Genomic DNA, 144,179 nt, shown 5'->3' with positions numbered 1-144,179 from the left:
ATACCACTGCACTATACACTTGTAGTTAAGAGGAGATTTTATGTTATGTGTTTCTTACCACAATAACAATAATAAGCTTGTATAGATTGACTTCAGGACAAAATGTTGCCTTTCTTCATTCCACAACTCAATATCCCACACATTGATTTAGTTTCATAATATAGCTCTAAGAAAAATAAACAATTTTACATCATTGTGATCTTACAGGAGTGAACACTTAGAAATATAAATTTATCCTCATCATTTGCAAATATATTGACTATCCACAGAAGCATGACTACATATTTAGTAATATCAGATAGACTATTTGACAGATAACATTCCTGCTTGGTAAACACTTCAAAGATGATAATTTTAAAAAATAAGTTTTTACCATTTGTCTGGATAAAATTATAACTCATCCTGGGCAAGTGGTTTAAGCTGGCCTGAAATGAGAAGCCACTTTAAACTAATGAACTCTCTCAAGCATCTCATTCCACTTGAAACAGATGTCTTGATTGAAAAATATTCATGGCAATGTTTCAAGTATGTTTAGTCACTAAACAAAAAATATTTGTGAAATAAGAATATACAAGAGTAAGAACCTATGCTTCTAAGCTACTTATAACCTACTACTTGCTAAAAGTTAAACCCTTTGCTTTAAAAAAAACTCAACGTGTCAATAAAGTATCAGAAAGATAAGATAATAATAGTAGAAAATATAATTATTTTATTTCTCTGATGTTTTATTTTTCTGGAGTTTGGCTGCAGCATGAGGGCCAGAAGGTAGAATAGCATTACTATCATCAGCCAATAGCTATAGATACTATAAAATTCTCCACAGAGTTAGATGGCAGAAGGAATGATCAAGAATGATCCCTGGAGAGCTTTTAGAAAAGCTTAGACAGCACATCTGTGTAAAGCGACCACGGAGCCCTGCCTAGGAGCCCAGATGAAAGGTGTGGAGTTTTAGGACATCATCCTTCTCTCTTTTCCTACTACATTTCTACAAAATGAGATAGAACTGTTGACTTTTAGAGCTGGAGAGGACTTTAGAGATTATTATTCCCACCCTCCTATTGCATGTAAGGAGACAGGGCCTCACATCAGTGAGCTGACTTGCCCAAAGTACTTGGCCCAAAGATACCACATCTAACTGCCCCATGCCAAATCACATATATGATTTTGGAAAGATGCTAAGACACTGAGATGCCAAGAAAAATCCTTACACCTAAGGAAAGAGTTTTGAACACATAGTGATTGCACCACCTCTCACAGGGCCTTCCTAAGGAAGCTTTGGTCCAGTGTTTTTAGAACCAAGCATTGTCTTAAATCTTTCAAGCACAATGAGTAACAACATCTAAACATACATATAATAAAATATAGTGTGCCCTACTCTAATTATATCCTAACAAATGTCTTCACCTTCTCATTTTTATTCATGAATTTTATGGGTGAGAGATCATTATACAGACACCAGAAGTCTACACACACACACACATATGCACAAACACACAGAGCTGGAAACCATAAAAAACCTTTTAGCCCATTAAGTTTATTCCAGAAATATAATTTAAGAAATTTATAAATAGAAACTACTAAGCTATAAATTTGTAGCAATGGCTATAAAATTTACCTACAAATGTATCTCAAAAGCAGTTTGAAGGAAAAGTGAATTATATCAAACAATTACTTAATGGTTGTTTTCAACTTTTTCAACCATTCAACCATTTGTGCATTTGATTTTTGCATAGATTGTATTTTAGACACAATTTAAGGTCAATAAAACACCAATATATCTACTAACAGTATTTATAAATAGGCAGAAAACTTTTAGCTTTTTTTAAGGACATTACTTTTTAGCTTATTTTTATTGCTTTTAGAAGGGGAAGTGTCTAGTCAAGGAATAAGTGTAAAGGACCCATGGACAGGGACACAGGATGGGGATTGGGGTGGGGACAGGGCAGGCGAGAGCAATGGGGAAGGCGGAGAATTGGGACAACTGTAATTGCACAGCAAAAAATAAAATAAAATAAAATAATTTTTAAAGGAATATTTTTAACTCATCTGCTGATGGTGTTAGTCAATGTGATTTTGCCCAGTGTGTTTTTCTCCTTGTCTTAGCTCCCCACTTAAACAGCTAAACTATTCTGTGTGCTCATTGCTCCTGGGAAGGAATTCACAGGCAAAAGCCATAGTGAAAAAAGAGTCCCTTCTTGGCTTTTGAACTTTGAAAGTCTATGGGTTAGGAGAACAACAACAACAAATAAAAGCCTCGTGGCAGGAGTTACACATTTGTAGAAAAGATGAGTAAGTCTCCTCAACCACTCCCCCACTCCCTACCACTAGCGCAGATTGGAGGGAGACGAGAGAGGTAGGCGGAGCCCAGGAAGATGAGACCGGAAAACCGAAGCAGGACCCACATCACAGGGCTTCAGTGGAACAAGCTGCCTCCATCGCCAGGCCCCCAGCTCCACCACTGCTCTGCACATTATCCTTCCAGTGGGTACCCAGCTGGAGTCCCCTACACTGCAGCCAAAGCAACAACGCCTGTCTGCACCCTAAGATTTTTGTTTGTTGGCCGTCTGACTTACCCTGGATGGACTGCCTCTTGCACAAATCAAGTGCACTTGTAATTCCCAGCAGTGAGCAGAGCCTTGGATACCTGATGCAGGTGCGGAAGGGAAAGTCCTTCTTCCATCTGAATGTGGGAGGAGCTGAATGGAACCAGCTGAATATATGATACCTAAGATGTTGAGGGTTTTACCATGTTTTAAGGTAGACTGTCTTGGGTATCTTAGGATATTTTTAAATTTTGCTCTTTCTAGTATGAATTACGAAGCAGAGAAGGGTTTGGAAGAGAATACTTAGCAGTTGGTTCTCAGTAAGTTCTCAAGACAGCTATGTTATCAATATTTTGTAACTAAAAAGAATATCAATAAAGACGAAAACCTTACTTGGGTCCAAATTCAACTTCTTCTTTCCACCAAACTTCTATAAAAATGAGCAAATTATCTATTATTGAAAATAGAAGATGCTTTTCAGCAATACTTAGCTCTGTTTGCATAAAAGGGACAGTAATTAGAAGTTGAAAGTACATGAAATCGCAAAGATTGTTAAAGGCATTGTAAGAGCTGCATGGTCCCTAAGGTTTCCACTGGCTCTAACATTCAGTGACTCTGAAGCAGTCCCTTCATACTCTGCCTTTAGAAACTAAAATGTTTATAAAAGAGAGCTTTAACCCTATTTAAAAGGAAAAAAAAAGAAATTGAAACTTCATTTGTGAGCTGTTTTTAGTCAATGGCAGCAGACTTGAAATCCCTAACCCCTGAATCTGGGACATGTGATGGGCAGAAGTCACAGCTTTGACATGAAGGGTCTATCTAAGTGTACTCAGATTGAGGGGGCAGGAGCAGAGGAAGAGGAAGGAAGTACACACCATTCAGTGGTGGGACAGCTCAGAGCAGGAAAGCAAGATGAGTGAGGGATGCTCTGATGTCAAGATGTGATTTTATCTTTCTAGTCCTTCTGTATCGTCTTGCCTCCTATGTGGCACCTAGATTTCTTTGAGTAATTAAGACAATACACTGAATAGCTCCTCTATCCTTCTTTAAAAAAAAACCCATTCTTAGAATCTGCCCGGTAAACACATTCTTCATTTAGAAGAACCCAAGCTCTAATTTGTGCTGGCTCCTCCCACTGTCACTGTGAATAAAGCCAAAGGCCCTGCCTCACCTTCTATTCTCTCAGCACCATTTGGAGGCAACTGCAGGTGATCCTGAGAGTCTCCCAAGCACTGAAAGGCTACGTCCATTTTAGGAAGCAACGAACTTTTATTCCGACGGAGCTCTATGAGATAGTGCAGACCAGGTAACTGCATCCTTTCTTCTCTGACATTGGCCATGACCCCAGCGAAGTTGCAACTAGTGATCCACTTTCCAGAGCTTCATCCCTCCCTCTGACCTGTGGTTCAAGCCTCCCACTGCCATCCTCTCTCCCTAGTCTTTCACTGTATCCTCCTGAACCCCTGTTTTATTCTCAATAAATTCCTTTATGTCTCCAACCTCTGTGAAAGGCACCATACCCTCGGCTTTACCTGAATTCTGGCATAGTCCAAGACTTCCACCTCTCTTGAATTTTTCTGAAGTGAAGTCCATTGTTTCCCCATGTCTGCATAGCCGAGTCAGCATTCTCCTTGTTGCCTATCCCCAGATGAAGGCCATTACCCATCAGCTCTCTGAGAAACCCTCTCATTTGATACACATGCCACTTGAGATTTGTCTCACCAGCAATATCTACTGTTACCCTATATCCTTTCACATTGATGGCTGAATGCCCACCCCTTTTGTCATCTCTCTGTCTTTTCACCCTAACTACTCCAGGGGCATCAGACATGTATATAGATGACTTTCTGGGACCTCACAATTTCTTGAACTTCTCCACTCTCACAGCGTTTATTTTCACTCCTCCTCTGCTGCACACCCCTGTGACTACAGCTTGGGTCTTTCAGGATACATAAAGAAACACTAGATATAAACCAAATGAAATCCTGAAACTACAAATATAATGATATCTGAAAGCAAAAATAAATTGGGCAGAATTAAGAAAAGATTGCACACTATGATAGTCAGTAAACTTGATGAAAGGGCAACAGAAATTATCCAAATGGAAACACAGAAAAAAAGAATTAAAAATAAATGAACTGAGCATCAGTGGTCTGTAGAAGAAAAGAAAGCAGACTAATATATGTATAAATGGAGAGAGAGACAGAGAGAACAAGAACACAAAAAACACTTGAGCCCTGGCTGGTGTGGCTCAGTGGCTTGAGTGCTGGTCTGCGAACCAAAGGGTCACTGGTTCAATTCCCAGTCAGGGCACAGGCCTCGGTTGCAGTCCAGTCCCCAGTTGGGGGCACACAAGAGGCAATCACACATTGATGTTTCTCTCTCTTTCTCCTTCCCTTCCTCTCTCTCTAAAAATAAATATATAGAATCTCTTAAAAAGCATTGAAAAAGTAAATACTTGAAGAAATACATATTTAAACTTTTCCAAATTCTATTAAAAATACCAACTCAGATGTACAATAAACTCAGTAAACTTAAAACATGGTAAACACACACACACACAAAAAAAAAACTCACACTAGATATATCATAGTATAACTTTTGAAAATGAAAAAAAAATCCCAAAAGAAATCAGAGAAAAAAGATACATTGTATACCTACAGAGAAATAATAACATGAATTACAAACACTGTCTCATTGGAAATAATGGAAGGCAGAAGGCAATGGTGTGATATTTTTAGTGTTGAAAGAACAGAAAACTGTCAACGAAAACTCTAAATCCAAGGAAAATATCCTTCAAAACTGGAAGTTAAATAAAGGTATTTTCAGATAAATTGAAAGCAAAGAGAATTACTGTCTAGCAGATGTACTTTATCAGGAATACTAAACAACATTCTTGAGGTCAAAGCAAAATAATACCATATAGAAATTCTAATATACAGGATGAAAAAATTAAGTAGGACTGAAAATTGCAATCATTTTGGCTAAATATATTATCTTAACTTTCTGAAAGGCAAAGGAGTTTTTAAAGCAAACATAATGGTGTTATAAGGTGAGATTTATAACATATAAACACATAAAATATATGAGAACAATATCGCCAAGTTCTGGAAAGGATAAATTGAATTATACTGTGATAAACTACATTTCTTTAAAAGATTTTATTTATTTACTTATTTATTTTTAGAGAAGGAAAAGGAGGGAGAAAGAGAGGAAGAGAAACATTGATGTGCGATCCCCAGCTGGGGTCCTGGCCAGCAGCCCAGCATGGGCCCTGTCTAGGAATTGAACCGGCAACCTTTCGATTCGCAGGCCAGCACTCAGTCCACTGAGCCACACCAGCCAGAGCATAAACTTCTTATATCAGTGGTATAATATCTATTCAAGGTAAACCGTGATAAATTAAGGACACATATTATAATCCCTAGAGTAATCACTAAATCATAACCCACAGGGGCTACGCAACAGAGCCAACGAGTGATTAGAATGAAAGACTGAAAAACACTCAACCCAAAACAAGAAACAAAGAATATATGGGCCAAATGGAAAACAAGACAAATTCCAATACATCAATAACTTCAGGCATTCCCCAAAGACATCGTGGGTTCCATTCCAGATCACGTCAACAAAGCAAGTATCGCACTAAAGCAACTCACATGAAATTCTTGGTTTCATGGTGCATATAAAAGTAATGTTTACACTCTACAATAGTCTTCTGTCTTTTTAAAAATACATACCTTAATTTTAAAATACTTTAGAGCTAAAAAATGCTAACCATCATCTGAGTCTGTGGGAAACGGCGCCAGTAGACTTGCTCGATACAGGGTTGCTAAAGGTTTCAATCGGCAGAAAACACAACATCTACACAGTGCAGGACAGGAAAGCACAATAAAATGAGTCGTGCCTGTGTGTTACAAATAAAAGGCAGAGAATATGAGACTGTATTTTTTAAGTAACACAGCTACATGCTGTTTACAAAATATGCATTTTAAATGTAAAGATATAGACCAGATTGAAAGTAAAATAACAGAAAACACACTGTGTAAACACCAAACATAAGAAGCCTACTGTGGTGTCATTAAAATGAAACAAAGTCGACTTTTAGCCAAGGAGTACCAACAGATAAAGAGGGGCATTCTGTAATCATGAAAGAGTCAGTGCATCAAGAAAAACATCAGTCCTGAATGCATCAAATAACAGTTTCAAAAGACATTAAGCAAAATATAATAAAACTAAAGCAAGAAATATACAAATTCCTTTTACATCAGCGGTTCTCAACCTGTGGGTCGCAACCCCTTTGGGGATCAAATGACCCTTTCACAGGGGTTGCCTAAGACCATCGGAAAACACATATATGATTACATATTGTTTTTGTGATTAATCACTATGCTCTAATCATGTTCCATTTGTAACAATAAAAATACATCCTGCATATCAGATATTTACATTATGATTCATAAGAGTAGCAAAATTACAGTTATGAAGTAGCAACAAAAATAATTTTATGGTTGGGGGTCACCACAATATGAGGAACTGTATTAAAGGGTCATGGCATTGGAAGGTTGAGTACCACTGTTTTACATGGTTGATTATTTTATTAGCCTACTAAAAGTTTAAAAGCTTAACTATGGTTATACTTACTAAGGTCTGCCAGCTTCTATGAGGTTCTGATACTAAAGTTTCCATAGCTCTTTATTATGCAAGTAAAATATTATAACATTTTCACTAGAGGGAGAATGTGAAAATAGAACTAAAGCATATAGTCTACTTACTGCTTGGGCAGAGGTGATGCCTTCCTCTGTACTAAGTCTCTGTTGGTCACATAAAGATATAGCCTCTGAGAACTTGATCATGAAAAAATTGGGTTTAATAAACCACCTCCTGGCCATTTCTGAGAACAAAATCTATATTATTTTCATCCATTCCTAAATATAAAGTATCGTGACTATTTGAACCCAAGTGTCTGCATGAAACATCTTTTAAATCAGCCTCCCTTTCCTCCTTTCCAGAATCTAACACACAATCGCCACTGTTTTATACAAGCATATTATATCTTATTTTTAATTTGGAATAATGTATTTTTCAACCTCATTTATTTTATCTGATTTGTTAAGAACATCAGTATCATTCAAACTAATTATCAGAGGCAAATAGCTTTACCATAAAATTAATGTACCCAGGCCCCCCAAGTTAGTTGTTATTTAAATTTACCAATTCTTTTTCTTCATGTATAATTACTTTTAGAAGTGTGAATGAAGATAATTAAAAATAAGTAAAGAATGAAGTTACGAAATTGATTCATATGTTCTACTTTTCAGTATCATTAAATATTTCTTAGTCTCTCCAATGCAGAAAGGACCATTATGCAAACAGCATTGTGACAGATGGCAACAAGTCCAGCCCGAGGCACAACTATGCACAAACTCATGTTTCTAACTTCTTTCCCCATTTTTGGCACTCCTCCTCTTGTAATTCCCCTTTCCCTCAAAATTCCAAATCCTTCCACAAACATTTTTGTACGATGACACTACATGTCAGCCCAAGAAGGCAAAAGCAGCCGTCAGTAGCACAGAGCATCAACTTTCCCTGCAGGGATCAGGGAATGGCTACGCTCATTACTCAAAAAGGCATCTTTCAGAAGATTTTTGTGCCTAAACACGTTCACAGGGAGATGAATTCCAGCTCCCCAGCTATGTCTCAGCTATCTACGACCATTGTGAAATGGTAATATCTGATCTAATTCACCAACATTTGATGGATGCTGACTTAGAGACGCAAGAACCAGAAATATGTTTTCTAAGGAAGTTATAGAATTTCTATTTCCTTCCTTGAAGTTGCCAGGAAGTAAAAAGTCTATACATCTCTGCCCTGACTGGTGTGGCTTGGTGGGTGGGACATTGTCCCCCATTTTGAAAGGTTGACTGCTCGATTCCCACTTGGGGCACATGCCTGGATTGCAGGCTAGGTCCTCGATCTGGCACATCCGAGAGGCAGCCAGTTGGTGTTTCTCTCTCTCATAGACATTTCTCTTCCTCCCTTCCCATTTCTCAAAAAATAAATAATTAAAACTTTAAAAGAAAAGAAACTCTATAGATTTATTAGAAAACATATTCAAGGTTCTTGTGCCTCTAAGTCAACATCAATCCTCCATAGCGTACACAGTGATTTGAGTTCATTAAAGGATTTATCAGAATGCAATTTCCCTAAATATTACCATTGCCATGGCCCTCTGGATATTTCAAGTAAATTATTTTTAAGTTCAAATTATCCTGATAATTACTTTAAAGAAGCATTTTGATTTCAAAAAAATATACAGTTCATCCTATTATCCGGGTGGAATCTATTCTATTATGATTTTTTCTTCTCTCTATAGAAAAATAAGAAAATAGTATTTTCTAACATTTAACTGGGAGAATCACTTTATATTATGATATCAGATTTCTAAGGAAATAGTCAATTAATTAATTCTTCTATTATTCACATCAGTTAAAGTATTCAATTTAGGCTGACTTCTTCAAAGCCTAAAAATAATTTTTCCCCCAGGATTCTTTATCCAAAAATAGCCAGGCTATCTACCATGGTCTGATTTCTAGGGTATTAGAAAAAAAGCAACAACACAGAAGTGCCTAAAATTGCACGACTGCAGTTGTATTCTTCAACTTAAGAAATTCCTATTAAAAAGCAAAAATGTTTTGGGGAAGATAATTTTTTCAATGAGAGATTTCCAAATTCACCATCCTTAATAGTTACCTGGAAATTTGCCAACACACAAATTTCCAAACTCTATCTCCAAATATCCTGATGGAGTAATAATGCTGGCAATCTATGTTTTTAACAAGTCTCCCAAATAACTCAAATGTAGGTTGTCGTGGACTACATTTTAAAATACAAGCCATAGTGGAATCGATATGTGGATCCATTCCCAATAGTTTTGAAGGGAGAAAAAAAAAAAAAAAGCAGAGTGAGCACTGAGCCTCTGTGTTCCCACAGAGAAGAGAGAAATGGAGCCCTAAGTCTGGAAGACAATTCAGAATTCACAGTCTGCAATAACAAATAAGACACATTTTAGCTGTTCATAAGCTTGCCTACTGCTGGCTCCCCCTACAAAAGGAGACTGTGTCAATAGCCCAAGAGGCTGACCTCTAAGGCTCTGATACTGTCTCTGGCCACACCCTTCATTTAAAATGTGAAAATTGGGTGATTGCAGAGGTGAGGTGGGGAGTGAAGGTAGAAAAAGCTATAAGGGGGTAAATGGTAATAAAAAATACATTAAAAAATAAACTATTAAAAACAAAAAAAAGGAAAAAAACTGGGACACATTAAATATTAAACCATCTGGTATCAAATAAAAAGTTCAGAAATAAAGGCCTAGAATTTATCATGATTTGGCTCCTTAAAATATACGTTCTAGAATCCTAAAAGGCTTGTTATTTATGAAGAAAAATATGGATTAACATAGGGACCACAGTTGTGGCTAAGACAGTTTGCAAGTAAGATTTGCTCATGAGGATGCTGAATCTGCCTAAGTTATTGTCCTCCTAACACAACACTATTTATAGTACTACATGTTCTGCAACTAAAAAATGACCAAAAAAGCATCCTGTACAGAACTTTATATTAATGTAAAGTTATTGATGAAAAGCAAAGTGCAAATGAGTTCAGAAATTCAGCATTAGACAATAGCCCCAAAAGAACCTGGAACTCAAATACTTTGTCGCTTCTGTTGGTGGTTTTAGAAATATATGTGTGTTGTACATAGAGAGATACCATATATCCTCTGCCAGTAATTGTGAATGATTGCCTAAGTAAAATATTAATTCAGGAGAAGCTTAGGCTGGTAGGAAGCAAGGACTGTAAATCTGAACACCTGACACCAAAGGTTGAGTTCTCAGCCATCGTATTTCATAGATAATATTTAAAGGACAGGACTTTTTAAGTTTCTTTATTAATTAAATACTTTAAAGTATTACAAAAACACCATAGCTTTCTGGTCTGGCAACTAACTTAAACAAAATCAAAGAGATGATAAGAATCCCAAACAGACAATTGAAAGGTTATTTTCTCCTATTGAAGATGAATGTGTCTTAAAACAGATGTCTCTAGAAACTTAACATGCAGAAGAGTCTGTTTTATTGATTGTTAAGCCACACAAAATAATAACTATTAGTCTTTCTTTTGTTGTGGACATTTAAATTTCTAATACAAAAATCAAAATATGTACCATTTACCAAGTATTTGCCAAATGAAGTACTAAGAGCTTGATATGCTTTAATTATTTTATTTGTGGCACATATGATATATGTATAACATATATTATATATTCTATATTATTTATTACATATATCTCATGCCTCCTCAGTTTAGAGAAGCCAATCTATTTATGGTACGTATTAGTATATGTATAATTAATATAAATATGGGGAGCCAAAAAACCTGGAATTTATTTATTTAAAATTGTGTATTTATGCTTACATGTTTTAACTTCAGTCCCCTTCAAAGTACTCTTTATTTGATGCAATACACCTATCAAGACATTTTTTTCCACTGCTCAAAACAGTTTTTGAACTCATCGATTCTGATGCCTTTTAGTGCTTCTGCCGTTTTTTGTTTAGTCTCTTCCACACAAGAAAAACGTTTCCCTCTGAGGACATTTTTATCAGGGAAACAAAAACAAAGTTGCTTGGGGCAAAACCGGGTGAACAGGGAGGGTGCTGCACAGAGGTCATGTCATTTTTGGTCCAAAACTGCTGAACACTCAGCAAGTTGTGGGCAGGTGTGCCTGTAAATCACCCATGATGAAATGGGCAAATACAATGACTCTTCAAAAAAAATTCACTGAAGCTGAACGCAGCCTCTCACAACAATGCCAGCTGGCACACTGATGCAGATGGGTTCCTAGAACACTCACCTAGAGGAGGAAGCTGTACTACAAGGGGCCTACCCTCCAAAAGATAATTCTACTGGGGGGGGGTCCTCCCCTGTATATATAACACACTTCATCAATTTAGAGAGGCTAATAGTTATAAGCTTCATGAGTCTTTAAGTAAATACTTGGGAGAAAAAAAAAGGAGGGCAACAGAAATGACCACAATAAATAAATAAGCCCATCAATACAGTGGTCCCTATCTATATTGTGGTTCACTTATCACAGCATCACTGTATCACAGGATTTTTTAAAATATTATATTTAATTATTTATCGAGGATTTTTCACTATATCACAGGATCTTGTGGTACTGTATACGTATGTTGTTAAAGACGTGTAAGTTTAAGAGTGTAGAATAAATGTAAGGTTCCTACTTCATGGGGGGGTCTAGAACATAATATCCATGATAAGTGAGGGAATACTGTAACTAGAAGTTGCACCTATACCTAACAAACATTTAAAATGTTAAACAAAATCTGTGCATCTTCAAATGGAGAACTATGGCCATTCTTCCTAACTCATTGAAAACTTTGATACCTTGCTAAAGTATTAAACTCACAGCCAGCCATCACCCTGAGTGACTTCATTGTCCATATGGAAGCCTTACATCTTACTCAACCTGTTGGTCCCCAGTGACCTCCTCCACCATTGGGCTTCAGCCATCATTTGCATCATTATATCCAAAACAGTTCCACTTCCAAAATCACTAATGTGGATATACCCCTCTCTGACCTCATCTCTTCTCTACATAGCTGCTCCTACTTCAACCTCCAGAGCACTGATCCCTCTGCCTGCCCCCAACCTATAAACCGTATATTTTTTAAAACTTATTTAGCTTAGATTACATTGTACATCACTTTGATAGTACCCGTGAGATGACCCTAAGAGCTCTGGTCCTCTGTCATTTCATTGCCTTCATCAGGCAAAACTCCAACCCTGGAAGAACACAAGGACCCCTTTATCCACACCTCGACCCAACACATGAATGCTGCTGAAAAAGTTCTGCAACAAGGGGAACAGATTCATAATCACCCGCCTCAAAGCAACCTCAACTCTCCCAATCAGCCCCATGATGCTGCGCTTCACATATCTATTTTGAATTCTCTTTGCTCACTTCAAATCTCTGAACTCTCTCTCCTCAAGCCCTCCCTTTATTTTCAGCACCTGACTCTCCCCCTATTTTACAGAGAAGTTAGAAGCCACCAGGCAAGCATTCACTCACCCTCACCCTCCCAGTAGCAAATATAAAAGCTGCACATCTGCCCTCATTTTATCATTCTTTTCCCAGCCTCCATCCCTGCTCCAATTTAATCCCCCCCCCAACTCTATTTGGATCCCATCCTCTCCTACTTTTTCAGGAATTCCATGTAGTAATATCTACTTTCTCCTTTATACAATTTATTCAACCTCTTCCTTCCCAACCAGGGGTTTCCCCTATCATTTTTATACACTTTTAATTCTCTCCCGTTAAAGAAGGACAACTTACTTGGACTATCATTCCTCCCCATGCATCCCACCATCGTCCCAGTTCTTACCTTTTTATTTCTCTTCAAAACCAAACCCTCAAAACAATTATTATTTGCTGTCTCTATTTCCTCATCTCCCACTCACTCCTTGGCCTACCCCAGCCTGGCTTCTTCTAGTCCCCTTACTCCTCAGAAACATCCTGTACAGACCACATAACCAGGTGTGATTTCCTTGGCCTCCAAGTATCATTGAACTTTCTCTTTCCTCAACCCTCTTTCTTTGACTAATATGACACACACGTCAAAACCATGGTAGCTAAGAAAAGACTGAGGAGCTGTTCAAATGAAAGAAGACAAAAGACCCAGCACAGTTAAATGCAATGTGTAAACCTAGATTGGATCTTGAAAATTATTAGGACAATTGGAAAACTTTTAATGTATTTGATAGATTAAATAATAACAATGTATCACTGTAATGTCTGATTTTGATGGCTGTACTATAGTTATAGGGGACGGTCCCTGTTTGTAGTAAATACAGCCTAAAATATTTAGAGGTGACAGGCAGTGTACTCTCAGATGGTTCAAGGGAAAAGATAGTAATAGTATGCATATGCATCTACAGAGAGAGCCAGGATGACAAAGCAAATGGAGTAAAAATGGCTACAGTTGAGAATCTTAGTAAGGGGGCATACCAGAGTTCTTTGTTAACTTTCTGTAAGTTTAAATTTTTAAGAAATTGAAACAGCCCACAAAATCGATATGAATAGAAACATCAACCTCCAGTTCACTCCAAGCTAGATGGTCTTACTCTTAACCAGATTGTGTTGAAAGCCACTTCAAGTGACAGAATAGGATTGGTCTGTGACCCTGACATTTCATAGGGAAGTGTGAGTTTTAAGCAGGATCCTGATGAAAATTTAATTTTTTTCAATCATGGACTGATCTCTTCATACCTGGACTTATCTTCAGGTAGGACAATAATTATATTATTGTCATGAACATTTAAATGCTTATCCTTCCCAACTGTGAATCACAACTTGGAAGAAATTTTTCTTTCACACATTTCTCTCCCTTATTAACAGTTTAGTTTTGGAGCAGAGCATGAAACATGCTGCATACAGATGAAGTCATTTTCACTGTAGGCAGAGAGCCCCTAACCTTCTCTCCTTTTTGGCAATGTAATCATTTAGATTTTTCTTTCCCTTTGAGGAAAAATAAATACGTTTCTAAAAAACAACCAAAAATGCGCGTGATGCCAGCTCCTGTGTATCTTGATGATTTGCTAGAGCTTTCTCCTAATCGTGTAGACAAATTTGTTCATTCTGCTTGCCAGGATATAAGTTTATTATGACTTGTAATGTAGTAACTTTCCTCCAAAAAATGTTTATAGCCTTACCCAACCATACATCTTTATGCACCAAGCAACAACACAGATCACTGTCGAAGAAGCCGCTGCATAAACAGAGATGTTAACACTGGGCCAGATGCAATTGATTTAAATATTTCTTTGATCCATCTTTCAGATTCTGCCCTCTTTCTTGTTCCCCTGTGTCTGTAGATAACATTTCTATAAATTTCACATCACAGCATATACTAAGGAGTAAAATATGCATGTATAATTGTAATTCCCTGGAATAGCATCTCAGCTGGGAGTATTCCCTTCTGTTATTGTTGATGGTGGTGGTATTGGTATTATTATTATTATTATTAAACTAGTAACATTTCATCCTTTCATGGAACTTAATACATGATGAAATTTCTTTATCCCCCAAATATTCCCCACCTAGAGTCCTCAGTTTCAACAAAATTTTCTTGCTAATTATTCATAAAGAAATGTGGGAGCCATATACATTTTCTTCCCTCCTCCCCATCATCATGCCACGAAAAGCTAATTCCTGTTGATTCTGCCTTCACAACAGCTCCCCCCTTCAGCTCCTCTTCTTTATTCCCATTAGTCTGTCCTGGTCCAAGTATCCATTAGCTCACTCCTGCATTAGTCACACGTCTCACCTGCTTTCCAGGAGTCGGCCCACCCCCCACACTGGTGTCAGATTTGCCAATTCCAGTGATCCCCTCAGTCCCTTCCTTAACCCATTTATGAAGATTCCCTTTCTTTACAAACTACACACTCCTCTCCTGATCTAATCCAATGTCCATGTCCCTCCCCAGTCCTGGTTCTTGCTATATAACCTTGTTGCATATAAAACCTTAAAGCCCTCAACCCTAGACTTCAGCCATAATGAACATCTTGCCTTTTCCTGAATATGCTCTCCGTCTGTGCCTATGTTAGTCTCTCCGCAACGTTACCTTTACTGTTGTCTTAGAGCAGTCTGCTATAACAAAGTACCACGAACTAAGTGGCTTATGAAGAGCAAAAATTTATTTCTCATAGTTCTAGAGGCTGGCAGTCTGAGAGGACGACTGGATTCTGGTAAGGACCCTTTTCAAGGCTGTAAACTGCTGTCTTCTCATTTTATCCTCAGACAGCAGAAAGAGGGTGAGAGAGCTCCCTGGAGTCCTTGATAAGGGCACTAATCCCATTCATAAGGGCTTCACCCTTATGACTGTGTGCAGGTCAGTGACTTGAACTAGTTCCAGCTGGGAAAACTCCCATGTGCAGTCAGTTGCAGTACAGCTATTTCAGGATGACCTCCTATTGGATGACTGGTAACCTGGACCCTCCCTCCTGGTGTATCAGCCTTCCACAGTTCCCATGGGGGTGGCCTGAGGTGGGCGTGGGGGCAGAGAATCAACAGGCAACGAAAATACATTTCTGTGCTCTTTCAAGCTTCTGTGAGCATCCCCTTTGCCAAAGCCAGTCAGATGGCGGAGCTCAGCTGGAAGGTGAGGAAGGCGACTCCAGCTCTGGCCTGAAGGAACTGCAAAGTCACATGGCAAAAGGCACAATGAGGGTGAAGAATTGAGACCTGAAGAGCAAGCCATCTACCCACAGAGCCAGTGATGACTGCGGGAGAATGTCTGCATTTGTGGTGGGAGAGCCTGCTTCTAAGTCCTGCACGTAGTCCCTCTAACCATTCTCAAGGCTAGTCTGTGAGGTAGCAATTACTGCCCCACTTCACAGATGAAGAAACTGAGGCTTAGAAAGGCTAATTGCATAGCCTTTTTGTAGCCAATTAATTACAGAACAATCAAGAGCAGAGTCCAAATTGAAACACTGGCATCTGACTCCATTGTGGGTTTTTGTTTTTGTTTTTCAATTTGGACTTTAAAGAAAATTATTTAAAAGAAAGGTAAAGGCTCATTTAAAATTAAAAATAAGTTTGAGAAATGATGAAATTTTGTATAAACCCTAATTACAAGCTCTACATTTTTCAAAACAATGTTTCATAGCTATTCTTTAATCAATAGATCAAGCCCCTGAACATTAATGTTGGATGGAAATCCATCATCTGATTTGTAAAGGTCTTCATGAGGATTCAAGAAAACAATGGTAAGCATAACGCATCAATTTTTTTTTTTAACCTAGAAGCTAAAGACCACTTTGCATTTTTCTATGCTTGGAAAATGATTAAAAGGTGCCTGAGAAAATGGGCTATCAGGTAAGGTTTTACCTGTACAATCGAGAAGATATTATAATTTATCTTTCGAAGCAAGATTAAAGCATTAACTTTAGAAAACCTTAAGTGGGACAGTCACGAGCCATGCCTTTTGCCAACACAGTCCATTACATTTTGTCCATTGTAGCAGCGCATTGATTACCAAGGGTAATAAATCACTAAGAAGTATAGGAAAACCTGGCCTCGGAAACAGAGGCAGTGGCAAGATCCAGCACCAGCTTTCATCAAGACAATCCCCACGCGGCTGAGAAACTGTAACTCACCTTTGGCAACAGGACACTTCGATTTCCTTTCCGTCCTTTTATTCCTTATTGCTCCGAACTGTGATTGTATCGCTTAAGTTTGTGTTACACTCTTCCAGTTTACCTAAACTCCTACAAATCACGAATCACTGGCTTTGTAAAGAGGGCCAGAGCCAAGGAAAGGGCTAGAAGGACTTTCAAGGAAGGGACTCTGGCCTTGGTTCCCAGGGTGGACATTTGCTTGGACAACAGACTGGTTGACATGCCCTGCATTTTAAATAGCAGCATAGAGACAAGTCAGCAACAAAGCAACCAGCACTCCCTGAGGCGTAGTGGGACAAGGATGACAAGTGTCCCATGGGCAAAGTGGACCCCTCAGATGGTAATGGGCCTGAGCAAACTTCTCATTTCTCCACCCGAGAGTACGGGTCATCAGGCAAAGAGACCCCACAGCAGGAGCCCATGGAGTGGACCACCAGCCTTAGGAGCTGAGTATACCAGCCACGTGTAGCAAAGGGCAATCCACAGCTGCTCTCAATGAAACCTCACACTGAATTCTCCAAAGAACTCACATTTGCCTCGAGGGAGCCAGCAATGAGACATCTGCCACAGAGAGTATTCAGCATCAACCCCCAACACAAGGCTGCCATTTCCTGCCCAGTTAAGTAGTAATTTTTTTCAAAAATTTCTAATCCCTCCTACTATCTCCAAATCCTGAAAAGCAAGAGAAGAGACACAGTAGTGGGAGGGGGAAGAGAGTGTTTAACGGTGATCATGCTCTCTCGCGCCTTCTCAAGTCCTTCAGCTTCAAAGGCCTGGCCCATATGAGGGGGAGGAGGGAAGATGGACAATTAAACCGTATTAAGATCGTTTGAAATGCGCCTGCACTGGACTGGAGTTGTTCATCATTGAATGTGGCTGGAAAACTATGGGATAAACCTGAGATGTCGCAGGGAGATGAAAAAGGAAAATCCGGCTGAGCGTGATTAAAGGCAATGATGACAGAGAAATGAAACCATTTTTTTTCCTGTTCCCTTCCTGAAATCAGACTTTTTCAAGAAACTGATGACTCTTATCTGGGTCTCCATTTTCTCCTCTGAAATTTAGAGCTTTTCCAATTCTTACATTCTTTAAGAGCCAGGCTGTCTACATGATCAGATTCTTATGTGCAAACAGGATGGATATTTTAATGTTGTAGACAATGCGTAAAATAGCCACATCCCATCTTCCACTTCAGGTTCTGTGAGAGTAAACCAAACCACCGAAGTTAATATTCAAAACGATCATAAATGAGTAATGAACATTCACCAATGTCTGCATCATTATCAAGGATCTCACCCCCTTGGACTCATCTAGGTGCCAAAACACTGGTCCTGTTTTAGAATAAAACTGAGTTTCTTTATTTCTTCAACTCTTATCTATGCAATTAAGCCTCTGACCGTTGTTTAACAGATACAGTGACCTTTTACAATATTCTAGTTAAGTAGCTAATAACGCTTCCTGTGTTCAGTTTTTCTTTGGGGAGGGGGTTGATTTTAGCTTTTCATGGGAGGCAATAATGAACCATTGGCCTCCCACTGATAATAAACAAATCACTTGATGATTTTGCTTATGATTATTGTTGCTTTTATTAAACCATGACAACAGAAACTTTGTTCTGAGTCCTAAGGGGATCCTTTCACTGGTGAGAGTATACAGCTTTTTTGTAACAGTCTAGCTAATTTAACAATGAATCAGATACTTACACTCATGGTTGTGATTAAAAGGAACCCCTTGCAAAATTGTTGTAAAGGAAGCCATCTCTAGTTTATTTTATTTTCTATAAATTATCTTTCCCATGCGTTAGGCTGTCAAAAAATAATAAGTTCAGCTAGTTTTTTTGAAAGCTCTGCTATTGTTTGAGCTAAGAAACTTAAGCACCTCAGCTGCAGAGGTTTGTTCTGGAAGCAAGGGTTCCCCAAACCCCACCGCCACCCAAGCTCTAGGGCGAATGAAACAAAACACACTGAAAGGATGAGCCTGAATTGTATTTGCTTTCCCAAACCTAAAGCCTACAAGCTGACAAGAAGTTCATGAGAGTTGGGAAGACAGGTCTTTTTAAGCTGGTCAAACATTGAGCGAATAGAATTGAAGATGGTGACCTTGATGAGACAGGAGCGAGTGGCCCCATAAATCAGTCCCACACCCAGTGTAGGTATTAGAGCATGTGTCGGGGGCAGGGTTATGGAGGAAGCCATGGAGCATGGGCTAAATGGACCATTGTTGTTACTCGGGTGTAGGCAGGCTATATACATTGGGTAGTGCAGAACAACCCAGTTTGTAGAGTAACCTAAGTTTTTCTTCTTTAAAATCCTTATCTAAGTTATAGTTATTATAAAAATGGACCTTGGTTTACTTCCTACCATTTAAGCAAGTGCTAATAGACTCCCAGTCCATTTATAGTGAATGAACAGCTCACCCAGCCCTGGATGCAGGGCCCAGAAAGTTTTTGCCATAGTAAGAGGAAAAGAACAGATCTGCTTCCCACCTTAGAGCTGCTGAGAACTCAGCTTACACATGCTCACCCCAGCATGCTCAGGGAAGAAGTCTCTTAACCATCAAAGCCCATCTCAATCAAGAAATCCCTATGGCTCAGTGGGTTCCAAACATTTTCCAAACATACAGCTATGATAAGTAAAGACAAAAACAAAATGACAGAAGCATGGTACTCTGCCCATTCCCAAAGAAGAGCTCAGATATAGCAGGGGACTAAAACACATTCTAGCCTATATCCCTCACCTTTTACTGCTATAAGCTTGAAGGATTTCTTTTTATCCAAGAACACCAGAGGACCTCAGCTCAAGGCTGTCCTCTGAATGTCTCCTTTTGAGTTTCCCCGGGTCACACTCAGTAGATACCTGGGAAGTATTAGCACATCATTTAGACAGGGTACTACTTTTCTATTCCCACAGGCAGATTGGAGTCACGTGGACAGGGAAGCAGGGGGGTAAAAGGATATGTGACCACAAAGAGAACCAAGAGGATGTCACCCCCTGAAAAATAAATTTTAAAGCAAAGCAGCATCACAGAGCCTCAATGGGCATAGCTGCTGCATGTCCACAAATGTACCACATTACTATTTCCAGGACTGCTGCTAAGCCAGCGGTCACCACTTGGGGTTCCTCTTTTGCTTTGAATCAGCAGGAGCCCCATCAAGTGGCTCTCCCCAGGCACTGTTGGGTGATGTGATTCTTGCCTGTCTGGGATGGTAAGGGTTGGCTCTGTCTTCTGGACAGTGGACCAGTTGGCCTCATAGACTCTCTCACTTCCTAGCCTAGTATGTTTCCGTGCCATGAGAGGCGGATTAAGGTCAGTTGAGGTCCCAGGCACAGAAGAAAATATCAGGCCCCTTAAAAAAAAGAGAGAGACAGGGAAGATAAAAATACATGTTAACCATATGTTATGCAGTGTAGTAATGAAACCAAACTTGGTGTCATTAGAAAAAAGTGTAAAGTTGGGGTTTTGCGGGGCCCTTCAGAAGTCGGGGCCCAGGGTGCGTGCCTGGTGCGCACACCGTTAAATCTGCCTCTGGCCATGACCATCTATCTCTACCAAAACATGTGCTCAGCAAGTGTTATTTAATACCAATTTCTTAAAGCTTTTCATTGACTTTTCAAAGTGAAACACAAAGGATGAGCTATAAGCCCGTCATTCATCACTGTTGAAGCATATAGAAAGTGTCACATCTAATTTGGGTGAAAGCCACACTTCAGTGGTGTCTGGCTTGAGTGCCAACAAAATGGCATCAAGTTTTAGAGTTGGGGGAACATCCTCCTTCTTATTCCACAGGGACAAAGAGACTCAGCCAATGAGTATATTGCAGAAGCAGGACTGAAACTTGGGTTTCTGCACCAATCACCCCTGAATCCCTGCCACCATTCCATGTTGACTCTACCTTTTCTCAGGTTAGAGCGACTGCTTGTTAGTTGAGATGTTGGTCTGTCTTTTAAGCAGTAATGCCGAGAGCCACGTTATGGGGTCTCCCTCTGTTTCCCAAAGACGTAATTCCTCATGACTATAGATAAGTGTCTCAGCTTCTCACCAGATTTTTCACAGCTGTGTGATTTAGTGATACCTTCACATCTTAGTCTCTCATTATACCTTGTTTGGACTGCTGGAGTCAATGAACATGGATACTTCTCCTAATTAGGCTCTGATTCCACATGAGAGTAGTTTTCTGCATGTCACCTCAGGTAACACTCTTCCCAGACTGACCCTATTTGGAGCTCATCTACCTGATTTTCCTGGTGGTGTTTGTTTATTTGTTTGTTTTGCATCCCACCCAGCTCATCTGTATGGGGCTGACATACCCATTCCAGCTGCCGGGAGGGCTGGAAGCTAATGGCTCACAGTTACCTCCTTCTCTGGGTAATTACCCAGGAGGCGTAGGGAGAAGAAGAGGGGGCCTGTGCAAAGCCAGTGACTGACTCATTCAGTGAGCACATAAGGCCAGCCCATTTACCTCAAGGAGAGACAACTTCGGCCTGTAGTTTGGTTTTCTTGACCCTCTCCCCACCGAGGACCATGCCAAGACTAGCTGTCCCACTGAGACCACATCCTCACGGGTACGGGGGCAACCCCTTCCTATCCTGCCCTCCCCCAACTCTTGCAACTTCTTTCCTGAAGGGTTCTCCCTCATTCAATCATTTGCGTCCAAATCCCCATTTTGGACTGTACCTCGGGAACTCGTCCTAAGTCGCCTGGCCTTGCAGGTTAGCTGCTGTCATGGTCCACACCTCATTAGTGAGCCTGGGAAGGATTTAGATTCAAATCGAAATTCTGAAATTTACTAGCAACCTAAAATTGCCCAAATTACATAATCTTTGTAAATTTCAATTTCCTCCTCTCTAAGGGGGATACTTGTATTGTTGTTATAATTAAAAGTTATAATGCTAATAAAACTCACCACTTTCATTTAAAATGTTCCTTGGCTAGTGTTGCACTCATTTCTGCTAACATGTTAATATTAGTAACAATAGTAGCTAATCGTCGGCCTGCGAGCTAAGTGTCGCTGGTTCAATCTTCCAGTCAGGGCACATCAGAGAAGGAAAACTCTGACTCCAAAAAACCTCCGCTGCCTTGCGGCATACCTCTTCAGGGGAAGGGCTAAGGGAGTAAACCCCGACAGAAAATCCGGAGCCGGAGTCCCTAAGGCGGTTTGACGTTGTAGTCAACACCGGCAACTCCTGCGGCGCACCTGAAGCCAAGCTGTATTGACTCCGTCTTTCCCTTGGGCCCTTCAGCTGCGAAGAGAGGGAGGGTCTGCTGCATGGGCAACAGCAGACCCTCCATATCACCCTGCCCAGGCTCTGTAGCTTCAGCTTCACTGGAGAGGACACTCCAGCGTCATCGCAAGATGTCGATTCAACACGGGAGGAGACAGATACCGTGTCACTCCCGAGTCGGACTGCACAGCCATTCTTTGCGGTGCAGATAGACTCTTAAGAAGCTACACCATCGTCTCTCGAGACGGACGGCTGCCAACGACAACGAGTAGCTAATCATTTATTGGGCATTTACTATATTCCAAGATCTATGTTAAGCATGTTACATTCATTATTTTATTTAATCCTGAACTCAACCTTTTTAGATAGGGTCCGGTATGACTCCCGCATTACAGATGAAGAAACTGAAACTCTGACTTGATCTGAGTTTCACACTGTAAGTGGCAGAGCGCAAAGTTGAACCCAAGTAGTCTGACTCGGTCTTTAGTAGCATTATATCTGCTTTCTTTAGCCACATCCTCCTTCTCACTTCCATTCTAAGCCCCGTCACTCCTGCTTCTCTTATGACAACCATTCATCTGTAGCACTTCACAGTTAAACACCGGCGTACTCTTGGACTTCCCCCACAGCCAACAGAGCTTAACACTTGGGTCCTGCTCTGCATTACTTGACTCTGATGGCCCCAGGCTCACACAGTTACTACAGGACTGAAGACCAACTTCACTGTGTTTTAAACTTGTCTTTGGGTGACACCAGGCCAAGAAGCACATAGTGTCATAATTTCAGACATCTTGGTGGGTCAGTAGAAAAATGTATATTTGGGCAGGAAGTGTATTCCTAATACCTCACAAATCCTCTGACATTGGTGACTGCCACTTTCTCTCTGTAAAGCATTCCAAGCCAAACACGTCTCAGAGGGATTATGCAGGTGATCACAGGGTAGGGGAATCAATTTTCCACTAGCCCAGATGGACAGCCTCCATTCAGTCACTGCTGCCATCACAAATATTACATATTCTTTTCATTTTTTAAGACAAAAAAATGGCCCTATTTATGAAATGCACCAGGGTCAGCTGCAGAAGGGACAAAAGGAAGATAAAGAGCTGGAAAGGAGAGATTACATAGCATCCTCTTTTTTCTAACACATCTCATTTTAAGTTCACTTGCACAATTATCTAGATTATGCTTAATCAAAGCATACGCTTAAGCAAAGCTTCCTTGCTTTGCATTTTCCACGTGAAGTTTTGCATTAGGTAGAGGAAAGAAAGGTTAAGAAAAAGTTCCTCTGCACAAATGAGCCTTAACATGAAGCTTTCCATTAGGCACACAGTTCGTTGAATCTAATCGGAGAGAGTCAACGGAGGGTCCCCCTTGACCTCAGCCCCCCTCTTCCATGGGGGTGGCCTTCAATTTCTGAATGTCAATTAGAGCAGAATCGTTCAGAAGACATGGTTACATGGATTCTGCATAACAAAACGGGGCCTTTAAATCTGTTTCTTTTTCTTTATTATCCCCACAGGGAACCCAGCAAGTCTCCTTAATAGTCAGAAAATATGCTTAGCAATTCAAAAAAAGCATTATAGAATCACATTTCAAATATAATAGCTAAAAATCACAGTAAATAAGCCAGAAAGCAAGAGTTGCAAAGTGAGACAAAAGAAATCAGATAATAAAAGTTAATCACCTTAGATCATTAACTTAAAAAAAAAAAAAAAGTGGGCTTACAAAACAGCATATACAGCATCATCTCAGTTTGGTTAAAAACTGCATATATGTACACATCTGCATTTTTAAAAAGATATGGGAAAATATATGATAAACTGTTACCAGTGGTTTCCTCTGAGTGGTAGGAACACAGGTTGAATCTGTGTGCCACCCACAAAGGTATGTCCAAGTCCTAACCCCCCTATTTGGCAATAGGACTACATTGCATATGTAGTTAGTTAAGAGGAAGTCATACTGGAATAGGGTAGGCTCTTACTTCAATGTGCTGTTGTCCTTGTAAGAAGAGAAAGGCACAAAGGTGTGCCTCACAATGTTCCCAGTACCTAGCGTAGTACCAGCAATTGTTCGTGATGAATGAGCAACTTAATTAATTAATTAATTAATTAGTCCAGATGAAGGGGGAGAGGTGGTGGAGTCAGGCTTGTCCAGCTAGAGGTGCCTGGAGCATATTCAGTTGAGGTAACTTCATAGGGAATTGGACCCAGATCTATGAAGCTAAAGGGCATGTGCGTGGGCTGCAAATAGTCAGCATCAGCAGCCTCTACAAAGTTACAGAAAAATCAGAAGTCCTAGAAAGAGGAGTAAGTGTCCTAGGAAGAAGAGTGAGCATAAGACAAGAGACTGAGTGATTGGCAGTGTGTTAGTCTGACCTGTTTCCCTCTCAGGTGTTGCCCTGACATTTAACAAAACCACCAGGCAATTTCTTACCAATGATGAGGGTTGTCAAAAATTCTTTGTGTAGATGGAACTCTCCTGGAGCCCCTCAAACACCATATGGGCAGCCATATCCTCTACTTATACATCAGCCTAACTCTTGTTGCTCATATTAATTGAGGCCTTACTATGCAACAGGTACAATTCTAAATGCTTCATGTGGAAACTCTCATTTAATCCTTACAGTCCTTACACCTGGGAGGGAGGTGTAGCCATCATCTCCATTTCACAGACGTGGAAACTGAGACACAGAGACACCACCTATTGTGTCTTCTTAAAACATAATGGTAGCTCTCCAGGCGTTAGAAAACCACATTGCCTAGTTGTTAAAGCAAACTTTCCAGCAGATTTGGAAATGCTCCAAGTTGATGAGACCCACATGGTTTATGTAAAATGTCTGAGGGTTTTATCCACTAAGACAATACCCTGTCCTCCCTTAATAGAAATGCCTCCTCCTGACTTTGGTCGCTGGCAATGTCTCCCTGGCACCCATCCCTGGCAGCTGATTGAACACATTAAATCAGCCCACAGGAATAAATCAAATTCTATTAGTCACTCTGTAGAAATGCTAAGAATATTTATTTATTATGAGTTATTCATAAACATCAAGACTAGACTCTATAATTTAATACCACCTGCAATGATTCCTGAAAGTGGCAATATTTTACCACTACGATCTGATTAATTGACCTGTTCAAACAGAGCTCCAAATCAAGCCTAACTTCCCTTTGACAGAAGTGTATTCATCTTCATCTTAAAGCCGTCCTTCTGGACTCATCACGGGAGAACAAAAGAGCTCATCAAAGAGAGTCGATTAAAATCATCTAAAATAATACATAACTTCCACTAAAATATGTATAAGCTCCAAATATTTCCTTTTTAAAATTGTGTGTTAAAGAAGTACATCCCTTGTGATTTTAATCATATAAAGGTTGAAAACACACACATGTAATATGTTGTGTTAAAAAATAGGACAACGGTTTTCCTTGGAGGTCAAGGCAGGGAGACGCAATACATGGGATGGGGCATGAAAGGGACCCCTGAGAACTGGACATGATCCTAGGGCAGGTTTCATGGCTGTGACAACTTTGTGAAAATTCATTACATGAACACTTTAGTTAACTATGTTATACATCACTAACATGTTTGCCAAAATTTAAGAAAGAAAAAGGAGTAATTCATACTTGGGCAGCAACATCAGCCAGAGGTTTAATTTAAAATGATATACCTGCCCTGGAAGAAGAGATCACCAGGATCGACTCTTGGTCCCTGGCTGGAGCGTGCACAGGAGATAACCGATTGATGTTTCTCTCACATCAGTGTTTCTCTCCGGATTCAATAAATATAGTTCTGGATTAGAATGTTTTTTTAATGATATACTCAACCTTTCCACCTCCTAGATGCATTTAGATGGGTGGGTCACATTAAGAGCCTTGATTTGCTCACTTATAAAATAAGAATAATACTTATTTCATAGATGGATTAAATATGACTATATAGATAAACAGTTTATACACATATGTTCACATATATTATTATTTGCAAAAGGAAATTACCATCAAATGGACATTAGGCATCATATGATTTCAGTATTTAATGTACCAGTCTGCAGTGCACATCCATCTCATACAATGGAGGCATCAATACTCAGAATCCAGGGTCTTCTCCATGAAACTCCAGTAGGAAGATAGCCCTAGCCTTAAGACTGGACATACTCAAAGGCTAAAACTCCTACCAGCTAGACATTACCCATGTGTGCTGCTAAGACTCCACTCATCCTGTATTTCCAAGACAACTGCCTTCAGACGGGCTCATTCTTTTTCATGATATGTTAATATAGCCAAATAGTTTACAACCAGCAATGTTCACTCCACAAACAATTAGAAGGTGTCAGATGTTTAGGGCTTTGCTGAAGAAAACCAACAAGCTCCCTGCCCTCCCTGGGTTTACAGCCTAGAAAAGACTGTGGAGGGTTTTGTGGTTAGGTAAGTATGGTAAATACTGCATACCCAATCCCCTGAGCAGAGATCTGCAATGTTCATTGGGAGTAAATAGACGCATCAACTCTGTTACCATCACAACTCCGTCTCGTTGGGTGCTTTTACATGAACTCTTCTGAATCCTGAAAAACAGTGATATAGATTTAAATGGCTCCAAAAATTCAGGGAAATAAGGGAGCATTAAAGAGCAATCAGCAGGAAGACTGCAATAGAGGAAATGAGATTCGCCTGGAGAATTTTATTCTTGTTTTCAGACAAGTTTGCCCTCAAGCATAAAAAATGAATTTTGGCCTCTGTTCTACTAAATTCTCTAATGTAAACAAGATGGGAACTTAGCTGGCTCCCCAAGAACATGCCTGATCCAGGCCCAACTATAGTGTGACCAACCATGTCTACCTCTTGGATCTTCTGGAATAAAACGGGGACCTGGAGCAGGAGGTTGGCAAGGAGGAGGGAGACATTCTGCAAACAAATGTCACCTATTTCATGATTTCTCCTCAGGCTGGCCTGGTGACCAGTGAGACAGCCAGCCACTAGCACACAGGATCCCAGGAGCTAACGGACCCAAAATGCAGAAAAATCACATTCTCATCTGGAAAAATCTAGTTGATTATTTCAAATATGCTGACAAGTCTCATAAAAGAAAAGAGCTATTCATTCACTGGGAAGTGGCATTTTCTTGCTTAAGAGCAATTCCATGATCTCTCATTATTCTACTTCAGAGTTTTTCTACATGAAAAAGACTTTAAACACTCTCTAACCCAGTGTTTATGAAACTGTTGATTGCAACCCCCTATGAGTGGAATCAATTCAGTGTGCCTCAACCAGCATTTTTCTCTAAATGAGCTAGAATGGAATGGAATGGATTAGAAAATATCAGAGCACCAAAAACAGCAGTATTCATTTTTCTCACAAAATTTCTATTTATGTTGATCCATCTATTCATGCAAGCATATGTGTATACTGGGTTATAATGGAAAATGTATTTCTTACTGTGAGTTGTAATCAGAAATATTTAAAAGCCAGTGGTGCAGCCTAATGCCTTCATTTCATATATGAGCATACTGAAGCCCAGAGAAGTAAAACAATTTGCCCAACGACATGCAACAAGCTGGTGGCAAAGTTATACTTAGAATCTAGTAACTCTGATTCCTGTTCAGTGTTCCTGGCACTACACCAACTAATTTTGTTCAAAATCAAAGTTGCACCTCATTTTCACCTTTTAAAATGGCACGTTGCTGACTATAAGATTTGTCTAAAGATGAATTTTCAATAACTCTTCATTTATTGTCTTAAATAAAGCTCCAAAGTAGTAATGTTGACCTTTGCTGAGATCTATGCCAGACAGACAAGGAGCCTGAGGTACAGCCTGAAGGTGTTTCATTTTTCCCTTTGTAAGCTTCTTCAATAAATATGACAGGACGGAATAACGCCGGAAGTGCTATAAAATCCCTCTGCATCTCTTAAATAGGTACTGCTTACAAAATAAACCACACTGTCCCATTTTCTCCTTTATGATCTAATTATCTTGTCAGCAGAGCTTAGTTTTTTTTTTTTTTTTTTTTTTTCTTTTTTTCCTGAGAAGAGAAAGATTACTTCAGCTGCAGTAAGGACCTTACCAACGAACCAATGAAAGCTTATTATAAATAATAACAATGTGATCCTAATAGCCTTTAAATTGCACAAAATTTTCTCAAGGGATTTGAGTCATTAAAAAAAAAAAACAAAAAACTCCAAAATGTAGCATTTTCAATTAAGCTATGTAGTAGAAAGAAAAGGAAAAGTAACATGGGTTTTCTTTGTTTCTATTGATTTTTTAAAATTCTCACCTGAGGACATTTTTCCGTTGCCTTCTGTTACTACAGGATTCATTGGTACACAGGTTAGGGCACTCGGGGTTGGGGCTCAGGTGTATTCTGATGGGTATTAAAGAAGTCCAGCGTAAGGTCTAGAGCTCTGAGATTACTGAATGACCAAACACCTGGTAAAGGCCGAGGCAAGGTGAGGGGAAGGAGGAGAGCAGGACGGAGTGGGAGAAGTGCGTTGCTCTGTTCTAAGTGCTGACTGCCCTTAGCAGGGGCCTGAAGATGCCCAGCCAATGAGTAAGAAGCCAAGGGCAACTTTCAAAGGCAGAATTTAGCACCATGCCAAAAAGTTCAACTGTCAATAACCTGCCTACCAAGGGGGAGTGAAATTGGATGAGCAACTAACAGGGTTCGAGTTACAGGAAAACTGAGTCAATACGGAGATATGCACAGACATAAAGGACATACATGAGAATACTTAAGAGCAGATGGTCCGAGCCAAAGTGAGACCAGTGACCTCCAATTTTTTTTATTTTTCACCACAATCAGAAAAGCATTTTAGGCACATGCTTCTAATATAGACATTTTATTATAATGTATATACATGTATCACTGTACTAATATATTATGGACCATATGCACAAAATAGATGTTTGTAGTGAGATTAAATTAACTTTAAAATAAATGTTAATATTCTTTTCCCACTCACCGATGGATTACTGTACATCCTGGAATACATTCATTCTCCTAGTTAGAAACCACCGATGAGTTAACTGAGACAGTCTATGTTTTTAACTATTGTGCTGCTTCTTTTTAATCCAAGCGATCTTTGTCTTAAGATGGTTTTGCTCATAATCGTAACCAAAGTTACCTAGATTTTTTTTTCACACGAGAGTGAATAAAAGATAGATAATGCCCAAAATGCCGCGCTGGGTCTCCCATCACAGTTCATTTCATGCCAGTCTCCAAAGCTGGGAGAGATTAAGAAACTTCTTTCACAAATCAAATCAATAAATAATTGGCTGCGGGCATTAATAGGCAATTCAAAAAAATAGAACTAGTCAATCAAAATGTAAAAGGAGTAGCCAAAACAATCTTGGAAAAGAACAAATTTGGAGTACTCATATTTTCCCATATCAAAGTTACTACAAAGCTACAGTAGTTCGGACAGTGTGGCACTGGTATAAAATAGATGCACATGTCATTGGAATAATATTGAGTGTCCAGAAATAAACTGGTACATTTGTAGTCAATTGATTATCAACACAGATGCTAAGATAACTCAATGGGAAAAGAATAGTCATTTCAATAAATAATGCTGGGACAATCAGATATTCACACCCCAAAGAATGAAATTGGGTCCCTCCCTCACAGCACATATGCAAAGTAACTCAAAATGCATCAAATACTTAAAAGTAAGAGCTAAAACTATAGAACTCTTAGATATCATAAAAAGAATTAAAATCACTAATAATCAAAAATAAAAATTGGAATAATTAGAAACTCTTCTTCATCTCTTCAACTGAAAAGAGAAATTCTAAAGACAACACAGGCTAGATTTGGAAGAAAAGAAACACTGAGGTACCTTCAATGGTTACATGGTTGGCACCTTCTGGAAAGCAGTCTGGTAACATAAATCAATGTCAGAATGGAAATATATTTTGACTCAGTAATTCTGCTCAAACGAAGTTATCCTTTGGCACATTTGATAAAATGTGAGTTGGTCTGTTACCCATCTAAGCATTGTAAAGAAAAGAAAATTAGAAGTAACATAAATGCTCATCAATTAGGGTTTGGTTAAAAAAAATGTACATAATGAAATAATAAGCATCCATTAGAATCATTGATGAATCTGTATATTTTATTTATGTGGAAAGATATCGACAATTTTTTATTAAGGTAAAAAAAATAAAATAGGCATTCCCAGGCCAAACAGGGAATACAGAAAAGGGCAATTAACATCCGAAGTGAATACACAAGATGCTGAAGTTAAACTTAGCATTGGTCTTTGCTTTTACATGGGTCAGACCTGGCTATATACTTTCTTCACTCTGCTAACATTTGATTTTTCTTTTATAAATATTTCCAAGACATATACCATGTGCTCCAGATAGCTTCCTGGCTGGAAACAATTTGAACACTGAAACCAACCATAACAGACTAACGTAATAATGCTAGATTGGCTGGCAGGTGTGGAGGAGCTTGGATGCATCATGAGACACATCCTTCTAATTACTCTAGCCAGTGGCTAGAGTAACCTCTTGGTACTGATCTTTGGATAACTGGGATTTATGACCCTGAGCTATTGAATAATCCCAAAGATTATACATCATTTTGTAAAAAAAGAAATGAGCCAACATTCTCAACTAACAGGTAGTAGAAAACATGAGGCTGAAGAGTCTTTCCATGTTCACTCCTAGTTAGAACCCTCTGGAGAAAGGGCCTGTCTGACCCAGAGATGTATTTATTCCTCCCATCCAGTTCCCTGGGGACAAGCATCTGTCAATACAACTAAAGCCTAACCTACCCCAAATGGAGCAAAAATCAATAGCTTTGCTTCCTAGCTCCTCCAAGAGAGTGCTTAGAGCATTCAAACAGCCCACAAAAGATTAGAAAACAACTGTTTCATCACTTGTCAGCTGCTCGTGCTATATTCCATTACAATTTTGGTCACACCTATGATAGTCACATGAAAACAAAAATGGTCCCTAGACGCACCACATCTTGCAGAAGTCCAAGCGATCAAACAGCTTGTAAAGCCTCAGGGTGAGAAGATGCTGAGGACCTAGTCACTTGTCTCAAAAGCTCCCCTTCCCTCCGAGGTTCTAGGCTAATGCACACACTCTCATAAAGCAGCGGTGTTATCAGCCAAGCAAAAAGGAAGCTGACATTCCAGGGAATCATTCCAGTGTTTATCGAGCTTCACTTCTGAATGCTCAGTTAAGTGGCTGTAAGGTTTTTTAATTTAAAAAAAAATAAAAACAGCTGAGTACAGAGAATGTTGGTGTAAGTTTTAGACCTCCAAGTGTCAGCTGTTCTTGAGGGGAAGGAAGAAGATAGTGTCATGTAATTCCAAGACTCTCTGATGAAGAAGCCTTACCTTTGTATTCGGTCCCTATCATGAGAAACCTGGTATTTCTTAACCATGGGTTATGCCACCTCTATTATCTTCAGTGATTTACCTTCAATATACCTTACCTCCTTTTGTATTCTGTCCTTCCAAATTCTTCTTGACACCAACTATTTTTGAAACCCTACGGTATATTGGGTGTGGTATTTTTAAAGAGAATCACCAGTTAGCTTCTGCAATTCTGATGGAAAGTATTTAACGTTACATGACAAGCACCTGGGTATCCATATTTCTACCCAACCAGGGATCCATTTTCAACTCTGACTCTGATTAGAAAGTTAACTTTTTTTGTCAACAGTGGTAAGGTCATCTTCTCCAAAGACTAAAGAGTAGATCGTGAAAACACAGGGAAGATGGTCAAAGCCTTGAGAACTGGAATGAGTAGAGGATGAGAAAACTACATTTGAACAAACAGACATTATCATACTCTTGAAATAATAATCACCATCAACAGTTTTGCTGGAGGTAACGGACTTCCATTAGGACTATAGTGGGTAAGTATTGGAAGTGAAATAATTTTTTCTTCTTCTCGAAAACAAAAAATAAGTGTTTTGAGGCAAATGGAGCCAAGTGAAATCTCTCGATAAACCGATATGGAAAAAGAACAGGATAAAAAATATATGTCAGAGGACAACCACACTTGAATGTTGAAAGAGATGTCCTGACAAGAACAGGGCCCCTTCTCTTTACATTCGCTCATCATTTCCTTGGTGAGGAAGGATTAGAAGCTTCTATCAGACCCCAACTGTATCACTTTTGATGTGTTGTACATATTTACTTGAAGTATATAGAAAATTTATATAGTTTTCATTCCAAAGTAAGAGTTCAAGCATTAGGAACTAATAGAGCTTCGCAAACTTCTGAATTAAAGACTACCTCCAGAGAGCGTGGCAGGGAGATCACTGAATATGTTGAACCCAAAGACTGGAGGGGAAGGCATCAACCACACAGAGAATCACACCCTAGACTATCACCCACCTCTTAATATGTTACCTTAACAGGTATTTAATCCATCTGGGAGTATTCTTTTTCATTTATTTTTGTACTTAGATGACAATGATGTGATTCTGGTTCAAGCAAGGCCTTGAAAAAGTCTTATTTTAAAAAGACAAAGCTTATCTGCCTCTGTGAACAAGCAAGATTTCCAGTAGAGATAAGTTCTTTGTGCTGACCTAAGGAAGTGACTCAGTCCACAAGCCGGGTTAGCCACTGAGTTAAACAGTCTGAGGTGTAAATGCACAGCTGAAGCCTTTCACTGAAACAGCCATAGCTGTTCCCCTCCTCCTACCCCTCCTCCTCTCCCTCCTCCACCTCCTCCTTTTCTTCTTCTTGTTTTTAGTGCTTCCAATGCTTCATAGTTTTTAATATTCAAATATAGCCACAATTTCTTAGCCAAATACCACCTTAAATTTTAAATTAACCATGTTACTGTGGCGTCTATGAAAAAAGAGGACAGCCCTGGCCAGATCGGTCCATTCGTTGGAGCACTGTCCCCTACACCAAAAGGTTTGGGGTTCAATTCCCGGTCAGGGCACATACCTAGGTTGTGGGTTTGATCCCCAGTTGGGGCGCATATGGAAGGCAACCAATTGATGTTTCTCTCTCTCTCTCTCTCTCTCTCTCTCTCAAAGCAATTTTTTTAAATGTCCTTCTATGAGAATTAAGAAAACAGATCAGTGTTTCACTCCCTTTTTGTAGGCACTTTGCTCAGATGTCAAGTTCTTGCCCTTTACGGATCGGTAATTATGCCCTAGAGTCCTAAGTCTTTCATCCAACAAGCATATGTGAAATAATATTATGTTCTGGTCACTGGGTAAATAAAGATGAGAAAAAAATAAAGTTTCTGACCTCCAAAAAACTCCTAAGAGGGAAAATCAAAAACACAAATTACACGGTAGAGATGTAAATACCATAGCAGAGACGTGAATGGGGGCCATGAGAACACAGAAGAGTTTGGGGAGGATCCCAGTGGCTGGGCCCATGTAGCTTACCAGTTGTAGATAAAATTGGGGGGTCTGAGAAATGCTCCTGTGATAGTGCTCAGTGTTCCACAGGACGGCGTCAGCTTTCCCTTGGCAGGATTTGACTACCCGAAAGGAGTTTACAGGCTCAGATCAAGCATGTCACTATTAGTATTCATTGGCTAAAGGGTCATTTTCCTAGTATTCATTTTTAGATGTCTCATCTGCTAATTCAATCTCAGTGACATCTTTGGCTTCATAGGGATGTGAAGCAATAGCGCTCCCTGGGTTGGTAGATGAATTAGAAAAAGAAAAACCGTTATTCCAGGTTGCAGGCTTAGAAAAATTAGAGTGAAATGGGAAAAAGAAAGGAGGAGGGTGGTCAGGAGCCCTTCCAGAAATTTCTTACTGATGTGCCTCGAACTACTATCCGTGCAATATTGTCTCTCAAGGTATGCATTACACGTTACCTCAAAAATTGGAATGTGAATCAACATTTGAGTCAAATTCTATTTCAACTGTACCCCCGGGCAATTTAAAGAAACAATTTAGTAAATTTCCTTATAAAGAAGAGACTCTTTTTTATAATGTGAATAATCACTTCCTTATTTTATGTCTTGTAACTTGGAGTTTTGTCAAGTTGGCTTAATGCAAGGCAAACCACACCTTATATTTTCTGTTAAAAATAAGCGGTATGGAGGAAATGGCAGCAGACGGGCAGGGTTTACCACCACATGCATTCTAGCCATCAGGTTTATGAGAGCAGAGGACAAGAGAGGGAGGAGGGAGGGGAGGGGAGGGAAGAAAAAGGGGAGGGGAGGGATGGGGAGGGGAGAGAAGGGGAAGGGAGGGAAGGGAAAGGAAGGGAGGGGATAGGCAGGGAAGGGGGAGGGGCAGGGAAGCGGCAGGGGGAGGGGGAGGAGGAGGGGTGGGGTGAGGAGAGAGAGGCAGGAAGGTCTAGGCCAGCACTTCTCAAACTGTAATGACACAGAAATCCCCTGGATTTTGTTAAAATGCAGACTCGGATTCAGGAGGTCTATGGCGAGGCACAGAGGACCTGCATTTCTAACAAATGCTGGGTGACCCCGATGTTGCCAGTCCCTGAACCCTACTCTAAGTAGCAAGAATCTAAGCTAAGTTTAATAAAGACAATGAGAACTCTTTGTTGGACTATGCAGTTTATCAACAACTTGAACATCAGGAAAAACGCCTTGGAGATCTCCAGGAGAAAAAGGGAAATCACTTCAGACAGTATTTCCTGTTCCTTGCATTTTCTTCTATGGCACATCCCACCCTTACTTTTTCAGCCGGGGGGGTGGGGGGTGGAGGGGGTGGCAGGGAGACCTTTGTTTGGAGCAGGCGCTCACCTATCACAACATTTTCAGCAAAGACTTAAGATCTCATAATAACAATGAAGAGGCAGAACACTGGCAACGGTCAAAGGTTTTTAACTTCGGTCTCAGGCAGTATTCCACTGAGCCACGCTATGCTCAGTCTTTCAACAAAATTAACACAACGCTTTTATTTACTCTGGCACTGTCCCTCTCTTGAGACTTCTCAGAACAACAGTGCTAAATATGTAAAGTTTTTCCTCTGAACTAGGGCAAAGGGAGTGCATTAGTCCCGGAATACCTTTGTGCTCTAAACACTGCATCAACTCTGAAACTAACAATGAGAATATATTTTTAGAAACATATTTACTGAATAATTGTAGAGATGCCATTGTAGCTTTTTTTTTTTTTTTAAGCCATGGCCCAAATGAAGGCATACAATTTCCCTTTAACTGGACCACAGGATAATTTCTACATATTTGTTTTCCCAACAGCCAAGGAGAATCCCGTCTGCAATAAGACGCAACTCAACATTCACATTACAAGGGTTCCATTTCTACGTGGTTTAGAGAACTCCCTCACACCACAAATCAGCCACACTGTCACCAGGATTTAACTTCCTGGTGAATGTGGCAAAAAGAATTCTTAAAATAAAATATGTTATCCTTTAGAAATTGCAGACTGCTCTTCTCCAAACTGAAAAATAATCTTGAAGGAGACATAAATCAACATATTAGAATTGTTGTTTCAAATATATATTAGGCAAAAGAAGAATCTGGCAGCAAAAATTCTTACAAAATGTCATGGCATACCAATTAAGTCTACATTTATTTAATTCTTAAAAATTTCCTCTGTGATGTGTGTTTTACGCTTCAAAGAAAATCTGGGGTAACACAAAACTACTTCTATTGCTAAATACCCTTCCTATAGCCATAAAAAAAACTATAGGTAAATGCAGAAGTAAAACCATTCTGAGAATTACATATTCACTGAGGTTAGAGATTTATATTACATGTACTAATATACCCTGTAGATTACTGCAAATATTAAAGATACAGAGAAAGAGGCAGGGATCTAATTTTATGTTACATTTTTTAAAAAAATTAATGTGGCCTTTTTTATTGTAAAACATAACCTGAGTGTGTTTCAGTAGATACGACATGTCTGCCCTCTTGTGGAAAAACGGGATTAGCATTTCAGGCCTTGCTGTTCTGCTTCCTGCAACAGAAATTTGCCTACAACTAGAAAGCTATCTTTTTTTTTTTCTTTTCTTGAGAGAGACAGGGACGGGGAGAGAGAGAAAAGCAACAATTTGTTGTTCCACTTACTATGCACTCAATGGTTGCTTCTTGTATGTGCCCTGACCAGGGATCAAACCTGCAACCGTGGTGTATGCGGGCAACGCTAACCTACTGAGCTACCCGGCCAAGAGAGAGAGCTGTCTTTATTAAACTTGTAGAGGAGTATGATTCCATCCTAACTTGGTATTAAAAAGACATCCATCAGGGATATCTTTCAGAATAGTCGAGTAGGTTCTGCAGAGATACAGTTACATGAGAAATGGAGAAAAATTACACCAGTCTTGGGCACAATCAGAACCTTTAGATGATGTCATGCGATTCAGCTTTGTAATGACTCACCAATATTTAACATAAATATTGTTTTGCTGATACAACAGCAACAATTCTGATGAAGAAATCAAGAAAGAAGAAAACAGAAGAAGGCTGGGAGAAACTAGATAAGTAGTTCAGAATAGAGCACCTGAGGCTCCACAGAGAATAAACCCTAGAGGATCCTCCACCGTCTAAACCTCAGACGCACAAGGGACCTGTCGGCCTCTCATTGCATCTCACACCCCCATTACTGGAATTCATGTTTGGTGAGCCTATTTCAATAGTGCTTTTCATTCAGATATCTAATTTCTACCTCCTCTAAACTCTTTATCACTATTTGTGTGAAGCTTGTCCTCCGAGTCACCTGTGACTTTTTCCACGCCCCTTGTCAAAGGCATCTCCTCCACAGCACCTGGCATAGAATAAGGGCCCAATCAGTTCTAAATAAACACATTTTCTGGATGAAATATTTTCTAACGCATAGAAGGCAAACCATTTTAAAAACTCACATGGAAATCAGGCTTCACCTTCACGCCTCCTGCTTTCACATCTATTTCTTCAGCATTAGTAGGAGGGGGCCTCAGGAATGAGACACACTGAAATCACAAGATGCTGAAATTCTCAGCCACGGTTCCTGTATTATCCACGTTTTCTAAAAGAAGCATGTGTCAGTGGTAACATCAAAAGCAAAAATATTTAAAATTCTCCCAGCTTTATCTTCCCCAAAGCATTTCTATTTCTTTATTCTCTATTAATTTAGGCCAATCCCTCCCAGTCACCCAGTGTCAAATCTCACATTTTTCTAGATTCTCACACTCCCTGCTTCTTGACTCCCATACGCAGTCTCTAGAATTTGTTTGGCTTTGACCTTCAGCACCGCCGTCAGTGAACCCTCTGCTCCGGACAAGTGGGCCCGCTCTCAGTCATACCTACAAACCGGCTCCCATTCCACCATCACCCTCATGCTCACATCTTCTTCCACATGTCAGCGTTTTCGGCCCACTCCTTTCCCCTGCATATCATGGCGCCCTTCTTCGGAGGGTCTGGAAACCCTCAGCCTCATAGTGATTACTTTCTCCTCTGAGCCTATGGCGTTCAGTGTCCACATTAAACATCTGACAATCTTCGTTAGCGTGGCCGTAGATCCTGGTGAGCATGAGACAATTCTGGCTTGCACTTGTGTTTCTACTGAAATATTGAATAGCACCCTCTTTATATCCCAGTCTGAGTGATAAGACACGGTCACCCTACTTCACAAACCCACCTTTGCAAAAATCTCACCCCCTTAGCTGGAGTGTGAAGAACTCAGTTGAGAACTTCATCATGTTCCTCTGTACCCCAATTCAAGCAACACTTGAAAATCAACAGATCTTATTGGACAATGGGGAAGCCATGAAGGCCTCCTGTGCTTAGAAACAGTCTGTCCAAGAGATAATTTTACGGGGAATTACCTCCCCTCTTCCCCATCACCCTGCCCTACACACACACACACACACACACACACACACAGTGCCTAGTGTACATGTCTAAGCTCCTCCCAGGGACACAATCTGTACTGTGCTCCTCCCTCCCGCTGGGTGGGGCCAGGGGCGGAGCTCCTTCATGCCTCACAGAGCCCAGCATTGCACTTCTAGGTTTTAAACGTTTTTACTAGGGGTTCACTGGGGCAAAATCCTAACAGTTTCTCCTTGATGAGACTCATTTTCTCCTTTTGCACATGCACTGCCTCCCTTCATTCGCAAGACAATGAATAAGCCTCTGCTATGTGTTACACACCATGCAAGGTGCTGTGGACTCAAAAATAAACCGTCTTTTGCTGTAGGAACTCGGAATTGGGTGGCCGAGAGTGACACCCAAGCAGAACTGCATGACACATGCTATTGAAAAACAGACCCTGTCCTCAGGGAGCACAGAGCAGATAATACCTAATTCTGATTGGTCAGTTTGGATGAATTGGGGAAGTTTTCATAGAAGTGACATTTGAGCTGAGTGACCAAACAGAGAAGTAGGAAGAAAGGATCCACCTGCCAGAAAAATCTCCTGGCAACATGAACTAATTAAGTATGTAACAGACATGCTAGGAGTGTGGAAGGGAAATACTCAGTAAATACAGCAGGAAATGTAGACCGGAGCCAGGCAGAGAGCCCCAGGTACCATGCGCAGAGTTTGGGGCTTTACTTCTAGGCAAAGGGAAACCAGTGAACATTTAAGTTGGGAGCGATGTGAGCAGATCTATGCTTTAGAAAGCCCGTCTTTGCCAAGAGCTCCACAATTCCTAGGAAGGGTTAAGGACTGTTTTCCTGCGAGGAGAGGTTGGGTAGGACATTGAGTGTGCAGAGTGAGAACCTTTATACTCAGAGTGCATGTTTACGAGAGGCGGCCAGATGTAAGTGGCCGTTTAATGGACACTATGAGGGAGCTAAAAGCCTCCCCACCAAATAAGTATTCCGTTCTCCTCATTGGGCACCTATGAGACACGTTCTTCCTTACTGGTTGGATTTTGAGAGGAAAGCAATGGTTACCTCGGGGTAGAAACGGGGGTGAGGATTGAAATAAGGGAAGAGACACTTCTAGCGTGGGCTACTGGGTGGATTATGCGGCCGTCAACAAAGCTGGAGAACACAGGATGCAGATGTGGGAGGGTAGGATGATGAGCGTGCTTTGGGACACGTTATATTAGAAGCATTTGTCAGAACTGCAGATGGAAAAATCTAATGGGTTATAGAGGAACTGTCAGTGTTAGCTTCGGGGGGGAAGATTTGTTCTGGAGATGGAGATTGGGGTGTTTTCTGCATCTCATCAGAGTACTAATTAGAGCTGTGGGAACAGATCCAGGAAGGATGGATGTCAAACGGAATCAGGTTTCTAGAAGAGACAGGATTAAGGCAGGATGGGAAGGAGATATCATTCACCATATCAACTTTGATCAATGCACAGTGTCTTCTTCGAGCCCTCAGGGAAAATTTCAGGGGCCAAGCCGAATTCCCAAGGTTGTTGGGGGTGGGTGGGGGGAGCTAGACGTGGGGGCCCCACCCCAGAGACACAAGAGTGAGAAAGAATGGCAGGAACCACTTCAGAAAGAAGTGCCTCAGGGAAATCATGGAGGGTTATGGGCTGGGAATGGGATGCTGGTATTTGGACATTGTTATTTAACTGAGCTCTGCTCAGTGATGTAGTGGGGAGGGCTGAGGAGGGCTGAGGGGTAAACAGGAGAAGCTGAAACTACCTCAATGAGGATAGACTGTACCCTCAAGAAATTCCCAGGTCCCTTCTTCACACCCAACAAAGTCTGCCCAGGAATCTCAAATTCTCCATCCCGACCTACCCTGTGGTGTGCTTTTTAATCACCCCCACACAAACACAGCGACTGTTTTACTAAAAGAAAACTAAAAGGGAGTTTAAATGAGGTGAAAGGGCAACAGACCTCTGCCCACCCTGGGATGAAGCTTACTTAGAAAGGACAGTGGGAGGGGGCCAACTCCAAGTTCAAACGGAAAAGGAGAAAAGCCCCACAGTGTTTGTAAACAGCATTACCGGTCCTAAATGTCAAATTAGAGCCGCCTTTGATTGCAAATGTTTAAACTCACATTAAAGGAAAATGGCCACCAAGGGGATTGCTTCTGGAGCCCGTCTCAGCCTGAAATAATTGGATCAGATCCTCATTAGAATGAAATAAGGAGAAAGCTGTGACTGACTGAAACCTCGCGATTCCACGCCGTGGCGGGGCGCGGGTCCTTTTTTAACCTGCACCGACCCCTAGAGGCTCTCCCTTTCATTGCGAACGCGCTGGGCACGTGGCCCAGCGAAAAAGAAAGAAATGAATTAAGGAGCAAGGTTGCGCTGCTTTCTTAGAATCCAAAGGGGTGTGAAGGGTAGGGGAAAATAGCAGAGCGGGAGTTTGCTGCCCACGAAAACCACCTTCCTAGGAGCGAACTTTGCAGGTGCGTATCGCGCGCAAGCCCCGCCGGCGGCACTTGCTCCAGGATCAGCCCGGAAGATTGGAGACAGGCGCGGGCATTTCCGTGCGCGTCTTTGCTTTCCTGCCCCGTGCGGCGGCTGAGACCCTAGGCCGGCTGCCCGCCGCCCCGCCCCTTCCCGTGCTGCAGGGATGGCGGTGGGAAGTTGTGTCCCCGCCGGTGTCCCGGAGCCACCTGGATTGCCACCCTCTGGCGCCTCGCTTCCTTTCTCCCCTAGGAGAGAGGGCGGAGTCACGCGGAAACACAACGCTGCCTGGGGAGACGAGCCGCAGCTTGGCCAGCGCGGGGGGGTGGGGGGCTGTGGCACGTCTAGCTCTTTCCCAAAAACCTGCCAGACACAGTGCCGGTAACGGAAATCCTGATTTTTAACGCTCAGGCCACCCACGGATCTGTCCGCCTGCAGAGGGGGAAGGAAGGAAAGCAAGCACAGGAAACACCGAGGGAGCTGAGACCTCCTGTCTGCTCGTCTGACTTCGGGGCACCGGTAGTTCCGAGGGTGCCTTCCAAGGTGGCAGTAAGGAATTAACCCCGCTAAGGGCAGAGTTCAAGTCGATCCGTCCAAAAGGGGCTGGGATCTGTGCTCTAAAATTCAAACGACTCCGAGTTTATGGTCAGGGAATCCGCACAGTGGCACAGACAGGGATGAAGGGGGAAACGTAAGAGCCTTTGGAAGCAACCGCTCTAGAACAATAGTTTGATCACTCTCTAAACGTCGTGTAAAGATTTTTTTTTCCAGTTTGCCATTTGTCTTTTGATTATTATTTTCTTTTTTCTTTTTGTTTGTTTGTTGGCCATTTAAACGAGTTTTTTGTTTTCTTTTTTACTTTTTAAAAATTTTCAGTTATAGTCGAAATCCAATATTATATTAGTTTCAGATGTACAACATCTGACAAGACATTTGTGTAACTTACAAAGTGGTCCCCTGCTGAGTCTAGTGATCATCTGACACCATACATAGTCACTACAATGTCCTTGACTGTATACCCTCTGCCGTACTTCACATCCTTGAAGCCACCCAGACATTCCTAAAGAGGCCTCGCCCTTCCAGGCCATCTCGGGTTTTAAAGTGGCTTTGTTTGCACCTGGCATACATTAGAGCTCAGGAACGGAAGGCTGATCCCCAGAAGGGACGCCAACTGCCTTGGAGAGGTCATGGGGTCCATGGGAGGAGCTGCGTGGTATCCAGCTCACCGCCCCCTGATTGTCTTGATCTGAGCAGGCAAGTTGGGATCAGGCTCCTTATCCACCTTCCGCAGGGCTGTAACGGTCTCGCCTACAGCCCAGCCGCCCCAAAGCGCCTCTCCTCCACAACGAAAATCAGTAACATCGCAACTGCAGGAGCCTCTCCAGAGCATGCGCCTGCGAAGAGGCTGAAGTTATTGAAAAGTGGTGAGCCTGAGAAACGTAATCTCACGTAAATCTCTTTATCCCTGTGAACTGTGAAAGAAGGATTTATAAGCCTATATATACATGGGTGAATTTTTTTCTTTTAAAAAAATGAATGCCACCCTGACCAGTGTGCGTTGGAGCATTCTCCGTTAACCGAAAGGTCACAGGTTCGACGACCATCTAGGTTGCGGATTCAGCACAGGTTGGGGCACATACAAGAGGCAACCCATCGATGTTTCTCTCTCACATCAATGTTTCTCTCCCTCTCTCCCTCCCTACCCCTCTCTCTAAAATCAATAAGTATGTCCTCTGGAGAGGATTTAAAAAATAAAAATAAAAATGAGTATCTACAAAGGCACGGTGGGGCAGGATTTCTAAAGTAGATACTTGATTTGACACCAAACATAAAAACAAAATGTGATTCAACAACTCATGTCTGTGACTCAACCAGTTGCCAGTTTCATGAAAATTACAGTTGTGCCTTCAGAACTGTCCTGGACACTCTCATTTGGCACTGCAGGCTGTCTTTACTACCGATGATCTAGTAATTGACTGGGCAGTGATCTGATTTGATGGGTGACTTAGACAAAATGATTCGATAATAATTGTCACAGATGAGGAGCTTACACGCCATTTCACCCATTGGGATCTCACGCATTTCCTTCATGGAGTCACAGAGCATCATAATTACTCACAAAATTTTACAGTTCTCCACTGCAGTTGTCACTCATAAAATATGCCAAGAAGTTAGAGCAAAAGACACACATAAATCTGTAAGCACGTATCAAATATACCCTCCTTACTGTGGGCAGCCTTCAGTCTGCAGAGCCCCCACTTCTGTTTACAAGGAATTCTGATGTGGTCAGTCCTAAGGCACATCTTTGCTATGTTCCTTTTCCCACATGTACTTTGACTTACAAAAAAGTAGCAGAGCAAGCACCTGCTGCCAAATTGTAAGGCTTCGTGTTCACATCTACAACTTCTGAAAAACTGGGAGAAAATAAATCTTCCCAAATTACAAACAAAAAAAAAGGGAGGGGGATTTATACAGTTGACCCCCTGGACAACACAGGTTTGAACTGCAAAGATCCACTTATGCAAGGATCTCTGACTCCAGACACAGGTTTCTGTTTTGAAGAGCTCATTTGATCGGGTTAAATAGTCTCCTACAAATAATCCAGGATAAATTTGCTATTTTTATGGTTCGCAATCTTAATTGCATCTGTGAAGTCCCTCTTGCCATGCAACCTGACGTATTTATAGTTTCTAGGAAGTACAGCTTGGATGTTTCTGAGGGGCAGTTCTGTTTGCCACACACTGTTCTCTACAGTAAACAGAAAATTCAGTCTCAAATGTTTTTTTTAAATAAGGAAATCTATAGTAAATGTTTGTGAAAGACAATCCTGGCCCAGCTTTGCTTCTGTGGGGTCCGCTGGCTCTGGCCTCCTCTCTGTGTGCATTAGCTTCACTCGCTTCTCAGTTAGCAAGATGGCTCCAGATGACATGTTGGGACGTAACAATGGCCAGAGGGAAAACATAGACCATTTCTCCCTCTGCCTGCTTTTTAGAAGCCCCCAAACATTTTTCCTCACACCTCATTGTGTAGAATTGGGTAACATGGCCATTCCTAAATCCCTCGCTGGGAAAGGGGCTTGGGATTATACTACACAACTCTGATTAATTACATGGGAGTGACAGAATTATTGGGAGTCAGTTGCAAGGCCTGCTTCAAGCTGCTACATATTCCTTTGTGCCATCCTTCTCCCCCTGCCCACAAACCTCTCTGCTTTCCTTTTTACTGGTTTCTTCATAGAGTTAGCTTCTCTTCTTCACAGTCAGTTCAAGTCCTCAATTTTCTTTAAGCCCAAGAGCATCACATTTCTTGTCTGAAGCCTGTCCAATGCACCACTCCCTCTGATCTCTTCCTTCTTGGTAGGATGACTCTACCTGACACATTATATAAAACTCCATATTGCCTCTTCTTCAAATATTTCTCATCTTGTTTGTAGGTTCCTCCAGGACACAAGCAATAACTTTTTAAAAGAATGAATTTAGAAATGAGATTATCAACTTAGTACCTAGCATTAGTTGTAAAGTCTGAAAGCCCAGTCTTCTACAAGACCACTTCTGACACTAACTGCAAGTTTAGGGGTTCTGCAACGCACCCTCAGTTTCAATAATTTGCTAGAAGGACCCAGAGAACTCACTAAAAGCTATCATATTCATGATTATGGTTTATTGCAGAAAAAGGATACAGACTAACATCAGCCAAAGGAAGAGAAACGTGGAGCCGAGGCTGGAAGGGTTTCAATGCACAGTCTCCATCGTCCTCTCCCTTCTGAGTGAGGACACTCTATCCTCCCAGCATCCACGTGGGACAATATGCACAGTGTATTGCCAACCAGGAAATCTCACCTGAGCCTCAGTGTCCAGAGATTTTTGCTGGGGCTTCACTATGTAGGCATGATTGATTGATTGATTGATTGGTTGCCCATGTGGGTGAAGTGTCTCCAGGATGACTGATACTTCTTGACCCCACTCACCCCAAGTCACATGGTTGGTCTTTCTGGTGTCACTAGCCTCTCTGCCCCAGATTGTTGGGTGTGATCTGCCCCCCCTAAAATCTAGTATGGCCAGGCCCTACCCTAAAAGACACCTCCTCCTGAGTATGACATAGATTACCTCCCAGAAGCAGAGGACAGTAGCCAGTCCTCTCTTTGAGCAAGGCCAAATTCTTTACTACATACTTTGTACTAAGTATTTTAGTAGCAGCTTCTAACTTTGTTACTACCAGTGTCTTCAGCCAAGTTCTGTTAATGATCAAATTAATACTTAGATGTTCTAGAACATTAATACTTAAAGAGCAGTGAGCACTTAGTGACATTCCAACAGAGCCTTATTTTTCAACTCCCACTTGCTACTTTTATGTGCTGTCATCGTGTAAAATAAACAAGAGAATCTCTCTGCTGCTCTTTCTCCAGCAATTATATAAGATAATTAAGACATAATTGCTTTCTTTCTTTTTCTCCTTAATCTGGAGCAAATAAATGGTGTAAGAACAAATAACAGGCCACAGACTGAGTAATCTTGCAAATGCTTTACCTTCTGGAAAGAAAAAAGCAATGATCCCTATTAAACTTTGACAATAATACTTAATTATTGCAGCAATTACACAGTCATGGGTCTTCCCTATCTTTAATAATTTTAGACTTTTTTAACCCACTCTTTTACCCATGTCATATTAGAACTTTCTTGATTCTAATCTAATGACTCTAGTAAAAGGGATAACCTACTCAGTGAAGTTGTAGGACCGAGCAAAAGTCTTGACACATTATTTGTGTAATAGAGTCTTCATATCTGGGCACGGGCATCCTGAGGTGCCAGCGCATGTGGTGAAAATATATTCAGTCAAAAGGTGGAGCTATCTGAGCACTTTATTTTGCCTTTCAGGTACATATCACTCTCCAGAGGTGAATGGCAGCGGGTAGGGGAGTGTGCAGACAAGTCCAAAGTGCTCCTGCATGCCTGAAGGATTGGATACCGTCCTGGGTTTTTAGGAAAACATTTATTTTAAAAATCACATTAAATTCAGTCTTTTGATATGCAGGCCTATGAGTATTGACAAATGAAATGATAGGAGCCTATGCCCACCACCATAATTGATACAGGGAAGTTCTATCACCACTGCCCTCCCATATGTCCTTGTGCTGGCCTTATGCGTCAACCACTCCCTTACCCTGAACCTTGCCAGCCCCTGATCTGTTCTCCATCCCCATGTTCTTCTTCCTTTTGGAGAATGTCAAATGAATGGAATCATGCAGCGTATAACCTTATAGGTCTGGCTTATCTCACTTAGCTTAATGCATTTGAGAATAACCCATGTATCTAAAGTTCATTCTTTTATTGCCATGGATGTTTGTTTATCCATTGTCATTCACTTACCTGTTGAAGGACATTATTTCCTTCTGTTTTAATACCAAAACTTGATCATCTTAACAGCCTTCTTTATTATTGAGAGAATAAAACAAAAAGGCAGTCTTATATTCTATGCACAGTGAAGTTCCAAATCTAATGTAAGTCAAATACACATATGAGGCATTTGCTCTATTTTTAATCATTGTGTTTTTTGCTTCAGAGTTGCATTCATTCACCTTAATATATGCTCAAGGTTATGCTAGATACAATAATGAAAATACAAAATACTTCGAACCCCATACATGAGTTAGACATCATCTTTGTCCTCTGTCCTAACCCAACATACTATGGGTTTGCTGTTTGCGTGATAACCACAATCTTTGTGGAGCTAAAAAGAAAAATATTTTGATGATATTCTTACAAAATCATAACTTGATCTTGACATTTATTTTAACATTTCCCTATCAAGTATTTGGAGTCATCTTTTTCTTTTCTCAGGTACTTACATCCCGACTGAGACTCTGTTTTGCGTACTTACAACTGTAAACCTACTGTTGCCTCACCCTGTCTAAAGTATACCTACACCTATGGAGAATACTAAAGAAACATGTAAAGAAAAAGCTTGTATCAAAATTTATAAAAATAGGGGTACTAGTCCCATGTTGAAAGCACATTAAGATATCTTAGAAAATATTGCTTCTTCAGCATTTTGCCTCTCTGCTTAAATGCCACACTTTATTTCTTTAATGCTTCACTTTCCCTAGCCTTTGGTTGGGGAGGCAGCCTCATTACCTTCATTTTTACTGGCTGTCGAGATATCTCAGGTTCAGGCAGACCAAAGTGAGGTAATGACCCAGGCAGGGCAAATGGGAACCGTTCTGTGCTCTGGGGAATAAGTCATCAATATAATGTATTTCCTGAATGCTACATTCTCTCTAAAAATAATGTAAAAAAGTATGCAAGCTAGTTTCCGAATTGTTTTTATTCAAGAAAATTCAGGATGAGCATTGCCAGCTCATTCATCAATGTCCGTGAAATACTTAAAAACGAAACGTGCTCCATGAGAAACAGGTCTTGAAGAGCCAGTGCTGGTTTCTAAAATAACTCTCTGAAGTTTTTTATTCACCGCACTCCTTCGGAGCTTTGTCTTGATTCTTTTCCAGAGCAGCTATGTAATTCTTGCTCAGTTTCCATTGAAGAAGCCTGCTACTTAATGGGGTTGTCCTTCCTTCTTCTCCTTTTCCTTCCTCTCCTCTTATTTTTTTTTTTTAATTCTCTCATCAGCACAACAGGAGAATCAAAAATCTGTGTATAACTTTCAACTCTACAGTTGGCCCTTTGCACCACAGATTCAACTAACCGTGGATGGAGAACGGTATATATTGTCCACCAAGTCTGAGAATCTGCGATTGGCAATGTGAAAATACTGTTTTTGATTCGTGGTTGATTGAATCTGCTGATTCGAAACCCCAGATTTGAAGGGCTAATGGTATTTATTGAAAAGACCCTTGCAGAAGGGACTTTGCAGATGCAATTGAGGTTGTGAACCATAGAAATAGAAAATTTATCCTGGATTATTTGTAGGAGACTATTTCACCTAATCAAATGAGCTCTTCAAAATAGAAACCTCTGTCTGGAGTCAGAGACATGAGGTGGGAGTGGAGATCAGAGAGTTACAAAACATAAGAAGGAGTTGGCCCACTTTTGTTGGCTTTAAAGATGAAGGGGCCATGAGCCAGGGCATGTGGGCAGCCTCTCAGAGCTGACAATGAATGAGTCATTAAGGTTGTCTGCCCCACATCAGATGCTTAAACAATGAAATAGAAAATATAAAAGGTTTCCTCTGTATTTGAAGATATAGGCTAAGTTTAGTTTTGGACATTTGAATTAAGAGAGTATGAAGTGGACTTGTTTGTAAGGGTATATTCCTTCACTGCCACATTAATTTTTTCCCCCGAATGTCCTCTGTGATACCTGTCTCCAAGTATCCTTGAGTGGTTTGACTTATCTGCATCCTTTAACTCTATTTCCTCTTGCCTCTCTATTGGTCCTTAAAAATATGGCAATAGAGCCTAGAAGACTTCATTTTTTAAAAGAAGCAGAACAGAGATTGTGACTGTCCTCTGAATGAATGTCAAGTTCCAGGAAAGCTGAATGTTTTTGACTCACTGAGTAATCCCGCATCTGCCCCAGTGCTGTTTTCAGTGTTAGGTGACTAATTCATCCCTCTCACAGCAGCCTCCGGTAAACCAAAATCTCGTTTGCTCCAGCGAGACACAATAGTTTTTAAAAGGATGAGTCATAGCCGTAAGGTTGAGGTTTCCTCATTTATAACGTGAAACTAAATGACTCTGCATTTTGGAGGAAGACAGAAGTGGGGAAGAGAGAGCGTTTCAAAGAGGGCATTCATTCCCACCATCAACAGCAACTTCTACCATGTTGCTGTTCGTAGTCTTTCCCTTAAGTTTCCAAACGTTTGTTTTCACACACCTATTTACTGTTGGGTACGAGGTCCCTTGGCATAAACCATGCTGTGAGCAACCAGGCACCCTGACCTGGCTGCCAGCCTCCCCCAACCCCTACACCAGTCCTGCTTTGGTTCTCTCTGTCCAAGCAGTGTCTGTCCAGTCAGCAAAATTCAGGGTCACTCCCCCCAAAGCAGAATCCAATCCCAAAAGAAATCACCAGGTGTTTGCTTGGCTGGTTTTTGGTTTTTGTGTTTGTGTTTTTTTGAAGGGAAGAGGTTGCTACCATTTATGAACTATATTACCATATACCAAACACAGTGATATACTTTCCCTATTAAGAATTTTACAGATACCACCCCAAGAATAGGACACATTGTCATAAAACTGGATGGCAACTTGGCAGACTCCTTGACTCCAGGGGTCATGAAACTCTGAAGAAGGGTCCTGACCTGGAAAAGTGGTATCAAAACTATTTAAATAAACAGAAGCATGTGTCCCAAATTTATGGATATTATATGTACATGGACTACTCTACTACTGTATTATGTGCTGAATGAAACACTCAAACATTAAAATCTGAAAGGGATGAGATGAAAACAAATACTAAGAGGTCAGGTATGTTGCCCCCAATGAATGTTTACATGCTCTAGATTGCATGTGCCCCACTTTGGAGCCCCAGGGTCTATGGTCCATTCATATGTTGCTGCTAGACGTCTCACAGCATCAAGATCATGAATGGTTAAAGAAAGAAATGGAAAAGAGGACAATGGAAAGAAACAGAAAAGGTAAAAGTACTATCGCAGAAAGAAAATTGCTACGCCCTAGATAAAAATAATTCCCAACACTTCGTGACTAAGAAACTGCACCTGTCCCCACCTAGTAGGAAAGATAAATAATCCTAGTGAAGATTTGTCAGCAGAAGAGGTCTCTGGAACAGCTCTGACGATTCACACATAAAAGAGAACCAGCGTTCCTAAAGAATCCCTCTGCCCTGCATACGCCATAGTTACACTGTGCTTTACAAACCTGTGGTGTTGTGTGTCCCAGAAAGGCAGCTTGAGGCCAAGTGAGGGAGAGCTTTGCAAGGTTTCATGGCGGCCTAGACACAGACCTCTCCATTCCAATTGCTTTCTCTTCACCTGAGCTTGAGAAAGGTTCTTAGCCTGCCTGGTTCTTAGCTCTCTCAACTCTCAAATGGTGGTAGCATGTGCCTGTCACAGGGCTTCTACATAGATTAAAACTCAAACATGACCTTGAGGGGGGGAAGGTGTTCTGTAAATTATAAAATGCTGTATAAATGAGAGGAAATAAACACTTTGGTCCTCCTGCCATAAAAACAAAGCCAAATGATTCATGAAGTAATTGACATGTGCCCCTCTAGAGAAACTAGTGTGTTCATTTAAAATTTTAAAGTCTACCCAGGCCCTTTGAGAGGTCCAGACTGACCGCCTGCCACTCACATCTCGTTCCTCGGCCATTCCCAGCCAATCCTGCTGTAAGTGACGGATGGAAATGCCCAACCTGTAGACTTGGCAGAGGTCACTGAAGAATGTGTTGTAGAGGGGTCACATCTGCACCCAGAAGTGAAGGCGGGCAGGACGGGGGACTATGACAGCCCTTGCGGAGGCCCGGAGGCAGTGTCCTCATGAGGTCTGGTGTGGCCCTCGCCGGGTTCCATGGAGAATCCTTTCAGGCCTTCTCACCACTTGAAATGCCAGAACCACAGAGCCATTGTCTCAATAGCAAACCGGAACGGTGTTACCGGATAAGCTCTGAAAGCTTGGGGGCCCTAACCCCATCTGAATCCCCGTGTCTCGGAAGCCCAGGCCAGAGACGTCCTCCCGGATGAAGTCATTGAAGGTGACTTACACAAATGTTTTTAAAGCTTCAAAATTTATTGCTGTACATTTTCGCATAGCATTTACTATGGAAATACTAATAGTGCAAATATTTTGGACTTTGTAGCATTTGAGAGATCACAAAGCTCTTTGATCTTTTGCAATCATTTATGAAGATCTATATTACTGAACTTATTTTTAAAATTCAAACAAATCATCTTATATTCAGACATTATCAAAGGCATTTTAAGTCTCTTCTCTAGAACAAACTGTTACCCTGGAAGCCACCAGGGGCACCCCTTTCCCTGATAATACAGACTTGCAACACTATTCCAACTGCAAGACTCTATGTTCATCCACAAGTGCAATCAACAAATATTTATTGACAAACTGTTACGTGCCAGGCACTGTGCTAGGCTCCAGAGACATTAGGAAGACAAGATGTGCAATCTCTGCTTTCGTGGTGCTTACAGTCTCAAAGTAGAAACAGACATGCAAACAAAATTTATAATAAAATATAGTAAAGTGCTTCCTTCCATGGAGGTATTTACAAAGTGCACTGGGAACCTGGAAGAGGGAAAAAGATCATCTGCCTGGAGAAATCAGGGACAGCTTCACAGAGGAGGTAGCCACTGAGCTGAGACTTGATCAATGAGGAGGAAGACTCTGCCATGTAGACGGGCAGGCAAAGGGAACGACAGGTGCACAGACAGAGGCCCAAGGGGCACTTGGAAGGAGCAGGTTATGCAGTGTTCTTGAGCCGAAGGTGAAATGGGGGGAGTGCAAGAGGACCAGACACGTAGGCAGGGGTCAGATCATGAAGAGCCTTTTGATAATTCTTCCATTTAGTCAACAAACGTTTATTGAGTGCATACTCTATGCCAGGCACTGGGCGAAGCGCTGGGGTTATAACAGAGACCAAGACAGACACACCCTTGCTCTTGTGGAGCTTACATTCTAGTAGAGAGATAGACAAACAGTCAACAAATAAATAAAATACAGACTTAGGAAGTTCCTCAAAGGAAGAACACGGAGGCAGGAAGTAAGGATTACGGGGGTCGCTGAGAGTATTTAGGATTATCAGCAACTGCATCTTGGAAGTGACAGAAATGATACCTGCGGGGGCCCTAATAATGTGCTCCGACAGAAGCGCTCACTATGCACTAGGCGCTGTGAACACCTTAGAAAGAGCATCTCATTTAGTCCTCACGACAACTCTATGAGGTAGGCATTATTATTCCTATGTCACCAACGAGGAACAAGCTCAAGGACAGCGGTTCTCAACCTGTGGGTCGCAACCCCTTTGGAGGGTCGAACGACCCTTTCACAGGGGTCGCCTAAGACCATCGGAAAACACATACATAATTACGTATTGTTTTTGTGATTAATCACTATGCTTTCATTATGGTTGGGGGTCACCACAACACGAGGAACTGTATGAAAGGGTCACGGCATTAGGAAGGTTGAGAACCACTGCTCAAGGAGATTCGTGAACATGCCAAGTCACACAAATGGCAAACCAGGGTTCAAACACAGGTTCTCTTCATGTTAAAGTGCTCACTCTTAAAAATTTCTAAACTCTATCTACAGATAAGTGAGGAATTTTGAGCAAGTAAATGATACAGTCACATTGGCTTTGAGGACCATTCTGATGAGTCTGTGGAGGAGAAAAAGGAGGGTTGAAGAGGGGAGTGGAGAGGGGACAGGTAAAATTTTTTTGATGGTGCAGAGGAGAGGAAAGGAGGTCTCATGATGGCAGTGGCTGTGGGAATGGAGAAGAGATACAGACGTGGAAGTGTGATTACTGGTTCTAACAGGATGGATGGGATGTTGGAAGCAAGAGAAGGGGTGTCTGGGATCCTTCCTGGGCTTCCACCTTAGGCAACTGGGTCCGATGCTTTGCTTTTACATGAGCTGGGGAATGCAAGATGGGGACAGGTGTGTGGGGATGAAAATGATTAATTCGATTCTGGGCATGTCATCCTGTGGGTACAGTGGGAACACCTGCACTTATGAGATGGTCTCCGGTTGGACACCATGTAATGGCTTTCATACCTGTTCTCTACCTGAGCAAAGTCTGTAAGAACAAAACTAAAGTTTTTATGTGTGTACATTGTGTTTTTGCTTTTACAAAAGCTATTTATAAAAGCATGTATATCTTGGTGGTATTGTTTTGTAAAAACAATACCACCAAGATGAAGTAACCCCAAGCCTGATTACAAATGGAGAATCATGGACTTCGGAGAGGCTAAGAAAAGCCTTTAGACATCATTCTAACTAGTCATACCAGTTCTCAAAAAGAACTCAACATGAACGTCCCACTGCCACCCCAGTGGGGACACTCTGTCAGCCCAAAGCAGTCCCCCTCTACCAACAGTCTTCCCATAATCTGCAAGTGTCCCTGCTCATCCACCTGCAGGACTGCCGCCTGGGGCCCAGCAATCAAAGTTGAATGTAAATCAGGAATTCCAAGAAGGGCTTATTCAGGTAACGTGGGACAGGGTCCCCAGAGACAGGAGCCCAAACCTGGCCAGTGACATATCATTCTGTTTTCTCTTCTTTCCCTTCCTCAGTAACTGAAGGTCGCTGGAGACAGTGTTAATCAAATCTACGAGTGACACTCACATACTTACATGAGATTGGTCACATATTTGACCACATCATTTCTGGGTCCAAGTTTAAAAGAATTCAGAGTTAAGGAGTACATAAACCCATCATATAGAAGGATATGATTTTTGCTCTATTCTCCAAATGCATTTAAATTTGCTTATAACCACTGCCTTCTTTCCTTGGTATCAGACTAACTTATGTATTAATTTGCAGAACTCATTAATTATACTATGCAACTTCAGTAATTAGATATCAAGGAATTTAAATGGCAATGAGGTTACACTTACGAGTTTTAACAGCAAAAAATAACAATAATGTTAATGCTTTGGAGGCCAGGCATTTACTAGTGAAGTATTACAATCTGGTTCATTCAGCAACTGCCTAGAAAGATGCCTCTCTCTGCAGCAAACAGTCTGACCTGCGCCTGGTAACTGAGTAAGCTAGTGGACACTAGAAAATGCAAAATGATCTAGCAGAAAACAACAAACGCAGGCTTCTAGTCACATCAAAGGGTACTTGTGTACCTAAGTCCTGCCCAAGGGAGGAAAATGACTTACTCTTACAGCACTAACGGAAGTACTAGTCATAGGCAAAGGGAAAAAATTACATGTGCTAGATGGCCACTTCAGAATTCTGGTGAAAACATAATTCTCACGATACCTGAAAGCCTACTGCAAATGTATAAACTACTTACTACCAGCTCCATTTCAAACCTAGGGCCCAGGTGTCACAGTTGAATGGAAATCAGGAATGCGGAGGACAGGCCGTTTCATTGTGTGTGTTCTTTAACAGAAAGAATCCCAATCCAGCTGTGAATATAATCATTTATTTGTCTTTACAGCGATGATGGAAGAATGTACAGATGTCCTCTTTCAATAAAGTATAAAAATCTGTTTATATACAGTGAAGTCACAATAATCTTTAATTGGGAAATTTATTGGGTCTCCTGATCCATTCATATTAAAACTGGGCGGCAACAAACATTTCTTATAAGTGCTACATTTCCAGTAGATTGCACCTGGCATCCAAAGCTCAGCTTCATCTTAAGGGTCCTGCTTGATATTATAAAAGACTAATTTTAAGTCCTAGGACTCAAAATAAACATCATTTTTTGAATAATAGATATATACATCAAAAATACATCTAAAAAGGCATTGGTTAGTGCTATTAAAAAGCTCTGTGTGCTCGGGTACATCTTTTTTTTTTTTTTTTTCTTACAGGCAAAACCCAGTGGAAACGTTTTGGTTCAATTCTAGGAATTTGCTCTTGGGGCGTGTCAGCCGAAGCTACCTGTAAGGAAAAACAGAGACTTCAGTAATTCAGTGATTTCTCAGGCGCGGTCAGCAATATGTGAAAGAGAAATCAGAGGCCAAATTTCACTTAGCGCCGCATTTTTAGAGACGCGATTAGCACTTACAGTGCACTGTACACAAAAAGAGCTCAGCACACCCCCTCAGCTTGCAGGGTCAAAGGAATGTCACCTCCTCGGGACAGCTTTGTTGACCCTTCACTTCCTGTTAGCTCCCCTGCCACCGGCTCTCACAGCGCCTTCATTTTTCCTTTGACAGCACACAGCACGGTTGGTCATCCCATAGTTATGCGAGCCTTTATTTAACACAACTCTACGGTAAGGCTTTGTGAGCACAGGAATCGTGCGACTGTGTCCACTGCACTGAACGCGAGGGTGACCATCGGGATGAGGCAGACGCCCCCAGACGAAAGGGAAGTGGGGGAGGGTTCAGGGCCAGGTGCAGGGTTACCACCCTCTAACTCACTCTGCGCATTCCCTCCCTCACTCCTCTTTCTTTCTCCCCGCTCCTCAGTTTTGGCTTCAAAGAACACAAATAAATAATCAGCTATAAGTGGCAGAAATTAAGACAAGACCTGTAGAACGAAGCAGGACAGAAGTTGGGAACCAAGACACTGCATAAACACTTGGAGATTTGAGTGTAATCACTTAAAGAGAACTTGTACCCAATGGGTCAAAGTCCATGAAACTCATTATGTGAGATGAGGTGGGATCAAAATCTGTATTTTTTAAGGTCAGCTATTTATTCTCAGTTGAAATGTCCTCATTCTCCCTGCATCAAGTCTATGCTAGAAAGAATCTAGCAAAAGGGAGGGATTTTGCCTACTCTGCAGCTGTAATTCCAAAGGGGAGACAACCGCCCCCAGAAAGCTGGTGTGGTGGAGGTGACAGGCACCTCCACCCCTTCACCTCCGGGGGCCACTCCTCCCCGCCTGGCAGAGTCGTCCTCTCCTTCCCTGGCTTTTCTCTAAGGAAGCCCTGGAGGTTCTCCCCTGTCTCAGTAAAGGAGGCCACATCCCTTCCACGTGGCCGTGCGGCTGTGACTGTCTTCACACAATGGGCACAAAAGGCTGCAGTAACAGACCTGGCCCTTAACTACAGGCCAAACAACAGTCCATGCGCCACCCACCCTAAGGTGAAGCCTTCCTATTCCCCACTGAGGAAGGGGCCGGGAGGCAAAGGCAAGACAAGAAGGCATCTGCGCTTCCAAGCGCCCACCACCCTGGTGTGCGTTCACCTGACCACATTCTTAAGCTTCATCTCCACTGTCCATTTCGATGTCCATCTCTTCCGTATCAGCAGCTCGGGACAAGATGTCTGCCATCAGGGCTTCTTCCAACTTCTTCCGCACCTGTTGTACCCGCTCTTCCTGTTTCCTTTTCAACAAGAGAACGGAAAGACACAGGTCACTGGGCAAGTAACGGACACATGACGCCGCTACTGAAGTTTGTCTTTGTTTCAAAATCATGACGGTTCCTGAGAAAAACCTTCCCTTCTCCTTACACTTTGCCAAGTTGCTTGTACGCTCACGACACCAAACCCCGCAGGAGATGAGCAGGTACGGCTCATCTCACAGGGAACTCTGGCCAGAGCAGATTTATTTCAGCGACCTTTCCTTCAACTTCAAGAATCTCAAATACACAAAGATTTGGGGTTATTCCTCTACAGGGTAATTAGAAATATCTCGGAAGCAGGGACAGAACAGGAAGTAACATGGAGATAAACAAGAAGAGACTCGTTCAATGGCGCGCGGAGAAGCGCAGGCAGAGGGCAGGGCAGGCTGGATGCAGCCTGGCGTTCTGTGGCCGGTGCGGGGAAGCCAGCCAGGCTCTCCCCGGGGTCCCAGGCCTGCTGGCCACAGGCCAGCAGGAAGGAGAAAGACCACACGCTCCTCTACACCAAGGACCGAAACTGAAAAGCTTGTCTTCAACGGACATGGTCAAGACATGGCGCAAGGGTCTCTGTGTCTTGGTGATTTCAGCCCTCAAAAGAGAGATGATAACATCAAGTCATTAAAAAAAAAAAAAAAAAAAAAAAGGTTCTGAACCATTTGGTGGAAAACAAAGCACAGGAAGAAAGGCTATTATATGCACTTTTACCTAAAAAGAAAAACAGAAAAAAAACTGAGCGTAGCTTCCTGACAGGGCAAGAGAGGGACTCCTGAAACAGTTCAGGCAGACAAGGGCGGGAAACAGAAAGTCACATCCAGAACCCTCGTGGACAAGCAGAGGCTGAAGAAACACAGAAGAAGGGAGAAGACGGGTACGTAAGAGTCAGGGACAAAAACAAGGACGGGAGACAGAGAGAGGCAAGGGCACAGGCGGCAGGTCGGCCTTGACTGGAAGACAGAACCCGTCGCCTCCGGAGACCACAGGCAGGTGGCAAGATGGATGTCGAGTGAAGGGAGAAGACCTGGGACAAGAGGTGCAACCAGGAACTCCGAGGCCTCCACTGGGGAAAAAAAGGGGTTTTCCTCTCTCGGCAACTGAGGAAGACAAATTGCAGCAACACCCACACCCACGAGGCCGAAGGGTAGAGCAGCGATGTTCCAGAAGACTCCACTGAGACTCCCTGGGTGCTCAACCAGTCGGACAGGCACATAACATATCCCAGCCCACATGTCTCTTCATCGCATGAGACAACCTCGAAGGTAGTGCAGGTAACACATAGTGTGTAGCCACGAAAACCTTCTTTGTCACATTATTAAATTCTGGAAACAGCACAGAGAGTTAAGAGGTACAGATCTCCAGTTTTTAAGTGAATTTTCAAAGACAGGGAGGCTGCCAGTGAGTCAGCGCTCTGTCATACTAAAGGAAACTGGGGTTGAACAGATGTTCGTCTAGTGCAGCAGAAACAAGAACACACTGTTTATTTCTCATTTAGTCAGTCTTGCCTCCGGCTCAGTGACTCAAGGTTTGTGACAAATGACACGTGGGTCTCACTGGCAGTCTCTCACTCCTAAGAACAGAACATGCGAATGTGCGCCAATGCCCTGGAGTAATCCCGTCGGGAAGACAGAGAAAATGGAGTGAATGCAGCTTTTGGCTGGAGAAGTCTATCTTAGACTCTCATATTTGCCGTGACTCGCTTTCGTCTTGAGAATTACCTCCCACATTAATGGAAGCTGAAATTAAAGCATCTGCACACCGGGGTAGGCAGGATTCGAACACAGTCCCCAAGCTGCCCCCTGTCCCACCCCTGTCCACACTCCATGTGTAGTTCTCTCCCCTCAAGGGCAGGCGGACCTCGTGGATATGACAGAATAAAACTCCATGATTAGGTTACTAATCAACTGACCCTGAGTCAATCAAAACGAACTACTGTAGAGGTTCTGACCTAATAAGAAGAGCCCTTGAAAGGTGCTGACCCTTCATGAAAGAAGCTGCAGGGGGACAATGGGGACCCATGGGACAAGGAACTGCCATCAGCCTCTAACTGCTGAGAACATCCCTGACTCTACAGTCAACAAGAGAACAGAGGCCTCCGTCCTACATCTGCACGGAAATGATTTCTGCAACAACCACTGAACTTGAAAGGGCACCCTGTGGATCCAGAAGGAAACGAGGTCCAGCAGACACTTTGATCTCAGTCTGTAAGACCCAGGCAGGGAATCCAATTAGGCCTGGCCCAGACTTTGGGCCCACGCAACTGCGGGCTGTAAATGGCACTGTTTTAAGCTATTAAGTTGATGAGCATCTGCTCATCGGTATTAGAAGACGAATACACTCATGGATGAAAATGTCATCAAAGATGCTAAAAAAACATATACTTAATGTTGAGGTCTTTAACTGAAGGTTTAATACAAACAGAATATTGGCAACACAACTGGAGAAAGGGCAACAATTCTATCTGCAGTTATTTATTTTGAACCTGTACTAATTCAACAAGAAATGTTTGCTTAATAATTTGTTACGACAATTACATCAAATGGGCAATTTGTTGAACAAGCTTACCTTAAAAGGAGATCATCCACATCTGGCTTTGAGATAGTTCCCTCTACTATCAAAAGATCTGGTGTTGAAGCCATAGACATTCCCAAGCTATCAGACAACCCCAGGCAACACCCATAATGACCTGCTGAAATCCTGCCGATGACTCATTCCAAGACAGAAAATAACCTGTCTCCTGAGTTAATTTCCTTCCTTACCGGTGAGAATAAGCCAAAAAGCAAGCTGATTCCTCTCCTTGATTTTACATTTCGTTTTCCTCAAAAAATAACTGATCGTAAATTCTATGTAATCAAAGCATTTGAATGAATGCAACATTCAAGCACTCTACCTCTTTGTAAATCCAGAAAGGTTTAAACAAAATTATAAACCTTGCTAGACTCATGCGTTTAAAACACTCATGCCAACGTACATGGATTCAGAAAAAAAGAATACAAATATAAAACATATTTGTAAATTATGATCCAAAAGTGCCACCTGCTGGTTTTTCTAGCAATAATACCCAGTAAAGCTTTCTGATTTACAGACGACAGAAACACTGATGTATACACATGCTGCCGTATTTTTAAAGAAAATACTGTACGCTACACTATCACTGTAAAGTAATGGTACTCAAGCCCCCACATCCCTTATAAGAATGTCTCTGAGGTCTTCAGACCTAGAGCGGTGCTGCTTCTCCTGAGCAATGTCTGCACATGCTTTCTGGGCCCTACCAATTTCAGTTGTGTGCTTTCCTTTTACTATTCGCCGCTAAAAACCTGCTTTGTGGCTCAGCCTCAGAAAAAGTAAAAGACATTAATAGGCTGTGCCCTCTCCTTATCCCCAGCTCTGTTTTGTTGCTTTACCCTTGGCTTCGTCTTCCCCAGAGTGTGTGTGTGTGCGCGCGTGTCCACCTGACCATGTGTGTGTGTGTGTCTCTCTCTCTCTCTTTGGGGCCACCTTAAATCTTTCCTTAAAAGTGGAGATAAATAAATCTCTGAACTGAGCTAAAGTGAGGTAAACATAATCAAATAAGTAAATCAAACACTGAAAACACAACTGAGCTTAAGGCAGCATGGCTATGCTCTGCTTTGAAGAGACTGCTTTGCAGGCACGCCAGTGCAGGAAGCCACGCAAAAAGGCATCCTCGGATGAAAGGAAGAACCCCGAACTACAAAACACACGGCACAAACGGGGTGTAGGGAGTACAACTGACATGGTCACGAGACACCCTTGTTCACAACACTGCGACCTTTTTCAGCATGTGTCTGTATTAAATGTCCTGTATCCCCTTCCACCGTTTCACAAAAGCTCAGTAAATAAACATATGCAGCTTCCCGAGTGATTCGCCACTTACCAGATGTGCCACGGAACCCCACAGGCAGAATACAATTCACCACACGTAAAGACCCCATTTCTGAAGTGGGGTCAAACTGCTCACCTAATGTCTTCGTCTGTGACGATGAAAGCTTTGCAGAGGGGCTGAGAGGTGTTGAGCCAGACAGCGGGGTTCTTTTCCACAGCAGCAGAGGCGACTTGCCCTGTGATGGGCGCAGAGCTTGTGTGCAGAGCACTGGCGACAGCAGATAAAAGGGTCTCATCGTTACTACCTGGACCAACTCCTGCAATCAGAAGTGTGTACTTGTTAAAGGAAATTTCCAGTTCTGCTAAGCAAACCTTATGTCACCTAAAACAAACAACCAATATTTTTAATTTTATAGTCATATGCTTAAAACTGAAATAAGCCAAAGGAGCAAAGGGTTATATAATATCTCCTTAATAGTTATTACACACCAAAGAATTAACATTAAACAAATGCTAACAAATTAGTTGAGCACTTCAACAGAAGTTGAACATAACTTTTAAAATACATTTTCCGATTTTTTTTTTCTAAATTTTTAAAAAGATTAATGTATTCCCGAACTATTCCTGGAATAGCTTCTCCTGTAGTTTTAAACACTGATCTCTAGCAACATCTCAACACTTCTCTTCTTTGTTTCAAGACTTCAAAGGCGAAGTCACTGCAAGCATGCTGTACCTACAACTTGACCAGTTTTCTCAAACACCTAACAAAATATCCAAGTTAATAGATTCATTTAATAATTGCACACCTTGCCTACTTTTAGGAGACTGGCCGCTGTGGCCACACTTCAATGCATTGCTTAAACTCATCAATGTGTTGAACCAGTCAAAGCAACAATTCCCAAGAACAGAGAGGGATGAGACAGCATTCCAACCATGAATTATGAGGATTTTTAAGCAATCCACAATACATCAAAATTTAGAAGTTGAAGTTCTCATACTTGAACTTGGAATTAACATGCTCTGACAGGCACACTAGCAACTGCGTCCTCCACCCCAGGTGCCACCGGCTGCTGTTACTGGACGGAGGTGCATCTGTTCCCACTACTTTCTGCAGCAGCGGTTTGGGGAGGGGGAGGCGGAGGAGAGCTGCTAGCTGTTCCTTGGGTAAGAGACAAGAAAGAGCAATGCTGGAGTGGGGCAACTGCACGAGCAGGAAGCTTGGGAAATTCTGCCTCTCAGCTGCATTTGGTTCTAAAAGCAGCACATGGGTTAATTTATATGAGAAACCTAACTTCAAGCCAACATTTTTACACAGGAAAAAAAAAAAAACACCCTAGGTAATACACTGTCCTGACACATCCCTGCAGCATACACGCATTCTGGGTGCACTCTCCTCTGGGTTTACTGAAACACAAGAGGCCCATCACCCAGCAAGGCGCACCAGCCCCCCAAGCACCAACACAGTGCCTGGCACACAACGGGCACTGCTCAACAGAACTCAGATAATACCTTGAAGACCTTTAGGTAGTTCCATGGTTTTTATAATTTGTTCTGTTACATCTGATGCACTAAGTCCTTGTAGCCTCTTCTCCCAGAAAAGCTGTAAGGCAAAACATCACCGTTAATAGATACATTCTCGGAACAAGAAAGTAGCGCATTGATGCTGCTGAATGATGAAATTGAAATCATTTCAATAGTTTCCTAATTTTCCCATATTTTTCTTACAAAAAGCTAAATCATAGTCCAAACAGGAATTACTTCAACACAGCATAATTCTTTCAAATGTATTACTCAAAAAAAAAAAAGTTATTTTATGCAACCTATTCACTTATTACAGTACTACAGATTATGTTATACACTATATATAGTTCTTTATAAGGTATCTTCCAAAGAATAAAACTTAAGTTTTTGAAGACTCATTTGGCATAGAAATGTAATGTTATACTTTATCAGGGGAAAGAACAGATTCCATTATGTAATGCCTCTTTATCCAGTATCATTACGGAAAGAGCTGTTCCACCTGTGATTTTTCCAAGACAATCAAGTTTAGCCCTTTAGCATACATTAAGGGGGAAAAAATGGCCATTTTTTATGGAAACTTTTCTGAAACGTTTTATACACTTCCTTGTTTTTGTTCAGAGGCCACGTTCGGGAGTCAGCGCCTCCCTGCTGCAGAGCCTGGGTCACCTTGGCCACTCAGTGGCCGCAGGTCACCCCACGGGGCACCAGTGAGCACCCCTGCGGCCCTCAGTATACGGTCGCTCACCCAAACCCTAAACGGCCGAGAGCTCTGCTGCTTGAGTTTACCCCTCGTTCTCTCTCCTGGTTGGCTCCTGCTTCTCCCTCCTGTCACTGATGCACTCAGCATGTGTCTCTGAGCTCCTACTGTATGTGCTGTGCTTGCCTTGTGGATGCAACAGCAGACACCACAGTGACTTCGTCCTCAACCTTCGTCTTTTCTCATCTGTTTCATATCTGTTGCAGCCCACAAACAGAGGAAGGAATCCCACAGGACTCCTTGTACCTTTTTAACCTCGGATACCCAAGGCTTTCCCATAGTGGGAATTGAAAAATGTTCATGTGAATGACTAAATATGGGGGTAACTGGACTCAGAACGAGGACCTTGAGGGACACACAAAACCAAGTTGAAGCCCCAGCTCTAGATGTATGACCTTGGACAAGTCGCGCAACTTCAGAAGGCTCCACTTCCTCTGTGGCAGCGATGACTATCACCTAAGACCATTGTGAGGATTAAACAAGGCAGTGTGTGTAAGGCACTGGTCACAGAGGACACCTGAGGTTTATGTTTACTTTTCATAAATTTTGACAATGTGGAGGGCTTTCCTGGCTTCTAATTCTGACTTTCAGATATAAAAAGTGTCAGATAACTGCCTGCCCCTCCCCTCCCCGCCCCCCGCCGCCAGACAAATGTGAAGACACAATAAAATAATCGTATTATGGCAGAAGAGTAATATGTTGGATTTACAGTAAGCTCAACGCTAGCACCGAAAGTAACCTGCAACAGAATGTTTCCCTCTCCTTGGAAGGCCTCTGGCACATGGTAAGGTCTCGCTACAAAGCATGTCATGTAGTCAACATATATGAGGACACAAATACATTGATCATCGTGGCTGAAAAATAGGTGAAGGTTATAAATGCTGAATGTGGTAAGTGTCTGCCTTCTTTTTCCTCTTTAGGGGAATAACGTTATCTAAGTTTTGAATGTCACAACTATAGAAAGAGACAAGAAAAACCAAACCCAGTTACTTTCTAATAAAAACATATTCAGAGGAGTCAGTGAGTATGAGATTAGTAAATACTTTTATAATAAAATCTTACATATATATCATTTAATCTTCAAAAAATAAATCAACGCTACCAAAAAAAAAACTATGAAAATTACGTACAGATCTGATGAGTACTATTTTACATATAAAAATTCTAAAATATCAAGTTAAAATGTTTATATTCTATAATTTTTAATCCTTAATTTTTAAATTCCTATTAATTTGAAGAAAAATGATGAAAAAAAAAAATGAGGAAGGAAAATTTTGCAGAACGAATCTTGGCCTGAGAAACAAATGATGGATGGCTGCAGATTACAGCTCCTGGTACTACCGCGCATCAGATGGCCTTCAAGTAAATCTGAAGTCAGATCTGATATGCGTGAATACCTCTCTATTACTGAAATGCCCCCACTATGAAAATGCAGAGATATATGTACTTATGTTAGTGTAAGTGTGTAACATGCATTTCTCCAACCACAACCCCCCAAAGGAGGTGGAAGAAGAGGGAGGTCAGAGAAGAAAAGGAGGCTGCTCAGAAGGTAACATTCGCTGGCCAAGGTCACCACCGCCCTCTTCTCCATCCTTTCCCCCTCTCATTCAAACCTAATCAACTCACCGAATTTTTGTGAGAACTGAAGAGTCTTCATGAGATCACATTCACACTTCAGTAAAGGGCGGGGCAAAAGTAGGTTTACAGTGCTGAGTACAAAACACGGTTTCTTCTTGGGTTCTTCTTTATTGACTGATCATTGTATTATTTGCCATATAAGCAACTGTAAACCTACTTCTATCCCACCATGCATGTTCCTAACTCACCTTCTCTACATTCATCCTCTCAGGTTCCTACCACTTTTGTCTGAGGAGGAGGTGTTCTTTGCTTTTTAAAATATTTTTAAAAATTTCCACAGAGCAGGCATTACGCTAAGTGAGAGGAGCCAGCCTTCTACATACTACGTGACTCAATTCATACGACATTCTGAGAAAAAAGAAACTGCAGGGATGGCTGCCAGGGGTGGGGGATGGAGGGCGGCTCTGACTACAAAGGGTCAGCACAGGGAATTCTTTAGGGTGCTGGAATTGTACTCTGTTATTTTATCCAGATGATACAAATACCATTTTCTCTTTTTTCCCAAGCCAATTATTCAAGGAATGATGAGCATGCGCTATCTTCATTCCTTCCATTCCATCCCCTATCCAGGGATTCTCACTAAATTTACTCTAAAAGTCGGTCAGCGACTCTCACCAACTCAATGCCCTTTCCTCATTATCTCTCGTCACTTTTTAGCCCTGAATACTTTGGAGGGGTGTAGAGAAGAGAGAGGGCCTCCTCTGCCCACATTTAAAATGTTCTGATCTGTTCATTTATGATTTCCATGTTTTTATTAGGTGATTAATTGTGGTCACTTGGAGTTCTTCCTATTGCATTACTTCTGCAACTGAAAAGATGGGTCTCCCTAAATTCATAAGCAGCCCCCCTTTACGACAGCTATCTAGTCTCCTCCACCACACATTTATAAACACTATTGCTTTCATAAATCCTAACCTACCCCCCAAATCTGATCTCCCCTGTCAAATCCAATGATTTTCTCAGCTTCACCCTGTTGCCTGGGGTGAGGCCAAATACTGTCATCAATGTGAAACTTTTAAGGGGCAATGACTTACTATTTGGGGAGACTCTCAAAATGAACTATTGCTCTGTTATTACCCCCTTTTCTAATCCCCTCCCCCCAAATCAGACCCTCCAGGGGCCTCTAATACCTTGTTCTCTTTGCCACCCTCCAGCACGTAAGAAAACCGACAGCACCCATCTGTGTCACACTTTCTATTGCCAGCGGCCTGGGCAATGGCCTATGCAGTCAGTTGATGGAGAAGCACAGCATGGGATTAAAAGTCACGCAAAAACACAGAAGAGCCTAAGATACCAGTGACCGAGGCAGGACAGCTTGGGAGAAACCATTATTAGAAGTCAGAACCCTAAGAGCCACTGTGGCATCAGCGGAGACATGGCCACACTCCGCCGCCAGGTCCCGGAGGACAACCAGTGGGAAACGCAAGGTGCTGCTTTAGCGAGAGGAATATCACTCCTGTTTCCTGAAAGTAAACCAACCCAGAGGACAACAGTGGCCTTTTCTTCAATGCTGCAGGTTTTACTGGGCTCTGGGGCATTTGCTCAACTTGCCTGACAAAGGATATCCAAGAAGACGACGAGGTAGAAAGAGGGATCACAAACAAGCCTCACCACCGCACACAAGCACACCCCATTCTGATGCGCTGGGAACTCGGGCCAGTCGTGGTTATTCTTAGTTCTGACCATGACCCGAGATTAATCATATGTACTCCGAAGGGATCTGCACTCCTTTGGGGAGGTCAGACAGCATGGTTTAGTGGAAAAAAGTAATTAGAGGATCTATCCAAACTCAACAAGCATTCCTCTAGTGCCGCTTATACCCGAAGTATTGTGCTGGTTACAAAGATAAACTGGCAATCACTGTCCTCCAAGAGTTTACTGTTCGGTGGAAAAGTAGCAAAACTCTACAAGGAAAGTGCAATAATGAAGATACAGAATTAATTTCAATTTGGGAGAATCTGGGAAGGCTTTTAGGAAGAGGTAGCTCTTGAAAAGTATGTAAGAATTCAATAGAGGAGGAAAGATTACTTCAAGCCAAGGAAATAGCTTGAGCAAAGGCAAGGTGAGGCCAAGAGGACAAGCCACTATTTCTAAATGTTTTTATGCAGAAGAACAAGCAGAGTGGCTTATTTATAATGTATATTCCAAGACCTCAGTCCCAGAGATTCCATTCAGTATGTCTGGAGTTAAAAGAGCTAGTTTTATTTTGTTTGTTTATTTTTGTAAGTGTCTTAGATGACCCAGTGGAGGCCCAGGGGTCGCAGTTTAAGAAAGCAGGTTGGTCTGAGTTGAGAGAATGGTAGCGCACACATAGAGCTGGGCTATGCTGATCACCGAGATCCCTCAGTTTTATTCATATTACACCAGAAGATTAAAAAAAATATTACTCTATCCTCTCCTTGCAAAGAACTGGAGGAAGATATTTGCCTTTCCATTTTTCATTGCAGGAGAACTTGGGTTAGAGTGTACTTAAAGAGTATAGCAAACTGCGTCCGGTAAATAGAAAAAGGGACTTATCCAGAGCTCTCTTTCTGCCCAACCATAATCTCTTGGTGGAATAAGAGGAGGGGGAGGGGAACGCCTACCACCTACCCATCAAGCCCTTCCCCTAGGCCTGGCACTGTGCTAAGTGTTTCGTGTATAGCAATTCAGTTTACCTTTCCTGTAGCATTTTAAAGGAGGCATTATGTCCCATTTACAGTAACTTACCAAAGGTTGCACAGTTAGTCAGTGGTGCAGCTGGAATTAAAATTCAGGTCAGTGTGATTAGACAGTCCTCATCTTAACAATAAAAGCTTTAGAAGAGCATTTACATTGTTGGCTCTGTGTTAGATCACATACTAACAGGCTTAAGACCTTTCTATCCATAAAACCAAAGGCTGATAAAAGATCAATAAATCCTAAGAAAATTCTCAAGTTAATCCATTTCCTGCTAGGCAATACTGTGTAAGTCACCAGTTGCAGGCGATCTGTGCTGCCTCCTCCTCGTGCAGAATTGTGAGACCCAGGCTTGTAATACCCTGAGGCTACAGCTGGCAGTTTTAAGAAAACATCAAATAATAATCTGGCATAGCTCACATGACAAAAACTAAAGAACTGGTGTAATATATATTCTCTGTGAATCTTTCTTAGAATTAATAGAAACTATCAACCACATTGAATAGCAAGTTTTTATTTGGTGGATGAATATTCAAAACTGAGACCCCTACTCCAAGAAAACACTTTCAGAGAAGTCACACTGACAATGGGGTGACACCAGGTATTTCATAAAATAGGACAAAGGGAGTGATCTATCAAGCACATATAACTGAAGGCCTTAGCATTTTTCTTACTTAGGTAGGTTATGCTAACGTCTATTGCTCATGAGCATCTAGATCAAATATACCAGGACTATTTTCCTCCACATTATATTTAATTTGAAAAGCTCTGATGTGTCTGTGTCGTGTTTAAAAAACTTCCCCAGTGAACAGAAGTTCACTTTCTCTGTTCGTATGTATGCTCATGACCTCAACTTGGGAGTCAACGCAGCAGGCAGGAAGACTCAACTTCTCAGTAGCACCGTGAATGGATCCGGCTCCAGGGTCAGACAAACACGTCCAAATCCTTGCTTTGTCACTGACTAACTTTATAAAGTTGGACAACTAACTTAACCTGCCACAGTATCAGTTTCCTACCCTATGGAATGAGACAATAAAAACAACCTCAAAGGTTATGGAAATTCAAGGAGGAGGCTTTATAAGCACGAGCGCGTGCCCAGTAGAGAGCAAGTATCATGTTCCCACTCAGTTTCACCCTGACGCCCAGCACACTGCTGATCCTGCACCAGCACTTAGTAAGCAGGGAGTTGCCTTATTAAAATTATTAAATGTAAACAAGGCAAAACATAATCAACTCTGAAAGGGGAGTATTCACAAGTGAAGACTAAGTACGTACATATGAATCTGCCCTTCCCTCCAGATTTTCAGCTGGGGTTTTCTGGCTACTACGAGAATCTTCTCCTTCATCTCATTCAAGCCAGACTGCCTCTCACCTAGGACCAGGGGCTGGAAGTTTTGGTAAGCAGGACTGGCTACATAATTTGCAGGGCCCAGTCCAAACTGAAAAGGTGAAGCCCCTTGTTCAGTAAGTATTAACAATTTCTTGATGGCATGAGCGGAGCACCCGGCCAGGCCCGGGCCCTTCTGAGCACAGGCCCTGTGCGCTGAGCCGCCTGCCCTGGCGCTGCGGTGGCGGGCGGAGCAGTGCAGCCCCGGAGAGGAGGCGGCCTCTGTGCTGCTGCAGTAGCACCTGGGGAAATGCCGCGATATCATCTCACTCTGTGGATTTCTTCACAGAAGGCAGGCAGCAGGATAGAGCTCTGGCTGGATCTATGCAATACGAAGGAACCTTCCCTCCACTCCTTGTTAAAATAGCTCAAGGATCTTCATCCCTCTCACCATTCCTCATCCAGAGGGCTGCTGACGGGTCGGGGCCCAGACTCTCCCCAGCCGAGCAGTGCGGGTAGGGAAGGACGGAAGCCCAGGGGTCGAGGAGACCATAATGGGCAAGAATGGAGAGAATTCTATTCTATTTAAAGTCTGGTGGATAACATGGATAACTTTTAATTAAGATTTCCTGAAACTGTAATTTTCTTGTTATTTTTACTCCATCTATTTCCATGTTGTGATGACAATGAAGCCTTTAGAAAAACCTCAAAAGGGCTTTGAGTGTTTTTCAAGAATAGAAGGAAGAAGAGAATCAGGGAACACAGACTATATTTCTGTTTTGTCGTAAAGGAGGAGAAACACTCAAACGCACAGCAATGGCCTGGAGCACAGCCTCTCCACCTCAGCGTTACTGACATCTGGGGTTGGATAACTCTTTGTTGTGGATGTTCGGCAGCATCCCTGGCCTACACCAGACAGATGCCAGTAGCACCGCCCCATTTATGACAACCAAAAACATCTCCACACGTGGCCAGTTCCCCCTGGTATATGGGGGAGGGAGGAATAGTTAGGGGCAAAATCACGTCTGGTCGAGGCCCCTGGTCCAGAGGAAGAGGACAGGGGGACAGGTTTTACAATGGCAGGGGCCCGTTCCTCCCAGCTGCAACAGAAGGGGGACCCCTCCCCCGGCACATGCCATCACTGCAGCCAGCTCCTCCCGCCAACTTCCCCAGAGACTCCTTCCTGGGCCTTACAAGAACCACCCTAAGTGGCTTGAAATGTAATGACTTTCTGAGAACATAAACATGTGCTAATCTGTGACTGATACTAAGAAAGGCAGAGAGCTCCATCCAGAATAACTTTAAGTGTCTGAGTATAGGTACTACAACAAAACAGAACCAATCATGAACATGTTAATTTCCGTAAATGCTTAATGTATCAGTAGGGCCTGGCTAATTCTAAACTAAAAGCCCAGAGAAAAAGCATGTTACCAAACTGAGCCACACAAAACTTGAAACTTATTTTAGCTCTCATTTATCATCCGAAAATGCATCATCCTTTGCCTTCTGAAATTATAATCTCCATTAGAAAAAAAAATTATAAACACTGAAATTTCAATAAAAGTACATAAAGTTTATCTGTACCTCTCGTATATCTGAACTCCTATCTCTTACTGTTTATGTTAAATACCATAAACTGAGTATTAACATTAGCTCCTAAGTCAAGAAGCCCGTAATCATCGACTCTACAGCAAAGTATGCAAAGCAGGAGTCAGGTCTAAAGCCCGGAGCCTCCTCCCACGCGCTCCTTACCTCAGACTTCCTCTGAACCATCTCACTGGGCCTTCCTCGCTCACCTCTGCTACCTTTCTGAGGCTACCTCCGCGCTCAGCTCCTGGTCACATCTTCTCCTGCCTCCTCCTGGTCTCGTCTCACCAATTTGCCCGACTTGCCCTCTCTCACTTTCCCTTTCCTCTCCCTCTCCTGGTGCATCGTCCCCCGAAGTGACATTATGCGACTACACAGATAACCTACAATCCGTGCTGAGTCACACTACTTCTGCAAACCATCTCTATCTGCCTCCCTCCACTGGGAGAGAAACTTCGTCCTATTTCCTCACGTGCCATCCATCTTTCTCCTTTTAACCTGGACTCTCCTCCTACTATGTGAACACTGACCTGCCAAGGTCACAGTAACCTTCTAATTACCAAATCCAATTCCCGATTCAAGCCTACTTCGTCCCACTTCTCTGTTGCAATCGTGGGCTGTCAGAAGGCATAGGAAAGTCGGCTTTGTATAATGGCTCTCTGTATGCTTCCTATTTTTGAACATGAAAAATTAAAACTTCTAACAGTAATTGTCAAAGAAATAGAACTACTGGCATTTTTTCCTAATGACAGGGAATACTTAAAATGCCTAAGAAACGAGATATGTCTTTTAAGGTATGTGAAGGCAAAAGTGTTAATCGTCGTCGGCAGCCGTCCGTCTCGAGAGACGATGGTGTAGCTTCTTAAGAGTCTATCTGCACCGCCGAGAATGGTTGTGCAGTCCAACTCGGGAGTGACACGGTATCTGTCTCCTCCCATGTTGAATCGACATCTTGCGATGACGCTGGAGTGTCCTCTCCAGTGAAGCTGAAGCTACAGAGCCTGGGCAGGGTGATATGGAGGGTCTGCTGTTGCCCATGCAGCAGACCCCCCCTCTCTTCGCAGCTGAAGGGTCCAAGGGAAAGACGGAGTCAATACAGCTTGGCTTCAGGTGCGCCGCAGGAGTTGCCGGTGTTGACTACAACGTCAAACCGCCTTAGGGACTCCGGCTCCGGATTTTCTGTCGGGGTTTACTCCCTTAGCCTTTCCCCTGAAGAGGTATGCCGCAAGGCAGCAGAGGTTTTTTGGAGTCAGAGTTTTCCTTCTCTGATGTGCCCTGACTGGAAGATCGAACCAGCGACACTTAGCTCGCAGGCCGACGCTCGATCCACTGAGCCAAACCAGCCAGGGGCAGGATCAGTATTACAGTCAACAGATTAAATAAGTGCCTGTGTGGTATGACTTGAAAGTTAGAAATGGCTCTTTATGTGAAATAAATAAACAACAACTGATATATGCATATTTCCTGAATACCTATATTGTTCATTTTTTTAGATCAACATCTTAAGATGCTTTGCAATGTTATCTGCTCAGGAAGGGAACGATATCTATCCAACATGCGCTAGATGTCAGGTAACTGTGCCAAGGGTTCTCTGGTGATCCTTGAGCACATCAGAGTTTGAGAACCTCTGCCTTAGTGGATGTCTCCATACTCTCTGCTTCAGCCACCTTGCCTTGTAAATGACCCAAACCCAATCTGTTCTCATTCCTGAATTTACACCAGCAATTTTACACCAGTATACCATGTGGCACACTGGTGTGCCACAAGGATTTTTAAAATATGCAATACCTGACTCTTTAGTCAGGGGTCTGACCTCTTCCCTTTTTGGTAGTCAAATTAAAAAAAAAATGACAAGAGCCAACACAACAAGAGCCATTCAGTGTAAATGAATCAAAGTTATACTTACATTTTGTCAGATGAGCAAAAATAGGTTTTGGTGTGCCACACGATTTTCCTAAGTATGTATACCATGAGATGAAAAAGGCTGAAGATCACTGATCTAACCAGCAGCCTCAAAATTTAAAAAAGTTTTTCAATCCAAACCAGACTACCTCTGACTGCTTTATTCTAGTCAGCATTAGCACTGTCTCTCTATCACTTGGGTTGGAAAACACAGTCACCGTGAATGCACCCTTCGACTTGAGAGAACCAATTAAGTCTTGTCGATTCTGCCTTTGGAATGCTCCTGCAACAGCCTTCCTCTGCTTTCCCCTACTGTGGTTTCATCTTTGTTCAAGAGCTCATCCCAACACCTTTGTTCCCCACCCTGCCCACCACCAGCACCACTGGGGCTGGGACGGGCTCTTGTCTGGCCTCCCAGTCTCTTTTTATCTTTGCCCCTCTCCACAACACTACAGCTCCGATCACACCATTGCTCTGAAGGTAGGAAGGCAGCCCACCCCCCAAGCGCTCTGTCCCTGAGGCCGTCCACAGCGCGGCTCTAACTTCCCCCTATACCATCTTCTCTGACTCCCAGGGAAGCCCTGACTTCTTTTCCCCATCATAGCTCATGCAGTTCTCTCCTTTTGGAATGTTCTTTCCATTCTTTTCACATGCACATGTGAAACCTTCCCAAAGGCACACTTTCACCAGGGTTCTTGTTGATCACACTTCAGCAGCTCTGTGCCAGGACAGAAAGCAGGCAGGCTTGGGAACAGGGCATCTGAACCTGAACCTAAGCATCCACTTAGCAGCAGATAAGTAGTAACTAAGAAGCCAATTCTCCTTATTAAAATGGAGTGGTAGGTAACAATACGAAATAATGGGTATTTGGCTGACTCGGGGGCCAGAAAGACGTGTGTTTGAATGTCAGCTCTGCCTTTTGCTAGGGACATGACCAGTCAGATTCTCTGGACTCTGACTTGATTTCCTGATTTGCAAAAATGGAAATAATATTTCTTCGGGAGAACTTTAGTGAGCAGCAGGATTAACAAATATAAAGTGCTCAGTACATGATCCTTGACAATGGTATTGATTATTGTGTATTTAGTAGCTCTTCCCATCCTATGAAACATTATACAAATCAGCCTTTTGCACCTCCCTTAATGAGTTATTTATTTATTTATTTATTTGTGCCTCTCTCCCGACTTATTGGAAGATTGTCTTTTTTCTTGACTAGGATAATGTCTGTGATATCGACGTAAGCACAGTTTCCTCTCATAAAAAGGCAAAAACACTAGTAAAGAAAAAATGGGCGATCGTACTTCATCAAAGGTAAAATCATTTGCTCTAGAATGTCATCATTACAAAACATAAAACATAAGTCACAGGCTGGATTAACATATTAGCAAAGTGTTCTTGTATGCAGAGTATATAAGGAACTTTCAAAATTTAACAATAAAGAGAAACAACCTAATTTCTGAAATGGGGACAAAATTTGAACAGCACTTCACCAGAAACTATAACTGGATAGGCAAATAGCACAGGAAAGGATGTTCACATCATTGGACATTAATTAGGTAAACATGAAGTCAAACCACAATAGTTATCACTGCACATGCACTGGAATGGCTCCTACCAAAACGATGACCAACACCGACTGTTCCAAACATGGAAGAACTGGAAGTCCTCATTGGAACAAAGTTTGACACTTCCTCAAAAAATGAAATAGATATTTATCAATACACCAGCAATCCCATTCCTGGTTCATTACAAACAGTGAAAACAAAGGTACAGATGTCACGAGAGTTGGGAGGACAGGGGCTGTCCCCAAACTTAGGTCCCTTTCCAGGACACAGGACACTCGGAAGTACCAGTGTTCCAAATCAACTAAAAATTGGCTTGCGTTAAGATATGCCCAGTGTCAACAACTTCCTCTCCAATTTGGTAAATGATCACTTACTCCCCCTCCCGCATACATGAAAGGAATGAGAACCCCAGTTTACCAACACCGTGAAAAGTTTGTTAGCTTACCACGCCATGATCTACCTCCCCACCACTATCTGGGTAATCCTAAAAATCTCCTCCCTGCCAAACACAGGTCCTCTCTGGCCTTGGTCTGCTCCTGACCTACAGAGTCCCATGGCAGCACCCTCCCTGCCCCTTCTTGTTCAGACGTCTCTCACTGTTTTCCTGACACCCCTGTCAGGGCGAGGCTCCTGGCGAAAAGTGTTAATACTTTGTAAAAAAGAACCAAAGTTTCCTTTAAATCTCACAATTTTAGGAATTTTAATCGGCACAGTCTTCATCTCTGCCTAGAGCATGATGCTAGATACACAGCTGGCACTCAAAAGTTTGTCTGATGACTTTGTGGCTAAGTACAGGGAGTGCAGGGTGAGAGAAAGAACACTAGTTGGGGAGCTTTATTCCCGATTCAGTCACTAAATACATGTGCCGTCTTAGGTAAGTCACTTGATTGCTTTGCATTTTTACCAATAACATAGAAACACTAGTAACCGCCTTATCTATCTCAGAAGGCTAACAAAACAGTGACAAACAATGAGAAAATTCTTTGAAAATACAACTTTTTACTGAATTGCTCAGGATGCTTTCCAATTTAAGGATTTCATAAATTCGATGAATATCTTATTCACTTTTCTAAGGTTTTTGCTAAATCTAATCAAAGAACAAAGGATCTTATCATGTATTTGTAGATTAAACCAAAACCCAGAAAATGTACACTGCATATTCACTGACTCATGAAAAGCTAAATATGCACGACACTGGGTTAGGGCTATACAGGGGGATGAAGTTTCCTGCCCAGAAGGAATTTGCTGTCCAGTTTGTAAACTGCTCTTCTTCAAATCAACCACATATGATACTTGCGTTGTCTAATTTTGGTCAGCAAAAACCAACTTAAATTAAACACCATGGCCTACAAACATCAAAAGTCAAATAGGAGCTACCCCCTTATTTTGGGAGAGTGGCCCAGGAAGGAAGGGCTGGACAATGACAAAATTATCATGTAAATTAAAAAAACAAAACAAAAAAAAACCTTGATTCATGTGGCCATGCAAACTACAGTTAAGATCTCGTTAAGGCCAAAGATAACATATGGGGCTAAAGAGGATGGAAGAAAGAAGCAGAAGACAAAAGAGAGCTGAGGGGCTGGGGGAGCGGTCACCATCTGCTATGGCTGCCTGTCTAAATTTTGTCACGATGCATCTAAGTCACACAGCATGGGCCTGTAAGACTTGTCAAATGCCTCGAAAGGTTCCACTATCCTAAGATGACCGGGAAATAGCGCACTCATTCATGATGCCTGTAAGTTTCTCATGTGCTACTCCCACAGGAAAAGCTGTAATAGTAATTTTCTTATCAACACATCATCAGTTCACATAGGGACTTAGGGAGGCTCCTTCATTTCACTTATCTGTCACAGTTCCATACACTTGGAATTATTTATTCAATGTTTTCTGTTCTTATTATACTGAAAGTTTTATGAGGAGAGGGTGCATGTCTGACGTCCGTGTTTACACAGCACTTGCAATAAATGCTGCTGAATAAATAATGATTTCAGAACCACTCCACGGCAAGAACTCTGATCTGTAAGAAGAGCGTTCAGTATCATTATTGTTTATTAGAAGAGATGTCCTTCAGAAAAGCTTTCTTTCTTTCTTATTTATTTATTTTATCTTGAGAGCACGTTTATTAAAGCTAGGGACAGTGAACCAAAAGAAGGCTTAGGGTAGAAGCAGCAACAGGAGAGCCTAGGCAGGGCTGCTTTGGCCTCCAGAAATGTTACGGGAAAGAAGTGGGCCATGCTGGGCCGCTGTCAGCTTACTGGAGAGTCAGAGAAAAGGGGGCCCTGGGGAGAGATTCAGGGGGTCAGCCAAGGACAAGCTGCCTCCGCCCACTGCTCCCTCAGGGCCCTTAGAGTTTGGGAGATAAAGTGCAGATGCACACGCCTGAGAGGGGAGAAAGGCTCCGGGGAGAACCCACCCAGAAAGGCTTTCTTGAAACTAATTTCAATAATAAAAGTTAATCCCTCATTTTTTAACCATGAGACATCAATATATACTACTTCTTTTCCAATACTGATAAACCAATAGAGGTATATATTTACTATTTAAAATATGATATTAAGCAACCACAAAAACTAAAATTGGGTTACAAATCCTCAAAATTATCAGAAGTATGACTTTAAATGGAAAACCTATACCACAGAATACAAACAAATGCTAGAATATGACAATATTAATAACAGTATATAAACACAATGATAGAATCAAGACCAAACATGTCTGTACTATAAGTATAATAAAACTCACTTATAAAATAAAAAAAGACTGTCAGATCAGATGGGGGGAAAAAGCAACTATATGTTTTATGCAAGAAACATCTGAAAATAAAGGAACTCAGAAAGCTAAAAATAAAAAAGAGCAAAGAAATAACAAGCAAATACAGATATTAAGAAAGGTCCCAATATTACTAAAAGATTATTTCAAGATGGTGTCAAATAAGACAAAGCATAACCCATTATAATTAACTTCTATATAATAAATGTTATCTTAACAAGTTTGATGATAAAATTGTAGTTGGGACTGCCATGGGGCAAAGTGAACACACAGACTGAGTTCGAAGCTTGTTAAAAAAGCTCTCTCCAATACTTCATTTCACCTTTCATCTAGATACTACCAAAATCTGAGAAAACAGGATATCCCAACAGATAATACAAATATTAAAAATACTGCGAGAAAATATTATGAACCTCATATCACTAAATTTGAAAATTATGAAATGCATATATTCCTAGAAAAACATGTCCTCAAAATTTGTATAAGAAGAAATAGAAAATATTAATATTCACCCATGTAGCATACATATTACTCTGAATCTGTAACTATGAACTTTCCTATTGGGAAAACAAAAAACAAAAAACCTAGGCCAAGATGGCTTTGTAATTAATTCTTTTAGGCTTTTTTAAAAAAGTACCACTGTGACACAAATTCCTCCAGAGACTATTAAAAGAGGGATAACCTCCCAGCTTATTTTACAAGGCCAGCAAAACCTTGATACTAAAACTTGAGATGATTATGAGAAAAGAAAAATGCAAGCCCATCTCTCTCATAAATATAAATGCAAAAAGTTCAAAACAAAATAACCACAAATCTATACAGAGATAATGATAATACATCAGGGCCACATTGGGCTGAATCCAGGAATTCAAGGTTTCACATTTAAACAAAAACAAACAAACAAACAAACAAACAAAAAACACTAAGCAGTACCATTCACCACAAAAACCAATCACTGTAATTCACTATATTAATGAAATAAAAAATAAAGACCATTTTATCATTTAACTAGGTAGAGAAAAAAATTTTGATATAATTCAATACTCATGAAAAACAGTCTCAGTAAAAATCTAGGAATAGAAGTGAATTTCTTCAATCAGAAAAAAGGTATTTATTTTAAAAAACCTGCAACACCTATCATATTTAATAAAGGAATACTGAAAATGTTGCCTGGCATCACGACTGAAGTAAGGACATCTGTTTCACTTCTATTCAAGATTATGTGTAAACTCCTAACCAGTGAAATAAGCCAAGGGGAAAAAAAAGGTTTGAGGATCAGCGAGGAAGAAATAAATTCATTTGAAGATGACATGTTTGTTCATGTATAAAGACAAAGAGACTCAATGATTACTTAATCAGTGAATTTAGGAAGATAACTGATTACACAATCTACAAAATCAATTTATTTGTATATATTATCAACAATTTTTAAAAGTTTAACGGAATCAGAGTAGCACCAAAAAACATCAAATATCTAGAAATCAATTAAAGATGTTTAAGAGCTCTAGACTGAAAACTATAAACTATTAATGGAGAGATGTAAAAGATTCATGAATTAAGACTTAATATTATTAATTCTGTTCCAAACTGATCTATAGATATAAACCCTAGCAGGTTTTGGAGAAAACTGGACAAGCTGAGTCTAAAATTTATATGGAAATGCAAACAGCCAAGACTTTCCTCAATATAATCTTGAAGAAAGAATAACAAAACTGGAAAACTCACACCTTTTATAAAAGGACAGTGATTAAGACAGTGTGGTATGGGAAAAGAGGACAACCCGACCAGTGAAACAGTGTAGAAACATTCCCATGTACAAACAGACCAAAGGAATGGAACAAGAGTCCAAAAAAATGACTTTCGCAGGACTGTCACATTTTCGCATTTGACATTTCTCATATGACCTTTCACATATGACGGAGGCGACAATGTAGAGCAATGAAAAAACGGTCTTTGCAGTTCATGGAGCTGGGTCAACTGGACAAACATATAGAGGAAAAAAATTCACCTGACATCATACACAAAGTCAATTTCTGATGGATTGTAGAGCAAAATGCAAAAGTGAAACAAGGCTTTTAGAAAACAGGGGAATATATTGATAAAATTGAAGTAAACAAACAAAAAAATTTTTTATGATGATTAAAACTAGAGTTTATTGGCACAAAGTAACTCAACAGTTCCAAACAAAAACAAAAGACACTATGATCTCATATGACAGCTATCTGCTGTTTATACTTTATTTACGGAGTGTTTAATTTGTACAGAGCCCTGGAGCAAGGAAGAACAGTATAAAAAGATCCTTAATGTTTTAAGATAATAGAATAAAAAGGAAGAGGGTGTTGAGCTACTGGTCACATGAATCAGCCATGATCTGTTCTAAAGACAAATAAAAGGTTACAAAGTTAGTAATTAAAATAAACAAACAAACATATCTCCTACATTCCTATGGCTGTTCAAGAATTGTGGCTGCATTTGAATTCATTTCCTCATCTGGGCAGGAAAGTGCCCAGACGTGCCTACACTGAGGTCAAAAGGAAGTAAGTGCACATGGCATAAATGGACAGAAAAATTTCCTTAAACATGTCACGGAAGTACAAAGGAGGAGATCGATAAATTGAAGTCTGTTTCTCTACTTTTTGTAAATTGAAGTATTGAAGTATTACATACAGAAAACAAAAAAGTGTCCTTATAATGAAGATATTCTGAGAGGTCGAGTAGAGGTTGTATCTGTAGACTAAAAAGAACAAAATTTTATATATAAAAGCCAAGAACGAGGTGCTGGAAATTAAAAATAATATGATCACTAAAATTCAACAAACTAAAAGTTAAAATCAAGAAAATGTCCCAGAAAGTAAAATAACAGCAACAATACTCAGATGGACTACACAGAAGCAGTCACAGGAAAACTCTAAGATGGCGAAGACCCAACTTACACAGAGAGCGGACAGAACGTTGGGGCTTTCAGAAGGAGGAGGAAAGAAACTACGTAAGAAAACTGATCATGCAAAGGATAGCAGTCATCTCTATTACCTATGAGTACCCAGTGAATGAAAAAAGGCCTATAAGGGACATACTTAATTATTAAAAATCACAAAGATACAATACTAACCCCTTTCAAAGAGGAAGAAAAGAAAACGACCATAAAAGAGGAAGAGATTCAGCAGGACCCTGGACTTCTCTTCCGCAGCACTGACACTAGAGAACAACGAAGCAATGCCTTAAAACTCCAGGGCAAGGGGTTTTCAGTCTAGGATTTCATACCCAGACAAATTTGGTTGGGTCCCGGTGGAATCAAGTCATTACTAATATGCAGGTTTTCTGAAGCTTTACCTCCCATTGTATTTTATCAGAAAGTAACTGAAGGATTTGTCACAAACTGAGGGTATGTGCTGAGAGAGACGAAGACAGAAATCCAGGAAACAAGTTCCCCCACAGCAACACAGCAAAGGAGACCCCCAGAGCTCCAGCTGCCCAGCAGGCCCAGAGGACGGACCCAGGCTGGAGGACAGCAGAGAGGGCTCCAGGAAAATCCTAGGACTGAACCCCATGGATTTCAGCAGAAGGAAAATATTACTGATGGACATGGGGCAGAAATGTTAAGCATTAAGAAACATTTACTAAAACCATCCACAAAGCCTAGCATACAGGTCTTAAGATGAACAACAACAAAGAATTATGAAAGCAATTCTCGTGATGATGACAGGGCATTAATTGCTCTTTTCACGAATATTTTGTCATAATGCTATAAACCTTGACTATTTTACCTATTGAACTAAAATCACAATACAACTATGTTGAAAGCATAGGAGCAAGGGAGGGCGAGAACTATTTACTCATCTGCCATTGTAGGAAGTCAAGAAATAATGTCTAAATTTAACAACTAAAGAAAGAGCATAATAAGTACATTAAGAAATATAGAGGTAATTATAAAGGAGAGTAACTGAAATCAAGAATAAATGCTTCTGGAAATGAGACTAGAAGACATAAAAGTAGGAAACTACTGTTTTGAAACATAAGTTTTTTAGTCTTTTTTTCCCTATATTCCTATGTCATTTAGACAATTTTTAAATTTCAAAAAATGTCACACATCTCTCCACATGATCATTTAAATATTTTTAAATGGACTGGAACAATACATGATGATTAGAGGTCACCATGAACGAATAATTTTTTTTTAATTCACATATGTTTCAGATGCAACTCTTAACTCCTTAATGACTGACAAGTCTCCAAGCTGGTTTTCTGTCCAGGGTGCCAATCCCTCATCTTTTACTATCTGGATATCCCACAACTGTTTTAAGAGTATAAACTTCCTAATACTCATATTTATATTTTATTATTTAAAAATATACTGAGCTACCCCTCAAAATTTCATATTCCTGTTAGTGACATCATTCTCCCAGTTACCTACATTCTAAGACTCTTCTCCCAGACACAGCTGATCAGTCAATAAATTTTGTCAATTGCTTTATAACCAAGATGAAAAAACATCTTATTTATGCCCGAACTTCCTGTAGTTTTTGCAGTGGTCTCTCAGCCTTAAGTCAGTCCTCGTATTACATGGGACAGCCGGACTGAAACCCCTGCCTAGAATTTCTCCCCATACTTCTGTATTGATTTGTCTGGGTCTCTCCTATCACACTAGGAGATCAGTTCCACAAGAGCAGGGACTATGTTTTGTTCACTGCCTATCCCCACTACTTAGAAAAGTGCCTGGCACAAATTGAGGACTCAACTAACAATTTCTGAATTTAAGAACATTAATTCATTGATTCAATAAATGCATATTAAGCACTGACGTAACAGAGACACTGCAGATGAGTAATGAATAACTAATATAGTTATGGCCAGAAAAGGAGAAAGGAGAAACACTAAGTCCAGACTTCATGAATCAGAGGTTTTTTGAACAGATGAAGTGACAGATCTAAGATCAGACTTAGAAGGAGGAGGAGAAAAGCGCTAATTATAGGTGGGAAAGAAAATAACATGAAATATGATCAGGAAATGCAAGGGCAGGGTGCAGGAGGGAGATGTATCTGCAAAAAGTGTGATTTAAGTATAGAACCAGAGAAGGAAGTGAGGCTGGACACGTAAGTTGAAAGGAAATCACAAAGGATTTTATAAGTAATGTTAGGTGTTTAGACTTTACAAGTCGTAATTTGGTTTTTTGACCTAAAAACAGGAAGCGTCAAACGTTTTTAATAACAGCATTTGATCTTCATATCAGATGGAGCTTCTGGATGCAATACGAAGAATGAAGAGAATAAGGCAAGAAGCGGAGAGATGAGTGAAATGACAGTTACTTGGTACAGAGATGGAGTAAGTGAATAGTTAGGAAGTAGAGTCAATAGGACTTGTTGGCGGGTTAGATCTTTGCGGTAAAGGGCGGGAAGAGTCAGGAGTGATGCTCAGGTTTCTGGCTTAGCCAGCAAGGTGGACAGTAGTACACAAAGCACATGCTGCTGGGGCAAGGGTGTGGAGGAAGTGAGGAGGGGTTGGTCAAGGGTACCAACTCTCAATTATAAAATGAACACTCTCTGGGTCCATAACGTAGAGCGTGGTGACTACAGTGATCAATACTGTTTTGTATACTAGAAGGTTGTTAAGAGATCTTCAGTGTTCTCACCACCACCATCACCACCACAAAAAAATGGTAATTAGGTGAGGTGATGAATGTGTTAACTAATGCTATTGGGGTGATCACTCTGCCATGTACACGTGGATCAAATCATCACATCATACACCTTAAACTTATACAATGTTATATGTCAATTATATCTCAATAAAACTAGGAAAAAATCATTCTAAAAAAAGGCAGACTTCTGGAAGGGCATAAAGGAAAGTTTTATAACCTTTAAAAGAAGAATTAGCAAACAAAATAAAAGAAAAAAAACTAGGATCAAATGGAAAATTTAAATCTACTTCACAGATTTAAATATTTAATTTTTTGTAAAAAAGGGGATATTTTGTAAGAAATGTAATTAATATTCAGACTATCAAAAACACCTAAAGCCTATCAGCACCCTATAACCTAATAATTAAAGAAGTAATGGGTCAAAGATGAAATGTCTTTGATTTGAGGATAAAAGAGAAAAACAGCAAGAGACCAGAAAGCAACAAAGATGACAGCATCAAGAAATAAGGAAGAAACAGAAGTGTGAGTTCTTCAGGTGGAAGAAGAAACCTAGGAAAGACACCTTGAACAATGAAATCACAATTCAATTAGATTTGAAAGAATCTGATATATTTTACATATCTGGTCAAATTAAGAACATCTCAGTGACCTTACAGTTTGAGATAACAGTCTTATAGTTGAGAGAGTTCCCTCCACCCCACTCCAGATTTCTTTTTAAAATAAGGAGAAGACAAGGACTCGTTAAATATGATGACAGTATATATAAAAATGTCTGGCTACTTACCCTACCATAACCAGGTTCTACAAATTCCATTTTTACCTTATATTTTTAATTATAGGCAGAAGTTACTGCTGAATTTTGTTTAATGCACTTTGCTTATGTACCCTAATTTGTACTTTTAAAGCTAAGGCATTTTAAAAGATTCAATACATTAGAAATTCATAATTTACATTATTTTGCAGAATTCAAATTAGACTGCCATATAATGACCTAGGCAGAGGATGTCTGTTATATAAGCCATAATTATTAATTTCTATGATTTCTTCACATATAAATTAAGCACTTCAAACCTTGAAGGATCCAAAAATCTAATCCTAGTTCTGGGTGTGCACTTTAAAAGGAATTATACCACTAGCTTGCATATCTTATTAAGAGAATATGATACGGTTAAAGAATAAAAACATTATCTATGGAAACCTCAAAAATAGAAACCTCAGTCTAATTATTTACTCCATGATCAAAATAAGTTCTCTAAATGGAATATCTGGCAATTTATATTACCAAGTTCAATGAAGCTATGCAAAAGGTAGCAAAAACTATAAGAATCATTTTTACCTATGTATTTTTTGCTATCTCCTCAACAATGGTTGATTAACAGTCATCTGGTATATCTATGTTAACACATAATTAAAATCAACATCTTCCCTTTACTAAAAAACGAATCTAAACTGCAATAGTCAAAATGACAGATCATAATTTTTAAAACATTAATACAAAAATTGTCTCGTTACAATTTTTCTGTGTTTGCCCACTGCACAATCCTCTATTTTGAAATCTCATTAGAGACAGTAGTCAAATATTACCTTAATTCTTACACAGAAGACAAAGAAAGGGAAAGACAATTCATGTCTTAGTATAATCAAAAACATGCAGCAAGAAGTGTCAGGTGACATGAGGATCAAGTGAAAAATAGTCCAAACTCTTGAAAAAATAACCTCCTAAATAATTTTAACACTTCCTGTCTATGAAAGCTACAAAATAGGTAAAACCCTCAAAAGATATGGGTTAAAATGACATGCTTTTTTGTAGTGAGGTAGGTTGGGAGGTAAGATTTGGCTTTTCTTTTTCTTTGTACAAGGTTTTCATTTGAGAATAATCTCATAAACCTTAATAAAAGAAAAAAACTGGAAATACTCAACATACCAAAGAATAAGGAGCAACCCATCTGGTTATTTCAACTTCAAAAATCTAGGTTAACAATATCTCTACAGCCAGATGAACACTCAGTAAATATAATCTCTAGTTTGTAAAATCCATGACTGAACTTAGGTACAAAAACAAATAAATTACTGTTAAAATGACTGAAATTTGCTACTCAATTGGTCTTTAACCAAAATATTTGGGTTTACAGGTTATATTGAGAATGATTTGGCAAAGAAAAGATGAGAATAAAAACTCCTGAATACAACCTGTCCTCAATAAGACAATGCAGATTTCCAACATGGAGCTAATGTTTTTAGATAATCCACTTTCCTTTCCTTGGGACTTTTTGAAGCAAACTGTCTTAGCCAATTACATACATTCAGATTTTTCAACAAAAATATTTACCAAGAAAATGATTTCAAAATCTCCAAAAGCCAAAGGACAAGAGGTTCAAGACTTTAGAGAGTGTATAAGAAAGAATACAATCAGGAAGTGGCTTTATCAAAGTGGGCAAAGTTCAGAACGGCAAAATCCGCTCCCTGCCGTAATGACTACTCTAAACCTGCTGTCACAGGCTGGTGACCACCTCTGGGTACAGCAGTAAAACAGAAGGGAAAAGCCTGGTACAAAAAGCTGAATGGCTCAAAGAAAACCTAAGTGGTGATAAGAGCCTAAAGGCACATGCAGGTACGCATCTTTTATATTGGATGTGATACACTTACATGGCCCCTGTTGAATCTCTTGGGGACCAACAGTAAAGCAAGTTTAGAACTTCAAATCTTGAGACATCTATAGCAAGATGCTGATCCAATGTGGCTCCAAATATCTTCTGTTTTCCTGGCTCACCTGAAGAGGAAAAAACACTACAGAGGATGTGGGAACTGGATTTCTTTATGTAGTTTCTTCTAGAGCAACTGTCTGAAAGCTTTGGCCCAATCCTTTATCAAGTCTGGAGAGGAGACACTGGAGGGACTAGTGGAACACAAAAAGGTGGAGTGAGACATCTGAGAGGGGACCACGAGAGCACAAGGTGATCGTCATAGGTAAATCAGGGCTTCTCACCCTAAGTGGGAGGAGGCAGAGAAAGGAGAGGAAAACAATGCACAGAAGTTTCTCCCTCCGCTCCCTCACCCCAATTGCTACTAAAAATTCACAAGGTACCGCTTTCTGACCACACTTAGGGAGTGAATAAGCAAGATTACTTGGAAAGTTTAAGCATTCTGTCAAGTCTCCCTCCCCTGGCTATACAGCATTATTAAGCAGCAGGGAGGCCTTTCCAAGAAAAGATTATTTTTCTTCCCCAAGAAAAGATTATGATCGAATACGGCTTCAGTCAATAAAGAAAGATAATAATATAACCAATTTATACAAGTCACAGGACAATATACCATATTTACAAGGTTTATTTAATTCTGTTTTTCAAAAGGGGAGGGATAGCTTTCATGTAATAAGAAATCAGAACAAAAAGTAGTTTCCAAATAAGAAAATACTTATAAACTAAGCAATACAAACTGCATCCTTCATCCCCTTAGGAAATATTATCCCTAGAAAAATAATGTCTGACGTACATTATCACACAAAAGCAAAAAAATGTAGTCTATACTATTTAGATTCATTTTTAATTAACTTAATTTTTTTTCTTTAAACATTTTACCTAAATATTGAATTATTAGTTCTTCTCCAGCATTCATGTGATCGCCTAGGACATAAAACCATTTTCTTTCCAAATATATTCCATTTTAATCAGAGTTTATTTGACAAATGAGATTGGAGAACCAATTCGATCCTTACCTGACGTGGCTGTTCATTCATTCGTTGTGGGTCTGATTTCACTTTATTATTAGGATGATTTGTGACTTTGGTTACTGGTTGTTTGAAAATTGATGCTGTTTGTCTAATTGGCAACGTTGTATTTAAGTCTGGTTTACCCTGTGGATACAAGCATGTTTTCATTAATAAATGTTATACATAAATATAATTGGATGAATTATTTTTTATTATTCCAATATCCATTACGTTAAATCAGATTCTAACCATCTCAATCTCAATATTTAAAATACTCTAAAGTACATTTTAAGTACTGTATTATGTAAAACAATGCCAGGGAAAAGCTAGTTTACACTGTTTGTATGGAAAATAATAAAATTAAATGATACAAGAACAAACTGTGTGTTTCACATACTCACAATTGTAAACCTACTTCTCCCTGCCCTGTTTGGTAAGTTTTTTATTAAGTTTTTTATATACTTTTAAATGTAAGAAAATTCTCTATATAAAATTCATAATTAACTTGATTAGCAAGATACTAAGGGCTTTCAAATGAACAAATATGTTTAAAGTTGGGTTATACAAAAGCAAGGAGAGCTTTCCGGTCAACAATCGGGACAGTGATCAGTTCTACATTCTGAGAATGAAGGAAAATAATGGCATACTTTGGCCATTAAAATACAAACAGCCTGATCAACTATTAGGAGGCCAGGCTTACATAAAACCACACAAATTAACCTTCTCCTTTTACAAAAAGATAACTAGATTTTTTAAATGTCATAAAAGAAAATATTACTTATTTTATGACATTTATATGTTTAAAGAAGATACTTAAAATTTAGCTTCAGAAAGTCAAGCAACATACTTTACTACTTTTAATCAGCCAGTAATAAAATGTAAGATGTGTTCTAGTGAAGTACAGAACTGCTGTTAAGTTCATTTCCAATACTTTAACAACAGGGGTGGCAGGGTGGGGTGGACAGGGGATGTGAAGAGAAAGAACAAAATGTGATTATGACCAAAATATAAAAGGTTACATGTCTCTAAAAACAATTCACATGTTATTTTGATATAGAAATATACTTGATAGTGAACTTTTATCTTTATAATTATCTCCAGATAAAAATTGTAATATCGTCTTCCAGACTCCAAAATAGTGGTTCTCAACTTCAGCATTCATCAGAATCACCCGGGGAGCTTGTTAAAACTCAGATCCCTGGGCCTCACTCCCAGAGGTTCAGATTCAGCAGTCTGAGGGGACCTGGGAACCTGCATTTCTATTAAGGTCTCAGGTGCTGCTGCTGCTTCGGGAACCACACTCTACAAGATTGCAAATCAGGGGCAGGAGAACCAAACCTAACCCACAGATGAGTTCTCCTCAGTTTTGAGGGTCTTTAATAAATTAAGCCAACAACTACAAATCTGGAGACTTCACATAAAACTCAGAATTCTAGCTTCTCTTAAAAACTCAAAAGATCGAGACATACTGGAACTGATTTAACCACAACAGGCCATGATTAACTAGTGATGGCTGCCAACTTGAGGTAGCAAGTGTTCTCCTTTTGCAGAATTTCTCAACTCACATTTGTGCTGTCTGTCTGAGCCCTGTAGTAGGTATTGAGTTTGTGACCTCTGCTTAAAGAATATTAGCAATGTCTAAAAACAAAAACATCACAATAAATTAATCTGACCATTATTACAGTATTATTTGGACCCACTATTATTAAATGTCTCCACTTACCTCCCCCCAACCCCCAAACACATAGTCCTCTGTATGCACTGGGCATGCTTGTCATTCTTTTATCTCATTCAATTTTGTCCCATTGTTATGTATGTATGTTCTTACCTTTAAGAGATATAGTCATCTTAAATAACTCTTAACAATATTATTTGTCAGGTACTTAGCTTTCTTATCTTTATGGGTTAAAAAAAGAAACTTTGATTTAGAAGCGTACAAACTTGGCCAACAGGTTGCAAAATAACCACTTAGTATGCAATTTCTAAAAAGTATGAGGCCCAGAAAGGAGTACAGTCATCCCTGTCTATATCGCGGTTCACTTATCGTAGCCTCACTGTATTGCAGGATTTTTTAAATATTACATTTAATTATGTATCATGGATTTTTCGCTATATTGTGGGATTCTGCAGTACTGTATACATATGTTGTTAAAGTTACGTAGGTTTAAGAGGGTAGAATATGTTTAAGAACATAAGTAGTGTTTATAAAAGTGTAGAAAAGGTTAATAAGGGAGTGGGAAAAGTTACTAAGGGACTGGGAATGGTTTAAGTGTGTGGGAAGGGTTTATAAGCCTTAAAATATATATAAATACTAAAATAAATGTGAGGTTCCTACTTCACCAATTTTCACCTAGCGCGGGAGGGGTGGTGGTCTAGAACGTAATACCCACGATAAGTGAGGGAATACTGTATGTTTAAAAGCCCTACTGGCAATTCTGTGATACCAAGCTTTGGACACCTCTGACTTGTGACATCTATAGCATTCTGAGGCCCTAAGGGAAGCCACCCAACCAACAAAATAGTCAATATTCAATCCTAAAGGAGCTTAACACATAAATAAATGCTTGTGGAGAACTTTCTCTGTCCCTAATTAGGTATGATTAGTATATATCACTGAACAGTACCTTTGGTTTTGCTTTTGTTCTTTCACTTAAAAAAACAAAACAAAACAAAAAAACAACAATGTTCTCTGCTGATATTAGAACAAAGATGGCATCAGCAGACGCAAAAGTACACTGCAAGCGTTTGTATGAACAAACACCATCCAGGCTGCAAGGCTCCAAGATCCTCGTTGTTACAGAAGATGGCTGGAGGCAGCAGAGATTATTCTAAACTATGAATTCCGAATCCACAAAGACTAAAAAGAAGCATGAAAGGTAAAAACATTGGTGCTACAATGGTAAGATTGATCTTTTTGTCACTGACTTATGCTTCTTAAAAATTAGAAACACTGGCTAAAAGTATTCAAAATATGCAATTAATTTCCATTGCCTGACATTGAGACAGGCAATTCATTCCCCAGGGACACGAAATAAGAGATTACTCAAGAGTGTGCTGTTACTCTTCTCTTGATCGTATTTTATTTTTTATTATTTTTCTCCTCTTAATTGGTCTTGAAAACTCGAGAGACGAAAAGAACTTTTTACCAATTAATTTTGTATTCCAAAACAGTATCATGTAATCTGAAAAGCTGGACTAACTGGTTTTCCCAGAAACTGTCACAAAAACAGTAATTTTTATTACCACCCTCCCCTCAGGCCTGACAGAGTCCTTGTTAATTCATGCCCCGTTGTGTGTCTGAATTTTGAGAAGCACCAATCTGCCATAAACTTAGGAGCTATAAAACTATCGCCTTTTTAATGGGTCAAATTTAAAGCTATTCATACATATATTTGAAATCTTCCTTTTCGATATAAGTTTCTTATATTACAAAATTTAACTGGCAAACACACACATTTTAATATTAGAACTAAAAGTTTCCAACCTGTAATAAATTTTCTCCCTATACTAGCTAGCTTTCAAATCAAAGTTTAATGTATTTTATAATAATGTGTATATTAGGCTGAAAGTATTCAAAGAACTCAAATAATTTTGAGGATCTATTCAATCCCCCTAGTTGCTGAGACTACAAAAAAAAATTTTTTTTTTAAACTTTTACTTCTCCTCTTTCCAATAAATATCTGAACTGGTTAGTTCTTTTACACTCAGAAAAAAATAAACATGCAAAAATTAATTTTTAAAAATAGAAAATCGAGGACAGGGAGAAAACAAATTTTCTTTTGAAAAGGGTAATAATGATTAACACTAGAACTGAGCATCAAATATAAACGTGCACTTTCTGGGGGCCAGGGTGAAAAGAAATTAAATTACACAGATACCATGGTCAGAAAGGAGGAAGCATACCAATAAATGAACAAAATAAAGCTGTTCTGATATTAAATCTAGAAAAAAAATTAAGGCACTTAACATCACAATAAATACTAAGCAAATTTTAAGTGCTTTTTCTTTTCTCAATAACCTTCCATAAAAACTAAGAAAGGAACATCTAAAGGAAAACCCAGTGAAGGTGATTCTGAAAGGGACTAATAACCAGTGTGGTCTATTGTGGAGCCTGTCAGTGATCTAACTTAAGGCTTTAGAGAACAATTAGAGAGGCGGGTGAAAAACATGTCATAAACCAGGGGTATTTTTTGCATTCCTAACTCCTAAATTTTGTTTGAAAACATATATACACCAACTATATTTTAAAATTTACATCAAGAATATTTCTTATTTCAATGTAAATAGTTTCAAAGGATCCACTTGAGTATTTTAAATACTGACACCTTAATAAACTGTTACATCACTTTAAAATATATCTAACAGAATCTAAATATATCCACCATCAACCATTTGTAGATGAATAAACTCGTTATATATTTTATTTCTATCCTTTTTGTCTTTGAATAATTCCGTTCCCAGAGTTACTTATTTTAAACTTGAAAACCTTTCATGGATCATTTATCTCGTGAAATTACTTTTTAAACTTTCTGCGACCGTACAGCTCTTAATAGTTAAATAATAAATCTCTTCTGGTTTATTATAATTATTAGTATACAACTGACCAAAAGTGGTAAATTACATTTTAACAAATTATTAAACCTAAGAGATGAAAATTAGATAAATATATTAATAAAAGGGATTTTTTATTTAAAGATAACTTCATGGCCTTGAATGAGCATTAATTGCTAAAAGGGGTCATGATTTAGTATTAATTCTATTCATCTTCATTTTTTGGATGTAACACCAAGAAACCTTGTTCATATAAATGTAAACAGAATAATTTTCATCATCACTCAGTTCTTTTGAACTTCTTTTGAGTTACAGGACAAACTATCACATGTGCATCATCAAAAATTCTCATAACTGACATCTATTCTAAGTTTTCTGTAAATGCTATTGCAAGCAAAGAACTGTACCAGCAGAAAGACCTCACTGTTACCAAGTCATTCAATTTTCCATATCGACACCAGTATTTGAAATTGTCCCTTTACTGGAGATCAAACTTTTTGTACTACGGTCATAGTGCAACAAGTGAGAAGCGTGATCTTCTGTAAAACTGAAGGCTGACTATGAAAGAGGAACTGGGAAAAAAGAACCTGTACCTCCCTTAGGTACACCCTCAGATCAACTGAAATATGTATGTGGAAGTTAAGGCTACAGAAACAATTCCCGTAAACCCATCCTGGGGGGGATAGTCCATAAAGCCTCCACACAGCATAGTCTGAAGGGCAAGTACTTAAACTGTATATTCTAAATAGCATGTTTCTCAGCCTGGCTTTGAATAAAGCTACTGTATGACCGTTCAAAACTGTACATATTCTATGTATATAGTTTATTTTAAAAACTGATGCCAATTTTGCACGTTTTAAAAATTAGCCATGTTTTTTTCATGCAAAAACTGCTCTATCTACCCAAAATGTTCTAATAAAACTGATACTTCCACATATCATTCAAGTTCACTTTAATTCTCTGGCTTTGCATATACCGCATAACCTCAAGAGATATTCATGCCCCCATTTGAGAAATAAAGACTTTATTTTTCTAAGGTCACTTTCTTCGTGTGTAAAGGAGGGTAACAGAAACTATTCATAAGATTCCTGTAAAGATCAAATGAGATAACACATGTGTAATGCTGTCGCTGCTAATGCAGCTTCTTTCAGCCAGTCACGGGACAAATACCGAGTGCCTGCCCTCTTGCCAGGCACTCACTGCAGGCTGCATATGCAGCCGGTCGACCCCACCAAACTCCTCCCTCAGAACTTACATTCTGAGGGTGGAAGGAAGCCGACCAACAAAGTAGGTTTATAATTTATAGTCATGTCGGCACATGAATCCTGAACAAACAGCAGCCATTTCTATTATGAGCATTAACATGTTACAGAACATGCTACTGAGATTTAGAAACTTAACCTACCATGCTCTCCCAGAAGGAAAACCATCCCCTGGTTCACACAAAAGGAAGCTGAGTGGCACCTTTGGGTCAAACCAGGATTACCCTCAAGAGTAATTTTGGATTTGCTCCAGCGTAAGTACACTAGCCAAAAGCTAATGGCTTCTCACCAAATCAAGAGCCAACAAAGAGCTTTACAATCCTTCGGGATTTTTTTTTCATTGAGCAGAATTCACAAATGATAAAATTTACCATTTTAAAATGCACAGTTGTTTTTAGTATATTTCAAAGTTGTACAATATTCATTGGTTTTTGCAAGAAGAAATATATATATATATATATATATATATGGAGTCTATAATTTTGAACTGAAAATCTACTTATGGAATATCCTGAAAAATACATTTAAGATCAATGGATCTTATTTTAAACATAATAGAATGGGTGGACTACAATTTGAGCTCATTAAAAAGGGATTATACTTGTAATTAACTGAGGAGGTGGAGGACTGAAACTCCAGGAATGTGGGCATCCAAAATAAACCTTGACAAAGCCATGCCATGGCAACTGTCTCCCCAAATCTACCTTCATTATTAGCATAAACGCCAAGCCCTGACCATCTCTAAAAGTCTATCACACTTGGCCGCATGTGAAGCACTAACTTATGATAAACCTAATAAATACCAAACTATTCTCACCAGCAAGCCTATTTGCTCACATGGCTAAATTTCTTCTGGCATTTTCCGCTTCCTAGCAATCTTTTACCAATCAATATCTAAGTATTTGGCTCACATGAGCCAAAAAAAAAAAAAAAAAAAAAAGGAATCATGCTGTTAGCTGATAATAACTTATCTTCATTTATTATAGATAAATATCCTTTATTTATTAAGGCTACTTCTGCTTATGAGAAAATGAGACGTTTTCTGGACAAGAGACTACTAAATAGTTCTAATGTGTCCTTTGCACATCTTATCCTCTCTTCCTTTCTTCATTCATGAAACAAGTGCTATCCAAGTTACCACCGTCGCTGCCTAGACAAACGCCATGGTCTCCTTAACTGGTCCCAGCTTCCACTTCGGCCCCTGACAATACTGTCCACACAGCAGCCAGTACTCACACCGCTCTCTGCACAAAGTCCACCAGTAGCATTCCCTACCACTCCTTAAGCTACCCTGTGATCAGGTTTGTGTACTTCCTTGACCTCACCCCCCACTAAACTGCCACCACGGTGGCCTCCTTCCTGCCTCCTATGCTAAACGTACCGTCTTAGGGATTTTGCACTGGCTATTCCCTCTGCATGGAATGCTTTTCCCTCTGGTTTCTGTATAGCTGACTCCTTGTCATTCAGATCTCGGCCTAAAATATGTCCCTCAAAGACTACTTTCCTAATCACTCAGCCTAAAACAGCCACACAATCAACCTCAATTATTTTTGTTTAATTCACTGTGTAGCATTTAATATTTAAATTGTGTATTAGTCTGTCATCCCACCAGACTCTAAATTCCATGAACACAGAAGTTTGCTCTATATTCCCAGAATATGGAGTAATGATTAAGCAAACATATAGAATGTGCTAAAAGAAATTCTGTGAAATAAATGATGAATGTCTATTACATATTAGGTCTTGGTTATGTAGCCCTTACTCTTCAATAGTCTCATTTTCTCTCTTAAACTTATAGGTGCCACATATGTGGAAAACATTATAATTCATGTAGCAATATCCATTTCATAATTATTAAGCAGACTCATCTGGATTATCTGCCTGCCTCAAGATTATAAATGTAAGAGAAACAATCCCCATGCTTGTTCCATCTATTACTATTTAACATGAAGTCATGCTTATAAATACACGGCCAGCAACCTCCTCCGAGTCGCACAGCCGGCCCTACATAAGCATCCCATGGGAAGATAACCCTGTCTACAGATGGTGTTTCTGGCAAAGTCACAGACAATCATAGTCTGTAATAACAATTCAGCAGAGGTACACATACCTCCTTTCTAAAGACAGGACCAGTCCTGGCTGGTGTGGCTCAGTTGCTGGGGCGTCATCCTGAAAACTGGAACGTCATGGGTTTGATTCCCGGTCAGGGCACTTATGTAGGTTGTGGGTTTGGTCCCCAGTTGGGGTGCACAGGAGAGGCAGCTGATTGATGTCTTTCTCTCTCTCCCTCCCCCTCCCTCTAAAAATCAATAAGCATGTCATTGGGTGAGGATAAAAAATAAAGATTCTTTAAAAAGTCAGAACCATATTTCAATGGTACACTCTGTTCCGGCAATTATCAAAATTAACCCTATCACACCTCAAATCCCTCTTAGCAATAACCAAGTACCAAGTTCCTCAGATCGCACGTTATCATCCACCACTCATCCCATGGTATTTCCTTATACACCCACCCCACCGTGGCTCTCAAGCTTTTTTGACCTCAACCAGCAGTAGAGATATAGTTTACATTATGACTCAGTACACACAAGTATGTAACACAAGTTGCCTAAAACACTCACCCTTACTAAATGTGATGTGTAATTTTATAATCCTCTTGTATTTCACTTTAAAAATTTTCTAGTCATGAACAATTACATTGATTTAATGATGTGAAGTTTGAAAACCAATCCCATCTCCCGATCCTTAACACTGTGCCCTCTTAAAGGACTGGTCAGCAGATATTCCTCAGTATTTTCTCTAAACATTCTCTCCAGTCCCAGACTTACTGAACCTTGGCTGTCCCTTAAAGATACTATCTCCCTTAAACTTCTCTCAAATGAAGGCTTACACTCTCACTCTCTCTCTCTCTCTCAGCACTACATATCGAAGGGCCAGGAGGTACTAAAGCATAGACTTTTTCCTTCCTCCCTATTTTTCTCAGATTATTTCTCCATTTTGGGTCCTTCAAAAACTTGAGCTCCTTTGAAGCTCTTAGGATCTGCTGTACTACTCTCTGCCCTTCCGAATCTCTGCTTTCTCTTTCATTCACTGAAGATTTTAGTTTCTGTTTCTCATCTTCCTCTCCATCCCAACTCGTGTTCTCATTCCTAGAGGCCTCAATACCCATGTGGGTAACTTGTCCAACATCTTGAGTCCTTTGACCTATTATTCCACCCAACCTCACCCACCTAACATTATAGTCACAGGCTTGTCGACCTAGTAACTACACCATCTCCAGTATCGCAACCATGCATTCACAGCTGCAATTTCCACTTCCTGTCCTTGCAGCTCACTTAGCACTGCCCTCTGAAATGCTTTTCCCCATCAGTATCTCCTAGACATTGACTGGTTTTTTCACTGTTCCTTAACTCCTTCCACATTCCTTCCTGCCCAGTATAGATCCATGGTCCATCACCACCAACATTACACTGCAAATGAGCTGAACTTTCTTCACCTCTGACTTTCCACTTGTGCTAGAGAACCCACTGTTCTTAACCTGTCCAAAGTCTTTAAAATGGGAGGTTAACCAGCCCAGCATCCCTTTCATCTACCATTTAGTTCCCCTCTCCACCCAAGCAAATGTATTGAAAACATTGTCCACGCTTTCACTTTCAACCCAATCCAATATGGCGTCTGTTCCCATTGAAACTACTGTTATCAAGGTTATTAATTCATGTTGCCAAACTCGATGGCAGTGTGTGTCTTCCTGGGTTCAAACTTTCAGCAGCAATCAATGTAACTGACTACTTACTCTACCTTTGAAATTCTCCTCTCCCATGTCTCTTTCTCGCCTAGCTTACGAGCCATTCTTTCGCAATATGCTTTGCTGATTCCTTCTATTTTACCAAATGCTCATTACTAGATTTTCTCCGTGCTTGGTTCCACATCCTATCCTGTATCTGGATAATCTCCTCCATTTCTATTATTTGGAATACTATCTATTATCATCTCCATTTACATATGTAATAAGCATCTCAAACTATTTGGCAAAGTTGAAAGGCACCTAGAGGGCCTCCTGGACTCTCGAATTGGACACTTCCGTGGATTAGTTTCTTCCAAGCTGGCCTTTCAACCTTTAAAGGAAATAATAATGTTCCTTGATCATGCATAATCTCTTCTAAATATTGTACTCTCTCCTCCACGTCTCTTTCATCTTCGTAAGAGTATTCTAACCATTTTTATGGGAGGGGTTAAAATGCACATATGTGTACATGTTTCGAAATGCATAGAAACTTTGGAAGGGCCTACAAAAAAGAAGAAAACCTTAATAACAGTTTCCTCTAGGTAAGAGGACTAAGCCTCAGAGACTGAAGAGGAAGATATTTTTCACAGAAAATCCTTTCACCATGTGTACAAACTAATCTAATAATAAATCAAAACTTTTAAACTTTTAAAAGAGCAGGCTATATTTTGCTTCCAATTTCTCATTTCCCAGAAACTTTGTGATTTTATAAATGACTTCTAGTCCTTCCAGCCCTCAAAACTGGTATTTAAAGGTCACCAGATGCCTTCTAAGTTGGAAATCCAACAGATACCACAAAATCCTTATCCTTCTTCATCTCTCAGCAGCATTTAATAAAAATCGTCTTTCTTAGGCTTTTACATCACCACTTTCTCTTGTTTCTCCTACCACCTTTCTGGAAGCTCCTTCTTACTTTCCGTAAGACTAATTTTTTTTTTTCTTTTTTACAGTGTGACAAGATATTTCTCTTCTGCTTGCCCCTGTGTTGGGCTAGCTCAATACAATATGGCAAACCGCTATGACAGGAGTTTTCCAAGTGTGACCTGGGAGTCCCTGAGAGCCACAAGATCTTTTCAGAGGCCCAAGAAACAAAACGATTTTAGCTCAATCTTCCTCACCCCATCCCCAAACCTGCTCATCATCCCCTACTTCCTAGCCACGCTTGCCCCACACTATTCAAGCCAGACTTGTAGCAGGCATCGCCAAGTCCCCCCTGCACGTATGCATACTAATCCTCTTGACTGAGTCTCACACCTTCCCGTACCTGCTGTTAGTTCAAGGCATCATTACTTTTCTAGACGACCTCAGCCCAAACTGCTCTCTACCTCCAGTTTCACCTTTTCCCAGTTCATTCTCCATACGCACCCATTCTATACCCAAAATCCAACCTGACTCCCACCATTGCAGCAACGCACCTGTTTCTCAAACTGCACAGAAGTTGTCCTCATGACACAGTAACTCTGTACAATAATTTGTTTTTAGTATTCTGTTGAAGATAACTGAGACAAGCACCTGCTAGATCATTTCGTTGAATACCAAGGACACAGCCATACAGAATTCAAGGCTGTGTGTGTAATCATAATAGCATATTACCATTAAACCAAGGTAATACATGGGAAATGAATTATTAACTTACATAATTAATTCAAGATAATATGATGCTGTTTATTTCAAAATGTAACAAATTTGTGTGAAGAGAGAAATGTGGTGAAAGAACCAAGTTTTTCCAAGGTATCAGTAGCACTGACAAGTCAAGCTAAAAAAATAACTAGCTCCATACCATATTCCCATTCTATGAAATCTATAAAATACACCATATGTTTTATTAATGTTAGGGAACTTGAATTTTATTAGTTTTAATTGGTAGTATTTTGGTGATGTTAAGAGTTAGAAACACGAACAACTAAGTTTCATGCTTACCAACAAAACCAAGCCGCTTAAGTTCCTTAAACGTATTGTGCACTGATAATCACTATACTCTTCTTAATCCAATCCTAGTGTTCTCCAATTAAATTTTTAAAGGAATATCACATTTTAAGAAACTTAACTTCCTTCTTAAAATGATGAGAATCGTAACTCTGAAACCCTGAAACATCTCCTCTTTGAAAAACAGAAGCTCACACAGACGCCTAGATAACGTGCAGCTTTGAAAGCAAAGGCTTCGGTGTCTTCTGTGCACACTAAGGACACAGCTCTAGAACTGTGCTGTCCGATACGGCAGCCACTGGGAATACGTGCCTGTCTAAAATTTAATTAATTCACTAAAACTCCAGTTATTCAGCCACACTTGTCCCATTTCAAATATTCAGTAGCCACATGTGGTCGGTAAGTACAACATGTCACCAGCACAGAAACCGCTACTGGACAGTGTTGCTCTCTAACCTCCGCCTCAAGTAAGCTCTGAGAAAGCCACTCAAGACTTCTGGTATCAACTTGACGTTGATGACTTCCAAATCTTTCTTTAGTCTTTTTCCATTACTTTCACAGAGTATCTTCTGTATTCCACTTAAGCATCGCAACTCTACTTTATCAGCTGGAGAGACGGAGGTTCTGACTGGAAACCATTATGACAGTAGTTAAGAAAATCAATAAGGTACGCCCTGGCTGGGGTGGCTCAGTGGACTGAGTGCCGGCCTGTGAACCAAAGGGTCGCCAGTTCAATTCCCAGTCAGGGCACGTGCCTGGGTTGGGGGCCAGGTCCCCAGATGGGAGCACGCAAGAGGCAACCACGCATTGATGTTTCTCTCCCTCTCTTTCTCCCACCCTTTCCCTCTAAAAAAATAAAAAATGTTAAAAAATAAAATCAATAAGGTATGACGTCTACAATAATGGAATAGATTTTCAAAGTAAGGTTAAGACTGAGACTGAGACAAGTGAGAATAGGTACTTTAAGGGCCTTAGTAAATATTAATCAGAAGACAATTCCCACGCCACTGTACCCGCTCATCCTAATTAAAAGCCACTTTGCAAAGATCTTCAAAAGATATCTTTCCAACCATATTTGAATGTACTGTTCACCAGTCAACTCATCTTTGATATGGAAGATACACTAAAACCACAGTTTATAATCAGTCATAATAAACTACAATTTAGCCTGTTCCAAAGTTTATTTTGTTAATTACTTTCTTAAGTCTTTGAAGATAAGAGTTAAAAAAAAAAAAAAAAGAAAAAGCAAAGCTCAAAACAACACAATTAATAAAGCACTTTAGCCAGGTTTACAACCACACAGCAAAATACTACCTCAGATTCCTGTTACCAGTTCAACTCCCAGCTTTCTCTATACTGCATTAAAAAGTAATAATAGTTATTAATTACAATACATTTTCTGCTTTACAGAGATATTTCATTTTTAAAAAATGCAAAACTCCATTTTCTAACTACTTAACAAAAAATAAAACCAGATGCAAAATAAGACCATGCCCCGCCCCCGCCCCCCAAATTCAGATAGAAAGCTTCAGAGAACAGTGACAATGAAAAGCATTTCCCCCAAAATGTACGGTATATTAATTTATTCAATAAACATTTATGACCACTATAAACTTCTGAAATGGGGTGGCTTTTTAATCAAATAAACATGAAGCAAATATTTATTAAGTACCTACCGTGTTCTAGGCTTTGGGCAATAGGTACAAAAACAACAGAAAAGGCATGGTCCCTGCCCCCACGGAGCTCACAGTCTACGGAAGCTGGCAAAGGACCACAAACGCAGTAAGCGCCGGGGAGGCATTATGAAGATGGGGCTGGATCTGCCTGGAGAATGCAGGGCAGGCTTCCCAGAGATGGAGACAATGGAGCTGTGCCTTGGATGAGAAGGAGTTCGCAGGTGGAGGGGGGGGAAGCGCATTCCAAGCAGAGGGAACAGCACATGAGCAAGCAGAATCTTGAAAGCGCATGCCGCGGTGCGGGATGATGCAGTCCAGCGCAGCTAGAGCGTAAAGGTGCACGCAAACTAAAGAGACGAATCAGGTTTCGGTTTTTAGTGAAATCATAACTATCAGGAAGTTCATCTTCACATTACATTTAGTGTAGAATAACTGTGCCTCTGGTAACAATAAGGTAGTTTGAAAGCATTCCAATCATTTCATAAATATTTGAGTCCCTTTCACAGGTACCCAGCACTGTGGTTAGTTTTTAAAAGGCAGTTTTAAAATGAATCTCAATTTTCCTCTGTATACAAAAGAAGCAAAATAAACCTAGAATCAAGGTTTTCTTAAGCTGAAACCACCCTGCTTTGCCTATACACACCCAAAGTCCTACCTTTTGACAACACGAGCCTCCGTGTACTCCCATCACTATCTCGTAACTTTCTTCACTTGTCACTTCAACCCAAAATAACACTGTGAAGCATTACAGAGGCAATTTCAGCCTTCCCGTCCCATTCTGCCTCTCTAAACAGGGTACCTGCCAAGGTCCCATGGAAATCTATGCAAAGTAACCAAAGCTACAGATGAGGGAAGAGTGCATTCCAACCTCAGTAACAGTTTTGGGGACTAAACTATTGTAAACTAGGAAGCTGAATAAAGAGAGATACGAAGCAGAGACACCATACCCTTCAGGAACACTGAAGAGATAAGGAGGAGAACAGCTTGGGGCTGAAAGTTTCCGACACTGGTCACGAGGCAACACTGCTCCCTGCGGTAGCTTAGCGCTTTAGGAAGGAGAAGTGGGGAAAGGAAAGGAACTAACAGGGGTCAAACACTTGGCTAGATGTTTTCATATAAATTCCTATTTATGCTGAGGGAAAGATCTTATTACCTTAATGAGAAACCACAGGCAATTGGAGGTCACAGAAGTTGCCCGTGACCAGTGAGCGGAGAGCCAGAGCACGAAACCCCGCCTGGATCCAGCCCCCCACCCACCCCCACTACACTGCCTCACGGTTCCTAAAAGGAATACACACATTCCCAAGTGGCATGCAGGGTTACAGCAGTCATGTCCCTAGAAAGAAGAGCCCTTCCTTTTCCCTTCACCATTTCACAGTCAATGTGAGAAAATGGTGGTGGCAACACACATACAATGAAATTTAAAGAAAAACTGAGAAAAAATGGTTATAAGATTAGTTGCCCTTTGGGGGGAGGGGCATGCTAAAGGTTCCTTGTAGAGACACTGGGTGCATTAATACAATTAAATTAACATTATAATTCAAATGCTACTTGCTTAAATTCCTATGTAACAAACCATCAACTAAGCAGCTCAATTAAAATAAGAGCTGAGGGAAAAGTCTCCAATCACCGTATTAGGATGAGAAGATTATCCCAGATTGTCATCATCCTCAATATGATCACAAGTCAAAATTATACCTCCCCTTTCTCAAATCCTAATCCTGAAAACAAGTAGGTAACTATAAACTATGTGGGAAGAATATCTGCCATATTAAAATGTTGCTTCTTTGGGGGCAACAGGAACTATTAAAAAAAAAATTAAAAAAGACAACTTCAACAAAGAAATCTTTTGTAAATAGTTCCAATGAGCCAAAAGTGTGATGTCTATTGACCTAGAGAGATACTGAAATGTTTTCAACAGTGCACTATTTACTTAGGCTCCCCCTCTGTAAGTACTGCCAACTACCAGAAAATTTATCAGATTTATAAGACAAAAATGCTTAGCAGGGGGAGGGAAAAAAAGGAATCCAGACAACCAAAACTTCAGTGTTATATTTAAAATATAAGGTACTTCTTGGAGTCTTTGAAACAGCATACAGACGTTGTAAGTTACGGACCAACCTTGTTCTGATTGAGAGGATCGTTCCGCAGTCTCTGCTTGTTCTTCTGTAATTTACTAGGCATCATCTTTCCAGTTCTGAAGTCAAAACTGCTGAGGTCAACAGTATTTCCCAGATACCTTGCCAACTGAGGTTTGCTTCTGAACTTCTTACCACTTGGACTAGAAGAAAGATAATGTTAATTGTACAAAAGACAACAATATTTACCCTAGACTCTGTAAATCTTTTCTTCGTGCTGTCCTTCCTGGTCCCAATTGTTACCACATTACAGTTTACATGTTTATTTTTTCAAAGACATGTCACTGTTTGAAAGGAACGCTGTGGCTCACTACAGAAGGAGCACGTCCTCCATGCGTCACTCCACAGGCACACCGCTGGGGCACACGGCCAGTGTCGCTACAGATCGCTGCTGGTCACTCACTCAGCGACCATCACAGAACCCCACCACAAATTTACTTCCGCAAGAAATACTATCAAAGCTGGAAAACTATAGAAGTGCTAGAAGTATACAAAGGCAACACTGGCCTGTTCTAAAAAATCTTTTTCCTCAGCGGCATTGCCCTGAAGTCTTATCTTAATTTTCTGAGCCAAATGCGTAAAATAAACTGTCAAAATCAGTGGGATACAAAACGAGGAGGGAATTGTGAGAATTCTAGACTACCTCTCAAAGAAGCCAACATGTTATATTTAGAACTTAACCTTGCAACTGACTACTGTGAAAGAAAAATAATTCAACAGGAGACAAAAGGGAAAGAGCTGGAAAACGAAGCAATAAAATATTGCCCTGGAACAGCAAAACTTCTGTCTGGGTCAAATCCAAACCAACACACCCCCTTCGTCAAACTCTGGTATTCTGCCACCACCACCATCAAGACAACAGAAGATCCTATCAATGTTCTTTTTCCATAACCACATGATGTAAGTATTCCTGAAACACAATTCAAAGCGCAGAATTCAGCCTGGAGATGAAGATAACCAGTAACAACAAATCAGAACAAAGGAGACAAGAACACAGCAGAGGAAAGGACATAAGATTCTGTATAAGCAAACCTCAACTCCCGTTCTAACCCAGATTTCAAACATGCTTCATTTCACAAATTAAAATAGCCTGTACTCCTCAATATTGTCCCAAACTCGAATCATCTCTGCCCATCACAAACTTCCGCCCTTAAGCCTGACCTCCTTGCGCTGCCCTCTGCGTCACATCACGGCCCACCCAGCACCTAACCCTCAGGCTGGAAAGCACGTGACAATTGTCAGTGCCCCGACCCTCAGCCGCAATCCAGTCCAAGTTCTAAATGTTCAGACTCAACACTGACAGGACAGTTCACCTCCTTAATAACACATCAAAACCCTTCAGTGTGTTGAGCTCTTTTTTTCTAGACTTTTTCCCACTAGCCTTGGATACCCTGCATTCCAAACTCAAAGTTGCCAAAATATGCCATGTACCTTTGACTTCCAGCCATGCCTTTCCAGATGGGAGGATGAGCAGAAGCAATTCTGCCTGTCAAAAGACTATTAAATCCTCCAGGTCCAGCTAAAATATCACCTCCTTTATGAAGTTATCTGGGATTCTCCAATCCTAGTTAGAAATAACTCTTCTATTCCTGCAATTCTACTTCCCTACAACAATAATTCCTATACATTCTCTTGATGAGTCAAGCCATCAGAAATCACAACGCCACTTTTTAAAACCCTCAAACACGAATTATATAGGCTAGTACAAAACAAATTCACTTTCTGAAAGCAAAAACTTTTATCAGTTGAACAGTAAAGAATATGGTTTTCATTTCCAGACACACTGAAATGGTCAATTCTATGCTTAGTTTAAAAGTCATACTGCATGGAATTTGAAAAACTGAACCGGAAAATATTTTCATGATTAATCTAACTACATAAGAAATATTACTAAAAGACCCAAATTAATTTTAAAAATTGGTAAAGATTTCTCTGCTACTATGTCACTTATAAAAACTACAATTAATTTTAATTAAGCTAAAATAGCCATATATGCCTTAAAACTAGATATTCCAGTTACTGGTAAAAAAAATTCCGACAAACTATTTAGTGTAAAAAAAGAAAAAAACTCTCTCCACAAAATAAAATAAAAATTCTCAATCAGCTATCCCTGTAGTAAGATCTCATTAGTGCAATAAAAAGCTGAGTTCCAGAGTGGACTTTGTTTTCACAGACTAATGTTCCAGAAGATGAAAACATTAAGCTACCAAAAAGACAAGCCCTGCTACTCTTAGGCACAACCAGAATGTCATTTCTGAAAGAATCAACTGACTTCACGTCACAAATTAACCCTGCAATAAGTTGTTCTTTATGTAACAGGTGAAATGCCAGTTATGTATGCAGAGGAAAACATACTAGAGCTTCACTATAGAACACTACAGAGCTTCTTCTATAGAACACAATTCATCAGAGATCTTTAAGTTTTAGTTACCCTTCCCCCAGATTAAGAAAATCTAAATACTTAAGAACTCAACTAAGCGTCCCGTTGCGGGGAGAAGCCAATTCACCCCCTCCAGCGGCATCTCCACTCCGCATGGACCCTGAGCCTGCCCGTCCTACTGGTGGTTCCTGCGCCCACGCTGGCTCCTGCAAGTGCGAGGGAGGCAAATGCACCTTCAGCAAGAAACCCTGCTGCTCCTCCTGCCCCAAGTGCGAGGAACACACCCAGGACTGTGTGTGCCCCGGTGGAGAGGGGGCACAGGCTGAAGTTCCAAGTGTAGCTGCTGCCAACGAGATGAGGACCTGCCCCTCTGTGAAACATGCATGTACAGTGCAGGGTGGGGGTGCCCCAGTGCCACCTCTCCCTGTGGGGAGGGAGGCTCAGCTGTGTACCCCCCGCCCCAGCTAACTGCTGGCAGTGACAATAAATCTCATGAATGGCATAAAAAAAAAGAACTCATGACAAGTAATGGCACAGTCTGTGATCTATATTAGCAGTTTAGTATGGCTTAAACTAGTTCAATGTTTAGGTGATTTTAAAAATCAAACAGAAAGTACTATTACAAGAAAGGCCTGATATACTCTACTGATAACCTAAATGACCAATGAAGGAAAATGGTGGAAATCAAGTTTTAACTATTAGCAAATCAAAAGAAAGTTGGGCCTTGGCTAGGTGGCTCAGCTGGTTGGAGCATCATCCCGGTCCAGTCCCCCATCGCATACACCAAAAGGATGAGGGTTCGATTCCTGGTGAGGGCACATGCCTAGGTTGCAGGTTTGATCCCCAGTCGGGGCACATACAGGAGGCAACCAGTTGATGTCTCCCTCCCTCAAATCAATGAATAAGGACTTTTTTTTTAAGTTGGAATACCAGCTAGTATTCAGTCAAATCTAATTCACACCAAATCCCTGCCTCTTGTCATATAGACAAACCTCTATGACGCATCTATACTGAATAGCTACAGGTACTGGTCACACCTCAGAACAGTGGTACAAGGCATTTGCTTCTCAATAACTGCTATGGCTTGTGCTTGGTGCTTTAAGACAAGTTAGCCTGGCTGCTCCAGTGTATTTTAAGACCAGGGGCCTTTCACTGCAGAAAATGAAGGCAATCATATAGAAAAGACCAGGTCCCAAGGGAAGATTTAAGCAGGAATTCTGCCCATCATATATAGACCATCCGCACAGTGGCAAAATGACCTTGGAAGTGGCTGAGAAAGTAAATGCTAGATGGACAAAAAAATGACATGTCATTTCAGCTCTGGTTTCACTCAGACTGACAAAATTATCTTGTGTTTGCGTTCTAAGACGGCTACTGTAGGGCCCAGTCTCAGACACACCAGGACTTAACATGACTAAAAGCATCAAAGCGTAACTTGGGGAAATTGCTTTAAAAAGGAAAAAAAAAAAAAAATACTGTAGTAGACTAGTGAAAAATATTAGTCATTTTCAGTTTTCTGTCCAGAGTAACTACTTCTAAACCCAGTAATGAAATACTAATATTTGACTTTCAACCACAAAAAACATCCTTACCAACTGCACCCCATATATGCCAATCCTGAACCAACCTGTGTTCTCACCTTTAACTTCTACCCACTAAGTACCCTGAAGAATAGTAACAATCCAGTGAGAATAAGACACATGAGTTATATTTTTCCAGTTCACAAGAGAACATTTCACCATAAGAACTACATCTCTGCTTGCTTTCATTTTGATTATAAAATTTTTAAAGCACTTCTTAAACCAAACTCTGAGAGTTTCTAACTATAGATTATCAGAAAAAAATTGTATTTGGCCTATGACTTTTAAATTTTAATTCTAAAAAACCTGAGATACAAGTAATACTTAAATTATGGTCCCCTGAATTTAATGTTATTCATATTGTCACTCTGTAAACTCACCTGTAATCCTAATTACCTGAGCTACATGACTGTAACATGCTGTGCCAGTCTAGTACACACAAATTAATTCTTACGAAGACCGGCTGCTTACACGCAAAACTGCACTCTGATAGAACAGAACATATTTTTTTCACATCACGTTGGCATGGAAAATCGTGACATTTAGTCAAACCATTATGAGGAGACCAGAAGTCTAAGCAAACACAAGTGAATCTTCAAAGCATCTGTAACAGGATAAACTGTGTGGGGGGGGGGGTGGCAGTAATGGGAGTGGAGCAAGGCAGACTGGCCCACGCGTAGCCAGCAGCACTGTGGACAGCAGGTGGTTAACCACTGGGCCAAAGAGCAGGTTCAGAGGTGCACCCCTCTCCAACATTACGGGGTCCTTTGTAATAAATCTCCACACTGAAAATGGCTGACGCAATAAAATCTCCACACTGAAAATGGCCGACGCTAAGCACAGGAAAAGTCTGAGAATAAGGAAACAACAACTTTCTATCTTCTCCTGCCTTCTTAAATCTTAAAGTTTACCAGTTACTTTTAAGAGTTAAGCACTGAAAGAAAAAGACTTCTCAGACATTAAGTAACAATTGTCTCCAGAAATCAAATTTTAGCTGAGATAAAAATATAAAATTAAAGTTATCTTTTTGCAATTTGCAAGAAATACATATTTGATCTTGCCCTGGCTGGTTTAGCTCAGTGGATTGAGCGTCGGCCTGCGAGCTAAGTGTCGCTGGTTCGATCTTCCAGTCAGGGTACATCAGAGAAGGAAAACTCTGACTCCAAAAAACCTCCGCTGCCTTGCGGCATACCTCTTCAGGGGAAAGGCTAAGGGAGTAAACCCCGACAGAAAATCCGGAGCCGGAGTCCCTAAGGCGGTTTGACGTTGTAGTCAACACCGGCAACTCCTGCGGCGCACCTGAAGCCAAGCTGTATTGACTCCGTCTTTCCCTTGGACCCTTCAGCTGCGAAGAGAGGGGGGGTCTGCTGCATGGGCAACAGCAGACCCTCCATATTACCCTGCCCAGGCTCTGTAGCTTCAGCGTCATCGCAAGATGTCGATTCAACACGGGAGGAGACAGATACCGTGTCACTCCCGAGTCGGACTGCACAGCCATTCTTGGCGGTGCAGATAGACTCTGAAGAAGCTACACCATCGTCTCTCGAGACGGACGGCTGCCGACGACGACGACATATTTGATCATCTCGTATACATGTGGTCTTATCCTTTCCTGGCTCAAAGCTCCCAAACTCCTTGAATTTCCTAAGTGATAAAAGCACAATGGTGTCCCTTGCTTTGTTAGTGAGGTAACTTCTGGATCCCACTCAAGGGTAGGGCCTGTTGCCAGCAGAAGCCAACCATGTGGTTAGAGAATGGACCTTCCAAGGTGGGAGAGAGTCTCAAGGTTGAATCAACTGCCAGTGGCCAATGACTTAGAAAATTATGACTATGTAATAAGCCTTCATAAAAATTCAAGAGTACAGCTTGCCACCCCTTTTGGGGAGGGTGTCCACACTGGAAAACCAGAATGCTTCTACATATCCCAAGCCCCAGGACAGAAGCGCTTTTCTTCAGGACCTCGCCCTATGTATCTTTGTATCTGGCTGTTGACTTGTATCCTTTAATATCCTTTGTAATAAATCAGTGGTCTAGTGAATAAATGGGTTTGACTGAGTTCTGTGAGCAGTTCTAGAAAATTAATCGAGTCCAAAGAGGGGGTCGTGGGAACCTCTGATTTACAGTCAGAAGTTCAGGTAACAACCTGGGCTCACGCCTGGCATCTGACTGGCATCTGCAGTGGAGGGCAGCCTGTGGGACCGAGCCCTGAACCCACGGAATCCAGCTCCAAGTAACCCAGTTGTCAGAATGGAGCTGAATTCTCAGACACTGCTGATGTCTGAGGTTTGCTAATTGGTGTGGGGAAGCTGCCACATTGCACATAACAGCTAGGTCTGGGAATCCTTTTCAGGTACAAAGTGTATAATTAGAACACTGCCAAAACAACGAATTAAAAGACTGTATATACCACTGCTTCAAAACTACATGACCTACATTCAGAAAAATCTATCTCAAAGTCACCTCTCCGCTCCCCGTCCTTTAACTCCTTTCCTGCAACCTTTAAATGCAGACCTTCCCTAAATGAACCATCCTGAGGCCTCCTTTAGTTTGTTCCTGGTAGGTTTTATTTACTCTTCTCTCACATCTTCCATCTCTAATCAGTGAGACTTACTAAAAACTCAGTCTAAATCACCATGATAAACAAAATAATTTTCTATTTGCTAGTCTCTGCATTCTAAACTCTACACACTGCTCTTCCTAAAACACCACTAAGATCACTGATCAGGTTAGAGCCCACAATGGACTTTAACTCATTAGCAAAAGGGAGCCAAATATCTTAGATCTGCATTTGAGATCCTTTTTAATCTAGCCTCCTCTTAACCTTTCAACCCTACTTTCCACTCCTCCTACCCAGTGACGTCTGCTCCAACACTATTGGTTTATTCACTCTTATTTTCAACAGGCTGAATGGGTTTCCCTCTTCAGCCCTTTGTAAGCCATGTCTTTTACCTGGCCCATAATGCATGACTTCATCCCCAACCTCAAAGACACCAGAGATATCAATCCACCTGGTACCTCTTCGGTAAGCCTTCACAAAACCATACGGCGATCACTGCCTGTATGAGGCAAATAATCATGAATTGCCTGTTGGCTTCTCTTATATCCTAGTTTTGAAATACTGAGTTCTATACGGTTATAAAACTTCCACAAGTTTAAATCTTATCTTCACAAATAGCATACTGAAGCCATTATTTATGCATGAAATATTATGATGTCAAATGTTTTTCAAAATAACAAAGACTGAGCCAGGGTAGTGAATTGGGGTATGGATGAAATAAGACGGACAACTGGTGAACTGGGTACTTGGCAGTTTTGTATGATTCCCTCTTCTTTGGTATACATGTTTCCTATAATGTTTAAAATATAACCATTAAAGTATAGAAGCTCAATATTTCCCCTAAAAATTGGGAAGTTCTTATTAAAAATATTAAGTCTGGGCAACTAAATATGAACATCAAAGAATTTCTTTAGCAGTTGCAGTAGGGGTGGAGGGGGTGAGGAATTATTTTTAAAGTATTGATAGGAAAAATTATTTATAATTTGCCTGCTAATAAAATGTGACAGCATTTCCTTTTCCTTTAAAATAAACCTTTAAGGAATCAAGACACATTTTTAAACAGTATAAAAGACCTTAAATATAATTCAAATTGTACTAATCATTCTCATCCCATAAACTAGCCCTCATGTAACAAAAACTACATACAAATTATGTATTACTGGTAGTAAGTTCTATTCTCTCTATATCACAGTTGTTTTAAAAAGCCAGGATGATTTACTAAAAAATTTAAAAATGAATGAATATAAAATTCTACCTATATTGACAACTGCCTTAAGACACTTTCTGAACAAGGCAAAATACTGGCTATTTTGGTTAAACGGGTTACTAGGTACTGCTGTGGAAGAGTCAGAAATTAAACATGTCTTGGAATTATTTCAAAATAAAATGGGGTGGACGGATACTGATGAAACAAAATTGGATGGGAGTTGTTAGTTGTTAAAACTGGTTGATGAGCCCATGAGGTATTCATTACACTTTCCTATCTACTCTAGCTTTTGCATGTGTGAACTTTTCCATAATAAAAAATAAATAGCTAAACATATCCCCAAGACAGACTATATATTTTTTTAAAAGAGGTTAGGGGCCTCCAAGATAAGCCTTTTTAAAAAGATGCAAGCATCATTGCATACATGTTAAAAAATAAATTTAAGGACATTCGCCCTTGCCTTAATCTATGATTTCTTCTAATTTATACTTAATCTATCTTCAAGTATAAAAAGAACAAGGAAAATATATCAAGATACATTATTCAAAAAACTTTAAAAGAGGATGATGTTTTATTCTTCACATTTATAAATCACTCACAATTGTTCCTGAAAAATATTAAATGCTCAATTTTAAAATCTAATTTTAAAGTTACTATTATTTATATTCATAGACAGCTTAAGTAATTAAGTCCCCAAACAAATGAGTTTGAATTTAAATTATAAGACAAGGCAAAATCATAAGATCCATCAGATTTCATTCTATTCCATACTTTTATTTTCCTTCCTTGGGAAAAAAAATTTTTTTTTTTGAGTTCTGATGAAATTAAGTAAAACTTCATTTTAAATTTGCTTAGCCATTTCTTAATGTAAATGACAAACAGCAATAAAAGATCAATAAACAAGATCTGAAAGGTGTATTAATATTCCTATCCAAACAGTAAATCCATGAAATAAGGTAATTTATTTCTAATTCACCATGCAAGTCTAAAAAGATCTCAAAGATGGGATAAAAGGGTTATGAACTTTTTAGTCCCTCCTTTGCAAATTACCTGTTTCTGTTCCATTAATTAAAACTAAATTATGACTCTGTCTCACAAATGGAATTTTCAAAGCAATTTGAAAATAGCATCTATTAATTTCTGTTGGACATTATTTTTAGAATATATGTGTATCAGTTTTTTTTGAGCTATGTATTTCCTCTACTGCAGGTATTGTGGGTGGGTGTCCTGGCAGGTAAGAATTTGCATGACAGATTTTAGAAATGAGATGTAGGACAGATGGCAATGTTGCAACCTAACAAAAACTCCTCCAGCACATTGTAAAAAGATGTAATGGTACTGCCAAGAGAGAATTATCAGAGGGCAATTTCCACCATACCTATATATCTTTTTTTTTTTTTTTTTTTTAACGATCCAGCTTCAGTCAGGCAATATCAAGAAAAAAAGATTAAAAGCAAGTCAAACTTTCAATTATGCAATCAATGCTTAATCAACATTGCATTTCTTTCTTTTCCCCAACTAAATTTTTTTTAAATTGGTCTGTAGGGTACATTTCAACTGCATCTCACCTCTGAAAGAAGCATATGAGTTTTCTGCAGTAACCATATAAACCTATCTCAATAATCTACATTTAGCCTGCAAGTTACAATTGATTTCTTCTAATTTCAGTCAACGCTTTTAAAATGAAGACCTATAGCTCTCCTTAGGGAATGTGTTGCCTGTCTAAATATCTAAGAAATAACAAGAGTCAACCTAGGTTAAAGATATTTGAAAAAGGGGTAGGGGGGAGAAGGAGGCAAACATTTCTAAACAAAATGACCACCACTTCTATTACCCAGAATAAAACTGCTTTAATTAATGGTAATTTACAACAATTTTTTCATTTCTTTCCCCCCATCATTAGAGCTAGAAGACCATCTTCTGCACAATGGCTTCACTGCCAAATAGGATTTAAAATTTACCCTTTGTCAGCCTCAAGATATAAGTACAATAGTAAAGAACTACATTATTTTAGTAGCACTCCAAGTTCTATGAAGTGGAGTAGGCACGAGGTTTTGCAGTATTTGAGAACACAAGTAGGGCTCTCTATCTGAGGATGCAGAACAGGATGGCTAACGAGTCTGGGGTTAAACCACCTGCATCAGGATTCTGACTCTGCACTAACCAGCACTACAACCTTAAGCGTGTTACTTAACTTCCCTACCCTAACTCCCCACATGTAAAATGGAGACAACTGTACCTATGCTTCATAGGGTTATAAGGATCTGATAAGATAATAGATGAAACACATTTAGCAAAACAGTACTAAAAGCTGCCACAATTATGAGAGCTGTGACACGGAATACACATAAAATTAAGATGCATAAGACCCTATGCTATATAGTCAATAAAATTTGAATGCTGATTTCTCACTGTGCCTGTGCCTTATGAGCATCTTATCTACCGTTTTCACTGTATGTATCTCTGATGAGCATCTTATTTGCTACAGAGACTAAATTTCTAATACTGAAAAAAAAAGGTTTCTGTCCATCTCCAACTAAAAACTGTTTGGACTTAGTAAAATATATCAATCTAGATTCCATCGTAGCACACCACCACCACAGGTAATATAAAGCAATGGCTAAGAAGCCATTTAAGACTTCTACTTAGCATCTGTGTGTTCAGCGCTGTACCTCGGGGAAGAAGACGGGTCTGAGAGAAAGCCTCAGACTCCATGGAAATGAACAGGAGAGTAATACAGGGGACACAAAGTTAACTACACAGAGAGGACCCAAAGAAAATTATTATGAGAAAGACAGTTTATTAAGAGTCAAAGATTTTAACATTTAAGAACCACGGCAATGGGTCTCTCCCATGGTTTATTCAGCTAGTTTTTCCCAACAAAGACTACATGAGTCTATTTTTTAAGACAAAAGCAGGGGGGAGGGTTGTTAAATTTTGGCATTCTCAATTCACACCCATACTAGCCTTCAGAAACAAATAGGATTTTTTTCCCCTACAATTTCCACTATGTTTTTAAAAACTCATTTGCATATGTTCAGCCCACAAAACTTGAGTTACTCAACTGTTTTCCTAAATTGGTCCTTAAATGTATCTAAGGCTTCAAGAGCTCTATTTATTGATTTTAGTGTTCTGGAATTGAATCCTTACAGCACTGAGGGAAAGGTAAAATCATACCCACTTTACAGAGGGAAAAACAAACTACAGCACTGGGAAGTGCAAGTGCATGTTCAAGGTTGCACCTCGGTTAAGTGCAGAGCTAGAAAACCACCCCCAAACCTCCTAACTCCTGTGCTCTACTGCCTTCTAGAGAGACTTCTGCTTTTGTCTTTATCTCTTGATTTTATGGACCTCAACTATACTGCATCCGAGTCCTCTTTCCAGATAAAGGCGAAATCCTTTTAGTCTCTCTTCATGCACCTGGCTCTGCATGATTATTTTAATTGTCCTCTGGTTCCATCGTCTTTTCTTCTGAAAGAAGTGATCAGGTGCAAATGCATCATAATTTTGATAGGAGTAAAAAATGTTTCAATATCCTGTTTGATAATATATTATGGCAGCAGCTGCAACAATTTACCACGACTCCCAGGTCTTTGACCAACTTATAAGCAAAAGTCTATAACCCAACAAGTTTAGACTTGATTTAAAAAAAAAGACATGTAATAGCTACTAAAGGTTCCTATGTAGAGGAAAATAATATTTCAAAATCATCAGTCTGCAAGTGTAGGAAACCAAAAACTACAAATAACAGGAATCAAGTAGACCAGTTAGAAAATGATTGTTCAAATACTGGAGTTCATATGACTGCAACAAACTTTTTCAGAAACTATACGAGTGATCCAACACTTTATCAAGCCACACCCTTTTTAAAAACAAACTCTGCATGATAATATATGAACTGCCACTATACTATCAGTAGTCCTGACAGGAGGCATAATTATACTACTTAACAGACAAGAGGCATGCCTTCCTATTAGAATCTGGCAGTCTCAGGAAACAACCAAAATGCCGTTCTACCAAAATGTGAGGCTTTCTTGATGAGGTTAAGGCCAATTAATAAGTGTGAAGACACACCCTACATTAACAGACACAGGTTTCCTTACATTAATCTCCCCAGGGGCAGGCTAATTCAGGAGTTAGCATTATTAGAATCTGTGTGAACAACTTGGTGCAGGTGTTCACATAATTAACTCTTAACCCACCTATTAACAGACACGGTGGGTGTTTTGACCTACTGGTTTTAACGGGTCTGGTGTCTATGGGGATGGTGATATGCAAAGTGTTACATTAAGGATGGAAAATAATGTGTTCACCTTTCCTCTGAGTAGGTGACCTCGTCATTCATCACTGAAAGCAGAAGTCAGTATTACAAGTAGACATGCTACACGTGTCCCCTGCCTCGGAATGGAACCTCTCAGGAGGAAATTAAGACTGGGTGTTACTGTACAATCCTGCATGGCAACTAACTCTTTGCAAGGAGTCAACAGACAATACTCCTCCTAGCCCTGAACTGAGCTCATGTGACACAAATCTGTTCAATGTTTCCTTTAATTTTGTGTAAAACAAGTAAAAAACATGTTACATTGTATTGTCTCATAAAAAGACTTTAATTTCAGAGAACAATTATCACCATAGCAGCTTGTAATTCATCTTAGATGAATGTTTGAAAAATTTGTTTTCAATTGATTTCATCAGTTTTTCTACCATGAAATATTGGCTGAGTTTGTATTTAAAAAAGTAAACATCAAAAATTTACAACATTCAAAACAATATTTAAGCGACCACAAATCAGAACACAGCAATCTGCCTTTTTGAAATAATTTTTTCCAGTTAACTGCAAGGGAGAGAGAAAAAGAACACTTTGCAATAAGCAAAAGTCAGTTTGAACAAATACGTCATCCCAAAACCAAACAAACCATATCCCAAGAGAAATCAAAGTCAGTGAAATTCGAAGTTTAAGATGCTCTACTGAGAACAGATTGGTCTTCTATTCCTCAGTGAGTTCAATCCCAGATACAGGATATTCCTGACAAATATATTTGGCTACAAGACATCAAGACAGTTCACAGAAAGGTTTTGTATACTACCTGTTTAGAAAAACAGGAGCTGTTAATGAAAGGATATGCAGAAAGGAACTGTAAATGGCACTACAAGAAACAAGTGACTTGAGAGCAGTCACAATTTATTCCACAATAACTTTCTTACTTTATTCAAGTAAAATTAATACTTGATGGGAAAATACAAGACAAGATAACCATCTTTGTATGTATCAAGTAAGTTTTCTATTTTATCATTTAAGATTTCAAGATAAGTGGTCTCAGACGAAGTGACAAAATAGTTCTAATAAAACACCACTTCATTTACTGAAGAGGTGAATTTACTGAAACAATTCAACCATATATTTGAGCAATTATCAGTAATATATTCATACCTATATGTTATATCAGTAATGATCATATTCTTGTGTATATGCATTGTGTACATACACATACATGTATTTTTTAACCTTTTAAATCTATTTAGAGTATTCTCAATTAACAAACACATACACACAAATGTATTTTCCCAGGGTTAATGTATTAACTAACTTGAGGTCAGAAAAATGGAAACCCTTCATATTATCATTCAAATGGCCAAACGTCTAACAACTGGTTGCAACACCCAAACATACTGCCTGAAAAATGATTCAGTCAGCCCACAAACACAGCCTGCAACCACTGACTATAACATGCTTCTATTTTCTTCTGTAAACGGGATGATTTATAAGAAATGTTAGTAACTTTGTTCAGAAGATTCCACTGATAGCAATAGCCACAGGCACTTTCCTGATGTTACTGGGTCTTCCAAACCAATGACACAGACAGCAGGACCACAGGGCTGCGAGACCGTATCAAGCTGAAATCCTTGAATCATTTGGATCAAGGTTTCTCAACCTTGGCACTGGGAACATTTCGGGCCAGATAATTCTTTGAGGTGGGAGCAGTCCTGGGTATTACAGAATATTGAGCAGCATCCCTGGCCTGTACCCAGTAGATGCCAGTAGCTGCCCCTCCCAAGGTGTGACAACCAAAAATGTCCCCAGGCATTGCCAAATGTCCCCTGGGACTAACTGTGGTCTAAGAGTCTACCAACTTATTACAGTGTTAAGTTTTCAAAAGAGTGTAAGTTCTGCAACACCAGGACAGTTGTAATAAACTTCAGGCATTCCGCAGGAGACCCTGCTCCCGTAGGCAGCTAATTCTTGCACATGTGCATGGTTGAACACTCTTGTGATGATGAGTCTGCGACAGGCTGGGAAAGGAGCCAACGGTGACTGGGTCTTACCGTTTCCAGTTTCGATGAATTACACCTTTTAACCCTTCCGTGCACTAACCATCTCTGCCAGGGTAACCCTTTCTTCACCAACTATTGTCTCGCCATTCAGACACAGAGCCTGTCACTGCGCTGGGGTCTACTCTCACCCAGGGACCCAGGCACCTTCTACCACCGGGCCAGCCTGTCTTTGCCACTTTGCTCAGACACCCACCCTGCTCTCTTCTCAAACACGTCGCCCAAGTCAGCGCTTGACCCTTGACCCCTGCCTGACCCCGCCGCACACTTTCACCCCCCCCTCCCCCAGGGCGTTACCTGAAGTAGTAGACATCGCTCTTGCCGGCACTGAGCCCAGATTTTCGGATCACTTCCTCCTTCTTCCATCCGGGGGGGAGGGCCGGGCAGTCCATCCTCTTCCCGCTCTCCGTGGCCCGGGGTCCCCTGGGCCCCGGTCCCGCGCTCCCCGACGGGAAAGGGACCGGCTCCCGCCGGGGGGCGCCGCCGCCACCGCTGCCGCCGCCGCAGCCGCCGTCGCCGCCAAGGCCGCTGCCGCCGCTCGGGGGACGGCCGCGGCCCCGTCCCCGGCCACGGCCCCGTCCCCGGCCACGGCCACGGCCCCGGCCACGGCCACAGACGCCGCCGCCCCGGCCCGCCTGCTTCCACCGCCCCCGGCCACGGCCGCCGCCCCGAGCGCCTTCCCTGCGCACGCCGCTCACCGGGGACGGGGCGAGCGCGCTGCCCTGGCCCCCCTGCTCTATGGCGGAGTCGCCGCCAGCGCCGCTGCCGCCTGCCGCGCTCTCCCCCTCCTCCTGCTCCGGGCAGCAGCGGCCTCCCCCCGGGTGCGCGCGCATCCAGCCCCCTCCCCAGCCGGCGCTGCGCTTCTTCCGTAACCGAGCCCTTGGAATCCCGGAGACCCGCCCCGCCCGCAGCGCGGCGCGCGGGGGACGCGCGCAAGCATCATAGAGCGGGCGCGCACAGAGCGGCCCTCCCTCCCGGGGCGTGGCCCCGGCCACCGCCTCTTAGGTCCTCCAAGCGCTCTGGGCGGCCATCTTGTCCCCGCCTCCTCAAAGACACGCCCCGAACCCACTCGCCCCGCCCCCTGCCGCGCCCTTCCGGCCCTTGTCTCCACCCTGCGCGGAGCCCGGAAGGCGGTCCCCCCGTGACCCTTGGGGAGGAAGGTCTGAGGCGCTGCGGTTACAGTGCTTCAAAGAGGGCGAGCCTCCCACTCGTATTTTACCCGCGTTTGCTTCCCAATTAGTGAACAGCAAAGTATTTCTCGTATTTTACATTCACTAACCCGATTATTCATTTAACGAGATAATAGATACCCCCCTTCTAGTCCCGACAGCAAAGCTTGCTGGGGGCGGGGAGGGCGGCGATGATGGAAGGAGTCAAAATGCCCCTTTTTTATTAAGTTTCACTATCCTGCGAGTTTGGCAGCCTGCCGGTCCTCAGCACAGCGGACTGATGATTGTCCTCCTAGAACTTTGTACGAAAGGATATAACTTGGTCCTGTTCGACACGGTCTACCTGTAAATTCTCCATAAAAGACGAGAATCCCTGACTCCACCTAGAATTTACGAAATTTCAGGATCTTTTCTGAATTTGGCCTTCCTTGACTAATGGCCTTGGGCAGGCATCAGTGGCCTTTGACTTGGTAAACACTCCCGTATGTTGAAAGACCAACTTAGGCCACTGTCACAAGCTTTCAGGAATGTGTGGAATTCATATGGATCTGCCCACTCATCATTCAGAAGTGATTTTTAAGAATAAAAATCAGTTGATTAAGGAAGCTCATTTAAATTTCAGAGAAGCGTATTTTCTGTTGGTTCTTTAGCATTTATAGAAATGTGCTGTTGACACCCAAAGTGATACATTATGAAGTGTTTGGAAGACTGAAACATGTAAAGCACATTTTATCGTATCACTGATAAATTATCTTCAGTTTTTGCCATTGGACCTAAAAGTTGAGGGCCAAGTTTGACGTATAGAAAAAAATTGATTAATATAAAATAAAAAATCAAAGTGTATTGGATTTGGCTTTGGAATATATGCAAACACCAGCTTATCCACACCTACTTGTCTGTCTCTGAGCCTGAACTTACACTTTTTTTTAATGTCCTTAATCTGAAATACACTTCAGGAAATCTATCTAGAAATGTGTCCAGCAAAGAGTTGAGAAGTTCTCAGGAGAGAGGTGAGTTGTGGGGATGTGCTTTAGAAGTCAGCCTGTGAAAGTTACAATTGAAGGAGAAAAAGAGAAAAGAGGAAAAAGAGAGAAGAAAGAGGAGCCAGTAACTGAACGTTGCAGAACACCTACGTTTAAGGCTCAGGTGAAGGAGTAAAAGTCAGAGACATACGAGATCGAAGTTTGGATAACAAACACTCTATAAGAAAAAGGGCTTTGATTTCACACCTCATTAAAACTAAAGGGTCAACGTGAGCAAATATCCTAGTAGAAATGCTACCAAGGCTATAGATCAAATGGATATAAAAAAAATGTTTGAAGGAATAAATCTCTATCAGTTTAAGGTAACTACTTTGACTCCTACTACCAGATTCCATTTGCTAAATCCCAGTAGAGCTAGTTCAGGGTTCCCTCTGTTAAGAAAAATCTAATTTAGACATTTCAAAAGTGTTTTGGTCACACTTTAATTTTTCTGCTGTCATACCAAAGCAAAGTGCCAAAAGGAAAAGAAAACACTTATCTGTTCTCCCACTAAAAGAAATAACATTAAATTATCATAGAGACTAGATTAAGATCCTAAAGGTACTGCGTGAGAACAGATGCTAAATACAAGAGAGGGATCCCTTCGTTTTTCTTAAAATGCTGGACAAATAATAAAACTTCTGTAATTCTGGAAAACTGCATTTTATATCAGTCCTCGAAGAAGAACAGCAACACTATTTTTCTTAGGCAGTAAAGTTGTGACAAAATTTTTCAATTTTTTTCTCTCTCACAATGGGAAAGATCTTGCTAGCCCCACCTTATGGAAAAAGTGAAAGACAAGAACAAGAGAGAATTGTGCTTGAAATCTGGTCCATTACACAAACAATAGAGATTTAACCACCTCTGATCTCTGCCTCCCAGGTGTAAAAGCAGGTGCTAAAACACCAACTTTGACCCTTGAAAGACTATTGTGTTTAAAAATATTTTTCTTTTTATTGTTTCCCAAGTAAAGCTGAGGGTAAGCCATTAAAGAAAACGTCGTTTTTAAGAAAAATAAATGTTAGTTTGGATTTTTATTGAGAAAAATAGAACATATTCAAGAACTATTGGAAGATCGTGGCTGGTTTTGAGATCTGACCAATATATAACCCTGCATTTGAGTTTCTGAGTGTGATAAGATACTAAATGAAAGAAGGATTTAAATATTGGAAAAACGTACTTTTTCCAAACAGTATGGTCAGAATTTATCAAGACATTACATAGGAATGAGGGCATAACCAAAAAACATTTCCAGCTTTAATTAGCAAGTTTTATGATTCACTGAGGTGGCCCAACTACTGTTCACCTAATTCCTAGCTGAAATGAAATGCTGCTAGTGTGGCAGGTCGGGAGGCCGAATTGTTGCAGGGCTCATTCACATGGCGGATTGGTGTACAACACAACAATTAGTGTTAGGAAGAACAGGTCTTTATTTACAATATTCCAAACTGGGGGTCTGGGGCTGCCAGCACTTCAGCTCGGAGCCCTGTTCTCCCTCAGGATCCAGCACTTCCCTTGCTCCCCAAAAGGCTATAAGCCAAACCAAGCCCATTCCTTATCTGTCAGCTCCTCCCTGCAGGATCTAGGGTACGTTGTCATCAGTCTCCATATAACAGTCCAGGAAAGCATGTGCCATGTTACACTGGATCATGGTAAAGTCCAGGAAAGGCACACGTCCTAAGAGTGTCCTCTCTGCATGTTCCGAATTCCAAGCGTCCAGATTGAGTCTGGGTTTGCAAGGCACAGTCCTTGGTGACTTTGGAGTCAGCTGGGGCAGGCACGATCAAAGCATCAGCGTGCCTGCTTTCCTACTAGCCCAGGCTGCATGGCCGAGTCCTGACTACAAACTGCATGGCTACTTCCCCCATGTCTGCTACTACCTGCTGCTCCATCCTGCTCCTCAAACATGCCCCTTCCATCACGCTTCTCCTGGCAGATAGCAGGGCCCTTCTTCATTCTTTCAAACAGCATGGCCCCCCTTCCTTCTGGCTCCCTCTCTTACTTTAAATGCTGACCCAGAGCACTATACTTCATTGTTATGGAAAGTATCTTAAGCTGTATCATCCGCCATTTACTCAGGTGGCAGCACTTCTTCCCTTCAGAAAAAGCTCAGGCTATCTCCTTGTCCTTGGTATGCAAAGTATCTGAAATCGTCTCATCCTCCCTTTTATCAGCCTTTTACCTGGACAGTAACACAGCTATTAATCTAGCTACCTGCCTGCCATAGATATGCAAAGTACCTTAAAAGCTGTACTATCTCTTTCCCGAAACCATGAGCTGTGGGGTATTAGGGAATCACCCCTGTTACAGAATGACACTTTCAAGTATGTGCTGTTTAAATAAAGTTTTATTTTTTTTTTATTTTTTATATTGGCATGACTACCAAGACTCTTACACTACATAGTTCAAATTAAGAAGAGAAGAATTAATTACTTGAAATACAAGAGAACGCAAGAGGTAAACATTGAACCAAAGGAAATTATTTCAGAAGAGAATGTGTGATTTTTAAAAAATTTTTCTGCTAGTTGTTTCATTAGCCATAGATATGTGTGTGGCTAGTACGGTACTATTAAGTGTTTGGGGTTAAGGGATGGAGAAATGCTTATTTGATTTAGTTCCTAAAATAGGAAACGCAACACTACCAATAGGAAGAAAATGACGTTTAGTTTTCAAAGGCCTAAGATACCATTGAACAAGCTGAACAATGGTTTTTAACCTTATTTCTGCCTTCAGAACACCAGAAATCTAGGACACATGGTCCATGAGAAATAAGGGCTGCTGTTCATAACAGGGGAGGAGCGGTCACTGAGTCAATCGGAAAATAATCTTGCCAGGACACCGCGTGCTGTCGTTGGCTCCCCAAAGTCTCACATACATCTCCGTTTGGACTGCCTAAGTGCCTTCAGACTGCTCTATTGTCTGCCTCTGGTTTCTTCACCATTGATCTTGCTGCTTTCCACCTCCACCCCAACCCCAGCACCTCTCTTTAGCTAATTGCTACTTACCCCTTAAGTCTCTCTTAGATATCACTTTTTTCAAGGAGTCTTGCCTGACCTCTCCCAGCACCTCCACTCCTGCAGCCTCCCGGGCTGTGTGTTTCACACCGTACTATCATTACGGATTTTCCCCATCCATTTGTTTTGCTTTATTGTCATTAGTTATTTAATCATCTTTCTTATCCTACTGGCTTGTTACTGAACCCCGAAACTTAATTGACTAACCTGCCTGATTAGGACTAGAATATACAGAGTCTCTCCTTCAACCTTCTGGCCCCTGCCCCCCTCCCACCTTTGCCAGAAAAATCTCATTTAGCTCATCATTCAAGATTCAAATGATTGAGGGTGAGTATCGTTGCAGAGGGAATTTTTCCATGTCCCTGTTGAAATAATTGTTTTGTCAGAATAACAGAGATAATATAATCATACTGTCAAACTTTAATATTCCTTTTACTTATTGGTACTTCAGTCTTGGTCTTGTCTTCATAATTAGAGGCAGACCAAGCCTTGTATCATTTTCACCCCCGGAGAAGCTGCACAATACCCAGACTACTGGCTTCTCTTCCTTGGACTAACAGGACAATATCCTCACTAGGTTCTTCAGCACACAGCCCCATTCTGAGGTTCTTATGGTACCTTCTCACTGTATCTTAACCGATAAAGCCCTTCAATTGATAACATGTCAAATGCTTCACCTCACTCTTTGGAAATAAATTGCTAATAGGATGTCCTGTAACCCCAAATACTTTAATGTGTAATTGTTACAAACAAGGACATTCTCCTCCATAACAACCACAAACAACCATCAACGTCAAGAAATTAACATTAATATATAATCACAATCCTAAAACTCCCGTTCAGATTCTGCCACTTCTCCCAACCATGTCCTTTATCGCCAAAGGAGCTAGTTCAGAATCACCCAGTGCATCTGGCTGTCATGTCTTCTCAGTTGCTTCCAGCGATGGAACACTTCATTGGTGCTTTGTTGGCTTTCATGACCTTGACGCTTTTGGAGATAGCAAGTCAAGTATTTTGTAGAACGTCCTTCAATTTTGATTTGCCTGATGTTTCTTCATAATTACATTTCAGTAATGTTCATTTTTGGCAGGGGCATAGTAGAGGTGATGCTGTGTTTTTCTCATTACATCCTGTCCCCTGACACAAGATTTCAATTTGTGCCATTCCTGGTGATATTAACTTGGGTCATTTGATTAAGGTGGTGTCTGGCAAGCTCTTTCACTGCAAAGTTATATTTTTGCCCTTGTAATTTATATGTAGTCTAAAATATTTTTAATGATAATAAAACAGTTGAATATGTTATAAATCAACTTTTAATTCGTTGGAGGCCAATGTAAGTTGGTGGCTTACTTCATCTTTTCATGTAGCTCAGGATGTTATTGATTACCTTCCTCAGATTCTTATTATATAATTTTGAATGACTCTTCATGTTGTTTTTTCTTTAGCTAACCTGAGTTTTCTGACCTGAGATTACTTTCAGCTATACCTCAGAGCTTAAAGAATTTTTAACACTGAATGATAGCCCTGAAGTGTTCACAGTATTTGTTTGCCTGGGAATAAAGCATCTGCATTCATTTTCTATAGCTGGGTAACAAATTACCACCAATTTAGCATCTAAAAACAACACACATTTATTATCACACAGTTGCCATGGGGCCCAGCTTAGCTGGGTCCTCTGCTCTTGCTGAATTCAACCCGTTGACTGGGGCCAGGGTCTCAACCTGAGGCTCCGGTCTTCTTCCAAGCTCATGTGGTGGTTAACAGTATTCAGTCCTTGCAGCTGTAGGACTTAGGGTAGCTTATAAGACCCACAGAAGAGTCTCTGGATTCTGCTTCTGATCTCTATACATATCTTCTTTTAAAGGATTCACTTGGTTAAGTCAGGCCCACCAGGGATAATTTCTCTTTTGATTAACTCAAAGTCAACCAATCAGAGTCATTCATTACATCTGCAAAACCCCTTCACCTTTGCCATCTGGATTAGATACTTGAACTCCTCGTATTGCTTCACTGGCTATTGCGTATATTACTTGGTTCTGACTCAGCGTTTTCTCCTTTCAGTTTTACATTAGAGTTTCACATGTCTGAACCCATAAAATTGTACAAGTAAAAACACTGTTGCAACATGTGTGCACCATTGTGAAATATCAGGAGAGGCGCGGGTATGCCTGCTTTATGCGAGCTGACGGCGGAGTAAAAGTTGGGCTGTAACAAGTAAGTGCACAGCAGACTGAGCTGTGATACGTTCATATTGACTTTTTCTCACACTTATTGAGTGTTTTTGGTGCTTCTGGCCTGCCTTTTTTTGGTAAGAAATGAAATCAGTTATTCAATATTGTTAGTGATTCCTCTTAAAGGCAAACATTAATTAGCATTCTCTCAAGCTTCTGGGCCAGTTTAATTGAAGAGAATACTGACTGAATTTACAATGGGCACTAATAGTCACAGACAGCAGTGTGATGATGGCCAGAGGGAATGGGGGTGGGTGATGGGCAGAGGTGGGCAAAGGAGGGGGAAGTGAAATGGGGACATCTGTAGTAGTGTCAACAACAAAATAAAGTTAAAATATATATATATATACCAATTGAAATTGCTTATCTGTATGAATGTGGAATTTCTGAAAACTCTGAAGACAAAACAAGATACAGAAATGAATGCTGAGGTTGATGTATCAGCAACCATCATCCACAAAACCTACATAGCAAGTCTGTGGTTACTATTCTCTAGTTACATTGCACTCATCAATAAGAATTAAAAATATAACCTTATAAAATAAACATGTGATCATAAGTTTAACGTTTTATGTACAGAAGGGACGGTGATTGGATGGTGTTGTTAGTGAGGTTTTGCTTGATTAAAGAGTCTATGACTTTAAGAAAGTTTGAAAGCCACAAAAGAGTTTGAATAACCTAGTATTGGGAAGGCTAGATCTACAGCTAGTGAATAAATCTTGGAAATTCAGGAGCCTAACCCAGTAACAATTATTTCACTTCTTTTTATGCCAGGACTTACGGAGCTGCTGTATATTATAATTTGAGTATTTGCATATCCACCCAATCTGACATGAACTCCTCCAGCTAAGGGTTTGTCGCACCTAATCTAGACCCCATTCATGCTCTCCTTCAGAGATGCACAATAGTGCATCTGGTATCACTGAGTAAGGCATACCTGAACAATAAGTCTCGTACCACCAAGACCTGACTATATGCATTTGACCAGACAAGGTCAGTTTTTTCAACCATCAGCTACAGTTTTCGTTAACTGTGGGCTGCATAAAAGCACATGATACGATTTCCCAAACACGGGAGATTCCTTGGTATATGCCTCCTAAGTGACAAAGATTTCATCTCCTGGAATGAGGCTAATTTCCTAAATCTAAATGTCCTAAAGTGTTTTAGGTTTCTCAAGATGTTTTTCCCCAATCTTAGTCAGGTGTTTTTGAAGTGGACCAAACCACATACACCTAGGGAGAGTAATTTGATCCATTGAAATGCTTGCACATACCACAACCTAGAGCATAAATATTTCCATCAGCCTCAAACGTTTTCTTTGCCTCTTTGTAATCTCTCCCTGCTTCCACCCCCTTCCCCAGAGAACCAATGATCCACTTTCGGTTGTCACAGATTAATTAACGTTTTTTGGAATTTTATATAAATGGTATCACCTAGTAAGTGCTCTCGATTGCCTGGCTTCTCTCACTCAGCTACTCATTTTAAGATTCCCCTGTACTGTGAATGAACATCGATCCGCCATTCCTTTTTATGGCTGAGTAGTATTCTACCATGTGGATGAATCGCAATTTATTTATCCAGTCATTATTAATGGGCATGTGGGTTGTTTCCCATTTTTGGTAAGGGCTTTCACATGCCAGTCTTTATGCAGGCATATGTTTTCATTTCTCTAGGTAAACATCTAGGAATGAAATGGCATATGGGTATTATGTTTAGCTTTTAAAGAAACTGCCACACTGCCTTACAAAGCCATTGCACCATTTTGCATTCCCATGAACAATGTATGAGAGTTCCAGTTGCTCTACATCTTCATCTTCTCTTGGTACAGTCAGTTTTTAGAAGTTTAGTATTTCTAATGGGTGTGTAGTCGTTTTAAGCTACATTTCCCCGAGGACTAATGATGTTACGCATCTTTTTGTGTGTGTGAAATATCTGTTCAAATCTTCTGCCCATTTGCTCCCCAGGTTGTCCAGTGTGTTTTCAATGTGTCTTGGAAAGACCTGGCATTCAAATAACCTATTTCATCATGTTGAAAGATTTGGCTCAGGAAATAAATTAATCACTTCGTTCCCCGACAAATTCGAGGGGACTGTTACTTTCCTCTCTGTACGACAAGACCCTCTTCTGGGCTGATCTGATTACCTAGGATGTTAGATGTCCTTTACCTCTGTATTTATATCTTTCTAGCCAGGCATGCACTGCTTGTTAAAGTATTCAGCTACATTGGTGCCCTCTTTAATTTACATATCCAATGGTAGGTATTATTATTGAGACGTGACTACTAGAATTGATGCAGGGACTATTGTAAGCCTCCTTGCAATCAATGTAGAATGAGAACAATGCTTTTTGTGTTTTGTTTTATAGTTATCCCTCTAGGGAGAGCATGCCCATTTATACAGAAACCTTTCCTCTGACTGTATCAATAAATAATAAGACATTGCCAGTAGATATATAAGGGGAACCTTATAGTTACCCCCAGACTTAGCATTATCTAGCTAAAACCAGAGGTTAATTTAAAAACATTTAAGCTCTCTTTGCTCACTACCTTCCTCAGGATAGATATTTTGGACTCTAAGAGACAGCAAGTGATATCTCTTTAAACTTGACTAGCTGTCTGTCTCCACGCTGACTTGTGTGCATAATTGGACTTTGAAATAAATACTGCCTGATAAAACAAAATACATATAAAAATATGCAGTCAGATCTGAAACATTTGTGGCTATTTATTTATCCAACTATTGCAGATTGGGGAGTGGTGGAGGTGTTGCACATTCATTCTTAATCTTTTAATAAGGAGGAGGATTTCTGCTCTACTCTCCCAGAGTGTCTCTCTCTCTCTCTCTCTCTCTCTCTCTCTCTCTCTCTCTCTCTCTCTCTCTCTCCAACCTCTCTTTGCTTTTTCCCCAAGTTAAGAATAGGTATTTATTTAATTAGTGAAAAGAGCCTGATGATTAGAAGGCCTGGCTGAGTTTAATGGTGCTGTGTGTCTGAGCCCTTAGAATCCTTGCTGGCCTGCCTCCCTTGAGGCGTTGTGGGCTCCCCAGGTTTCCAGGTTTCAATCGGGAAAAGGGGCAGATGTGTTAGGCCTCCTGCAGGCCCACACAGGCCTCCAGGCTCTCAGAAGCAGCTTCCTGCCCTGCTATTGGTGGAAAAATCAGGTTGGCAGTTTACGTGGGGCTGTTTATCTTCAACTGACAGAGGGCAGAGCAAAGCAGGAGGGAGGGGAGAGGCCTCGGGATAAAACTTTTTCTTTCAAACCTAGTTTAACTGCTAATAAAGTTAAGGATCAAACCATCTTCTATCTCCTGGGTCTGCTTCTGAATTAATAGAACCTGGAGGGGTTTTGACCTATGGGCTATGAGATTTAAAAAAATAAGAAAGCTCAGTTGACTTATGTAAATGTGTGTCTCCGCTCTGTTCCCTTCCTGGCAGCATGGCCCAGCTGAGAAGACACACACAAAATGTGGGTCATGGTGGGCTCTGTTTGGTTGCTGCACCCTCTCTGTATATGCCTTCAAGACCAGACTGCCTCCTCTCCCCTAATACTTACCTATTGGGATAGCAAAAGCCTGGTAATACACAAGCATTCGCTGAGACTAGAAAAAAAAACAAACAAACGAAAAGCCTAAGTAAAAGAAAATCATTTCAAGGTAGAAAAGGCTGATTTGAAAGCATTAACTACTTTACATTACAATCTGATAACATGAATCGATTTCAGCAATTTTTCCTGGATAATAGATAAAGGTGAGTCAGGAAGAGGGTGACTACTGGGTCAGGTATTTAATGGCAGCTAATTTGGTTTGTTTCTAAAGCAGATACCTTCTACTTTTGTTTTATTGAATTAAAAACAATATTTTTACAGCATGCATTTTTCTCCTCACAGTGTTTATTCTTTGTGTATCAGGATTACAGCAACCGTGGTTTTGCTAACCACAGTAATTTTTAAGAATTTAACCTCCATGATTGATAAAGGATTACCATATACTTTTTTTTAATATTTGGGGGGCATTTTTATTAAATTAAAGAGAGAAAAATAAATGACCTGGTTGAGAATCATGGGCATTCAAATTCTATTATTTCTTAAATATCAAAATATATCAGATATTATATATATTATATATGCCTCAGATATCAAAAAAGAGGTCAATAACACCTAAAACTGACTTTATGTTTATAAAACATAAAGTATAATCATGTTTATACTTCCATGATTAGTGAGGTGCAGGCACAAACTCAGATGAGGCTATCTGAGAACTCAATAATTTTCAGTTTTATTATACATTTATTACCTGTGAATGTGTGTGTAAATTTCTGGATCTCTCCAGTCAGCCCTTCATGGAGGACAGTGGAATATCTCCTGTGTATGAGATCACGGAAAACCCAGCCCTGACACACATTTGGGTGGCCTCCTGAACTCCAATATCCTAGGACAACTGCCATGAACTTTATATGATAGTCTTTTCTCTGATTGAAACCTAGTAATACTTCCTGGTAATTCACTTGAATAAGCAGTTTGAATTAAATAGAGTGCACAGTGAAGACGTTCCCATCAGAATAGTTCAAAAACTGTCTTAGATTTGTGAGCCTCAAGCTTTGCCATCCTCCTGCCTTTCTTAAACTCAACTAGTGAGATTCTATTTGGATGGACATAGAGTCGATTCAGCCCAGTGTCCAAAAGGATAATCTTCCAAACCTCAATGCCACAAACAAATTAATTTGTTGCCTATTTCACCTAAAGATTATGCTTTAATAATTGCAAATCTAAATTCTTAGATCAATCTTGAATTGAATTTCCAGCAGGACTATTCCACTACTGCTGTTAAACTGTGTTTGTGTTGTTAAAATGAAATCAATTGAAATATGATCATTGTTAACAGTTTATATTGGTCACTTTTTGACCTTGAACTAAACAATAACCTTTTCAAACTTAACATAGATACTGGTTGTTGATGCTTTTACAAAACCTTCACCTCAGTGAGCAAGCATGCTTTTCTGACAGATATTTCAAATAAGGTCAAACAAAATTGTATGTTTTCTTTAAACTTGTCTATTTACTTAGAGTCTACACAATTGGTACTTTTTAAAAATTTGGCTCTTGGGATGTGTTTTCACAACATCAAAGCATGCTTTTGGGAGGATGAATGGGAGCAGACTAAAAGGCAGACTCCAGCTAGAAAGAGAGTTTGCTAGATTTAAAAAGTGCTGGTTTAGGAACCAGAAATCCTGGTTCTGCCAAACAGCTCAATGACTGTCAACAAGTTATTTAATCTTTCTGGTTTTTAGTTTCCTCATCTGTAAAATGACCCAGTTGGATTGGAAAATCTCTATGACCCCTTCCAACTCTGAATGCTTGAATATATACTGTTTTAAAATATTCTGACATTTCTTCTAAAGCCCTTTCACAGATACTTCTTCATGTTATCCTCAAAGAATCCCTACAGTATACAAGGCAAGTCTTCACAGGATAGAGACGTTAGGTATGCGTTTAGATGTGGTTGTGGGAAATTAGGTGATTGGCAAAGATAACCTATCTGATAAATAGCAGCACTGGAACATAAACTCGGGTCTTCTGACCTCAGCAAATTCCTGTGTAAAGCACAAAAAGGCACAAGAGAAAGCAACACGGTTTGGAATCACTGATCACACGCATGAATTACTTCTACTACTGCAATTTCCTCTAGTTACTCAAACCACTCTAAATTCAAACTAAAAGTAAATAACAGAAATAAAACTAGCAAAATGACCAGTGCTCTACTGTGATATGAATAGAGGGGTAATTATGAGGGATCGAAAGATAACAACTGAGCTGTTGGTGGGTAAGTTTGAAGCCACAGTGTTGAGAAAAGTTATGATTCACTGATGACCACTTGTTACCAGAAATGCAGAGATAAGCTACAGGGAACAGTAAGGCGGAAAAGCCATGAGGAAGACAAGAGATTGGGAAATTTCACTACTTAGCTAGGTGACTTGAGAGACTCATAGATTAAAAAATATTTGAAAATCAATAGCATACAAAACACCTAAGGATGTACTACATAGGAAAGAATTGAAACGGAGAAAGAATATAAACTTGATGGCCAGATTGCAATAAAAAATGTTTGTGATTCTAAAATTACCTGCCAAAAAGAGTTTTAGGGTTTAGGAAATACACACTGAAATATTAAAGGGTAAAGAGCATGCTGTATCATACCTACTCTCGAATAGTTCAGAAAAAAATATGTGTATGTGTGTACACGGAAAAATATTAAAAATGAATGAATCTGGGTAAAGGATATATGAGAGTTCTTTCTACTATATGTAGAAGAATACTATCTACTGCTATTTTTACAATCTTTCTGTAGGTCTAAAATTATTTCACAATTAAAAGTTAATTAAAAAGGGAGCAATAGGAGTATAGTTACTTAACAATTAAACAATGTAGCAGGACTCTTAATAAAGCTGAGAAAGACTTCCTATTATATTTCATAAACAGATAAATGGACCTGAAGGATAGTCTCCATTTGTCCTCTTAAGTGGCTATGACATCTTGGACTATTCTTTGAAACACTGTTGTTTTAGACTAAATCAGTGATTTTAAACCATTGTGTGGATTCTGGAAGTTATTTTAGGCCCTAAAGAGCAAAGCAAGAGTTGTTCTTGGCCTGCCTTCCATCCTGTCCCCATTCAACCAGAGCAGCTCCCAGTTTTTTGGATGGACTGTGCAGCTGATTTTGAAGAAAGGTCCCTGCTGCTTCAGAACAACTTTGCCCTTCAAAGCTATCAAACTAGATGACCTTTAAGGATGACGTCAGTTATGAATTCATGGGCTTCAATTGTTTGGTGGAAAACTATGTTGCATCAGAGGTAGGAAAGCAGGACCTATGGGCCAAATCCCAACTACAGATTGTTTTTGTAGCACCCACGTGTTTAGAATAATTTTTACATTTTTAAATGGTTGGGAGGGAAGAGTTTTTTTGACCCATAAAAATTATGTGAAATTTAAATTTCAGTGTCTATAAATAAAGTTCGGTAGGAACACAGCCACAGCCATATGTTTATATATTGTCTTCGGCTGCTTTCACTTACAAGAGCAAACCTAAATAGTTGTTAACAGACACCAGGAGACCTCATGTCCGAAAAGCCTTGATATTTATCATCTGACCCTTACAGAAAAAGCTTGCCAACTCCTGTGTTATATAAAAGCCCATATAAACTATAAATTTCAAAAACCCCAGTGACTTCTGTATAGCTATTCAGTTCAAAAGGAAGGTGGCCTTTTAGCACATTGTTGACCGGCAATTTTATGCAGAAGCTATCTCTTGTCACCGGCTATTATTTCGTAATTGAGTATAAAAATGAAACAATCTAATAAACTCCAGTATACTTTATTAATGCATAATGAGGTGAAATGAAACTTTGTACACATCTTCTATATAAATTTTAATAATTTTTTAGTATGATAAACTGCATAGTAATCACCTACGTGCAATGGTACACAACAGGTTTTGCAAATATACCTGGTTTTGCTATGCTTTCCTTTTGAAGAGCATACTCTGCATGTTCTAGTTGGGTTCTTTTTCACACCAGTGACTGTTTTCTGTGAAACGTGGTCTCTTAGCTGTCCTGGAAGCCTGAAAGGTGGATCGAGGTGAGGAGCTCTGTTAGAAGCACCAGAAGAAGTGCCAGGGTCTGTGCATTCATTTGCATCAGCAGCTGTTCGTTTCCTAGCCACTCCGAGTAGAAACTTTCTGGGTCTTATTTTATTTTGAAAATTGTAATTACAGTAAATTTTGGATGCATTTAATAAAACATAATTGATCAGAAAGAATGCTACTTTTTTATACCACTTTATTCTTTTTTGAAAGATACCCTGTTTGTCAAATACTGATCTGCTAAATCGACTCCTTTCATGTATTTGTTGTAGTTTAACATGCACACAGGTTTAACTATATCTTCCATAGAATTCCTCTTTCGATTTCCAGTGGATTTCATTGAGGCATCGTGAATAGTTGATATCATAATCACTAGTCTTTTATCAGACTAGTGATTATGATATCACATAAGAATGTCATTTCCCTTCTCTGAAGATTCTTTGGCTTTTCTTTTAGTACCTTTGGCAAACTATGGTTCTCCCTTATGGTACCACAGATTAGTGTTTTCTTTTCTAATAATATTTCAGCTGTAGAAATGCTATTATAATAATTATCTTGATATATATGGTGGCAAGAATCAAGATACAGCTCTAAGACAGAAAATATAGTTTCTTGTAGCTTTTTACCTTCACCGAATAAGTCTCAAAGTTGCAAATGTAGCCAGTTGACTCACTTCCACAAAGCATTCACTAAAACCCCGTATTTTGTTATCTTTGCTGGATTGTATGTTTTGAAGCTGATATGTCCTCTATATGGTACCATTGCTTCATCTAGGGATAACTCCTGTTTAGGTATATACAAAGACTAAAATTTTGGAATAAAGTAATGCAAAAGAGGTCTAATTTTATATAGTCTGTCTTCACTGGATGTATTTTGTGAATTATCACTAAGATGGGAAAATGTAAGCATTTGCTTGAACCTTTTTCTGCTCATAGTTTAGGAAATATTAGTGCTTCAACCAAAGGGTCCATTGACCAGTAATCTCTCTAATGTGATTTTTTTAGTATCAATAAACTGAGAAACTACTTTATATCGCTAGTGGTAACTTTCATCCATAGTAAAAGCAGAGTTTTTATAAAATTGTTCCATTTGGCGGTGGTATAAATTGGTTTGAAAAACAACTAAAAAAAAAAAAATCATTATCAAAAAGTAAATCCATCACTTCACTGATGCTCTGTGGATCACTAAATTTGACAGTTACACCAGAAATATGTGAATAATCCTCCAAAGTTGGTGTAATATCATTTTCAATTCAATCTTCTTCAAAAAACTTTCACTTTCAGATTCTATTACATTTCTTTTTTGCTGTTTTGATGGTCCAATATCAGATTGTTAACCGTCTTCTGATAAACTATCAGTTTCCAAATCACTACAATGTATTTCAAAATCACTCAGACAATCAGATAAAGCATCTGTATATAATTCATTGAAAAATTCTTTACCATCATGATTCATCATGGTTGAAATTTTTGTAATACTAAAATTGTGACAAAAACCTAAATATCAAGAAAAGTATTTTTTTATAATAAAGTAAACATGATTGAACAAGATGAAGAAAGATTTTACAATATCCTATATTACCCTGAATTTTAGAAATTGAAACAGCTAATGTGAGTGCTAACATGAGCTAACTCGTGACCAGTCAACAACGTTTGGGCGTGAAAACGCGAGTTCACTCGTGACTTGGTCAACAACTAAGAAAGCTCAGATTAACTGGGGTACACTAACACTTGAATCCAATCATGAGCTGCATTTACTTGTTCTAGCATTACAGGCTTCAATTTTTAAGTTGGTGGTGATTAGACAGTTCATCTGTGCCCCTTCCCACAAAACCTTGGCCTCTTCCCATAGAATATCAAATGCAATTTCTATTGTGCAGCCTATAACTCACCTCAAGATATTTGCCCTGCAGATGGGCTCTGAAAGAACCCTTCCCCAGGGGTGGGGATTTCAGGCATTTGGGAAAGACTGTGGAGACTCAGAAGGACATGATGTCCCTGGTGTGACCCTCACATCTCACTTTTTCCACATAAGGTTGGCCTTACTTAGTCCCATCTCTTCCTTGATTCACCAGAGTCAATTTCTGCACAGATCAGAATAGATACTTTCTGCTTTCTGTTGCTCTCTGACACATTTATTCCTAACTGAGGAATAAAAACCCATTCAGTTTCATAAAGATATGGGAGATCAGCACAGATTAGAGACAGAACGTAATTAATAGCGACATTTCTGTCCTGGTTCTTGGCCCCATTCTTGAGAGTGATATACTAAGCTCCTCTCTGGTTCAAGGTTTCTGTGAAGATCAGCAGAGTTAATGAATGAGGAAAGTACTTTGCAATAACAAGTGAAAGCATTCCTGAACTGTGGCAATATAACTCTAATGTATACCCAGTTATTATTATTAAGATAAAAGCAAACCAAGGTTAAACTTGAGAAAATCATTAAATCAGTGGCCTTTTTTTTTTTCTTTAAATACTATAAGCACATCATAGACAGCTTGGCTGCCCTAATCCTGATAGATACAACATCCATTGCTGTCTTCTCTTCCCAGTGACTCAAGAAGTGAATTTGTTTGCTAGGACTTCAGTCACAGAGTTTCACGACCTGTGTGGCTTAAACAGAAATGAATAGTCTCACAGTATTTGAGGCTAGAAGCCTACAAACAATGTCAACAGTTCCTTCTGGGAGAGAAGGATATGTATATCCCAGGCCTCTTTCCTTGACTCGCAGATGGTTGTCTTCTCCCCATATCTCTTCATGTCATCTTCCCTCTTTGATCGTCTGTGTTGAAATGCTCTCGTATTTTACAGACACTAGTCATATTGGAGTAAGATGTACCCTTGGTGATCTCTTTTAACCTGACTACTTCTGTAAAGACCGTATCTCCAAATAAGGTTAGATTCTGATCTACTGGGGGTTAGGGCTTCAACATAAAAATTTAGGTGCCACACACTTCACCCTGTAACAGGAAGGATGGTTTGTACTGCGAGTTTAAGTACAAAGTCCCTGTCTTGAAGACTACTCCATAAATGGCCCATTGATTTTAGGGAAAAAAAAGTGTCTTCCTTCTTTACTTTCTCAATTTCAGGCAAGGCATGTCTCATTTCCTTTGCTAAATCTATCTCACTGAAATGGCGAAGAAGCTTTCCCTCTGCAATATTGCAAAGCATGGTCAGTAAATTAGAAGATCTACCATGCAGAATTCCAGGCATAGCCAACTTGTAGAACTTGGTGGCCTCCTCTTTCAAGACTCAGGTCTTGCCCCTTGAAGTTAGGAACAACAGATGAGAACTCCCTTACCGCTTTCTTCCAAGAACATAGAAAATGTGGTTGTGGTTCAAGTCAGACTGCTGCCTTAGCTACAGAATACAGTGTAATCAGATGCCTCCAGGAGAAAATCAAAAAGAATATTTGTTAAGGAACAAATCAGTGATAGAACACTTACAAATACCAGATTTCATTTACCTCTGCTGAAGACCATGCTTTTCAAGAAATACAGGACATGGAAAAAGTCTCCTTTTCTTGTGGCTGGAATATCTGTAAATGTGCGAATTCAATAGTAAAGTATAAGGATAATGAAATCTGAAAATTAGATTTAACATTATAAAATTTAAATTCAAATTTTAAATTGTATTTTGAAGAATAAGTACATCTTTAAACATTAAACTAAAAGTATTTTCTGTTTTAATAAAAGCATTCCAGCTAAAATATTATTGCGGCAGCCAGTCTTTCCCACAGTTCCCTGAGTGAGTGCACCACCAAAGCTTAAAATACAGCCTTCGTTTTCATTTGTCATGTACTAACATGTACTGCACATCTCAATGCAGGCAATTACTGAAAATGCCTTTGATGCAGTAAGACAAGTTCTTCCTAATTCTCCTCTCCTGACTCTCCATGGTTCAATAATAAACTCTGGATGTGAGAACAACTCAAAACCCTTTCATGAAACCTTCCTCAAATTTTTGTTCAAGCAGTGACCAGTTCAGTTATTAGCCGTACACCTCCCCTGCTACCAGCAATTGCTGAACGGAATGAAAGCTGTGTAGGAAGTTACCAGTGAGGTGCACACCAGCTCGCAAATAATCGTTAAAGATTGAAAAATGTGGCGTTGAACGGGAGCAAAGGCCAGAACAGGGAATCCTTCATTACCTTTTGCAGTAGCTTGATTTTCCAGCCTGTGCAATTGTTTATTTGTGATTGCCTTTCCACTGTGCAAGGGCTGAAGGGTGCCTGATGGGTTTAAACCAACAGAAAGAAATGGGGGTGGCAGTCAATGAATCCCAGTGGAACTGAAATTATTAGTACAGTGAATATAATGAAAAGGGAAGAGTCTGGCATTTCGTGAATACCTACTCATTGACAGGTCAGCACTTTGCCAACTTTACTGTGCATATGAATCATCCAGGCATCTTCTTTTTGGAGAGGGGACTCTATTTGCTTTTCCCCCACTTTATTGAGGGTTAATTTACATATAACATTATATTGCTTTTTGGTGCACAACATACTGATTCCATATTTGAATATGTCGCAAAATGATCACCATAATAAGCCTAGCTAACATTCATAACCATACACAGGTATATTTTTTTGTCTTCTTAAGAAGCCTGTACAAATCCAGCAGGTCTGGGGCAGGGTCTGAGATTCTGCATTTTTAACTCCTTCTCAGTGACTGCTGGTTGCTGGTCCCCGGACTATACTTTGTGTAGCAAGAGCCTAGCTCCTTCATATTTAATACTTAAAATAAATTTGATATCTAGATATTATTATTCTCTTAAAACAGACATTGAAAGACAGGTTCAAAATTTATAAATGAGGAAGCCTGGAATTTGTCTAAAAGCAATGTTTTTACTCTTTCTGGTACTCATTAATAACACCTCATAGGAGTAACAGATGCTTTATTTTATTTTTTAAAACTTGTGCCTCAAATATGCCTATTCACCCATGACATTTGTCTAAAACTCAGGTCCTGAGTCTCTACCCCAATCTATTAAATTAGAATTTATAAATGACACGCTTAGGAAACGGTATTTGAAACTGGTACCTGGATGATTCTTGAAATCAGGAAAGTTTAGGAAACAAGGATCATCTAGGTCACACTGTGTTTTGAAAACTTTAGCAAGGAGGGTTGATGTGCTGTGCTTATTAGAGAGCTTGAGAGAACATTGCTCAGGCAAAGAAGAACTCAGGATCCCTTTAATGCATTTTTGCTTCACTGAAAAGGGTTGCTGGGGCACATGGAATGAAACTGGTTGGTTTCATGACGTAGGGGATAGGTTTGAACCTGTATCTTATAACAGGGTGCTAAAGTGCTGTATCTAATTATGTCACCTTTAATTGTAAGGTGGAAGCAACAACGGCCACAAGTTTTCTTTTTTCTCTTTACCAAGTGAATGATCTTTGTCTACCAATCCAATGATAGAGTATCTGTATTCTAAAATAAAAGCTCATCTGAATAATATTTTCCATGTCCAAGGTCCATAATTAAACTTTTTAGTAGGACATCTCAATGAGATCAGAATAGGGTTGATTATTTATTTCTGTTTTGAAAGGATCACTGTGCCAAGGAGTTTATCATAAATATTTCATTATAGTTCTGAATGGTAAATAAAGGGCCAAAGAAGTAGACTTTTTAAAGTAAACGTTGAGTACTCCTTTAGATTACTGATATGTTTTTTCCTGGTTTTTAAAAGACCTATTTAGTGTACTGTAGTATTATATATTATTAAAAAGTACTCTAGGGTCTTGATATAGTTAAGTTAATGTACTTAAAAAATATATAATTTATTAGCTAAATACATTATGTTACTAACAAAACCTAATAGTTTAATAACTAGAGGACCTTGAATCTTCTCACGTATTTCTATATTTTGAAGAAAATATGTTTACATGTAACCATTTTCAAATGAAATATCACATTTCCTCTTAAAATTAGCAGGATATTTCAAATATGTCAAAAGATACATACTGAAACCTTACTATGACATAATTCACTAAGCATAGAATTTGTTTCAAGGTAGGCCAACCAATATAGTTAGGTCAACCGTATAAATAGTTAGAAATTTGGAGACAGTTCGATCTGAGTTTGAAGCTTAGATTCAGCCAGTTACTAAACTTTTATGAGGCTCCATTCCCTCGTCTGCAAAACAGTGCCATTTCCTTGCTGAGTTATGTGTTACACTAGAGGTAGATGAATGAACAAACATGTGGCAGATGATTACTAAATGATAATTATAAAACAGGGTATAATTGGTGAACTGATGAAAGGACCTCCTTTTAATGATGATCTCTTATAAGGCAACCTCAGAGAATGAATTTCCTGTCACCCAGTCAGTGGGGTCCTGCGTGATTACTTCCTCCATTGGAGGGCAGTGAAGTCACATGATAACTACATTTTACTTATTCAAATTTACCTATATGCACTTAACAAGAAAGCAAAATAATGGAAAGAGGGAAAAAAATTCCCTAATTTTAAATTATTTAGGCAATTTAGCCCAATATTCTACTCAAGGAGCAAATACCCTGGCACACATATAAGATGAGAAATGTGAATCTTTTTCTCACTTGGCCTTGCTTCCAACGGGCCTCTCAAAGTATGAACATTTTGCTGTACGAAGTATAATTCTAGTAACTTACAATACGTATTTCTGTATAAAATATTTCTAAGGTATGAGTTACCAGCTGCACTTTATCTGCCGCCTGACTGAAGAAACAATGCTCTGTTTCAGGCCTGGAGGAAACGCTGGCTGAATGGGAATGATTGGGAAATGGTATGCCTCTCCCTGAACTAACAGCCTACTGAGGAACTTTCCAACGCAATTCTTAAAGATCTTTTGAAATAATTTTAGACTTGCAGAAGTTGCAAAAATAGTTCAGAAAATTGTTGTTTACCCTTTACCCAGTTTCTCTAATGTTAACTTACATGACCATAATTATCCAAAGCAAGAAATAACATTGGTACAAAATAAATAACTAAACTACAAACCTTATTCACATTTTGCCAGTTTTTTTCCCAGTGTTCTTTCTCCCCAGGGTCCAAGATCCGATCCAGGATTCTACCTTTCATTTATTTGTTATATTTTCTCAGTCTCCTCCAATCCGTGACAGTTCCTTGTCATTCTTTGTCTTTTTGTGACCTTGATTTGTGACTTCTTGAAAGGAGAGAAAAGTATATCATCAGCATTTTTTAAAAAGTCTTAAATAGGTATTGATATTTTAGGTAATTCTGTGTAAATCCAAAATCAGGATAGTTTCTACAGTGGATTATTTATTAATATGTCATTTTGTCATTATGCAGGTGAAGGTAACAGATGCCACTATCTGAATGAATATAACTGCTCAAATGACAGCTAAATGAACAAGCGGTTACTGCTCTTGGACAGTTACTACCTTACAGTAGGAGCCAGGTCAGACACGGATGGAAGAGCCGGTTGGTCATGCTCCATTTCTAACACATCAGATGGACTGGAAATTCAGCAACTCTGACTTCAGGTATCATTACCATTGACTTCTTAATAATTTTTCTGGCTTTTATTCAAAAGAAGCTAAATCTTATAGGCAAGTAAGGATCATTTCATGTAGAAATATTTTTAGGGAGTCATGATTTCAAGAGCATTAATTATCTCTTTGGTACCAGTATGTTGAAAAAATACCCTTCAATTATTAACATTAAGTTGACATTAACTGCAAACATAGCATCTTTTAAGGATTTTAAAGTATGGTAACCAAAATGGAAAATAATGGTTGAAGGTGGGCAAAAGGGGGTGGGGGTTTGGTAGGGCACATCTTCATAGTGTCATCAATAAAATAATAATAATAATAGTTGAGACTCAGAAGGTTTAAAATTTTGTAAACAGAGTTCAAAGGGTAATAGTTATCTATCTATATCTACGTTAATTAATAAAAGGCAGAACTTTCATTGCACTTTTGAATATCAGTTGTAACAATTAAGGTCCCCCCCCAAGTGTTAAATAAGACCCATATATATGCTGTCTACAGGGACCCACTTCAGATTGAAAGACACACACAGACTGAAAGTAGAGAGATGAAAAAACATATTTCATGCAAATGGAAATTTTAAAAAGCTGAAGTAGCAATACTTATATCAGGCAAAATAGACTACAAAACAAAGGCTATAAGAGACAAAGAAGGACATTATATAATGCTAAAAGGATCAATCCACCAATAGAATATGACCCTTGTTAATATTTATGCACCCAACATAGGAGCACCTAAATATATAAATCAAATATTGATGGACATAAAAGGAGAGATTGACAGTAATACAGTCATAGTAGGGGATTTTAATACCCCATTGACATCAATGGTAGATCTTCTAGAAGGTGAAGGGATTAAGAAAAACAAACAAACAAACAACAAAACAAAAAGCCTCACAGACAGACAACAGTATGGTCATTACCAGAGGGAGAGGGGGGCAGGATGAGGTGGGAGAGGGTACAGGGGGGATCAATGCTGCTGGAAGGAGACTTGACTTGAGGTGGTGAACACAATACAATATGCAAATCACATATTATAGAATTGTACCCCTGAAACCTATATAATTTTATTAACCAACGTCACTCCAATAAATTCAATTAAGAAAAGACACGCTAGACCAGATGGACTTAATAAATATTTCTGAAACATTTCATCCCAAAGCAACAGAATATATTTCTTTTCAAGTGCATATGCAACATTTTCCAAGATAGACCCCATCTTAGACCACAAAACAAGTCTCAATAAAGTTAAGAAGGCTGAAATTATATCAAGTATCTTCACCAAACACAATGGTATGAAATTAGAACTCAATTACAAGAAAAAAAACTGAAAAACACATGAACACATGGAGGCTAAATAACACATTAGTAAACAATGACTAGGTTAATAATGAGGTCAAGGAAGAAATCAAAGGACACCTTTAAACAAATGAAAATGAAAACCAAACAACCCAAAATCAATGGGACACAGCGAAAGCAGTCCTAAGAGGGAAATTCATAGAAATATAAGTATACCTCAACAAAAAAGAAAAATCTTAAATAAACAATCTTAAAAAAGTTTTTTCCCAGACTTACTGGGGTATAATTGCAAATAAAAATTATATACATTTAGGTGTACACTGTGATAATATACAGTGTGAAATGATTATCAGGTTAATTAACACATTCCTCACCTCACATAGTTACCGGTGTGTGCATGGTTGAATCTAAAGGACTGTTTTCATCTTTTTTATTTATAAATATTAGAAAAAATATTGCAGCTTATTTAGTTTCTGGTTCCTAATTATCTGTTTTTAAAAATAGGTTTTCTATTTTGGAGTAAATTTGTGTTTATAAAAATGTTGCAAAAACAATAAAAAGTTCTCACATATCCTTCCCACTTTTTCCTGTTGTTGTTAACATCTTACATTACCCTGGTTCTTTGGTCAAAACAAGAAAACAACATTGATACATTTTTATAAACTTGAGATTTTATTTGGATTACCCCAGTTTTTCCATTAATATCCTTTCTGTTCTGAAAATCAATTCAGGCTGCCAAATTGTATTTAATTGTCATGTCTCCCTAGTCTTTTTCAACCTGTGACAGTTCCCTTCATCTTCCCTTTCATGACCTTAACACTTTTGATAAATACTGATTAATTGTTTTGTAAAACACCTCTCAATTTGGTAGGTTTGTCTGAGGTTCTCTTATGATTGCATTGGGGTTATGCATTTTTGGCAAGAATTCTACAGAAGTGATGCTGTGCCCTTCTGAATGCATCCTTTCAGAAATGAGTCCTTTCAGGGCTACGTGCTATCCGCACGATAATTTGGTTAAGGCAGTTACTGTCAGGTTTCCCCACTGTAAATTTACTAACCCTCTCTTTTTACCCTCCTTTCTTGAAAGAAAGTCACTATTTAGTCCACCTGCAAGAGTGTGGAGATTAAGCTCCAACTCCTGGATGGGTCTTTGCTACATACATGGTGAGGCAAAAATAGGTTTACAGTTGTGAGGACGTGAAAAGCAGAGTTTATTCTTGTATTAAGTAATTATAGTATTATTTTCCATATGGACAGCTGTAAACCTACTTTTGCCCCCCTACCTCCAGGCTCTGTATATTACCTGGAATTCTTCATAACAAATATTTGCCTACATGGGACTTCAAAAATCTAAAGTGATGTTGAAATAATGCTACTTATTTGTTGCATATATGCTTTTGGTAGGTACCAGTAAAGTACAAGAGATACTACTAGGTCCCTGCCCTAATACAATTTATATTCTAGTAAGGAAGAGATATTTTTTTAAAAAGTAAATAGCAAATATAAAATTACATACTGCGATCTGTGTTGTAAATGTTACTCAGTATCTCGTGAAAGAATGTGGTGATTCTGGGGGAAGCCATCTGGGAGAGTGTGGTTTGGAAAGAAAGGTCAGTTAGAGCTGTTGACCTTTCAACTGAGAACTGGAGAAAGAAAACAAGCCAGTTCTGTGAAAAACCTTTCAAACAATAGAGTGGTTGGAAGTCCAGAAATTGTCCTGTGGTGGTTCATTTCATATGTCAACTTGACTGGGCCGCAGGGTGTTCAGATATTTGGTTAAACATTATTTGGGGTATGTCTGTGAGGGTATTTACGGATGAGATTAACATTCAAAATGACCGAGTAAGGCAGATGGTCCTCCCCAGTGTGGTTGGGCCTCATCCAATCTGTTCATGGCTTCAATAGAATCAAAAGGCTAAATGGGGGAGAAATTCTTCTCTCTGCCTGTCTTAGAGCTGGGGCCTTGGTCTTCTGTTTTCAGACTCGAACTTGAACTAGAAATTTACATCATCAGCTCTCCCCATTCCCAGGTTTTAGGCTTAGACTGGAACTATATCATCAGCTCTCCTGAGTCTCCAGCTTGCTGCCTGCAGACTAAATACATGCCTGCAGAACAGAAAGACTGATGTCTGGTGCACCTGAGTGCAAGGAAAAATGATAAACTGCCATGAGAAGTACGAATGAAAGGTGGATCCTGCCCCAATGAGGTCTTGAGGGCCATGGTAAGAAAGGGGTTTGAATTTTACTCTAAAGGTTGCTGGAAGCATTTGAAGGATTCTTAGAGCATCAATCAAGGACCCACAGATGGTAAGGGGCTGGTTGTAGGAGGCCACTGCTCCAGGCTGAGCCAGAGGTGACTGTTTGTGTGGCCTGGACGAGAACTGCATCAGCACATGTGCAGAGAAGTAGAGGGACTTGCGAGAACGATGGGAAAAAGTACTGACAGGACTCATGTATCATTGTGTGCTTTCACATGGTTTTTATTAATTGGAAAAGATACAGATAATATTCTTATAAGAATTTTAGGAGATAGCTTTGTCCTTGGGAAGGGTGGGGTCAGACTCCTGAAGAAAGGAACAGAGATATACAAAGTGTACAAGGATGTTCACAGCAGCAAAAGATCAGGAATAAGTGTCTTATCCATATGGGATTGGTAAAACAGTGCATCCATTGAAAGGAATGCAGTAAATTTGCCTGCAGGGAAAAGAAATGATGTTCAAGATAACGTAAATTTTAAAACATGGTGAAGAATAGTCTCTTCAAGAAGAATCTGTCTAGCATGATCACTCATGTGAATTAGAAATGATTATCACTATGTCCAGCCTATATTAAATATGGTAAGAAAAAGTTTGATGAAGTATATCAGTATACATTAACAATGGTTATCTCAAGATGCAGTGGGGAGTTTCACTTTATACCTGATACTTTTTTGTCTCATTACAATGTCTTAAACAATGGATGAAAAAATTTTTTTTGTTTTACCAGAGATACAAGCAGTAATTTAGGCTTACTAAGTACGCTAATGGAGCTTTTAAATCAGCCTTAAGAAATAAATCCTATAACTATAAATATTATTTTCCTTTATAGTTTATATTAATTTAAACCAGAAAAATGGAGATTATTGATTAAATTGAAATTATTAATATTTCCAAGATGATGTTGCGATTATATTAATTCACTTCTTTCAAATTAACATCAAAAACAAGTATATGAAGTTTTGTTTATGTCATTTATTCAAGCAATGACTCTCTAAATGGTCTCATGATTGGGTCAAGAAATAGATACAGAAATTTACTTGTGAAATGAAACAAAACCTTTTTAAGTTGTGCTTGATGAAAGATCATGGATTATTACGATTATTTCCATTGCCTCTTACCTCCTTTCTATATTTTCCACATTCTTCCTAATAATCACAAATTACTTTTGCAGTCAGAAAAAGTTCTTTCAATTGTTACATTAAAGTTAGGTGTCTATCAATTTAACACAGAATACCTGACCTATGTCAGTCTGCTGGCACTTTCTATATGGCATCAAGTAGTTCTCTTTTTTCTCAGTGACTGAAGTGTGCAGACTTCATTTACAAGCCATGACCAAATAATTTGTATTGTAATCACATTGGTCCCTATCTCTCTTTATCCAAAATGAGCCAAATTCCAACGAGTACACCCTGACAAGCAACATTTTAAATGTCATTACTGAAGTGACTATGCAGGCTTTTCCTCAGAACTACAGAACCACAAGAAAAGGTCAAAGACAAGCTGACTGTTAGAAAAACTCCAGCTTCTTACAGCTTCTATGAGCCACGGTCACATGGTATGCAGCAAATATTTTTAGGTTATACCGAGAAAGCTTGAAACTGAGGCTTTGGTGTGCAAGAGTGAGAGAGAGAGAGAGGCGTGGGAGAAGGGAGGAAAGAGAAGAGAGAGAGATTCTTCATGACAATTGTAGTTTTTATGCAAAGGGTTTCAGATCCTTGGATGAAGATTATTAAATACTGCATGACATGCACATTGTACAACAGTGCATCATAATTATAGATTGCTTTCAACCATCTGAAGCCTTTCGATGTTTTCTGGTTTTTGCCTTTTAGCCTTGTAAATTATTTGTGACTCATTAGTCTTTCACCCTAGGGGCAACTCATAAGCTCCATAAACGTGTGCATATTTTTCTTAAATAATTTTCTCTCACAAATGCATTCATTTGCTTTTTAGTCACAGAATGTAGAGTCCCACAGTGAAAAGCAATTAAATAACACTTGTCTCCCTCTCTTACCTTCCCCTTTCTCTAAAAAAATGTCACTTATAGTTAAAAGCACATATCTGAAGACCAATTCTTTATTACAACTGGGCACCTTAAACTGAGGAGGATGTTAGGCAGCGGGGAGCAAGATGGTATAAAGACTTCTAGGCCAGAGTGCCCCATCTTTGGCCAATGGACACTTTGGGCTGGATAACTCTTTATTGTGAAGGGCTGTCCATTGCGTCATAGGATGCTCAGCAACACCTCTGGCCTCCACCCGCTAGATGCCACTAGTGCAGAGCTCCAGTTCCCTGAGTGACAACCAAAAATGTTTTCAAGATATTGCCAAATATCTCCTAGGGAACAAAATTGACCCAAAGTGAGCACCACTGCACTAGGCCAAAGACCTTACAAAACCAAGCTCTTAGTGCCTTTGCCAATTCAATTTGTTCCTTTGACCCCATGGTCAACCTTTACCTACCTAGCCACCCACCAACATGAAATACAGACACTCATAAATACTCTCCCACTCTTCATGTCAAAGAGCTTGAATGTTGGTTCGAGTTCTTCCTCTGAACGACACGTGGCCAATTCAGCTAGGAGGAGAGAAGCAGGCACTGGTAACTTCCCCACCCTTCACTGACATGAGTGTTCATGCTTATCTCTTTTGATGTATGTAAGTTCACAGTGTCTTGACTTCTGAATTCTAAAATACCCCTAGTTTCTTTGTCCACTAGCTACACTCTGCAACCCCACGCTCTCCCCCATGAATATTGTGTCAAGCATAATTTTATTTAAGTACTGTAAATGTTTATTGTGCCTTGCAATTGTTTTTGCACTTAATGTACAATCCAGCCTTAAAATATTTATTTCCTGAAATTATCTTAGGCCCTATTAATTAAAACTGGGGGAAGGTTATAGAATTTAAAATATAAATAGACCCACCCCCTACTTCCCCTAATTAATCCCACAACAACACATATTAGCTCCTATGAGTTTTATTTTTATGCCTCCTAATATGTTCAAGGAATGTTTATTCTCCCTACTCCAGGTTGGCTGCCGTTTGATACACCAAGAAAAATGGGCAGAGAAAATGATTTCCTTCATGCTAGAAACATTATTAATGAATTCTTTTATGGAAAACTGAAAAGTGGTTCTACCATTATTATATTCATAACTTTAAGCTAAGCAGCTTCGTCTCTGCTGCCCTATTTTACCTTTGGTAAGATGAGACTGATGATACCTACCCTCTGTGGCATATTGAATGAGATAATCTATTTTAAGCTCTTAGCTGTGCTTGACATACAGCTGTTTCATAAGTGTCATTTTCCATGCCACTTTTCTTCTTTGTTCCCAGCACTGGCTAAATAATTTGTGAGGTCTAGTGCAAAATGGAAATGCAAGCTCCCTTGCTCAAATATTGAGAATTTCAAGATGACAACAGCAGAACCTTTACCCAAGCGTGGGGCCCTTCTGAGTACGGCGTTTTGAGTTTCTGCATAGGTTGCACACTCATAGAGCCAGCCCTGCCCTGTCCCCCAGGATTTCAAGGTTCTATTTGTCTATTCTTCTACTAAATTAAAAGCCACTCTTCAATTTGACTATTGACAGGGAAATAAATGGAACTAAAGAGGGCTTTTTTATGTGTTGTTTTCCAAGCTGGCTCACTTTTTCTGTTGCCGACGACTGTACTGTACTGAGCCTAGCGCTCTCATAAAGGAGCAGTTTTACTCTGCCATGGTATTTTCATAGTTTGGATCATTCTCAACATGGAGGAATTTTTAAAGATACCTCAGTTTTCTACAAGTAATTGGACCCTTGAAAACAGCTAAGAAGCACTTAGTGGTCAAGGAGGCACTTAATTCAAAAGCTCTTTATCTAGACTTATCAAACAGCCTTCACAGTGAAAGCAGCATGACTCCAAATCACTCTCTTAGATCCTACACTGGAGCCTCTCAGGGAACTGGTCCAGGATGTCTAAGAGGACGACTTGGTCTCCAACCCACTGAGTCTGGGTGCTGTCTGTTTCCCGTTCTCCTTTGTGGATACACCAACATGTCCTTTAACAGCGTTCTTAAGGGTCTCACATCCTCTTTGTAAGAGCAGAACACTGAACAGAACAGCATATGTGTTGAATATATGTATATATGTACACACATTTCCAAATTTCCTCTGTTGGAAGAAACACACACACACACACACACACAGGCACACAAGACATCTTACCAGAAGGCAGGTGTGTTGTATACATTAGAATATTAAAGTATATGTTAGTTTTCATTTAATCAGGCATTTACTCTCAGGACTTCGTTTGTTTACAGTGGAGAAACTGAGGCTCAGAGTAGTTACATAACTTGCCCGAAGTCACACAGTAAATTCGTGGGTCTGGATTAGATTTTATCTGACCCCAAAGCTCATGTATTAAAATTCGATTCCATTTAGATCATTAGGAATTCAGAGGTCCAGTTTGGCACAGTCTCTTTGAATCAGACAACAAAATGCAATAAATTTTAACATACTGTACTTGCAAATCATACTAGTGTATGTGGCTGTCTTGCTCTTACCATGATTTTAACCCTTTTCCCACC

At 40.0% G+C, this 144,179-nt stretch overlaps 1 protein-coding gene and 1 long non-coding RNA gene across 2 annotated transcripts; one reads left to right on the top strand and one right to left on the bottom strand.

Moving 5' to 3' along the window:
- Window positions 1–53,304: 53,304 nt before the first annotated feature.
- Window positions 53,305–114,433, bottom strand: MBD2 (methyl-CpG binding domain protein 2). Its single transcript, XM_090285486.1, has 7 exons — window positions 113,791–114,433; window positions 99,423–99,582; window positions 84,109–84,246; window positions 60,544–60,634; window positions 59,171–59,351; window positions 55,041–55,179; window positions 53,305–53,784 (listed from the first exon to the last, which is right to left on the bottom strand). The coding sequence occupies exons 1-6, from the start codon at window positions 114,324–114,326 to the stop codon at window positions 55,053–55,055; spliced, it is 1,233 nt and encodes a 410-aa protein (XP_090141612.1). The 5' UTR covers window positions 114,327–114,433; the 3' UTR covers window positions 53,305–53,784; window positions 55,041–55,052.
- Window positions 114,434–120,884: 6,451 nt separating this feature from the next.
- LOC150002538 (uncharacterized) lies at window positions 120,885–139,627 on the top strand. The gene is made up of 3 exons (XR_016512623.1): window positions 120,885–120,912; window positions 135,855–136,048; window positions 139,383–139,627. It is a non-coding gene; the product is annotated as an uncharacterized LOC150002538 (long non-coding RNA).
- The last annotated feature ends 4,552 nt before the right edge of the window (window positions 139,628–144,179 follow it).

Source organism: Furipterus horrens, unplaced genomic scaffold (genome assembly GCF_987537825.1).
Source record: "Furipterus horrens unplaced genomic scaffold, mFurHor1.1.pri manual_scaffold_8, whole genome shotgun sequence".
In the NCBI taxonomy this organism is placed as follows: domain Eukaryota; kingdom Metazoa; phylum Chordata; class Mammalia; order Chiroptera; family Furipteridae; genus Furipterus; species Furipterus horrens.
The sequence above is the reverse complement of the archived record's forward strand: the minus strand, read 5'-3'. Positions and strand labels throughout refer to the sequence as shown.

Excerpts from the sequence above, each read along its gene's own strand:
- MBD2 (XM_090285486.1), bottom strand. The coding sequence starts at position 114,326 with ATGCGCGCGCACCCGGGGGGAGGCCGCTGCTGCCCGGAGCAGGAGGAG. Across the intron at positions 60,635-84,108 it reads TGAATGAACAGCCACGTCAG|CTTTTCTGGGAGAAGAGGCT; the intron begins GTAAGGATCGAA and ends TTTGCCTTACAG. Across the intron at positions 55,180-59,170 it reads GTCACAGACGAAGACATTAG|GAAACAGGAAGAGCGGGTAC; the intron begins GTGAGCAGTTTG and ends CTTGTTGAAAAG.